This window comes from Alnus glutinosa, chromosome 5 (genome assembly GCF_958979055.1).
Source record: "Alnus glutinosa chromosome 5, dhAlnGlut1.1, whole genome shotgun sequence".
NCBI classification, from domain to species: domain Eukaryota; kingdom Viridiplantae; phylum Streptophyta; class Magnoliopsida; order Fagales; family Betulaceae; genus Alnus; species Alnus glutinosa.
This window is the reverse complement of record NC_084890.1, coordinates 16,071,591-16,215,769: the sequence shown is the minus strand read 5'-3', so window position 1 is coordinate 16,215,769 and position 144,179 is coordinate 16,071,591. Positions and strand designations below refer to the sequence as shown.

The following is a 144,179-nucleotide window of genomic DNA, read 5'->3' as shown; positions in this document are numbered from 1 at the left end:
AATTATAGTCAGAAACTCTCAATTATATCTAAGCAAAGTAAATTAATACCCAAAGAATCAGGAGAAAATACATGCAATTATCTGATATGCCAGGAGAAAAAAAAAAATCCTACAAATTCTCCCCAATTTTTTTTTTTTTAACTTAAAAAAATGCAATATGGAAAAGACATCATATGCAAGGCAAGATCAAACCTGATGATGCCAATACAGAAAAACATTCGCTCGACTTGCTTTTTCTGTCTTCCCCACCAAGTACCTGCAATGCCCTCTCAAGAGAATAGGGGGCACAACAAACTGGTTCCTCGAATGCATAGTAAGCACACAAATATAACAAGTAAATTGCAAGCAATCAAACCTGATGCCTTAGGATTAGGAACTGAATCCTAGGCATGAACACCTTCTCCTGCTAGGTGCGTTCATTCCCCCTCATGGGGTGAATGGTCTCATCCTTCTTGACCCATACCTTCTTAACCCGTGGAGATGGTTTGGGGGTCATGTCCATATTGGCCATACTCCTTAGCATATCTTGCATCAGGCTTAGTAACCCTTTATAGCCATGGTTGCTAGTGGGCTTCTGCGGCTTCCTCTTGTAGCGCCTTGGTTTGTTCTTCTTTGATTTGCCACTCTAATAGGCAGGAACAAACTGCTGCTGATGCCGTGAAGCCTGAAGTGCCGTAGGAGGTAAAGTGCCTGATGTAGCTCTTGTTGGTAGCTTCTTTGGCTTTTGTGCCTGGAGCTGTGGACACTTGAGTCGAATGTGACCAGTGATGCTGCAGTGATGGCAGGTGGGCAAGCTTCTTTTGCTTGAATGCTTCTTGACATTCTCTGCAGAATTATAGTTAGCATTCTTACAAATAACATTGGCCTTACCTTTTATATGTCTCCTATGCAGAGGGACATATTTTGCTGAGGAAGAATCTTCAACTTCACTTTTCCTCAGAGCATCCTGCTTAATCCAAGGCCTGTGGAATTTCAACAAATAACAATTTGGCCTAATATGACCAATCTTCCCACAATTATGACAAGTAGGGACAAACTTACCATGAGCTTGTGTACCTGTATCTTTGAATTTTGGCATCACATGATTAGTTAAGCAAGAATTTTCTAAACAAGCTATATCTACTATCATAGGTTTAATATCAATAGAACCTATTTCAGAATCAAAAGCATGTGAAGTAGAAGTACTCATATCATCAACAATTGAAGCAGGCTTGCTAGAAATATCTGAATGAATATAAAGCATGCTTTTCAAATTATCACTTGAGAATTTTTTCAAGAGATCCTCAGATTCTTTTAATTTATTCTCAAGTGTATCAATAATGTTAAATAGCATGGTATTCTCAGATGTCAAAGAGTCAATCAAAGCATGTGATTCAGATAACTGAACAATCAAAGACTCTTTTTCTTGCTTCACCTTTTTGAGCTCTTTTGGAGAAACAATTTTATCTATTTTAACAAAAACTTTAGAGAGCTCAATATCATGATTTTCTTCAGATAACTGAGAGAAATCCATGATAAAAGGTGTAATAAAAAAAATAGAAGGCACAAGAGATGAGGATCACACTCAGGAAATAAATCCTTTGAACGGAGTGTGCCTGTGCTGATACCAATTGAAAAATTAAATGGACTTCTAATTCAACAGTGTGTGTGAACAGTGTGCAACAAAATATTAAATACGGAATTAAAGGAGACAAATATTTTGTTGATGAAGTAGAAACTCAATTAAGAGAAAAACCACTCTGGGGCAGCCAAACCCAGGATATCCACTATTCAGAAGACAAAGCTAGATACAAAGCAGTAACACTCACATACCCCTTATGCAGTGGTCGTACCTTGCTCTCTAACGTGTAACCCAACACGAATGCCTCCCAACCAGATCTCCTACCTGAAGGGGTCTTCAATGGAATCGTTTACTTTAGGGCCAACGCCTAAGATATACTTCACAGCTGATCAAATCACACACTGGCAAAGCTAGAGAGCTAGCAGATCTTCAATATCTCCCTAAACACCTTCTCTAAGCTGTAGAGAATTCGCCACTGAATCCTATGTTGAAAGCATGCCTCAAGCCTCTTATTTATAGGCTTTGGAAATCCAAAATCGAGTAAAAAATGGATTTTGAAGCACGCGCGTCTGGACGAGAGCCAGGGCCGTCCGGACGGGCCAAGTTTTTCTTGTCCGAAAAGTAATTCTGGAATTTTCTGCAAGGCCGTCCGGATGGGAAAATCTTTCCGTCCGGACATATACCGTCCAGACGATATTAATATCCATCCCGATGCTTAATTTATAGAACTTTTTCTTATCTTTCTAACGACGCCAATTTCGTCCCAATCCGATATTTGAGTAAAACGTGATGTCCAAAATACCGGAGGGTGTCCGGACGGCTTTACCGAGCGTCTGGATGGTTAACTGCAACCGCCTCTCCGAGATAGCTCTGAAACCTTCCATAACAAGGCTACGTCCGGACGGTGTTGCCCTAGTGTCCGGACCCTGAAGACTAACGTCCGGACGGTTGAATTTGGTATGCACGTTCTTTCCTTATAGAGGACATCGTCCGGATAGGATCACACATCGTCCGGACGGTAGCAGCCGCCTTCCCATAACTGTGTCTTGAGTCAGAAACCCTAATGCTTGTCAAACACTGAATGGCGTCCGGACGGTATAGCCACGTCGTCCGGACGGATGCGCTGGAACACTGGGATGGGTGTCCGGAAGGAAAGATCTCGTCTTCTGGACGGATGTTGCTGACTGATGAGCGTTCGGACGGAATACCACGTTGTCTGAATGGCTGACAGGGAACCGAAATAAACTTCCTTTAAAACTTCACAGAATCTTCTTGAAGAACATAGCCGAAGAGTAGACTCTGGATAAAGCAACATCCCCGTGAAAGCAGCAACATTACATATAAGTGATTTTGTCCAATAGAATGCAGCCAACACAAAAACTAACATATCCCAATTCCACCAGGGATAGAACTACTGATCAAACTATACTTGGACTAATTAGAGTCCTATCCCAACTCTCTTGGGGATAGGATCACGTACTGATCGGATTATGACTACTTACTTCAATTCAACTTGGAGTAGAGTCCTAATCCGAATTTTTTGAGATAATTGATACCTGATTTTTCTAGAGTAGTTGCCAAATGTCTATCTCCTCCTTGGATCAGGTTGAGTGGAATTTATCCCCAACAAAAAGCAAGTGTAATTAAGTTAGTACACATAAGATAGGTCTTGTGCCACACAGAGCACGCGTAAAAAAACCGAGTCATCTAAAGTATTATTAATATTACAATACAACAAAAATATAAAGATAACATTCGTCATAACTACATAATGGATTACTGAGTAGCAGTCCACAAAACTAGAGACATCACAGTCTCAAAACCCATTGTCAAAATCAGCCTAACCCTCAAGGAAATCCTGATATTCCTCATCCTCAAGACCTGTATTAGTGTTTAACATGGGAGAAGAATCATACAAAAGAAAATACTAAGTGAGTCAACCATTTACATTAATACAATGAATGCTAGTTTATTTATAAAATACAACACAATGAATATATAACTTCATAATCACATGTATATGCAATGTATAGTCCACGTTGCGAAGCATAGACATAAATTGTACGTAAACATATTCATGAAGAAGTAATGTGATAGTTTTAATGCAATGTCTTAATTAATCATCTTTTGCACACCACTCATTCGTGAATCCATAAGTATGGTATAGCGTGTTAGCCCGGGATTACTGTCCCCTCACTTAACGTTTATTGGTTTGTTACTAGAAGCCAAAGGTCCCAGCTCCAGGTTACTTATTAGGTTCAACCGGGATTTGATGGTCCCACCACTGGCCTATAACCCCTTCTGCCTACCAGCTCGTTATTAAGCAATTTAATTAAAATATAAAATATGTAAAATCACATGCACAAACAAGTGAATAACATAGTAAACACGATATTAATGAAAAGTTTCACATCCCTCAGTAATTATAGAGATACTTACAGTTCCGTTCGCAAGGTAAGTCCGAGTAACTGCATAATTACATTTATGCATTAATACGTTAATTAAAACAATACTTAATGAACCTATTCACTAATGTCTTATTTAGTTATCGTTACAAATATAACTTCTCTTGATATTTATAAATCACCTTATACATAAATAAATATAACGGTATAAAATATCATTATTCTGTTATCTAAGTACAACAGAAAAACGACATTATTATTTTAAACGTCAGATATTAATTTCAACATAATAGTGCTATAAAAATATACTTTTTCCAACAAGGCGTATTTTCTCTTTTATTTTTGAAGCATCATTATATATTCATACATATTAATGTACACTCATGCACATATCCATTAAATACATATATAATTATATATACAATTATACCTCTTTAAGAAATATCTGAAATATCCTTTTTTTCTCTTTCAACAAATACTCTTTCATATTTAAACACACATACATACACATTTTAAACACAATACACACATCTCTCTCTCTCTCTACCCGAAACACACACTGCACTAACTCCTTTTCCATCTCATTTTTACACCAAACTCTGTCTTCTCACTCATTGCCATACCACAAAACACACACACACTGCATTAACTCCTTTCCCATCTCATTTTCACACCAAACTCTCCCTTCTCACTCATTGCCATACCACAAAACACACACATACACACACTTTCTCCTTCACTACCAACTCACACACATTCACAAACATCATCACACCCACTTCACATCCAACACACATGTTACCTTCACCATGCACCCCTGCGGTCCAACACCAAGACACACACTACACCTAACAGAAATCTCTTCTCTTCTCACACACACACTGCCTAAAGCACACAAACACACATATACTCCCATTTCCTCTTTCTTTCCTCTCTTTTCTTTTCTTTTTAGTTCTCATATCATTTTTTTCCTGCACTGGCCAGCATATACAGCAGCTCTACCTTCTTCTTTTCTCTTCTTTCACACACACACAACACTCTAAACACCAAACAACAGGTTATATTTATACATATATATACATGAACATACCTATACACATAAGCTCATATATGTATACAAAAACATATATATATATATATATATATATATATAAACTTTATCTTAAACAAAGTTGGGCTAACACGTTATTCATTAAATAAAGACATGAATCAAGATCTTTACCTATTTGGCTTACTTTTCTACTGATCAAGATGCCTTGAATCCACACCAGAAAGTTCCACACCAAGAAAGAGATGCAATCCAAAAACTCCTCTGTTTTTGGATTCAAAAACAGGGGCTGTTTTGTGAGTTTCAAAGCTTGTTTTTCTGAAGTTTAAGAACGTTAAGAAGCTTTACAAGTAGCTTATAATCACAGAAAATGGAAGAGAAGTAATTGAAAAATTGAAATGACTTCTAAAACAAAGTAAGTGTGTGTGTGCACAAGGTGTTAACAAAATAACAATGTGGAAATTAAAAGACATAAGAATTTTTGTTAACGAAGTGGAAACTCAATATTAGAAAAACTACTCCGGGGCAACCAAACAGAATATCCACAATTCAGAAGACAAGACTAGTTACAAAGTAGTAGCATTCACATACCCCTAATGTAGTGGTCGTACCTTGAACTCTAATGTGCAACCCAACACGAACGCCTCCCAACCAGGTCTCCAACCTGAAGGGGTCTTCAATGGAATCCTTTACCTTAGGGCCAACCCTTAAGATAGACTTCAAGTAAGCGCAGTAACAGCACACACAACAACGGCTTTAGAGAGACAACTCAGCTAAATAATCTCACAAAATAACTCTCTAAGCACAAATGGAATTCAATACAGAATTCTTAATTTTCTCAAGCCTATGGACCTCTATTTATAGGCTGAGGGTTCAAATCAGCATTTGGCTTGATAAAACAGAGGCGTCGTCCGAACGGACAACTGTGCGATCGACTTCCCGAGAATTTCGCTGAAATTCTTTCCTATTTTTGAGCCACGTCCGGACGGTGATGCCTTGTTGTCTGGACGGTCTTACTTTCGCTGCAAACAATTTCCATATAAAGGTTTCGCGCGTCCGGACGATTGATTTGATGCATGCAACTTCCATATTTGATGCGCGCACGTCCGGACCATGCTGACTGGGATCCGGACGTCTGGATTTTGAATGCGATACTTACCTTATGGATAAGCGAGTCCGGACGGGAATCCACTTCGTCCGGACAGTTGTAGCAATCTTCCTATAACGGTGTTTTTGAAAGAAATTATGAAGCTTGTTGAACACTGAAAGTCGTCCGGATGGATGCAAGTTGGAGCAGTTCGAATCTTCTCGACACAAGGGAAGGTCCAGAGAAAAGGTTCTCATCGTCCAAACGGATGATGCTTTGGACAGTTGGGCATCCGAACAGTATGTCAGGTCGTCCAGACAGTTGGTAGGGAACCAAATTTTTTGACTCGGAATCTGTGCAGAATCTTCAGGAAGCATTCTGAATAGCGAAATCCCTGTTTAAAAAGAATCATTACAAAGAAGTGATTTTGTCCAACAGAATGTGGCAAATTACAAACTAACAAACTCCCCGTTTGGCCATTTTGGGACAAAAATCACTTGTCCGGTTAAAAATACAATCCCGGTCCAAATAAAAATTACTCCCCCCTTTTTGTCACAAAGGGACAAAGGGTAAAACCGAGTAATAAAAAGCAAACACACCAAAAATTACTCCCCATAAAGGTCTCAGAAGAACCAGGGTAAACAGAGTAATATAATCCAGGAGTTTAAACAAATGTAGTAAAATGATAAAAATGTCAAAAAAATACACAACAACAAAATAAGATCAAGCAGCCTCTGCCATAGGCGTATCATCCTCATCGTCACTGCTGGATGGGTGATGGAACTTGAAGCACTCCCGGAGGTCCAACTGGTTCTACTCTACACGGAGATTAATGGAGTGCACCTCCTGCTGCATGAATGACATGGAGAGCTGCATAGAACTCATGCCTCCTTGAATGGCGGCCAGTGCCTCCATAATCTGAGAATAGTTGACATCCAGCTGTGGTGGCAGAACAGTCTGAGAAGAAGACGCCACATCTGGGATGCCGACAAGAATAGGAGGAGGCGGGGGCACATCATCATCCTACTCATTGGGCAGCAGGAGCATAGGACTTCATCAGAGTCTGCTTGCTAATAGGATCCTGGATCTTCATCTTCGGCTCGCCAGCAATACTGATGCCTAACTGTAGAATAATCTGTGTGATCAGACATCCAATTGGGAGACCGGTATTGCCCTCATCATGGGCGTCCATAATAACGCCCAAAATATGCTTGCATAAGCAGAAGGGCAAGCAAAGATGGACAACATAGAGGAACTGGGCCCTCTTTAAAATCAGGTCACTGGGCCTGACAACGGGCCAAAGGTTGTGCTGGACAATCTTGGCTAACATGCGGTGTGGGGCAGATAAGGCACCGATCCTGATGGTGGTGGCGCGCTCTTCTCCTTGTGGAATTGCATGGAAAAACTCTCTGAGATCATCCAGAGATGGAGGGATTACCACCTCATTGTAAGGGCTGCCAGACATCTGGAGAACAGGAACTCCTATGAACTGACTGATGATCTAGGGATCAACAGTGATAGTATGCCCTCCAACAGTGGACTGAAGCACCAACCTGCGGTCATCATCCTGAACCACCTCGAGGTTGGCATAGAACAGCCTGACCAGCCTGGTGTACACAACACAGGTAGAGGCACAAGTGTGCAGATACCCCCAATGATAGGTCTGGATAGTGTCGTGGATACTATCCAGAGGAGCCACCATGATGTCGGACCGAACAACGTTTCTCTCAGCAATTACTGGTTCATCCATAATTTTAGCTCTGAGGGCTGCCCTATCTCCCTCTGTCCTCTGGCGGACCCTGTGCTATGGAATGCCAGCAAACATGATTCAGCAGAAAAAGACCAACAAGATTTGCCAAAAATAATCCAAAAGAAATAATCTTGTTAGTGCACATAGAAAATCCAGCATTATAATGATAGTAAAAAGGACTTTCCAAAAAATTACACACAGAAAATATCACAATACAGTCCACAATAAAATCGAACTAGATAATCCCAACACAGCAGATATTATGCATTTTATAATCTCAACAGCATTCCCAAAATAATTAAAATTGTAACAGTATAAAAAAATAAAAAAAATTAAAAAAAAATAAAAAAAATAAAAAAAACTGAAAAGAATAAGGTTAGCTAGAAGAGTACTTGGAATATGAGAGTAATGCACACAAAGACAAACAGAGGGCGAGATAATGCAAAAACTCGAGAAAAATCACTCACTAGAAGCCAAAAGAGAGATTTTAGTGGGGTAGCTTCAGAAATGCGGCGGCCAGGATTTATAGAAGCTATAGGGTCCCCGTCCGGACGGCTCATTAATCCCGTCCTGACACTGGTTGCCTCGTAAACATGCGGACAGGTCATGCTCGTTCGGACGTGTAGCCTTTCCATCCTGCCGTTGGAGCTGCGCGCGTCCGGACGTGTAATAGAACCATCCGACCGACTGAGCCACACACGTCGGGACGCGTCACACTGAAAAACGGTAAAAACTGAGGAAAAATTTGCAAAAATTATTTTTCCTAAGGTCAGCTTCAGAACACGCATGTATAATCAACTGATAATACAATCAAATAACATCTCAAAAATAAGCAGAGATATAAGAGAGAGTTCAGAGTTCAATCAGCACAAAGATTTTACTATAGACAGAAAATTTAAATAGACGACTCAACTGTTGCAATGCGTGTGTGTGTGAAAAATTTTTCCACAAGGAATGACTTTCATTGATATGACAAAAAAGCAAACAGATTTTCTAGACAAGAGAGAAAATCAGTGAAAGATTAGTCAAAGTCAAACCTTATTCAGTACTAGGGCCTAGCCACCCTCATCTGATACATTTTCCCTAAGATGCAGCATCCAATTGTTTTACTTGTACCATGAAGGACAAGGTAAATATTTTACTTGCACCATGAAGGACAAGGCATATTTTAGCACATAAGCAGAAAATATACATATATAGGGCAGAATTCATAAGAGTAACTACTTGATTCTTTTGATGCTGGAATCTAGAGAAAATGCCAGAATTTTTAGGTTCTAGGTTCAACTAGTATTTGGTCAATTTGGCCATCTTATCAAAAACTTCTTCTCTTATACAGAATTTCTATAAGCAAAAAGTTAGAGAAGGAAAGATGTACCTTTAGGGTTGTCTTGGATAGTGTACATTTTTATCGCATGAGGAAAGAAGCTATCCAAATTTTGCATATACAGGAAAACACTTGGCAGATATAGTCATATATTCTCAATCATATCTAAGCAAAGTAGATTAATGCATAAATAATTGAGATATCAAGTGAAAATACATGCAATATCTGATATGCCAAGAGAAGGAAAAAAAAATTCCTGCAATTTCTCCCTTTTTTTGTTTATTAGACAAAATGCTATATGGAAATGACATCATATAATATGCAAGGGATAATCAAACCTGTGTAAGCTCGATGTTGCCAATACAGAAAAACAGTCGCTCGACTTGATTTTTCTGTCTTCCCCAAATAGTACCTGCAATATTCTCTCAAGAGATATAGGGGGTCAAAACAAAACTGGTTCTTAGAATGCATAGTAAGCACAAAATACATCAAGTAAAAGTCCAAGCAATCAAACCTTATGCCTTAGGATTAGGAACCAAATCCTAGGCATGAACACCTTTTCCTGCTAGGTACGTACATTCCCCCTCTTGGGGAGAACATCTCCCATCCTTCTGACCCAAGCTTGCCTTCCTGTGGGTGGTTGCTGGCAGGACTTCATTTGTTGACCCATCCACTGCATCATGCTTTGCATCCAAATAGGTGGCTCTTTGTAGTATTGATCATCTTCCACCTTCTGTGACCTTTTAGAGTGCTTGGATTTGATCTTGGATTTGCCACTGTGATTTGCTTGCCACGACACTTCTTTCTTGACTTTTACTTTCTGGGCTTTGAGTAGGGAGCATTGGGGTCGAACATGCCCACTAAGACCGTAGTGATGGCATATAGGAGATCTTCTGATGGAATGGGGCTTTTGAATGCCCGAAACATCTCCATTAAGCTTGTCCTTCCCTTTATCTTCAACAGTAGGGGGAGGATCTGGGACTGCAGGCTTAACAAAGACAGTCCTGGAGGTAGAGGGAAGAGCTACATACCCGAGACCAGTCTTGTCGGTTGGGCTCTTCTGAATTGATAGCATGTGAGTCAGCTTTTCATCAGTGACTCTCTCTAATTGGAGCTGTGTGATAGGTCTTGAATGTTACACATTCAAGCCCTTTAATTTGCTATTGTTAAACCCTTAACCTTATTGTAATTTAACATTTTATCTTGTTTTAGTGTTTATCTTATTTTTAGGTCCTAAAGAAAAATACACACAAATGCATCAAGGAAACCGAACATTAAATTGAAGAAGAAGTCAGCACTGAATTGAAGAAAAAAATTGAGTGTGCAACTCAATCTAAATCATGATGTGGCTAGGAGCTTTAGATGATGTGTTGGAGGTTGGAAATTGAAGTCATTATTGCAGGATTTTGTGGAAATTCAACATGAGGTGGTGCAGGTTTTTGTTAAAGGCAAGACACGCAAGGCACAAAAGCTGCAGCAAAAGCTACTGGACAGCAGCTCCAAAGCTGCTGAACAGCAGCTTGCAAAGTTGATGGGCAGCACCTCTCCCTCTTGTCTCCCCTTACGTGTCCCCTCTTTCAAGGCTAGCAAAAGTAGGCCTGCAGCAAAAGCTGCTGGACAGCAGCTCATCCACGCCTGGCAGCACCTCTCCAACCACTTGGACAGCTTCTGCAGCTCCTGCAAACAACAAACCACACGGCACCTTCTCTCTATGCAGCAGTCCACACCTAGCAGCACCATGTCCACACGACAGCTCCTGCAAGGGACAACAGCCCCCATCCTCACTCAACCACACGGCAAGCTCTCCTTGGACCGCACCTGCTGGGAAACCTTCTTCCACGCCACCTGCAGCAGCTCCAAGCTCCTAGAACAGCAGTCCACGTCAGGGCAGCAGGCGCCAAGGACAGCAAAGCAGCATGGGCTGCACAATTTTCACCAAGCTGGCAGCAAGTACAAAAAGAGAGGGGAGAGCTTGTTCCAAAGGAACCAATCGGGGAGAAAAATAGGGAGGGAGATTGAGCTAGAAGACCTCTCGGTGGACAGAAAGGGATGTGGGGACTTTGGACACGAACACCACCAAGGATCTCCATGCATAGCTAAGCTCTTCCTAGGGTTTTGATAAACCCTATCCAAGTATCAATGGCTTAATTGTGTTTTATTTTGGGATATTTATTTTGGGCATTGATGATGTAATGCCCCGCCTTTTACAAAAAAACGTAAGTGAAAATTTCGATTTTCACGTGACATTACGACATCATCAGAGTTATAAATTGGCAGCGGAATATATTTTTTCTAATGATAACACATCAGAGCTTCTAACAAAAAAAATACTTCAAAATATATATAAAGAGTGTAATTGAGTAATTACACATTAAAATAGTATTTGTACCGAGGATGGCATAGATAATTTACAACCAAAACACTCACAATAATATTATTACATACTAACAGAAATATAAATATTGTTTTCCGAATATAATAATAATAATGGACTAGATGTAGTAGTCCACAAAAGTGGGAGGCATCCCAGCCTCAGACACTGCTACCAAGATCACCTAAAGGTCTGGGCAATCCTAATACTCCTCCTCCTCATAACCTGTAATAATATGTAATACAGAGAGAAACAATAATACAAAAATACCTAGTGAGTCCACTGTTTTCAATAACAATATGATTGCTGATTTATTAGAAATAAAGAACACAATGCAATGACCTAATAAAATGACAGTTTTATATGCATAGTCTTATTTATTTAAATAACCATTTTCTTCTTGCCTTCATCACATGGAGACGTAACTCCAGCATATAAAATTTAGGAAACGTAATTCCTGTCTAACGTGTTATAAGAGACGTAACTCCCGTTTAGCGAATGATAGGAGACGTCACTCCTCTAACAATTTATTATCTTTTTGGCACAGGCAGACGTTACTCCCTGTTCCGTAGGTAGACGTAACTCCCTACTCTGTTGTTTATTAATATTTTTAGCTCAGGCAGACGTCACTCCCTAATCCGTTGGCAGACGTCACTCCCAACTTTGCTATAATTAAATTCATTAATTAAAATAACAAAATATACAAATTTCACATGCGCAACCAATTAAATAAAGCAAAATCATAACGTTATGGAAAATCAGCATCACCCTCAGTGAGTAAGAAATACTCACAGTTATTACTTTGCTTCAGAAAAGTGTTCACACAAATATTAGCTGCAATATAATTTAACACCAATAATAGTGAATTAGTACAATCCACTAACTAAACTCATATTAACTCTATTTTCAGTCTTAACCCTTAAATCTCAACATAATCTCTAACATCATTTAGACTTAATAACGGCATATAAAATGGTTTAATTATAATGCCACATATTTCATGTAGGCATTATAACAACATTTATTATTAAATAACCAAAATACCATTGTTCTTTAAAAACGGTTATTTACATAACAACCATATATAAATAAATTACATAAGTATAATATCCTATTTTTATAAAAATAGATATAACAGTTAATATAACTAATTTGTCAAAGTTATAAAGTAATTCCAATTTTATATTCTATAAAATTACAGCATTAATATTTAATAATGCCTATTATTACTTTTAAAACAATTGAGCGGCGCAACGACGTTTTTATAAAATAGTGACATTTATTCGGGCATCACAACAACTTGTTTTATAAATTATTCGCACCATTTAAAAGCCCTGTTTAAAAACACAACATTAAAATATTAGTACTTATTAAAACTCATAAAATCATAAATTTTAAAACAAAGCTTTATATGTCACTAAATATCCTTTTTCTTTATTTATCTTTTCTTTTCTCTTTCTACCTTTCTTCTTTTTCTTTGTCCTTTTCTATTACTACTTTTTGTTCCTTTTCTTGCGATCACCGAACACACACACTCTTCCTTTTATCATTTCTTTTTCTATCATTTTGCTTTTCATTTTCTATAAGTGTTGACTTGTCTTCTTTTGTTTTCTTTCCCCTTTTTCTTTCTTTCTTTTCACGAGCTTCCTTCTTCTTCCTATTTCTTTACTTTTCTTTTCTTCACCGAAACACACACAGCAGGTACCCGAGAGAGACAGAGAGAGAAGAGAAGAGAAACTAGAATCCAAAAGAGAGGATTCTTACCTGCAGTTGCTGTTCCAAGATGGAGAAGAAGAAGAGATCTGCTGCTGGTCGAGTGGGGAGAAACAGAGAGCTCTTTATGCTCTGTTTTTTCAGTGCAAACAGGGACAGCTGGTGTTATTCTCTGCTGGGTTTTTGGGGAAATGAGAGATGATTCAAGGCTCCATTCTTGGTTTCTATGTGCTGGAAGCTTAGAGGAAACAAGAGAAATCTATAGCAAAGTTTCTGCACTCTAAAGAAAAGGAAACAAGGAGTTGCACGTAAAAGAACGTGCTGGAATTGGTTTCTTGATGAAAGCTTATTCACCCATGCTTTCCTTATATAGAGGGCTTGAAGGGACGAGATTCACCCAGCACAAACTATCATCCACGGCTGGATGATCAACAGGTGGTTTAGAGAAATGATTACCAAGATAATATCTCTTATTTGTGAGTGAAGGGGGATGCATTTTCCTTGGACGATTGGGATGGCTTAAATGGTTGAGTTTGCTTTGGTTTCATCTCATCTAATGGTTGGAAACTATAGCTTGGACAGCAACTAGGAGAACTCAAGGATGAGTCATCAGACTTTGAAAATATCTGCTTACCAACATCTAACCGGAAATAGTTTCTAACTTTAGGAAGAAACTAAATTTTCTAACTAGGTGTGTAAACCGATATTTATCAATGTGTATGGGCTGGGCACTGATCGTGTGGGCTGAGTCTATAATTCCATATGGGCTGGGTTTTATGGGCTGGGTCCATTTTAACTAAAATGGGTCCACAAACTTATTAATGCTAAATTTTCGTCCAAAACAGGGTACCATTTTTCGTGGGTATTTTCGGGTACTAAACGGAGTCCAAAAATTATGAAATTCAGAGGGTAGTTAGAAGACTTCGAGATGAGCGTTCTGGCTTTTGAATCGACCAAAACGGAGTTTGTTTGACCCTTTTTTTGTTATTCCAAAGTTTAAAGTCCGTTTAAACTTTTTTTTAAACTGAAACTATAAATGCTCCTTAATAAATGAATATTTATTTTCATAAATATTCATATTTATTCTTTTACGTCATTATTAGATCATAAATCATATTTTAATATATTCTATTCAATATATTAAAATACGGGGTATTACAGATGATTGTATAACTATGAGAATTACATTTTCGTAATTGGTTTAAAGTTAAATGCAATCATGATGAAATGTTTATCTAGAAAGCTTATCATTTTGATTGTGCTCAAATTATGTTTATTGTTCAAAAGATGATAAATGTAATGGTTATGCAATGGTATTATTTTCAACATGTACCAAGAGATTTTGATAGTTCATGCCTAGGATAGACAAATGATGTTACATCCTAGCTTAGGTAGATGATTTGTACTAATCTTAGGATGGGCTACACTTAATCATTGTTTGCATGTAACTAAGTTAATAAATTTGATACCTCATGCCTAGGATAGACGGATGATTCTACACCCTAGCTTAGGTAGATGATCCGTACTAATCTTAGGATGGGGTATGCTTATTTTTAATAATGGTATTTTCTTGACACCTTGTTGAGCGCTTGACAACCGCACACGGGTAATATCATGCCTAGAAAGAATGTCCCATGTTAATGTGATGGCCATTGGTACAAGGATAGCGGTGAAATCAATTCCCTAGTTTCCCATATCATTTCGTACAACTTTAATTTACTTTGTCGAATTTAATTTCTGTCAGTAGTTTACAACTTGAAAATCACAAAAACAACATACTTTCCAAAGGATAAATTAGGACCGATTTTATTAAAGCTTGATGCATGCAACCAATATATTCCCTGTGGATCGACACCCCCAATATAGACATTATCCTACAACGATTCATTCAATTGTGAGTGGTATTATTATTGAAGTAAAAATAAATAAATAATACACATCACTGTGTCTCTAGTAACTTCTCCTCTAGCTCTTGTATTTTCTGCAGCAAGGAACTCTTCTCAGTTTGCAAACTGTTCAGATCATGAAGGTGTTGCTTACATTCTTCCCTCAGTTTTTCATACTCTACATAGAGAGTTTTGTACTCCTCCTTGAGTTCATCCCCATTATCGTTGTGCTCTGAGTAATTAGAATCCTCCTCTTCTACAAGTGGAGCCACAAAGTCTAGAAATTTTTTTGACTCAAGAGCTTCTTCTTCTTCTGACTCATCACTAAGAGTCACATTGTATGCCTTCCATTTTCCCTTCTTGAGGTTCCCACAATCAGCTTGTATATGCCTAAATCATGAGCACTCAAAACATTTCGGACCTCTAGGATCTTTCTTCTCTGCTTCCTCGGGTTCAGCTTCTCTGGGAGCATTCTTTATCTTTTAAGAAAACTTCTTCTTGAATCGGTCATCTCTCATTAGTCTTTTGAAATTTTTGGCCAACATAGCTACAACTTTTTCTTCCTCCTCAGAGTCATCTTCAGATGAGGCTTCTACCTTTTTCTCGGAAGCTTTCAGGGCAATGGTCTTCAACTTTTTGACCGGACGCAGGGACACCTCATAAGTTTAAGGAGATCCCGCCAACTCTTCAATCGTCATTTCTTCCAGATCTTTGCTCTCTTCAATTGTAGTCACCTTGATCCTGAAACGCTCAAGGAAAGATCTTAGAATTTTTAGGATGAGTTTTACATCCGAGACGAGCTTCCCAAGACTCACCATGGTGTTTCTTAGGTCACTCATTTTGGAGTAAAACTCTCTAAATGTCTCTTCTTCCAACATCTTAATTTCTTCAAATCTGGAAATCAACATTTGAAGGTTGGCATATTTTAGAAGTTTGGTGCCTTCATATGTTGTTTCCAAGATTTGCCACGCTTCTTGAGCAGATTCACAATTTGAAATTTTTGCAAATTCAGATGGTGAAAATACTTGGCATAGAGCATGGAGGGCTTTATCATTAGCAAGTCGTGCATTTTTCTGTGGGACTAGTCCGAGTGCTGCATCCGCTGGTTTAGTCCAACCAATTTCAACAATACTCCAACAATCAATAGATTTTAGAAAGAACCACATACGAGACTTCCAATAGCCATAGTTTGTCCCTTCAAAGGCAGGAACAGTATTAAGAGTTTCAGACATTTTAGATAGAAGTCAAAAAACAACATTCAAGAATTGAATCTCAACAGAGTGTACCAAGCTCTGATACCAATTGAAAAATTGAAATGACTTCTAAAACAAAGTAAGTGTGCGTTTGCACAAGGTGTTAACAAAATAACAATGCGGAAATTAAAAGACACAAGAATTTTTGTTAATGAAGTGGAAGCTCAATATGAGAAAAACCACTCCGGGGCAGCCAAACCCAGGATATCTACTATTCAGAAGACAAGACTAGTTACAAAGTAGTGGCACTCATATACCCCTGATGCAATGGTCGTACCTTGAACTCTAACGTGTAACCCAACATGAACGCCTCCCAACCAGGTCTCCTACCTGAAAGGGTCTTCAATAGAATCATTTATCTTAGGGCCAACCCCTAAGATAGACTTCAAGTAAGCCCAGCAACAGCACACACAACAACGGCTTTAGAGAGACAACTCAGCTCAATAATCTCACAAAATAACTCTCTAAGCACTAATGGAATCCAATACCGAAGTCTTGTTGTTCTCAAGCCTAGGGACCTTTATTTATAGGCTGAGGGTTCAAATGAGCGTCTGGCTTGATAAAACTTAGGCATCATCCGGATGGTAGTCAAAGGCCGTCCGAACGGACAACTGTTCAATCGACTTCCCGAGAATTTCGCTGAAATTCTTTCCTGTTTTTGAGCTGCGTCCGGACGGTGATGCCATCTCGTTTGGACGGTCGCACTTTGATAAGTGTTGAATGTTATACATTCAAGCCCCTTAATTTACATATGTTAAGCTCTTAGTTTTGTTATAATTTGATGTTTTGTATTGTTTTTGTATTTTCTTATATTTTACAGGTTTTAGAAGAAAAACCGATCAAATTCGAAGATTATAATGAAGTCAGCAAACTCACTTTTGGATAGATTCAAACTCCAAATCAATTTTGAATTTAAGGAAAGAGAAGTTGGCAAAAATTCGTTATCTTTGGAAAGAATCCAGAATGAGCACGTCTCAGTAATTTAATCATATCTTTCGGCTCAAGTATCAGATTGCAACAAAATTGGTGGCGTTGGAAAGCTAATAAGAAAGGCAATAAATATGTCAGAAATAGGTTTTTCCTAATTCGGACGTTTGCCATGCCAAAATTGCCCTGAAATAAAAGACCGCAAATCTGTACGAATTTTGGAATCCTTTTCCTACTTGGATAGAAATTTCAGAAAAGGAGAAGACTTGTAATTATTCTTTTTGGACTAGAAAACCTACTTAGAATTGTAATAGGAATTCTAGAGCTTTTAAAGCTTCTCTAATCCCTATAAATAGGCCTCTAGCCTTTGAAGAAACACACACAAGCTTTGAGGAAGAATTAAAAGCTACATCAAGAAGGAGGTTCTTTTTAATTTTTATTTTCTTTATTTATTTATTTTCTGTATGTATATAATTTTAGTTTATATTAGTTGTAACTAATACTTTAGTTAGGGCTCGATTGAAGCCCTAATCATGTCTCTTTAAGTTTTTCAATTTGCCTTGCTACAATTTATATATTGATGCTTAACTTGATTAATTCTAGTTTCTTGAATTCCTCGCATGTTTATGTTTAGCTAGCATATTCTTGTGGTATGGATTTTTTATTTATGTCAATTTGGATGACCGAGTCCTGGGCATAATAGAGTAACGAAAGAACCCCGACACAGGTTCTTGGATTAATCAACATAAAGACAACTAGAATAGATACCATATTCTAATCTGAGTGTATTTACTAATTTCCATAGATTTATGCTTCCTTGAAGAACAACTTAGTAGATACCATGCTAAATCCTTCAAGGAAGAAAAGAGTTAGAGTAGATACCATGCCTAACTCATTGCTTAGGTAAATCAAAAGCTTTAGGAGAAGATACCATTCCCTTGTGGCTGGTAAGCATTAAGTATCATGTTATGATTGTAGTATTGTGCATATTGCGAATCTTATTTGAGTATGATTAGCGGTGGATATCGAAGCCCTACCTTTTCTTCATAGTATTTGTAATTCAATCTTTTATCTCGTCTTATTCAACATATCGCTTTTAGGAATTTCTCTTTAAATACAATTTATACCAATCCTCGTGGGAATGATCTCGTATTTGCCTACTATACTATCGTTTTGATCTTGTGCACTTGCGAGTAAAACGTACAAGTATTTATCTATTTATTTAGGTAGATATTTGCACAACACACTTCCACTGCAAGCAATTTCCATATAAAGGCTTCGCGCGTCCGGACCAGGGGAATGGTCGTCCGGACGGTTGATTTGATGCACACAACTTCCATATCTGATGCACGCGCATCTGGACCATGCTGACTAGCGTCCGGACATCTGGATTATGAATGCGATACTTGCCTTATGGATAAGTGCGTTCGGACGGGAATCCACGTAGTCCAGACGGTCGCAACAATCTTCCCATAACAGTGTTTTGGAAAGAAATCCTGAAGCTTGTCGAACACTGAGAGTCGTCCGGATGTGCTGCTGAAACGTCTGGATGGATGCAACCTAGAGCAGTTCGAGTCTTCACTACAGATGATGGGCGTCCGGGCGGTATGTCACATCGTCCGGATGGATGATGCTTAAAACAGTTGGGCGTCCGAACGGTATGTCACGTCGTCCGGACGGCTGGCAGGGAACCAAATTTTCTGACTTGGAATCTGTGCAGAATCTTCTGGAAGCATTCAGAATAGCGAAATCCCTGTTTAAAAAGCATCATTACAAAGAAGTGATTTTGTCCAACAAAATGTGGCCAATTACAAACTAACAGTAATGAAACTTTAAACTTAAAGTTTCAGCACTCAAAAGACGAATAATAGAAACTGAAACCAGCAGCGTTTCACCATGAATTTTCTGATTTTTCTTCCACCTCTGATTGCACCCATGCATGGTTTATATAAGGGCTTCAATGGTTGATATCATCCTAGCATTTCACATCCTCAAGGGCCAGATTTGAATTTGCTGGCAACTTGAAATGATTAAACAAATAAAATCTTATCTTAATCTAACTTAGTTATAAACTAACTAACTTAACTAACATGTTTTTGATCCTCTGAACTCAATCACAGCAAGTGGGTTCAAAGATATTTAGAATAAAAATCGTGATCTACCGCTTACAAGAACGTTGCATTACATTGCAGTAGAAAATCGATTGATTGACTTCAAAAGTGAATTCGCTCGATTGATTATAAATCGATCGATCAAATTCTGTTTGATTGATTATATTATTAATTAATCGCTTATCGCTTGATCAAATATAAACTCGATCGATCGACTTCAATCTAATGTCACTTGATCGAATGTAGAATTGATCAATCGACATTGATGGTTTAGAATACTTAAATTTAAACCTACCAGAATTCTATATATATATATATTGAAAATTAAGGATGGCTTCCAATTTTCACAACTGTGCGCAAAAAGTGTGCAAAAAAATATCAAAATGCGAAATTAAAGGAGACAGATATTTTGTTGACAAAGTGGAAACTTAGTTAAGAGAAAAATCACTCCGGGGCAGCCAAACCCAGGATATCCACTATGCAGAAGACAAGACTAGTTACAAAGCAGTAGCACTCACATAACCTTATGCAGTGGTCATACATTGAACTCTGACGTGTAACCCAACACGAACGCCTCCCAACCAAGTCTCCTACTTGAAGGGGTCTTGAATGGAATCCTTTACCTTAGGGCCAACCCCTAAGATAGACTTCAGTTTAGTGCAGCAACAGCACACAATGGCAACAGCTTGAGAGAGACTAACTCTGCACAATATCTCTAAAATATAACTCTCTAAGCAGTATTGAATTCAACACCGAATTCTTGCAATTCTCAGGCCTAGGGGCCTCTATTAATAGGCTGCAGGTTCAAATAAGCGTCTGACTTGAAATACCTAGGCTCCATCCGGACAGTAGTCATAAGACGTCCGAACGGACAACTGTACGATCGGCTTTCCAAAATTCATTGAAATTCTTTCTTGATTTGAGCCACATCCAGACGGTGTTGCCCTAGCGTCCGGACGGTCGCACTTTAGCTGCGCGCAATTCCCATATCAAGGCTTGGTGCGTCCAAACCATAGCATCTGTCATCCGGACGGTTGATCTAATGCACGCAATTTTCATATACGAAGCTCGCGCGTCTCCATGAAGACAAATGTCCGAACATATGGATTTTTAATGCACGACTTGCCATATGGATGAGCGCGTTCGGACAGGAGTCCACATCGTCCGGATGGTTTCAACTATCTTCCCATATCTATGTTTCAAACACTGAGTGGCATCTAGATGTGCTGCTGAAACTTCCGAACGAATGCAAGCTGGAACAGTTCGAAGCTTCTCGACACAGAGGAAGGTCCGGACGAAAAGTTCTCGTCGTCCGACCAGATGATGCTTAGACAGTTGTGCGTCCGGACGGTATATCACGTCGTCCGGACAGTTGCAAGGGACTGAATTTAATTGCCTTGAAATCCACACAGTCTTTTTGAAGAACATAACAGAAGTGTAGACTTTGGATAAAGCAGCTTCCCTGTTTAAAAGCATCATTACATACAAGTGATTTTGCCCAACAGAATGAAGCCAATTTTACACCAATAAACTCCCCCTTTGGCCATTCTGGGACAAAAATCGCTTGACCGGTTTAGAAATACAATCCCGATCCAAATCAAAAATCATTCTCCCTTTTTGTCACAAAAGGACAAAGGGTAAAACAGAGTAATTAGGAAAACCACATAAAAATTCTCCCCCTAATTGTCTCAGAAGGACAAGAGTAAACAGAGTAATAGTATCCAAATAATCCAAAAAAAAAGGATCAATAGTCTCAAAATCACAAAATAACTAAAGAAACACAGGCACAGAAAAAAAAAATAAAGATGCCTCTGCCATAGGTGCATCGTCCTCATCATCGCTGCTAGATGGATGTTGATGCCTGAGACACTCTTGGATGTCCAGCTGGCTCTGCTCCACAGGGAGGTTAATAGAGTGAACCTACTGCTGCATGGTAGATATGGACTGCTGTTTAGACGACATGGTTAGCTGCATGGAACTCATACCCCCCTGTATAGATGCCAATGCCTCCAAAATATGAGCATAATTGGCATCCTGCTAAGGAGGTGGCGGAGAAGTCTGAGAAGAGGATGCCATATCAGGTACTGCTACATGAATAAGAGAGGGCGATGGCACATCATCATCCTGATCGTCTCGCCATAGTTGGGCATTAGACTTCATCAAAGTCTGCTTGCTGATGGGATTTTGAATCTTCATCTTGGGCTTGCTAGTGACCCCAATGCCTGATTGCAAAATGATTTGAGTGAGTAGGCAACCAAAGGGGAGACCGGCTCATCACGGGCCTCCAAGATAACTCCCAAAATATGCTTGCACAGGTAGAAGGGCAAGCGTAAGCAAACGGCATAGACAAATTGTGCCTTCTTTAGAATAAGGTCACTGCGCCTAGTAAATGGCCATATATTGTGTAGGATGATCTTGGAAAGCATGCGGTGCGGAATAGACAGGGCACCGATCCTGATGGTATTGGCACGCTCCTCACCTTGAGGGACAGCCTGGAAAAATTCTTTGAGATCATCCAGAGAAGGAGGCAAGACTACCTCATTATATGGGCTGGCAGGAAGCTGGAGCACGGGAACCCTAATGATCTAGCCAATAACCTGAGGATCAACCATAATAATATGCCCATCCATAGAGGACAGAAGAACCAACCCGCGGTCATCATCCTGAACAACCTCGAGATTTGCATAAAAAAATCTGACCAGCCTAGTGAGGACCACACCGGCACAGTTGTAGAGGTAGCCCCAGTGGTAGGTCTGGATAATATCGTGGATACTGTCCAGAGGCGCCACCATAATATCTGTACGAACAACGTTCCGCTAGACAATAACAGGTCAGTCCATAATTTTGGTTCTCAGGGCTGCCAAATCTCCATCTGTCCTCTGTCGAACTCTGTGTTGTGGACTGCCGACAGACATGTTTCTGCAAAAATGACCAACAAGATTTTCCAAAAATAATCTCAAAAATGTTAGATTCTTGTTAGCTCCAAAAGAAAATTCAGCATTATAACGGCAGTAAAATGGACTTTTCCAAAAATTACAATCAGTAAATATCACAATACAGTCCAAAATAGTGCCAAAACATATGATCCCAACACATCAGATATCACAAATATGCATTTTATAATCTCAAAAACATTCCCTAAAAGATAAAATATTCAAACAGTGAACAAAACACTGAAAGGAATAACAAGAACTGAAAAACTACCTGGAGAGAAGAGAAGAATGCACAAATGGACAAAATAGGCTGAGAAAATGCCAAAAACCGCGAGAAAACACGCACTAGAAGACAAAAAGTACAAAAATAAATGAGTGGGGTCAAAAGAACATGCGGCGGCTAGGGTTGAAACCCGATTTATAACCTGTGGGGTCCTCGTCCGGACTGCTCACTAACCCGTTCGGACGCACGTTGCCACAAAGCATGAGACAGGCTGCACGTGTCCAGACATGTAACCTTACCGTCCGGCCATTTGAGCCGCATCCATCCAGTCTCATGGAGATATTGTCTGGACGCTTCACACAAAAATTGAAGGAAAAACTGTAAAGAAATATTTTTCCTAATGTTAACTTCAGAACACACATGTATAATCAACTGATAACGCAATCAGATAGCATCTCAAAAATTTGTAGAGATATAAAGGATAGTTTAGAGTTTAATCAGCACGTAAATTTTCGTGTAGCCAGAAAATTTAAATAGATTACTCAACTCATACAATGCGTGTCTGTGTAAAGACTTTCTCAATAAGGTATGAAGTTCATTGATATGACAAAAAGCAACCAGATTTTCTAGACAAGAGAGAAAATCAATGAAAGATCAGTCAAAAGTCAAACCTTATTATTTTCTAGGCCTAGCCACCCTCATCTGATACACTCCCCCTAAGATGCAGCACCTAATTGTTTTACTTGTACCATGAAGGACAATATAAAATTTTACTTGCACCATGAAGGACAAGGTATAAAGCTAATTCAGCACAGAAGTAGTGAATATAAGAATGTATCAAAGAATTCAGAAGACTCATTGCTTGATTCTTGTTGGTGCTGCAACCTAGAGAGAATGCTAGAAGTTTTTGGTTCTAGATTCAACTAGCATGTTGGTCAATTTGTCCATCTTATCAAAAATATCTCTCTCATTTAGAATTTCCAGAAGCAAGAAGTCAGAGAAAGAAGAAAAGTGTACCTTAGGGGAACCTTGAAAAGTGCACATTTTCATCGTATGAGGAAAGTTACTATCCAACTTTTACATGCACAGGAAAAACTTGGCAGATATAAAGTCAAAAACTCTCAATCATATTTAAGCATAGTCAATTACTGCACAATGAACTGAGATATCAGGCGAAAATACAAGCAATGCCTGACATGCCAAGAAAAGAAAAATAAACTTCCCTGCATTTTCTCCCCCAATTTTTTTTTTTTTAAAAAAAAATATAAAAATATGCTATATGGAAATAACATCATAAAATAAGCATGCAAGGCAAGATCAAACCTATGAAAGATCAAAGTTGCCAATACAGAAAAACAGTCGCCCGTCATGCTTTTTATGTCTTCCCCAGATAGAACCTCCAATATTCTCTCAGGAGAAATAGGAGGCAAATAACAGTGGTTCCTAATTGCAGAGCAACACAAGATATAGCAGTAGAAGAATAAGCAATGCAATCAAACCTAATGCCTGAGGATTAGGAACCAAATCCTAGGCATGAATACCTTCACTGACTAGGTGAGTCCATTCCCCCTCAAAGGGTGAATATCTTCCTTCTTTCTAACCCAAGCCTGCCTTCCTGTGGGTGGTTGTTGGTAAGACTTCATCTACTGATCCATCCACTGCATCATACTCTGCATCCAAATAGGTAACTCCTTGCAGTATTGATCATTCTCCTCCTACGACTTTTTAAAGGACCTGGATTTGTTGGTCTTGGATTTGCCATTATGATTGGCAGGAACAAATCTCTGCTAAGGCCGCTGATGCTGACGAGCCTGGCACTGTGTAGCATGTTGCCAGGGGGCTTGATATTGAGAAGCCTGATGCCTTGGAGCATGATTCCATGGAGCTTGATAAGGAGCCTGATGCCATGGGGTCTGATACTGGCCTAAAGGTCTTGTGCCGTAATTTGCTTGTCTGGGCACTTCTTTCTTGACCTTTGCTCTCTGAGCTTTGAGGAGGGAGCATTGGGGTTGGACATACCAACTTAGTCCGCAGTGATGGTATATGGAAGATCTTTTGATGGTCAGTAACTTCTGAGTAGCTGAAATATCTCCATTGATTTTGTCCTTTCCTTTATCTTCAATTGTGGGTGGAGGCTAGGGGATTGTAGGCTTAACAAAGACAATCTTGGAAGTAGAGGGAATATCAGAAAGACGAGCTACATACCCGAGACCAGTCTTGTCAGTTGGGCTCTTCTGGATTGACAGCATGTGAGTCAGCTTTCGTCGGTGACCCTCTCAAATTGAAGCTGTGTCTTTAGCAGCTGCTCCTCTAGCCCCTGTATCTTGAGCAGTAGTGAGCTTTTCTCTGTCTGTAAACTGTTCAGCTCATGAATGTGCTGCTTGCGAGCTTCCCTCAACTTTTCGAACTCTACATAGAGGGTTTTGTAAGCATCCTTGAGCTCTTCTCCATCTTCATCACTGTGCTCAAAGTAGTAAGAATCTTCCTCTTTCACAAGTGGAGCCATAAAGGCTAGAAATTTCTCTTGCTCAGGAGCTTCTTCTTCTTCGGACTCATAACTGAGAGTCACATTGTAAGCCTTCCCTTTTCCCCGTGATAAGTGTTGAATGTTAAACATTCAAGCCCCTTAATTTACACATGTTAAGCTCTTAGTTTTGTTGTAGTTTGATGTTTTGTATTGTTTTTGTGTTTTCTTGTCTTTTACAGGTTTTGGAAGAAAATCCATCAAATTCCAAGATTATAACAAAGTCAGCAAACTCACTTTTGGAAAGATTCAACTCCAAATCAATTTTGAATTTAAGGAAAGAGAAGTCGGTGAAAATTCGTTATTTTTGGAAAGAATCCAGAATGAACACATCTCAGTAATGTAATCATAACTTTTGACTCAAGTATTGGATTGCGATGAAATTAGTTTCTTTGGAAACCTAATAAAAAATTAAACAAATATGTCAAACATAAGATTTTCCTAATTCAGACGTTTACCATGCAAAAATTGCCCCATAATAAAGAACCAGAAATCTATACGAATTTTGGAATCCTTTTCCTGCTTGCATGGAAATTTCAAAAAAGGAAAAGACTTGTACTTATTCTATTTGGACTAGAAGACCTATTTATAATTGTTCTAGGATTTCTAGAGCTTCTCTAATCCCTATAAATAGGCCTCTAACCTTTGAAAAAAAAAATACATACAAGCTTTGAGGAATAATCAAATGCTACATCAAGAAGGTGGTTCTTCTAGTTTTTCTTTTCTTTTCTTTCTTCCTTTATTTATTTTCTGTATGTATATAATTTTAGTTTTTATTAGTTGTAACTAATACTTTAGTTAGGGCTCGATTGAAGCCCTAATTATGTCTCGTTAAGTTTTTCAATTGGTGCTTTGCTACAATTCATATATTGATGCTTAACATGATTATTTCCCATTTTCTTGAATTCCTCTCATGTTTATGCTTGATCATCATATGCATGTGGTGTGGATTTGTTATTTATGTCAATTTCGATGACCGAGTCCTGGGCATAATAAAGTAACAAAAGAACGCCATCACAGGTTCTTGGATTAATCAACATAAAGACAATTGGAAGAGATACCATGTTCCAATCTGAGTGTGTTTGCTGGTTTCCATTGATTTATGCTTTCTTGAAGAACAACTTTGAAAATTGAAATTTGACTTCTAAATAAAACAACAAGTGTGTGCGCAAAGTGTCAACAAAAATAAACATAGCGGAAGGTAAATGACACAGAGATTATTTTTGACGAAGTGGAAACTCAATCAAGAGAAAAACCACTCCGGGGCAGCCAAACCCAGGAATTCCACTATTCAGTAGACATAGCTAGATACAAGATAGTAACACTCACATATACCCGATGCCGTGGTCGTACATTGCTCTCTGACGTGTAACCCAACACGAACACTTCCCAACCAGGTCTCCTACCTGAAGTGGTCTTCAATGGAATCCTTTACCTTAGGGCCAACCCTTAAGATAGACTTCATATGTAGTGCAGCAACAACACACTTGAAATAGCTTCAGAGGAAATATCACGTCTCTGAGCAAATGTGGAATTCAATACTGAATTCTTGCAGTTCTCAATGCCAATGGGCCTCTATTTATAGGCTGGGGGCTCAAATGAGTGTCAGGCAAAATATAGCTGGGCGCCGTCTGGACGGTGAACATGGGCCGTCCGGACGGACAACTGTGCGATAGGATTTTCCAAAAATTTCGCTGAGAAATCTTTCCTATTTAAGAGCCGCGTCCGGACGGGATGTCACATCGTCTGGACGGTCGCACGTCTGCTACAATTAATTTCCTTATAAGGCTTCGCGTGTCCGGACCATGGGGGATGAGTGTCCGGACGGCTGAACTTCAACACGCAATTTCCATATCTGCTATGCGCGCGTCCGGACCATGAGAGGTAGTCGTCTGGACAGTTGAAGTCGAATCGACAATTTCCATATTAGTTGTACGCACATCCGGACCAAGGCTGACAGACGTCCGTACATGGATATTTGAATTGCGATTCTTGCCTTAGGGAGACGCGCGTCCGAATGGGATACCATATCGTCCGGACGGTTGGATGATCTTTCCTTTATTGAAACTTGGAAAGTATCTGAGACTGGCCGAGTACCAAGAGGCGTCCGGACTTGCTGCTGAAACGTCCGGACGGAAGTGCACGTCGTCCGGACGGATGATGCTTGGTCTGACTGGCGTCCGGACGGATGGAACAGTGGTCAGATGAGCGTCCGGACGGCTGACAGGGAACCAAAATCTTTGCGGTGCAAAGTATTCTGAGAGAGCTCTGAATAGTGAAATCCCTGTTTACAGTATCTTTTCACATACAAGTGATTTTGTCCAAACACACAGAATGAGGCCAAAATACTAACAAACTCCCCCTTTGACCATTCTAGGACAAAAAATCATTTGACCGGTTTGGAAATACATTCCCTGTCCAAACAAAAAATTACTCCTCCTTTTTGTCACAAAGGTTTAAAGGGTAAAACAGAGTAATAAAAACCAATTCTTGATGAGTGCCAAATATTGCATATGTAGACCCCTTAATTTGCATTTACTAAACCTTTAGTTTTGTTATTTTCTAATGTTTTTTGTTAGTTTTGGTATTTTAGTATTTTGCAGGTCATTGAGAGAAAACAATAGCTTTATGGTGAAAGAAAGCACACTTTGAGAAGACCTAGATGATGTGGTTATATTCAACCAAATCAAGGAGAGGACTAAATTTTAAATTCAGCATATGTCACAGTATTTTGACCATAACTTTCCGCTCAAGTATTCGATTAAGGTGAATCAAGCGGTGTTGGAAAGATAACTTAATTTTATACAAGTCATTGTGAAATAGGATTTTCCTAATTCGGACATCTTCTATGCCAAAAGTGTCCCATAATAAAAGACCGCAAATCTGGACGGATTTAGAGTCCTTTTCCTTATTGGATTGTGTTTTAAGTTTCCTACTCAAACTAGGAGACTAACCTCCGATTTTTATAGGAATTCTAGGACTTTTAGGATTTGTTTTCTCCCTATAAATAGACTTCTAAGGCTCAAGAAAAAAGAGAAAAGAAGCTAGAGACTAAAGATATTCTTTTCTTTTTAGTTTAGTTTTTTCTTTAGTTTAGGATTTATTTTTCATAGCCATGTGTAGCTAATTTTTCAACTAAGGTTGAGGATGAAGCCTTACCATTGAAGAGCAACAATATTTTCATGTAAGTTTATACTATCCGATTTTATTTGGTTTAATTGTTTCAATGTTTTACTTCTTTTCAATTTGTGGGATGATTCTTGGATATCTTTTGTGATTCAAGGATACATTTGATGATTTGAGATAATTTCACATAATTGATTGCTTCGGTTTTTATTTATCAAAACGTTGGATATTCATTGTGTTTCGTTCTACGGATACATTTGATGATTTGGTTTAAACCGGATATCTTTTGTGATTTGTGCAAATAACGGATTCATTGAATGATTTAATGATTTTTTTAAGCATAGTAGAACATACATAAGAGTTGTATGGTGAGAACTTCGGATGTGTATTGATGAACATGAGAATATGTTGCTATGATTTGGTGGGTGTGGATTCCAAAACCTTAGTACCTTTTCTTTTGTTTTATTTTACTTTATTTACTTTATGTTGTTTTTCTTTTTATAAAAAATCAAACGCTTTTTTGGAACTAGGTTAAGATTTAATTAATTTAGTCATAAATTTGTTTTCAAGAACACAATTCCCTGTAGGATCGACTTCGCACTTGCAAAATCCTTTATTACAAACGATTCGTGCACTTGCGAGTACAATTAAAATTCAAATCAAGTTTTTGGCGCCGTTGCCGGGGAATTGTTTGAATTTTTGAAAATTGTTTATTTCTAATTTGATTTTATCTTTCAGTTATAATTAGGATTTATTTATTTATTTACAATTTGTTTTTGTTATTCCTATTTTTTAAAAAAATAAAAATTTGGTTGATGTTTTATGTGGGAGATTTGCATGTTAAAAAGTGAGAGTGAAGCATGGATTTTTCTTATGATAATTATAACAATTTTTCTGCCCAACATGCTTCCCCTAGTGGTAGGATACCTGCTCCTATCAACTACACTCACAATATTTACCCACATAAACCATGTTCATATTGCTCCAATCCTTATCATAGTTCTAGTAATTGTCCATCATGGGGACAATTCTGCAATCCTTCTTATGAGCAGATGAACACAAATTTCTCTAGTCCGGGTTTCGATTCAAATTCCAATGTTTACAATTCGGACAGAAGGAACCATCCTAATTGCTTGTGGCAAGCTCAAGCCAAGGAAAATTGTGCTCCCCAATACCATGAACTGCACAATCCTGCATATCCGCAGTTCGATCACAAATCTTCCAATAACCCTTCATCATATGATCGCCTTCCTCAAAGATTATCATTGGAAGAAACACTCCAAGCATTCATTCAGACAAGCAACCGAAATATACAAGAGCTTAAGAAGGTAACCATGAGCAACAACCAAATGATGCAAGAGCTTAAGAGTGCCACTATGAGCAATAACCAGGCTATGCAAGAGCTTAAGACCGGCTCTATAAGCGATAACGAGAATATACAGAATCATGCCAAGATAGAAGGACATATTGATTATCTGGTTGCTGAATTCAACAGAATGGAGGAAGAAGAGCTTCAAAGTCAGTTGATGGCTGAAGGGCACTACATGATTGATGAGGATGATGCTAGCCATTATTGTCATGAACATGTCCCTGACACCACCATACTCGAGAGTAAGGAAATTATGGATAACATAGAGGAGCAGGAAGGAAAAGATGAGAAAATTGAGCACATAGGGGAAGAAGGAAAAGAGGATCAAATAGTGGATGACATAGACGAGCAAGAAGAGAAAGAGGAGCAAATTGAACACAGAGACCAAATTGAACAAGAGGAGCAAGTTGAACATAAAGAAAAAATTGAGCCCCCAGCAAATACAAGTCTGTCCAATGACAAGGAAGTGAGTACTGACGCTCATTCCTTCATCATTGTCCCTCTTGAGACACATCATGAATCCAAAGCTTTAATTCTTCAATGTCTCAAAGTGCCATCGTATGCCAAGATTCTCAAGGATTTATGCAGACAATGGCATAAATCTAGGAATCATCGTCCCAAGAAAATATTTTCAAGCAAGCAAGTTGGCTACCTACGATGGGGAAACATCCTCCCAGAGTGCTATCAAATTTTAAAGAAGAAAGGGTGGAAGGGATTGGTTGGACATCCACATGATCGAGGCAGGTATGGTAATTCTCTTTGTTATTTTATTTTCTGCATTTACTTTCTGAGTTCTTTTTACTTTTTCATTTAATTTCTTGTTAATTTATTTTGAACTGACAACAATTAACCATTTGATGTTTGTTTCTATGAGAAAATATTGCTATTAATTTTGTTGACAAGTGTTTTGGTGTTTAAGTTTGGGGGATGCCCTGGCCTTTTTCGCACCTTGATGTTTCCTTACTTCTGATAATGTATTTCTATACTACACATTGAGGACAATGTGTAATTCAAGTTTGGAGGTATGGAAAAACACTTTGTCTATTTGTTTGTTTGTTTGTTTATTTGTGTTTTTGTTCAAAAAAAAATGTTTGTTTATTTGTCTTTTTTATCTAAAAAAAAAAAAAAAAATTGTTTGTCTTTTTGTTTAACAAAATTTCCAAAATAATAATAATAAAAAATTGTGTTATATTGTTGTTTGAGCATGATTACATCGTAACTGTGGTTTGCATATCATTGGTTTGTTTAAAATGTGAACACTGTATGTCTTTAGAATTCTGAATCTTTTGACTCACATGTTGGATTAGAGAGACTTCACTTGTTTGAATTATTTCTCACAAGCAAATTAGCATTGGTTCTGTGAGGAATGAGATTTGAATTAAGGAATGTGTGTCTTGAGATTTGTAAGATGATTTGTTGATGAAACCTTGGCTTAAATTAAAAAAAAAAAATCAATAATATCATCAGTTTGAGTTGTCATTGAGTAACCGGGCCTCTTGCCTCACTAAGCATTGAGTGTTCGCGTCAAAAGATGAGAAATTCAATTTGGTTGATCGTATGGCTAGTTTGACTTCGTAGCCTTTTTGACTTGAGTAATTAAGCCCTTAGGAATGTTTCTACATCTAGTGCCCTCAAACCATCTGGTTTGGGAGTTACTGGCCCAACACTCATTACATAGGTCAATTAGAAAGCATAAGGGAGTCAAGCATTGCACATCCTACACAAAAAAAAAAAAAAAAAAAAAAAAAAAAAAAAAAAAAAAAGAAAAGAAAAGAGAGGAAATAAAAAATAAAAAAAATGCACATTTTGATTTAAGCCTTGGTTATTTTCATCTGATGAGATTCCTATGAATTTTGAGGTACACAAACTTTGAGAAAAATTGAAACCTCATGAGTCTTTGTTAATCTCACTTTGCACTCATTGAACCTGAGTTGTCTCAATTTTCCAACTATGAGTTGAATGATTTTTGATGTCCTGATGATATGAGTATGTTGTTCAGTTTGTTAAACTTACTCATGATATTTGAACCATGTGTTTCTGTGGATTCTTGTTTTTCAACAACATAGTGCTTTAAAATGTTTATGGATATCATTCCTGGCAAACCCTCACGAGACTTCACTCGTCCACTAGGGAGTCCTAGGGGTTTAAAAGGCTTGTTGCATACGCTAAATGCAATCGTTTCTCCAACGAAAGAGGATTCATGTTTCAAGCTTTCATTTTATGTTATGTTTTGTTGTGTTTTGCTAAGGGACTAGCAAAATGTAAGTTTATGGTTATTTGATGAGTGCCAAATATTACATATGTAGACCCCTTAATTTGCATTTACTAAACCTTTAGTTTTGTTATTTTCAAATGTTTTTTGTTAGTTTTGGTATTTTAGTATTTTGCAGGTCATTGAGAGAAAACAATAGCTTTATAGTGAAAGAAAGCACACTTTGAGAAGACCTAGATGATGTGGTTATATTCAACCAAATCAAGGAGAGGACTAAATTTTAAATTCAGCATATGTCACAATCTTTTGGCCATAGCTTTCCACTCAAGTATTCGATTAAGGTGAATCAAGCGGTGTTGGAAAGATATCTTAATTTTCTACAAATCATTGTAAAATAGGATTTTCCTAATTCGGACATCTACTATGCCAAAAGTGTCCCGTAATAAAAGACCGCAAATCTGGACGGATTTAGAGTCCTTTTCCTTATTGGATTGTGTTTTGAGTTTCCTACTCAAACTAGGAGACTAACCTCCGATTTTTCTAGGAATTCTAGGGCTTTTAGGATTTGTTTTCTCCCTATAAATAGACATTTAAGGCTCAAGAAAAAAGAGAAAAGAAGCTAGAGACCAAAGATATTCTTTTCTTTTTAGTTTAGTTTTTTCTTTAGTTTAGAATTTATTTTTCATAGCCATGTGTAGCTAATTTTTCAACTAAGGTTGAGGATGAAGCCTCACCATTGTAGAGCAACAATATTTTCATGTAAGTTTATACTATCCGATTTTATTTGGTTTAATTTTTTCAATGTTTTACTTCTTTTCAATTTGTGGGATGATTCTTGGATATCTTTTGTGATTCATGGATACATTTGATGATTTAAGATAATTTCACATAATTGATTGCTTCAGTTTTTATTTATCAAAACGTTGGATATTCATTGTGTTTCATTCTACAGATACATTTGATGATTTGGTTTAAACCGGATATCTTTTATGATTTGTGCAAATAACAGATTCATTGAATGATTTAATGATTTTTTTAAGCATAGTAGAACATACATAAGAGTTGTATGGTGAGAACTTCGGATGTGTATTGATGAACATGAGAATATGTTGCTATGATTTGGTGGGTGTGGATTCCAAAACCTTAGTACATTTTCTTTTGTTTTATTTTACTTTATTTACTTTATGTTGTTTTTCTTTTACAAACGATTCCCTGTGGGATCGACTTCGCACTTGCAAAATCCTTTATTACAAACGATTCGTGCATTTGCGAGTACAATTAAAATTCACATCAATTATAATAAAATTTACTCCCTCTAACGGTCTCAGAAGGACCTGGGAAACAGAGTAATATAAGTAAAAAAGTTTTACATAAGCCAAAAGTTTTAAACAAAAAGATAACAAAACAAAACAAGAGGGAATCAAACATCCTCAGGCAGAGGTATAGTTCTATCTGCATCATCCTCATCATCACTGCTACTAGGATGATGAAACTTCAGGCACTCCTGAAGGTCCAGCTGGTTTTGCTCTACACGCAGGTTGATGGAGTGTATCTCCTACTGCATGGAGGACATAGTCACCTGCATGCTGCTCATCCCCCCCTGAATGGCAGCAAGGGCCTCCATGATCTGGGAATAGTTGACCTCCGGCTAAGATGGCGGGACGGTCTGGGAAGATGAAGCCATCTCCGGAAAACCAACAGGCATGGTAGTAGCTATGGGCATCTCATAATCAGAGTCATCTCTCCGCAGCTGCGCATTGGACTTCATCAAAGTCTGCTTGCTGATGGGCTGCTGGATCTTCATCTTCGGTTCGCCAGTGACATCGACTCCCAACTGGAGGATAATCTGAGTGAGTAGGTAGCCAAATGGGAGACCGACATTTCCCTCATCACGGGCCTCCAACATAACACCTAGAATATGCTTGCACAGGCAAAAAGGCAAGCGAAGGTGAACTGCATAGACAAACTGGGTCCGTTTCAGGATAAGATCACTGCGTCGAGCAATTGGCCAGATGTTCTGCTGAATGATCTTGGCCAGCATGCGGTGGGAGGGAGACAGGGCACCAATCCTGATGGAGGTAGAGCGCTCCTCGCCTTGGGGAATGGCATGAAAGAATTCCCTGAGATCATCCAGGGAAGGAGGAAGCACCACATCATTGTATGGGCTGGCAGAAATCTCGAGCACTGGGACTCGGATGATGTGACTGATGACCTGAGGATCAACAATGATGATATGGCCTGTAACGGTGGACTAAAGCACCAATCCACGATCATCGTTCTGCACCACTTCCAGGTTAGCGTAGTAGAGCTTTACCAGTCTGGTGTACACCAAACAAGCACAGCTGTGGAGATATACCCAGTTGTATGTCTGGATAATGGCATGGATGCTATCCAGAGGTGGCACCATGATATCGGACCGGATGACGTTCCGCTCAGCAATGACGGTGCGATCCATAGTCTTGGCCTGGATTGCAGCCCTATCTTCCACAGTCCTCTAACGGACCCTGCGTGGTGGACAGCCTGCAGACATGATTCTACACAAGAAACCAACAAGATTTGCAGGAAAAATCCAAAATGATAGTCTTCTTAGGTCATGAAAAATATTGGGCAGAATAACAGCAGTAAAAATGACTTTTGCTAAAATAAAAACAGAATTTATCACAATTGAGTCCTAAAAACATCATTAAAAATACTCCCAATATAGTAGATATGCATCACATAATTTCAACTTCATTCCAAAAATAAATCTCTAACAGTTTAAAATAAATAAACTTGAAAATCAAAATTGACTTCTAAAAGTAAAGTGTGTGCACAAGTGTCAATAAAAATTAAGCACAAGGGAAAATAAAGACACAGATTTTTGTTGACGAAGTAGAAACTCAATCAAGAGAAAAAACCACTCTAGGGCAACCAAACCCAGGAATTCCACTATTCAGAAGACGAAGCTAGATATAAGATAGTAACACTCACATTAACCCGATGCAATGGTCGTACCTTGCTCTCTGACGTGTAACCCAACACGAACGCTTCCCAACCAGGTCTCCTACCTGAAAGGGTCTTCAATTGAATCCTTTACTTTAGAGCCAACCCCTAAGATAGACTTCAGATGTAGCGCAGCACACTTGTGACGACTTCAGAGGGATCTTGAACTTCTCTGAGCTCTTGTGGAATTCAATACCGAATTCTTGAAGTTCTCAATGCCCAGGGGCCTCTATTTATAGGTTGAGGTGCAGAATGGGTGACTGCTGTAATATGTACGAACGCCGTACGGACGGTGAACCTGAGCCGTCTGGAAGGACAACTGTACGACAGGATTTTCTGAAAATTTCGTTGAAAATCTTTCATGTTTAAGATTCACGTCCGGACGGTGAGATACTGACGTCCGGACGGTCGCACGTCCGCTGCAAGTAATTTTCATATAAGGCTTCGCACGTCCGGACCATTGGGGATGAGCATCCGGACGGCTGAACTTCAACACACAATTTCCATATCAGTTATGCGCGCGTCCGAACCATGAAGGGCAGGCGTCTGAATGGTTGAAGTCGAATCGGCAATTTCCATATTAGTTGCACGCGCGTCCAGACCAAGGCTGACTGACGTCCGGGCGGTGATATTTGAATTGCGATTCTTGCCTTATTTATGAGCGCGTCCGGACAGGAAACTACATCGTCCAGATGGTGTATCAATCTTCCCATATTCTGAACTTGGAAAGAATCTGAAGCTGGTCGATCACTGATGGACGTCCGGACGGGCTGCTGAGACGTCCGGACGGATGCAAGATGGAACAAAAGCTTCTCAATACAGTAAAGGGTCCGGACGGAAAGATACGTCGTCCGGACGGGTGATACTGGTCTGTCTGGCGTCAGGTCGGGATGAACACATTGTCCAAATGGATGGAACAGTGGACAGATGGACGTCCGGACGGGATGACATGTCGTCCGGACGGCTGACAGGGGGTCTGAAATCTTCTATCTTTTTCGCAATGCAGAGTCATCTGAAAATTCTCTGACAAGTGGAATCCCTGTTTACAGCATCTTTACACATAAGTGATTTTGTCCAAACACAGAATAAGGCCAAAATACTAACAAAACTTAAATAGAAAGATACTAGAAAAATACCTGGAATGAAGTGAGAATGCACAAAAGACAATTAGGGAAGAAATTACTCCAAAAACACCAAAAACAATCACTCACAAAATGCCAAAGAGTAGATTATGTGGGGTATAAGAGTGAATGGCGATTCTGGGGTATATATAGCCTCTGTGGGGCCTCCGTCCGAACTGTGCAATAACTTCGTCCGGACATGCGCTGCATTGGGAACAAGCAAACAGGTCGCACACGTCCGGACGGTTTTATTAACCGTCCGCCCGGTGGTTGCCGCGAGTGTCTGGACGCAATCAGGTCTCGTCTGGAAGATTGGGCTCCATTCCCATCCGAACTCCAATTGAGTACCGTCCGGACCACTTATCCATCCGGACGCCAATAGAGACCGTCCGGACGCTCCACACTGAAACAACAGAAAACTGAGGAAAATTCATAGAAATCAAATTTTTCAAGTCAGTTTCAGAACACGGATGTATAAACCACTGATGACACAATCAAAGAGCATCTCAATACTAAGCAGAGATATAAGAAAGAGTTGAGAAATTAATCAGCACAAATAAGTTCCTACATATGCAAAATTCAACTAGCCAACTCAACTCATGCAATGCGTGTGTGAGTGAAGACAGAAACCATCAAGGTAAGACTTTCGATGACATGACAAAGAGTAACCAGATTTTCTAGACAAGAGGTAAAATAACTGGAAGATAAGCCAAAAGTCAAACCTTATAACTTACTAGGGCCTAGCCACCCTCATCTGATACACTCCCCCTGAGATGCAACACCTAATTGTTTTACTTGTACCATGAAGGACAATGTAATGTTTTACTTGCACGTAGAGGGCAAGGCATACAGCAAATGTAGCACATAAGCAGTGAATATATACTCAAAAACACAGAAATCATATGATTAACTGCTTGTTTCTTATGGTGCTGCAAACTAAAGGGAATTCCAGAGTTTATAGGTGCTAGGTTCAACTAGCATGTGGTCAATTTGGTCATCTTTTAAAAAAAAAACTTCTTCTTTTATCTGGAATTTCTAGAAACACAAAGTCAAAGAAGGAAAAATGTACCTTTAGGGGAGTCGTGGATAGTGCACATTTTTCATCGCATGAGAAAAGAAGTTATCCTACCTTTGCATATACAAGAAAACACTTGGCAAATTATAGTCAAAAACTCTCAATTATATCTAAGCAAAGTAAATTAATACCCAAAGAATTGAGATATCAGGAGAAAATACATGCAATTATCTGATAGGCCAAGGAAAAAAAAATTATCCTGCAAATTCTCCCCACAATTTTTTTTTTATTATTATTATAAAAAAATGCAATATGGAAAAAAACATCATATGCAAGGCAAGATCAAACCTAATGATGCCAATACAGAAAAATAGTTGCTCGACCTGCTTTTTTTGTCTTCCCCAATAAACACCTGCAAAGCTCTCCAAACAAAATAGGGGGCAAAAGCAAAGTACCACTAGTTCCTAGATTGCAAAAATAACAGCAAAATAAGCAATCAAACCTAGGCATGAACACCCGAACCTGCTAGTTGCGTTTGTTCCCCCTCATGGGGTGACGGTCCTTCTTGATCCAAGCCTGCCTTCTTGTGGGTGGTTGATGTTAAGACGTCATCATCCACTCCATCATATTCTGCATCCAGATAGGTGGCTCATTGTGGTGTTGATTGGCTTCCAACTTCTGTGGCCTTCTAAGGTGCTTGGCCGGTGCAAACCGTTGCTGAGGCCATTGATGCTGAGATGCCTGGGCCTAAGGAGCATGAGACCTAGGTGATTGATATTATCGAGCTTGATACCTTGGTGCTTGTCACAATGGTGCTTGATAAGGTGCCTGATGCCATAGAGTCTGATTTTGGGCCTTAGGTCTAGTGCCATGATGAGCTTGTCTAGGAACATCTTTCTTTGCTTTGGCCTTTTGTGCTTTTAGGAGGGAGCACTGAGGACGAACATGCCCACTTAAACTGCAATGGTGGCATATAGGAGGTCTTCTGATGGAATGTGGCTCCTGAGCGCCTGGAACATCATCGTTAACCTTGTCCTTCCCTTTATCTTCAACAGTGGGAGGAGGCTCTGAGACTGTAGGCTTCACAAACACAATCTTTGGAGAAGAAAGAGCATCAAAAGATGAAGCTACATACCCGAGACCAGTTGTCAGTTGGGCTCTTCTGGATGGACAACATACGAGTCAACTTCTCATCAGTGACTCTCTCTAGCTGGAGTTGTGTCTCTAGTAATTTTTATTCAAGCTCTTGTATTCTAAGCAACAATGAACTCTTATCAATTTGCAGGCTATTCAGATCAGAGAAGTGCTGCTTACGGCCTTCCCTCAGCTTCTCATACTCTAGGTAGAGTGTCTTGTAGGCTTCCTTGAGCTCTTCCTCATTATCACTATGCTCCGAGTAATACGAGTCTTCTTCTTCAACATATGGGGCTACAAAGGCCAGAAATTTTTCAGACTCTGGAACGTCTTCTTCTGACTCATCACTGAGAGTCATGTTGTATGCCTTTCCCTTGCCCTTCTTAAGATTCCCACAATCAGCCTGGATATGCCCAAAGCCTGAGCATTCAAAACATCGAGGGTCCTCTGGGGTCTTTCATCTCTTCTTCCTCAGGTTCAGCTTCTCTGGGAGGTTTCTTTACTCTTTCAAAAAAATTCTTCTTAAACCGATCATCTTTCATTAGTCTTCTGAAATTCTTAGCTAACATAGCCACAGCTTTTTCTTCATCCTCAGAGTCATCTTCAGATGGAGCTTCTACCTTCTTCTTGGAAGCCTTTAGGGCAATGGTATTCAACTTCTTGACCGGGGGTAGAGACAGCTCATATGTTTGAAGAGATCCTACCAGCTCTTCAATCTTCATTTCCTCAAGATCCTTGCTTTCCTCAATGGTGGTCACCTTGATCCTGAAACGCTCAGGCAAAGATCTTAGAATTTTTCGGATGAGTTTTACATCCGAGATAGGTTTCCCAAGACTCACCATGGAGTTCCTCAGGTCACTCATCTTGGAGTAAAACTCTCCAAAAGTCTATTCTTCCAACATCTTAATTTCTTCAAATCTCGAAATCAACATTTGAAGTTTGGCAGATTTAACAAGTTTCGTGCCTTCATATGTTGTTTCCAAGATTTTCCATGCTTCTTTGGCTGATTCGCAGTTTGAAATCTTTGCGAATTCAGAAGGTGAAAGTGCTTGGCACAGAGCATAGAGGGCTTTATCATTGGAAAGGCGTGCGTTCTTTTAAGGGGCTAGTTCAGGTGTTGCATCCTCTGGTTTAGTCCAACCAGTTTCAACAATACCCCAACAGTCAACAGATTTCAAAAAGAAATGCATACGTGCCTTCCAATAGCCATGGTTCGTATCATCAAAGGCAGGAACAGAATTAAGAGTTTGAGATATAATATAGAAGTCAAAAAGAAATAACACTCAAGAATTAAATCTGCACAGAGTGTACCAAGCTCTGATACCAATTGAAAATTGAAATTTGACTTCTAAATAAAACGACAAGTGTGTGCGCAAAGTGTCAACAAAAATAAACACAACGGAAGGTAAATGACACAGATATTTTTGTTGACGAAGTGGAAACTCAATCAAGAGAAAAACCACTCTGGGGCAGCCAAACCCAAGAATTCCACTATTCAGAAGACATAGCTAGATACAAGATAGTAACACTCACATATACCCAATGCAGTGGTCGTACCTTGCTCTCTAACGTGTAACCCAACACGAGCGCTTCCCAACCTGGTCTCATACCTGAAGGGGTCTTCAATGGAATCCTTTACCTTAGGGCCAACCCCTAAGTTAGACTTCAGATGTAGCGCAGCAACAGCACACTTGAAATAGCTTCAAAGGAAATATCACGTCTCTGAGCAAATGTGGAATTCAATACCGAATTCTTGTAGTTCTCAATGCCCAGGGACCTCTATTTATAGGCTGGGGGCTCAAATGAGCGTCAGGCAAAATATAGCTGGGCGCCGTCTGGACGGTGGACATGGGCCGTCCGGACGGACAACTGTGCGACAGGATTTTCTGAAAATTTTGCTGAGAAATCTTTCCTGTTTAAGAGCATGTTCAGACGGGATGGCACATCGTCCGGACGGTCGCACGTCCGCTACAAGTAATTTCCTTATAAGGCTTCGCGAGTCCGGACCATGGGGGATGAGTGTCCGGACGGCTGAACTTCAACACGCAATTTCCATATCTGCTATGCGCGCGTCCGGACCATGAGAGGTAGTCATCCGGACAGTTGAAGTTGAATCGGCAATTTCCATATTAGTTGTACGCGCGTCCGAACCAAGGCTAACAGACGTCCGGATGGGGATATTTGAATTGCGATTCTTACCTTACGAAGACTCGCGTCCGGATGGGATACCACATCGTCCGGATGGTTGGACGATCTTTCCTTTATCGGAACTTGGAAAGTATCTGAGACTGGTCGAGAACCAAGAGGCGTCCGGACTTGCTGCTGAAATGTTTGGACGGATGCAAGCTAGATAGAACCTTTTCGACACAGTGGAGGGTCCAAACGGAAGTGCACGTCGTCCAGACGGATGATGCTTGGTCTAACTGGCATCTGGACGGTATGGCACGTCGTTCAGACGGATGGAACAGTGGTTAGATGAGCGTCCGAACGGGATGGCTCGATCGTCCGAACGGCTGACAGGGAACCGAAATCTTCGCTGTGCAAAGTCTTCTAAGAGAGCTCTGAATAGTGAATACCCTGTTTACAGCATCTTTTCACATACAAGTGATTTTGTCCAAAACGCAGAATGAGGCCAAAATACTAAGAAACTTAATACATACCATGCTAAATCCTTCAAAGAAGAAAAGAGTTAAAGTGGATACCATGCCTAACTCGTTGCTAAGGGAAATCAATAGCTTTAGGAGAAGATACCATTCCCTTATGGCTGGTAAGTATTAAGTATCAAGTTATGATAGTAACATTGGCATTGTGAACATCGTCCATGCATGCATATGATGATCAAGCATAAACATGAGTGGAATTCAAGAAAATGGAAAATAATCAAGTTAAGCATCAATATATGAATTGTAGCAAAGGCACCAATTGAAAACCCTAACGAGACATAATTAAAGCTTCAATCGAGCCCTAACTAAAGTATTAGTTACAACTAATATAATCTAAAATTATATACGTACAGGAAATAAATAAAGGAAGAAAGAAAATAAAAATTAGAAAGAACCTCTTTCTTGATGTAGCCTTTGATTCTTCCTCAAAGCTTGTGTGTATTTTTCTTCAAAGGTTAAAGGCCTATTTATAGGGATTAAAGAAGCTCTGGAAATCCTAAAAAAATTATAAATAGGTCTTCTAGTCCAAATAGAATAAGTACAAGTCTTTTCATTTTCTGACATTTCCATCCAAGCAGGAAAATGATTCCAAATTTCTGAAATTTCTGAAATTTGGCATGTTAAACGTCCGAATTAGAAAAAACCTATTTCTGACATATTTGTAGAATCTTTTATTATCTTTCCAAATCCACCAATTTCATCTCAATTCAATGGTTGAACCAAAAGTTATGATTAAATTACTAAGATGTGCTCATTCTGGATTCTTTCCAAAAATAACGATTTTTTGCCGACTTCTCTTTCCTTCAATTCAAAATTGATTTGGAGTTGAATTTTTCCAAAAGTGAGTTTGCCGACTTTGTTATAATCTTGTAATTTGATGGACTTTCTTCTAAAACCTGTAAAATACAAGAAAACAACACAAAACATCAAACTATAACAAAACTAAGAGCTTAACATATGTAAATTAAGGGGCTTGAATGTGTAACATTCAGCACCTATCACCCTGCTTGAGGTTCCCACAGTTAGCCCGTATATTCCCAAACCCTGAGAATTCAAAACATCTTTGGCCTCTGGGATCTTTCTTCTCAGCTTCCTCAGGTTCAGATTCTCTGTGGGTCTTCTTTATTCTTTCGGAAAATTTCTCCTTGAATCGCTCATTCCTCATTAATCTTCCTAAATTTTTGGCCAGCATGGCCACAACTTTTTCTTCATCCTCAGAGTCGTCTTTAGATGAGACTTCGACCTTCTTTTAGGAAGCTTTTAGGGCAATGGTCTTCACCTTTTTGACCGAGGGCAAGGACAGCTCATATGTTTGAAGAGATCCTACCAACTCTTCAATCTTCATTTCTTCCAAGTCTTTGCTTTCTTCAATGGTTGTCACCTTGATCCTGAAATGCTCAGGGAAAGATCTTAGAATTTTACAGATGAGTTTTGCATCCGAGACAAGTTTCCCAAGACTCACCATTGAGTTTCTTAGGTTGCTCATTTTGGAGTAAAACTCTCCAAATGTCTCCTCCTCCAACATCTTAATTTCTTCAAATCTGGAAATCAACATTTGAAGTTTGGCAGATTTAACAAGTTTGGTGCCTTTATATGTTGTTTCCAAGATTTGCTATGCTTCTTTAGCAGAGTCATAGTTTGAGATTCTTGCGAATTCAGACTGTGAGAGTGCTTGAGATAGAGCATGGAGGGCTTTATCATTGGTAAGTAATGCGGTTTTCTCAGTGACTGTTTTGGGAGTTGCATCTGCTAGCTTAGTCCAACCAGTTTAAACAATTTTCCAATAGTCAATGGAGTTTAAAAAGAATCGCATACGAGCTTTCCAATAGCCATAGCTCGTGCCATCAAAGGCAGGAACATTATTAAGATTTAAAGACATTTGAAATAAAACTAGAAGTCAAAAGGAAGGATAACACTCAAGAATTGAATCTTAAACAGAGTGTACCAAGCTCTGATGCCAACTGAAAATTAAGGATGACTTCTAACTTTCACAAGTGTGTGCCAAAAGTGTCCAACAAAATATCAAAATACGGAATTAAAGGAGACAGATATTTTGTTGACGAAGTGGTAACTCAATTGAGAGAAAAAGTACTCCAAGGCAGCCAAACTCAGGATATCCACTATTCAAAAGACAAGACTAGTTACAAAGCAGTAGCACTCATATAACCTTATGTAGTGGTCATACCTTGAACTCTGACGTGTAACCCAACACGAACGCCTCCCAACCAAGTCTCCTACTTGAAGGGGTCTTCAATGGAATCCTTTACATTAGGGCCAACCCCTAAGATAGACTTCAGTTTAGCGCAACAATAGCACACAATGGCAACAGCTTGAGAAAGAGTAACTTAGCACAATAAGTCTAAAATATAACTCTCTAAGCACTACGGAATTCAATACCGAATTCTTACAATTCTCAAGCCTAGAGGCCTCTATTTATAGGTTGTAGATTCAAATGAGTGTCTGACTTGAAATACCTAGGCGTCATCCGGACAATAGTCATAAGACTTCCAGACGAACAACTATGCGATCAGCTTTCCAAAATTAGCTGAAATTCTTTCCTGATTTGAGCCGTATCCGGACGGTGCTACCCTAGTGCTCAGACGGTCGCACTTTAGCTGCATACAATTTTCATATCAAGGCTTAGCGTCTCCCGACCATAGCATCTATCTTCCGAATGATTGATCTGATGCACGCAATTTCTATATATGAAGCTCGCGCGTTCGGACCATGAAGACAAACGTCCGAACGTCTGGATTTTGAATGCATGACTTGCCTTATGGATGAGCGCGTCCGAATGGGAGTCCACATCGTCCGGACGGTTGCAGTTGTCTTCCCATATCTTTGTTTTGGGAAGAAATCCCATAGCTAATCGAACACTGAGTGGCGTCCAGACATGCTGCTGAAACGTTCGGACGGATGCAAGCTGGAACAGTTCGAAGCTTCTCGACACAAAGGAAGGTCCGGACTGAAAGTTCTCGTCGTCCGAACGGATGATGCTTGGACAGTTGCTTCCGGACGGTTGCAAGGGAACCAAATTTAATTGCCTTGAAATCCCCACAGACTTTTTGAAGAACATAATAGAAGTGTAGACTCTAGATAAAGCAGCTTCCCCGTATAAAAGCATCATTACATAAAAGTGATTTTGTCCAACAGAATGAAGCCAATTTTACACCAACATATATATATATATATTACTTATAAAAGCAAGGATTAAAACTATTAATCCTGACACGTGCTTTAATTTCACATTAACGAATTAATAATTAAGCATGTGATAATACCGGGTATTACCGTACATGTAACGCCCCCAAACCGCTATGGGTTAGGTTCGTCACTTTTCTCTTTAAACTGCAAAGATTCGTAAGGTCTGCCAAATATCTTAACTAGTATGCTGATTTAAATAAATAAAAATAATAATGATTTCAAAATATCAGAGTTTTTAATAAATGCGGAAACGGTCGTTTAATTGTAAAAATACAATAACTGAAAATTATGGGGTAATATAAATGAAATGTCCTAATGCATTCCTAGATCCCATCCCGGCCACCTACGTCTCTCTGTTCATAACCTGAAAACAAAAACAAAATAAGGGGTGAGCACAAAAAAACATGCTCAGTAAGGAATCCTCAACCATAAAACAGTTGAGTTAAATTCTTTTGAAAATCTTCAAACAATTGTCAAAAACTTCTTTTAAATATCTCCAAAACATTTGTGTAAAAACTCCCTTTTATAAATCTCCAAAACATTTGTCAAAAACTCCCTTTTTATACACAATTAATATATATATATATTTGAAATAATCATTAGTCATAATATATGCCAATACACTATTACGCCCTGTGTAAGTAGGGTTGCGCGGTCGATGCGTTGACCTTGGGTGAGTAACGCGGTTTACCTGTGGCCACAGGCCCCACCCCCATCAGCTAATTAATTGAAGTGCACTTAGACTGACATAGAGACAGATACCGCTGTCACTAAGCGAACCAGCGGGTGCGCTTCCATCTCGAGCTACGGTACCGAGCTAAATCTTGAAGGGTCTCGAATCTCAGCGGGTCTAGGCCTCAAAATATAATCTCCTCCACACACGTGCCCCTTTTTCAAAAAATATTTCTCCTTTATATATAACTCAAAGAGTTTTCTCCCAAAACTTTCTCATTCTTTTCTTGCATATCTTCTCACAAAACTTTCTCATTCTTTACTAGTATATATAGGGCAACGTGTTGGAGGGTTTTTACTTAAAATCACGATTTCAAGAATATTATTTATACTTAATAATTTTCACATCAAAACCAATTTAAAACTTTATATAAAAAAATAATTTGAAATACCGAATCAAAATAGTCAAATTCAAAATTTTGCAAATAAAGGAATATAATTAAAATAATATAATAATTTGAGAAGGGGCAAAGGGTTCCCTTACTTGGATTTCCCATAATATCGGGATCGAGCTTAATCCTCTTTGTATATTTTCTTAGTTTATTAACTAAGAATTTTCACTAGAAAATTCCGTGAAAACGATGAGTTCGGTCACGGGAAATCGCCGGAAAAGTCACCGGAAAGTCGCCGGAAGTCTGCCGGAAAGTCGCCAGAAAGTTCGCCGGAAGTCTGCCGGAGATGGGTCACCGGCGGGTCGGGTTCGGGTCATGGGTTTGGATTCGGGTCAGTTCAGTGGGTCATGAACTCGGGCTATGGATCACGGGTTAAATGGGTTCTCGGGTATGGGCTGGGTTCAAGGGTTGGGCTCGGGTTATGGGCTGTTATGGGTCACGGTTATGGGTTACGATCTGACCGGGTTCTGGGTTAAATGGGTTATTGAGTTGATCAGTTGGGCTGCGGGGTTCGGTTATGGGCTGTTGTGGTCTTTGGGCTTGGTTGGGTTAGATTGCTAATGGGTTTCTGAGTCACATGTTGTTGGGCCAAGGCTCATGGGTTGCTGGATTGAATCCATATAGGCTGGTCAGGTTGGCTTGTGATTTTATTGCTCCAGCTGAGTCACATACACACACACACACTGTGTTCATGGGTCTTGCTGGGTTGGATGACGGCAAGGCAGAGTTTAATGGAGAACGATCTCCAGTTGCTGAAAATCGGCTCATGGTCCGGAAGATACGGTTTAGAGCACGCCGGTTCTGTCGAAGTCTTCCTCCATCGCCGGATTGGTTTCGAGCTTACGGGGTTCGTCGGGTTGCTTGAGGATCGGCTACGGTTTGCATAGTATGCTGGTTCGTCGAGGTTCGGTGGGTTGTTCCGGATCGATCAGGTTCACGGCCATCGACGCCCACGGGTTCTGGTCTACTGTGTTCACGGGATACGGTGGGTCACACTGGAGGATCGGCTGGTCACGGTGGTTCTGGGTTCTGCGTGATTTGCCGATCAATGGTCGGCTGGGTTCGTGCTTGTCGAGCTGCTGGGTTCACGGCAGAACTGGGTTCACCGGATTCTGGTGGGTCACGGTTAGGCTTGCGGTTGGGTTGCCGTGGGTTGCTGGTCACACGGGGTTGCTGGGATGATGGGGTCTGGGTTCTGCTGAACGGGTTGCCGGATTGGGTTCATTTCACAGTCTCGGGTTGCTGCTGGTTTAGGAGGAACGAAGGAGTATATATATGGGTTTGCCGTTTGGATTGGTTGGGTTCGGCCGGAATTGCTGCTACGGGTTGCTGGGTTCACTAGCCGGCTGGGTTCTCGGTGGTCACGGGCTGGTTCTGGTTTATGGGTGGTTGGATGGGTCTCGGTTCTGGGTTCACTGGGTCGGCTGGAAATTTGGGTTCGGCTGGGTTGGAGTCCACGGATTCTGGGTTCATGAGCTTCTGGTTTGGTCTGGGTTGCATGGGTTCTTGGTCACGGTAGAGAACCGGCTATGGTTGCTGGAATGGGCAGTGTCGGGTCCGGCTGGGGTTGTTGGAAATATGTTTGCTGGGGTTTGTCGAGTCTCGGTGGGTCTCGGCCACTCTCGGGTCTTCTGATTTCCGAGTGGCAGAAATTGGTCTCTCTCCATTTCTGCTTCTCTCTCTCTCTCGGGTCTCTCATGGTTTTAGAAGGAAGAAATGAAGAACAGCAAGAAGGAGAAGAAAGAAGAAAATACAGAAGAAGAAGCGTGCGATTTCTGCAGAGAAACTGTCCAGTTTTATAGCTGCGAGAATTGAGTGCTGTGATCTTTAATAAACTGAAGTGGAATTGGTTTGGTAAGCACTGAACTTAGTGCTGCACTTTGAACGATCAGTGGAGAAGGTGGTGGAGTTTGGTCGTGGAGTTTGGTCGAGCAATACATTCGCAGTGGAGGATTAAGAAATTTCAGTGGAGATCAAACGGGTGCAGTGGAGAAGATAATGGGAGATTAACAATTGAAAAATGGTGTAGAAAATTTGGTGAAGTGGAACAGTGGTCGATTCATTGGAGAGTAAATAAAACAGAGTGGAGAAGGTGGGAATAGTTGGGCGATTATGCAGTGCAGTGGCGAATTGTTTTCTGCTTAGTGCAGAGTCCATTTTAGTGCAGAAGAAGAACGAATAGAAAGAACTAAGAAGATGCTGTAATGAAATTATAAAATTTTATTATTAAAACAATATAGTATAATTTTATAAAAATAGGTAAATAAATATTTACGGTTAATTATTCCTCAATTTTATTAACTCAGAAATAAATATTCGCTGAAAAATAATTATCAGTTTAAATAATAAAAACACCGGTTCATTTAAATTCAGTTTGAAAAATATTTATAAAATAGTTTATAAAACGAGTGAAAATTTATTCAAATAATAAATTTTATTATAAAATATGTCTTAAAAATCTGGGGCATTACAGTACATGTCAAAGTTCAAGGTACAACCACTGCATCAGGGGTATGTGAGTGCTACTGCTTTGTAACTAGTTGCCTTATGAATAGTGGAAATCCTGGGTTTGGCTGCCCCGAAGTGGTTTTTCTCTTAACTGAGTTTCCACTTCATCAACAAAATATTTGTCTCCTTTAAATTCCACATTTGATATTTTGTTTCACACTGTTCATACACACACTGTTAATTAAAAGTCTCTTTATTTTTCATTTGGTATCAGAGCAGGTATACTTATGTTCGGATTAATTTCTTGAGAGTGATCCTTATTTTCTATTGACTTCTTTTATCATGAATTCTTCCATGTTTTCTGAAGAGAATTATGATAATGAGCTTCTTGACAATTTTCTTAAATTGAGTAAAAAGTCCAATAAAGAGCTCAAAAAAGGTTAAGTAATAAAAATAGTCTTTAATTATTAAATTGTTTGAATCACATGTTTTGATTGACTCTTTTAAATCTGAGAATACCATGCTATTTGAAATTATTGATACACTTGAGAATAAATTAAAAGAATCTGAAGATCTCTTGAAAAAAATTCTCTAGTCATAATTTAAAGAGCATGATTTGTATTCATTCAGATACTTCTAACAAGCCTGATTTAATTATGATTTGAATGCCTTTACTTCACATGCTTCTGATTACCAATTAGATTCTATTGCTATTAAGCATGTGATAGTATATACAGCTTGTTTGGATAATTCTAAAAATTCTTGCTTAAATAATTGTGTGAAGCCTAAATCCAAACATACAGGTACACAAGCTCATGGTAAGGTTGTCCCTACGGGTTGTAATTATGGAAAAGTTGGTCACATTAGACCAAATTATTTTTTGTTAAAAACCCATAGATCTTGGATTAAGCAGGATGCTCCGAGGAATGGTAAAGTTGAAAATTCTTCCTCAAAAGCTGCCAACAAAAGCTACATCAGGCTCCACAGCATTAGCAAAAGTTTGTTCCTGCCAATCAGAATGGCAAACCAAAGAAGAACAAATCAAGGCATTACAAGAGAAAGCCGCAGAAGCCCGATAGTAACCATGGCTATGAGAGGTTGCTAACCCTGATGCAAGGTATGCTAATGAGAATGGCCAACATGGACAAGACCTGCAAACCACCTCCACTGGTCAAGCAGGTATGGGTCAAGAATGATGAGACTATTCACCCCTTAAGGGGGAGTGGACTCACCTAGTAAAGGTGAAGTCTCACCATGCCTAGGATTTTGTTTTCTAAATCCTAGTGCATGTCAGGTATGTTTGCATTGCATTGTTTATCATGTCACATCTTATTCATCCATTGCATTTTGTTTAAGGAACCATTTATTTTATCCCCCATATTTTCTCATGTTGTCTTGAGAACTTTTAGCAGGTACTATTTGGGGATGACAGAAAAAATACATCAGGCTGTTGTTTTTCTGTCTTGGTAAATTCTAAACCTTTTGTGTGAACAGGTTTGATTTTATCATACATGCTAGGAAGTGTTTGTGCATTTCTTTTCATCTAGCATGTTTTTGTTGTTTTTCTGTCTTATTTTTTAACTAAAAAAAAAAATTGTGGAGAAGATGCGGAAATTTTATATTTTCTTTTGATAGCTTTTTAGATATTGCATGTCTTTTTGCCTGATACCTCAGTTCATTGTGCATTGATTGAATATGCTTATATATGACTGAGAGTTTATGACTAATATCGGCTAAGTTTTTTTGTGCATCTTAATGCTAAATAGTTGTTTTTCTTATGCGATGAAAAATTGTGTGCTATCCAAACCTCCCCTAAGATACACTTTTTACTCTCTGATTTTTGGCTTTTGAAAATTCTAATAAGAGAGATTTTTTTTGTGCTAAGATTGTCAAATTGACCAACTCGCTAGTTGAACCTAGAACCCATAAATTCTGGCATTGTTTCTAGGTTGCAGCACCAAGTGATAAAAAAATATATAAAATTCATAAAATATGGATAAATAAAAAGATCCACTGCTTTTTTGCTATAAATCTGTTCTTAAACTTGTCCCTATAAAAACAGTTAGTGACAAAATCATTACAAAAATAGACGGTCACGAAAGGACTAAATAAAAGAAAAGTGCTGCAACTTAGGAGAAGTGTTGAGATGAGGGTGGCTAGGCCCCAGTAAAATAAGGTTTGACTTTTGGCAGATCCAACATTGAATTTCTCTCTTATTTAGAAAATTCAGTTGCTTTAAATCATATCAACGAACATCATACCTTATTGAGAAAACTTTCACATACACACGCATTGCATGAGTTGAATAATCTATTTAAAATTTCTATCTGCAGCGAAATTTGTGCTTATTGAATACTTAACTCTCAATTATATCTTTGCATATTTTTTATATGTTATTTGACTATTTTATCAGTTGATTTACATGCGAGTTTTGCAGCTATTTTTAAGAAATATATTTTGTCTACAAATTTTCCTCCAGTTTTAGATTTTCAGTGTCAAGCGTCAAGACAGATCTACTCTTGTGTCCGGACACGTGTAGCTCAGACGTCCAGATGGTTCAGTGACACTTCCGGACACGCACGATCCTGATGATTGCTAATCTGGCAGTGAATCGTCCGGACGAGTGTGTACCACGTCCAGACGTGTTCTTTTGAAGTATTCTTTTTGCCACTTGCTTTCTTTGCCATTCACACTACACTACAGTGTTCTCTTATTTTGTCATGTTGTGAGTTTTTCTCACGGATTTCTCCCGAGATTTTGGCATTCTTTGCACATCCTCATTCCATGGTTTTTGATGTGTCTTCCTTTGTTCTTTTAAAGTTCTTGTGCTTTTTAGAATATTGGAATATTTTAATGATTGGAATATTTTCTTGAGATATTGTGCATGAAAATCATTTTCTGTCTATGTGTTGGGTGGATATTTATATATTCGTGCTGTTTGGATTGCTATATTTGCTTTTCTAATCCTTGCGAACACAATTGACAATTGTTATAATACCACATTCTTTATGGAACTAACAAGAACTAATATTTCTTTATGGTGTTATTTTTTGATAGATTTATGTTAAAACTTTTCTGGAATATGTTGTCCAGCAACTCCCAACACAATATCAAACAGATGGATCCTTTGGAAAATTATTTTTGAGGTCATATGTTCAAAATTTCCAAAGATCTCAGGATTTAGATGAGTTTGCTCCCCCCAGCTCATGCAGAGCCTTCCGTCGCATTCTTCTTCGGATCTGCACCAATTAGATGATCAATGGCAAATCTTCTCATTTATCTTGTAGACCAGTTGACTAGAGGATTTCAATCTGCAGATAATCAAGTTCAAGCTTTGCAAACTCAAGTGACTGAAGTTTTTTAGTCTATGGTTCCCGGCTTCAAGAGCTAGTTTCTAAAGTAGCACAAATCCGGCTTACTATACGGATCTCTCTCTGTCACTTGCTTTCAATGGATCAGCAGGATTTGATACTTTGAGGATTTTTGTTTCCTTCCTCTATCAGTTGTTCTTCAAACTTCTTATTATTTAGGCTACTTGTAGATACTTCTCTTTATCCCTATTATTTTTGGATTGTTAGAATTTTCTATCTGGGATTTTATATACTCTATTTACCCTTGTTTTGTTGAGACATCAAGCGGGAGTATTTTATAGCTGTGGTTTTCATACACTATTTTACCATTTGTCCTTTTGAGACAAAAAGGGGGAGTATGTTAGATTTTAGACCAGGATTGTATTTTTAAACCTGTCAAGTGATTTTTGTCGCAGAATGGCCAAAGGGGGAGTTTGTTAGTTTTTGTGTTGGCTGCATTCTGTTTGACAAAATCACTATTATGTAGTGTTGCTATTTTCACAGGGATGCCGTATATTTTAGAATCTTCACAGTAATTAGAGTTTATGTCTCTAATATGGAAAGAGCCTCATCATGACAAGTTGCAAGTGTCACAGGCTTCAAGAAGGCTATTTAAAGCGCCAAGGAAGATTCTGTGCAGATTTCAACTCATAGAAGTCGGATCCCATGTTTCAGTCTGGACGACTTAGTAAAGCATTCGGACGCTCATTAGTCAGCAACATCCATCCGGACGATGTAGTAATACCATCTGGACACCCATCTGTGTCGAGAAGCTTCGAAAAACTTAAGCTTGCATCTGTCCGAAGGTCATGGCAACACATTCGGACACTATTTGGAGTTCGAGAAGATTTCAGCGTTCCACTGCATCCGTTCGAACGACGTGGTTATATAGTCTAGACGCCAGTCAGAGCTCGTGGAGAATTAGGTTTTCCTTCGCAGACACAAATATGGGAAGACAACTGGATACGTCTGGACGTTAGGTCTATACCCTCCGGACGCTATCCTTCATAAGGCAAGACGTGGAGCAAATTTGTAACCGTCCGGATGCCAATCCTTATTATAGAAATTGCGTGCAACTGAAATGAAATCGTCCGGACACTAGGACAATATCGTCCAGACGCAACTCTATTCAGGAAAGAATATCAACGAATTTGGAAAGCCGGTTGCACAGTTGGCTGTTTGGACGCTTTCAGCTACCATCCGGACGCCGCCTAGAGAAAACCAAATCAGAGTCAATTTAGGTCTTCTGTAGCCTATAAATAAAGGCCTCTAGGCATGTATTATGTACAAAATTTGGTATTGAATTCTTTATAGATTAGAGAGGGTGTTTAGGGAGATTTGAAGATCTGCTAGCTCTCTAGCTGTTTCCAGTGTGTGATTTGATTAGCTGTGAAGTCTATCTTAGGGAGGAGCCCTAAAGTAAAGGATTCCATTGAAGACCCATTCAAGTAGGTGACTTGGTTGGGAGGCGTTCGTGTATAGGTACATGTCAGAGTTCAAGTTACAACCACTACATTAGGGGTATGTGAGTGCTACTACTTTGTAACTAGCTTTGTTTTCTCAATAGTTGAAATCCTGGGTTTGGCTGCACCAGAGTGGTTTTTCTCTTAACTGAGTTTCCACTTCGTCAACAAAATATTTGTTTCCTTTAAATTCCGCATTTAATATTTTGTTGCACACTGTTCACACACACACGGTTAATTAGAAGTCTCTTTATTTTTCACTTAAAAAGGGCAATGATATCGAGGTAACTAAGAAATGCTTAGTTCAAATCTCTATTGGAAAAAATTACAAGGATGAAGTTTTGTGTGATGTTGTGATTCGAACCTCAACCGACACATTTTGAGACCCAACAAACACTATTGGAATATTTGCCCCAAGAAAGCTAAAATTCAGATTTTTGATAAAAAATTCCGACCCAACGTTTATAAATGAAACGCAAACCAAAAGTATAAAGTAACAAACTCCGACCCAACGATTATAATTGAATTACGAACCGAAGGTATAAAATTTGAATGCCACAACGAAGAATCCTTGATAAGTTCACAAGTTCACTAAAGAACCAATAGAGGAAACAAACATTACGTTTTCTTTTATTTTCATTCAATGATGCTTCATTACAATGAGTTCAGGCTATTTATAATCTTTTCAACCCTACATGGTCACTATAAGGAAAATGAAACTAACGTATTTCAAAAATAATAAAATAGATAAAAAAAAAAAAAAAAAATGACTAAAAACCATAGGAGCCTAAAATTTAGCACTAATAATAGAGAAGTCAATCAGCCAATTAATTAGTATAGAATTGGCAAGTAATCAACCCATTAATTTGTCTAAAATTAGAATGTAATCAGCCACCTTCTCCTTCTAATTCCATGCTCAGTCAAGCCATAATCAACAATTAATCCACGCCATTTCTAAGGAAGTTACAGCCATTAATCCATGCTCAATTAAGCAAGATCAGCCCCATAAATAGGTTGGATTAAATTTATTATGCCTTCATCTTCTTTGGGCCAAAAAAAGAAGAAGAGAGAGACATCAAAAAAAGGGAGGGAATAAAAAGGTGTTATTTGTGAAGTCCCACATCGCCTGGGAATGAGGATGTGCTTATATGAATAAATGCACCCTATATGACACAACGCGTTTTAAAGCCGTGATGGCAATGAACCTATCAGAACTCCGCAGTTAAGCGAGCCGCTGCTAGAGCAATCCTAGGATGGCTGACCTCCTGGAAGTCTGATATGGGGAGCCAAAAGCGGACAGTATGATTGGGGGTGGGTCGTTACATTATTGAAGCAACAGATACTATCATTCACCGTGCTTATCATAGTTAATTTTTTTCTTGAATCGTGACTTTTGTTGTTTTTTTTTTTTTTTTTTAAGAAAAGACGAGATCACATGTCCAATAGTGATCCCGGCCCAAATTTATTAGATAAAAGCCTCACTTTTGGCGGAGGAATACCATGATAACATCCAAAAATCACAGGATTTACAAAGAAACCATCCCATGAAAGACATAACACAACTTACTTTATTCTAAAGCAAGGTAAACCACATTTATCTACCCGTAAAATCCCTTTGAGTTCCTTAGGAATATTATTTGAATTATAAACATGCGTAACCCCCGCACTACCACGTTTATTGAGCCAGTCCGCAGCTTGGTTACCCTCTCTAAACACATGGTTAAACCGAATATTCAGGCCACTGAGGAGCAGAACTATTTCCTCCCAAAAATCCTCCAAGTACCAAACCCGACAACTACCTTTCTCGAACCAAGTCACAATCAGAGATGAGTCAAGTTCAACAACAATATTACGTAAACCCATCACCTTACATTTTCGCAAACCAATTAGAACCCCCAATAATTCTGCTTTATTATTAGAACCAATACCAATATACTCCGAAAAGCAACAATTAGATTACCTTTATGGTCTCTAATCAATCCCCCCGCACCTGAAATCCCCGGATTCACCAAACTACTACCATCCGTATTTAATTTGAACCAACCCAGCTCTGGCTTCTCCCAAGAAACTGCAATGAAATTACTTTTCGAAAGAGAAACAGCCGGTAAATTTAAATCTTTAAGAATTTCTTGATCACGATGATGCAAATTACCGGTATCCCTGAGCCTTAAGCCAACCCAATGAATCCAGTATTTAACCTTCGGCCACAAAACATTAAAGCAATCCTCTTGTCCCTCCATTCGAGCCAAACATCTCCATATCCATAAATTCCAAATAATAATACAGGGAATCAACACAATCAAATTACCAACATTTGTGGATTTTTTGGATCTATGAAACCAAGTTTCAACAGTAATCAACCAAGACCGAGTAGCCACATAAGGAATACCCAGGAAACTAGAGCACATTTGCCAAAGCTTAGCAGCAATCTTGCCACTGTAGAGCACATGATCTAGGTCCTCAAAGTCGCCCTGCGGACAGCATTCACATTTTGGGGCTAAAGAGATACCAATACGCCTTATCCAGTCGTCCACACTCAAGCTATTAGTCATCGCCTTCCACACAACAATTGAAATTTTTTTTGGTAAAGCAGAGTGCCATATCCAGTTTGTCCATTGGTGCTTTGGAACCGAAATACGAAGCCAGTCCCAAACACTTTTTGTTGAAAATCTCCCATCCCTACTACCAAGCCATATTAACCGATCCATTCCTGGTTTAGTTCCATCAACCTGAGAGAAAATATCATCAGCAATCTCTTGACCCACTAGCTAAACAACCAAGTCCACATCCCAACTATTTTCCACCATGCAATCTTTTATTTTTAATAAAGGCAAATTAGATATCTGAACCTTCTGACATATAGGACCCGACTCCATCCACTTATCCCGCCAAAATGATAGGTTCCCATCTTTGACACGCCAAACGGACTTGTCAATAACCAGGGGAATGGAATTAATAAGCATTTTCCAAAATCTAAAGCCTTTAGAGGAGTCCACAAGGGAAATATGTTGATTCTTCACGTATTTAGCTTTAAAGAAACGCGACCATAAGGTATCCTCCGAGAGGAATTTCCGGGCAAATTTGGATTGAAGGGAGCTGTAGACATCCATAATATTTCTGATCCCCACGCCGCCTTCATCCACGGGCCTGCAAACCGATTCCCAACTCACCCATTTCCTCTTTGGCCTTCCTTCAGACGAACCCCAGAAAAACGTACTAAAAAGTCTGTTAATCTTCCCAAATATTTTCTTGGGCACTGGTAAGACTGATAATAAATGCACTGGCAAACTTGAAAGAACGTGCTTAATCAGAAGTAATCTGGCACTAGCAGAAAGATATCTCATCTTCCAACCCTCAATTTTTTTAGAAATTTTAACCAACAAATCATCAAAATACCAAGATTTAACCCTACTAGGGAAAATGGGAACCCCCAAATATCGCGTTGGGAAATTTCCCATCGAAAAACCAGAAACACGAATCAGCTCCTGATGCCTAGAATCTGGAATATGGTTAGAAAAAAAAAATAGATGATTTCGAGGCGTTGACCACTTGACCAGACCACTAGGCATAGGTATCAAGGACTTCTAAAATGCTCCTCAGATCTTTCTCTCTACCAGTCGAAAAAATAACCATATCATCCTCATAAAGCAAATGGGATATTAAAGAGCCCTTTCTAGGCTGTAAATAGTATCCAATAGTCCCATCCTGAACTTTCTTCTGCAACAATCTAGAAAACACCTCCTCCACCAAAATAAATAAATAAGGGGATAAAAGATCCCCCTGGCGAAGACCCCTACCAGCCTTAAAAAACTTTTAGAAGTGCCATTCATCACCACAGAGAACCAAGAAGAAGAAACACAGTTGGAGATCAGCTTACAAAACCCCAAGGAAAACCCAAACGCATTCAGCACTTGCAGTAAAAATTCCCAGTCTACCGTATCATAAGCCTTGGCCATATCAATTTTCATCATAATGTTACCCCCCCGAATCGGTTTATTTATGTCTTGAACCAATTCCTGTGTAAGACTTATATTCTCAAAAATACTTCTGCCAGGCAGAAAGGCTCCTTGCTCTTCAGAAACCAAACGACACAAAACAGCAGATAATCTATTCACAATTAGTTTTGAACATATTTTATACACAACCGAGCAAAGGCTAATAGGCCTAAATTTATCAAAGGAACATGGGTCCGGCACTTTCGGAATTAAAACAAGAAAGGAAGCGGTGTAATACCTCGGAAACGCCGTACCTGCAAAAAAGTCCCTGACTGCCTCGACCAAGTCTGTCTGAAAAAATCCCAACAATGTTGGAAAAAACAAGAAGTAAAACCATCCGGGCCAAGGCTGCTATTAATCGGTATATCAAACAAGGCATCTTTAATTTCCTTCTTCGTTGGACTCCGACATAAGTTCAAATTTTCAGCTTCCCTCACCTCTTCTTGTATAATATCAAATAAACTAAGCACTGACGCCGAAGCCCTGCGACCCAAAAAATCAGCAAAATGAACTATCGTTTCATTAAGAATCTCTTCTGGCGTAGACAGCATTCTACCATCTGGAAGATTCATCGAATTAATAATATTCCTCTTCCTAGTCTGCAAAGCTGCAAAGAAAGAAGCATTAACCTCCCCATGCCCTATCCACGTATTTTTAATTTTTTGAGTAATTCTGGTTTCCTCTCGTTTCATCCAAGTGTTTAATTCCGCTTGAGCCTCAAGCATATCCGCTTCCACTTCTTGTGAATAAGACTCTTGCAATTGAGTTTCCTTTTGCTCAACTTTTTCCTCTAGTCGTTTTAAGTGCATCGTAGTCCAACCGAAAACCTCACGATTCCATCTTCTAAGAGCATTTTTAACTTTTTTCAACTTATAAGCAAGTTTCCACAAACCAACTCCATCCACCTCCTCATTCCATAGATTATGAAAAAACTCCCTAAAACCTTCATGCAACGTCCACATCTGTTGGAATCTAAAAATGCTAGGACCATACCTCTTATCCAAACTCTCCAACCGAAGAGACATAGGTGCATGATCTGACGATTTCCGAGGTAAATATTTCAATGATACCGTCGACCATCTATCCAAAAGCCTTGTATTACACAAAGCCCTATCCAAACGAGCCCAACTACGAGTCAAACCTCCACGCCCATTGCACCAAGACAGTTTATTTCTTGAAAAAGGCACTTTGATCAACCCACCATTTTGAATAAAAGAGGAAAAATATTCCATTGCCCTTGGCAGACACGGACATCCTCCTCCTCTCTCCCCATCATGACGAATAGTATTAAAATCACCAATAATCATCCAAGGCATCTGTAAAACTCCAAAAGACAGAAGACTATCCCAGAGCTGCCTTTTCTCCATGTAATTACATTTAGCATAGACAGCAGAAATGAGCAAAGAAGAGTTAATTATAAAAGTAACATGCTGATTTGACTCCTGAAGAATATTAACTTGAACCTCATCTTTCCAGAATATCCACAATTTACCACCCGAATCACCATTCGAATAAGACACATCAAAATTCAACATTCCTTGCCAACGTGCAAGTTTACGATCTTGACGAAAAGGCTCCATAATAATTAAAATCTTCGACTTTAAAACTTTTAGCATATCACGTAATCTAGTCTTCGAGGAACCGAGACCTCGACAATTCCAAAACAGCAAGTTGTCTAACATTGATCAATCCGTTCAGGCCTGTTAGGAGCCTATGAGGAACTGCGTAGCTTCATACTAGATCTTAGCTTTGGTTTCAAAATTTCATTATCCGAAACACGATCTTTTTCTTTCGCAAAATGCGGTAACACACCTATTCCCTCTGAATCCGAAACAGACCCTGAACTCCTCATCACAGGTTTGACTGCTTTTTCGACTCTCCTCCACCCAAGATTTTCCTTGGCCAACTCGTCAACATTATCATCTAGATTCTCCAATATAACACCATCCAGAGAGCCATTTATAGATATAGGATCATACTCCTTTTCACCATTCAGCAGGCTAGCCCCTCCAGAATTGCCAGAATCCCCATCAATCCATAGATTTCATCGTACAATCCATGTTTGTATTAACCTCCAAAGCAGCTCCCTCTATGATCAATTCAGCACACCTCATCTCAGTTAAGCTTTTATCATTTATTGCCATTGACTCCAATTGTTCCTTGGACAGCCCTTCTTCAATTATAGTCAGCCCTTCCTCCCCTCCATACGTTCCAGTTTTTTCACTCTCCGTGACAGTAACTTCCTTATTCACCCTAGAATTTTTTGCCTCAAAATTATTTTCCTTGACAGCCAAATCATCTCCCACAGGTTCCCCCAAAACAGAGGGTCTATTTCCCCCCAAGACGACCACCTTCTCTGTTTCTTTGGGTTTCTGCGGTTTCCATACAAGACCCAATTCCTTCTTTTTCCCTATGTCCTTCACCAACAGCTTGCAAGTACCAATATTATGCCCTTGTGTATTACATTTGGTGCAGAAGGCCGGAAGGGTTTCATAGTTAATTTCCTGACGCACACTGGAAGGATGTCGAGGCATCCCAATCCACACATGTTGCACTGGTGGTTGGGAAATATCCATTAGAACACAGACCCTAGCCCCATCAGTGCGTGTCGCACATTTTGTAGCATTGTCTCTCCGAAGGAAAATTCCAACTGGAGCTGTAATATTCCGCAGGTATGATTCTTGATAGAAATTCAAAGCAAGCCCCGGCAAATTAATCCAAACCGGTGCCATCACAGGTTCCACCTCTTCTGAGAAGTCCACCGTCCACTGAAAATTGTGGTAATTGACCCCATCAATCTCGCTGCTTTCACGGGACATAGCCTTGATAAAGTCTGCCTCCAAAGCAAATCGAACGAATACATTTCTGGGCTTCCGCATCACTAAGACCACCGACTGAGAGACTAGGCCCCAACGCCCATTAATGAACGCACGGATCCGATAAAGAGAGGGCCGTTGCTTCAGAAACTTCATCACCATAGCAAACCGAAACAGGGCCGCCAATCTCTCAATTTCGTCCCTGGAAAACTGTACGCAAACCTCCCCATCCACAATCTGGTGAGATCGAAACAGAATCACAACCTCAAGGATGGCCTGAGGCAGTACCGACACCAACTCCGCAAAAGACCGAGTCCTCCCCGCCACCGTCGGAGGGCCCTTAGAGCCCCAGGCGGCCGCCATCGTGCCCTTGAGAACCCTAGCGCGAGACAAATTCTATTTTAGTAAAGTTTTTCTCCCAAGAATGATAATTTTCATGCTAGTGTCTTTTTGTTGTTTCAATTTCTCTCAAAAAAATATTTTTGTCCTCTTCCTTTGTGATAGGAACTCTCGATAATTTGAACATAAAAGAAGATAGTTGATAGATAATGAATCCACTTAGGGCTGGATACAAACCACATATGACAAGTGTCAATACAATATTCAATAATCCCCCTCACACACTCTAGAACCCGTCTTATACTAGACTATCACTAGCTAAGAATAAACTACCCACTAACGTAATGATAACATCCCACTAACATAACTACCCACTAAGGTTGCATGACTCCACATGGTAATAAACTACTCCTCCACACACACACACTGCTAAGAGGACTCCACGTGTTGCACGATCTCCCATGTCCTCAAGGTTCATGGGCTATACCTCCAGCTTCCAGCGCTGTGTAACATGGCTTGGGGTTATGCGGTCCAATGGTCCTTCTTGGCAAGGTATCATTCGCCCCACCTTGAAGAGGAAGGTTCTCCGCAAGGTGAATAGGCGAGAACTGTTGCTTGAGTTGTCCGGTGTCTTCCCAAGTGGCATCTTCAAGAGCAAGGTGTTTCCATTGAACCAAAGCTTCTGTGACAAATTTGGCTCCTTTCTTGACCCAGTGATAGTCAAGGATTTGGAGGGGCTCAATAATAGGACTTATGTCTTCCGAGAAAGGAGGTAGAGTGGGAGATATCAATGAATCGTCCCCAATCTTTTTCCTGAGAAGTGAGACATGGAAAACGGTATGGACCTTGGATTCTACTGGCAATGCAAGCTGATACGCGACTGGGCTTACATCAGCTGTGATCGGGAATGGTCCGAAATACTTGTTGGCAAGTTTTTGGTGGGCTCGGCAAAAGACAGTACTGTGCTGACGGTATGGTTGAAGTTTAAGTACACCCAATCACCCACCTTGAATTTCACCTCTCGGCACTTGGCATCGGCATATTGTTTCATGCGGTTGTTGGAGCGAATTAAGTGGAATTTCAACTCACAGAGCACCTCATCCTGAGCTTGCAAAGTGTGGTCGATCTCGCTGACTGGTGATGCTCCAACCAAGTAATTAACTAGCCGAGGTGGGGGATGTCCATTTAGAGCTTGGAAAGGAGTTGTCCATAAGTGGTTGGTATAAAGTAGTTTATAGCATTACTCTAAAAATAGAGTAATGTTAAATATTATTCCTACATTCAAACTCCTATCCCACTACGCTAATGTGGCAGTGCCCAATCATCAGCTGTTGAAGATTTTTTTAACAAAGATTGATGGACAATGTCCCATCAACCCAATAAAATAAAAAGGAGAGTGTACATTTGCTCAATCAAATAAGGATGAAATATAAGTGTACCTAACGTTGCTCCTAAAATTAATAAGGATTCGGCCTGCCAACGTGTTCCATGATAGTTCAGTGGTCCACAATGAAAATCATGTTCACAGCAAGCTCTCAAAAGTAATGGTCTAAACAGCATCTTATCTTATCATCCTCATGCCAAAGTAGACTAAGATGCTCATGACCTCCATTGGACAACACTTTCTTTAGTCGTAAAGGAATAATTAAAGATCAGATGGATAGATGCCTTTCTAAGAATATTAAACATTGTCTGTAGTAAATGAAATACTTTTATTATAATTTTGTCATGCATTTGTTGGTCAATATCTGGAATAAGAATTTTACATGCTAAAGTTTACACATGACACGCTTTTATTGGGTTTGCACGGAAAATGGAATAACATGCACTTCTACGATAAAAAGATGGACCAAGAATCTAATCGACTTTATTTCCCTTTAATTTATCCAAACCGATTTGACTGACATAGAATAAATTATAGCCCCACTCAAAATGACTAATTTGACCCTGATCACTTGCTATAAAAGCATTATTGCATGGCAAGAAAGAACATGAATACGAAGAGATGGGAGCGGGGTGGTCACAAGATGACGCCTCACAGTCGCAACCAAATAAGGAATCCAGCCAAACTGTGCCACAAAACAAAGCCGAGGCTGTGGAAATTTCGGTAGAAGCAAAGCCCCGTCCACGTGAGACGATAGCAGAGGTAGCGACACCACAAGTGAAACTCCCACTTAACTCCCAAGCAATAATATTGAAGGAAGAGAGCACCATTAATTCTCTGGTGCGCACGCAAACTTGTCCACATTTTCAGTATATATAACTATTTTTGCTCTTTATTTCTTTTCAATATATATATATATATTAGGTTTTCATCTCTCAACTCATCAAATGTTTACTTCATCGTATTCCTTAATTGTTATTATTACAGAATAAGAAATCCGACAGCAACTGCTTCTTCTTGAATGCAAAAAAACTGTCAATCACTTGGGCTGATTCGGCTGAAGACAATGGTTATTGGCGCTGGTCAAAGATTGAAGAAACAAGGTACCTACCGCCTAGCGCTAAGCTCTAGTCCTTGTTATATTTCTTCCGCTCTCTGCCGTAACACTTTTGGTTGCAACAGTTCGAATATACTAACCCAGTCTCCAAGCTAAACTCGGAAAACCACTTGAATTGATGTTGTTAACCAATAAACTGTTTAGAGTAATAATACTAATTAATGAGCAGATTGTTATATGATCGACACAACTTGATGATATGAGAGTAAAAATTAATCATTGAATAAGCACTTAAATAAAAAATGAAGGACTAATATTGACTGCTACATTATTCTAATTGTATACCAGTCTACAAAATATTAATCAACTGTTTAAGCTCAAGAAACCATTCTGATTTGGTCGTTTGCTCTATTAAAGAGGAAAACATTAACTTAGATCTGGCCTAACACCAGTTTGATATTAGTACATAATTTCATGTCAATGTCGTTATAGAGGAAAAAATAAAGAGCAAAGCTAGATAGAATTAGTCATATATATATATATATGTCTTTCACCGTTCAATGCTAACTGTTATAAGGCCTGATGCTGCAGTAGTAATACATTCGTTGATGCTGCTGAACTATTAAACGTTTGTTGGCTAGAAGTGCATGGAAAATTTGAGGCAACAAAGCTGTCACCGGGAATGAGATATGAAGTAGCATTTGTGATAATGTTGAAAGATCCAGCTTGTGGATGGGAAGTTCCAGTGAATGTCAGACTTATTCTTCCAGATGGAAACAAACAAGAACGAAAAGAAAATTTGATGAAAAATCCGAGAGGGGAATGGATAGAGATCCCAGTAGGCGAGTTTGTAGCATCACCAGAAAAGGCTGGAGATATAGAATTTTCAATATATGAATATGAAGGTGGGCAATGGAAGAGAGGGCTTGTCATCAAAGGCATTGCAATTCGCCCCAAGTACTTGGTTCTTGAATAACCGACAACATAATGCAAATAAGTTACCTTATGATGCAATAGTCCTTTATAAATTAACATGACATACTTCGTGAAACTTATCACATCAATTATTAAAGTAAAAATTGCCACACGATATTTATTATACTTACAAACTGTCATGATAGTTCGTATTATACTAATGACACTTACCATGCATGTCTGTCTTTAAAATGTGAATTGCCATATGATAGTCTATACATGACACGGATAATCATTTTCGTAAAAATGCAAACTACTACGTGAGTTTATGAGGGAGTTATAGGAAAGACTATACTACCCCCAATATTTTCCTTTTAACATATGGAAGCTATATGCACCTCCACGAATAAAATTATTAAAATTTGTCGAGCTAATATATGGGATTTTGATAATTAGACTTGGGTTAAGATATGGCACGCAGACAAAAAATAGTACTTCATGAATTCAGTACTGCAACCCTAGTTTCTAAACTCAATAATACAACACTAATGAGACAATCCATTACCAAATTGATGCTCGGATATAGAAATATGTTAGCCATTTTAATGCATCACTACAAAAACAAAGGTTTTTTTTTTTTGTGTCATTTTTGTTAATGTCAATTGAAGGAAATGACACCAAATTTAGGCATTGGCGTCATTTAAAATACAAGCGAAGTCAATTTAGGTAACTTTTCTAAAACGACGTAAACAAAACGTCGTTTTTTAAGGAAACGACGCTAATCTTCATTTTACGCATCGGTTGGTTTTTTAAAGGAGGGGAACATTGAAAATAATTTTCATGACACCCCACGCACGATAAACCTAGCCTTTTTCCCACCTTATTTTTCTTTTCCCACCTTTCCCTTTTGCCCTCTTCCGTCTCTAATCTCTCTCTCAGATTATAGCCTCTCTAATCTCTCTCACAAGTTATGGCTTCTCTAATCTCTCTCTACCTCCTCCAATGAACGACATTTCTCTCCATTACTCTTAGGTAACGTTCCCTTGTAACTCTTCTAGAGACTTTGGCTACAACCTACAAATTTTGGAGAAGAGGATTTTCTGAATCACACGCATTTTCTTTTTATTATTTTGATGATCAAATCTTTGTATTGTTGTTGTTGGAAGAATGTTTGATGTTGTTGGATGCTTTGATTTTTTGTTTATTGGAAATGGGTTTCTTGCTGGTGTTAGGTAGGTGATAAGTCCTATTTCCCAGGACCTGTGAGATGCGAAAAATTAAGAAAACAAGGAAAAATAAATCAACTACAAATGACACCAAGATTTAAATAGTTCCCTCAAACTGAGGTACATTCACTGTAGGAGACGCAGAGAAAATTCACTATTAAAATAGTTACAGGGAGAAAATCACTCAAAACCCAAAGCCTCAATACACCCAGATTTCACTCACTTGTGTATTGTTTCTAAGAAGGATAAATTTTCCTTCTTTTCTTTGAATCACTTTGGATGGGCTGCCTTTTTTTTTTTTGCCATGGCCGTGTGCTTCTATTTATAGGAAAGAGAAGCTTCAAGATATTTACAAGATATGATTACAAAGATGATTCAAAGATAAATATCTTATCTTATCTTAAGTTGCTACAAGGCTAAGCATCTTATCTTATCTTAAGTTACTTCAAGGCTAAGCATCTTATCTTATCTTAAGTTACTTCAAGGCTAAGCATCTTATCTTATCTTAAGTTAAGTTGCTTCATAGTTAATCTAAAGCCACGTTGATACCAAAGAGGTATCTTTAGCAATCATGAAGATGCTTCCTCTAACAAATATCTTCTACTTTTTCACCAAGACTTGTTAAATGCAAGTCAAACTTACAATCTCCCACTTGACTTGAATTTCATCAAGTCCTGAATTTTCTCAAGATGTCTCCTACACCTGTCCTCATGCTCGAAGACCAACTGAAGCTGTGCACAACTTCAATTTCTCAATAGTTACACATTTTGTCAACATGTCTGCCAGATTCTCAGTTCCACAAATCTTCTCAAGTACCAATTGTCTAATTTCAAGAAGAGATCGAATGAAGTGATACCTTAACTAAATGTGCTTCGTTCTTGAATGATACACCGGGTTTTTTGCAAGAAAAATGGCACATTGACTATCACTATGTAGAATGCCCATTTCATTCTTCTTTCCCAACTCATCCAAAAAACTCTGTAGCCAAACCATCTCCTTCCCGGCTTCTGTCACGGCTACATATTTAGCTTCTGTTGTGGAAATAGCAACAATTTTCTGCAACTTTGAAGCCCAACACATAGCTGTACCACCTAGGGTATATACAAACCCTGTAGTACTTTTCCTGTTATCAACATCACCAGCTAGATCAGCATCCACATAACCCTGCAGCTTCAAATCTACACCTGTGAAGCAAAGGGACATATCTGATGTTCCTCTCAGATATCACAAAATCCACTTGACTGCCTCCCAATGCTGTTTCCCTGGATTACTCATGTACCTGCTCACAACTCCCACTGAATGTACAATATCTGGTCTAGTACAGACCATTGCATACATTAGACTTCCGATAGCTGAGGCATAAGGTACCTTGTTCATGTATGCTTTCTCTTGATCCGTCTTTGGTGACTAATCCTTGGTTAGTTTGAAGTGACTCCCCAAGGGTGTGCTCACTGACTTAGCTTCATCCATGCTAAATCTGCTGAGAATCTTCTTCACATATTCTGCCTGTGAAATCTTCAGTGTACTATTGGCCCTGTCCCTAATGATTTTCCTCCCAAGGATTTGTTTGGCAACACCCAAATCCTTCATTGCAAACTGCTTTGACAGCTGGTTCTTCAACTTGTTGATTTCTTCCATCCTGGCTCCTGCAATAAGCATGTCATCTACGTACAAGAGTAGAATAATGTAAGAGTTTTTAAAACTCTTGACATAGCAGCAATGATCTGCATTGCACCTTGTAAACCCAGTATTACATATGAAGCTGTCAAACTTCTTGTACCATTGTCTAGGAGCTTGTTTCAGGCCATACAAGCTTCTTCTTAGTTTGCACACTAAACTCTCCTTCCCTTGCACTGCGAATCCCTGTGGCTGCTTCATATAAATTTCTTCCACCAACTCACCATGAAGGAACGCCGTCTTTACATCTAACTGCTCTAGATGTAAATCCTCCGCCACCACAATGCTTAGCACAATTCTAATGGTTGTCATCTTCACCACCGGAGAGAATATGTCTGTGTAGTCAATTCCTTCTTTCTGCTGGAATCCCTTGGCTACCAATCTTGCCTTGTAGCGATTGCTACCATCATGTTCACCCTTTATTCTGTAAACCCATTTGTTGTGCAAAGCCTTTTTACTTGCTGGCAATTCTGTCAATTCCCAGCTTTGGTTAGTCAATAATGAGTCCATCTCATCTTTCATTGCTAACTCCCACTTGATTGAATCTTCAACCTGCAAGGCTTCAACAAACATCTCTGGCTCACCGCCATCAATCAATAAAATATGAAACAGGGAGGGTGAGTAACGCTGTGGAGGTCTAATATTTCAGAGAGACCTTCTGACAGCCACTGTCGGTGTACCCTGTTCAGTTTGTTGATCTGTTGTATCTTCAATTTCTAGATCCTCTTCAGGTTTTGAATTCCTTCTTTGAGCTCCGCCTTTAGGAATTCCATCTAGGTTGATAAATTCAGGTTTTTCAGCCTCAGATTCTATACTTGCTGGCTCAGCACTAGAATTCTTTTTATACACATCATTTTCATTAAAAGAAACATTCCTACTTCTAATGATTTTTCGATTTTGATCATCCCAAAACCTATACCCAAATGCCTCTTCCCCATAGCCAATGAAATAACATTTTCTAGACTTAGCATCTAGTTTGCTACGAGCATCAGAATCAATATAGCCATATGAAACACAAAACCCAAAACCTCAATACACCCAGATTTCACTCACTTGTGTATTGTTTCTAAGAAGGATAAATTTTCCTTCTTTTCTTTGAATCACTTTGGATGGGCTGCTTTTTTTTTTTTTGCCATGGCCGTGTTCTTCTATTTATAGGAAAGAGAAGCTTCAAGATGTTTACAAGATATGATTACAAAGATGGTTCAAAGATAAATATCTTATCTTATCTTAAGTTGCTTCAAGGCTAAGCATCTTATATTATCTTAAGTTACTTCAAGGCTAAGCATTTTATCTTATCTTAAGTTAAGATGCTTCATAGTTAAGCTAAAGCCACGTTGATACCAAAGAGGTATCTTTAGCAATCATGAAGATGCTTCCTCTAACAAATATCTTCTACTTTTTCACCAAGACTTGTTAAATGCAAGTCAAACTTAACAGTTGGAGCTAGTGTCGAAAACTCCAATTACATTAAAGTTGTTTTTCTATAAATTGCAAAATATTGAACATTGGACATATATATATATATATATATTATTGTTAAGTTACTTTGTATTTGACTAAAGTATGAGTAATGAGATTATCACACAGAAGATCATAGCCATAGGTCATTGTAATTTATAAAAGATAGTTCGTAGTCATAAATGGAGCTGAAAAATCCATCTAGACTTTCACATGCCAACCTTAACGATCTATCTTGATTAGGAGAAGCGGGAAGGGCTTCGAGTTGATATGTAGGTGTAAGAGCAAGGTAGTGTCATGCACCGAACGGACTACGTCAATCATCATTCTTTCAACACTGTGACGACCTCTTTTTTTTTTTTTTTTTTTTTTATACAAATCATTTTCATAAACATTCATATCTTAAAATACAAATGGATCATCACAGTGGCACGACGATATGTCACAAAGCCAACATATCGTACACACCCCATAATATGTACCTGGTAGATTAGCGTAACATCTATCTAACTATGCAGCAGAAAACATAAACCTGAATAGCGGAAACTACTTCATATATCTCTATCACAAATTAATTACAATAAAGAGCCATTTAACATCTATCTGATTAAGTCTTTCAATCATAATAATTACATAACAGGAATGGCTCTACAAAGAATAAGTGACACAAGCGTCACAAGCCATATCAACACCTATAAAACAGTGGATACCTATGGTCCAACAATTATGACCGTCGCGGCAAGCTTCAGTCATAATAATCCAAGTACAATGCTACGGGATCATCGACTACAACTAGAGTACCTACAGCCAAGAAACCTCATCTATACGGTTGTTGTAGTAGAGACATCAGTATAGGTGAAAGAATGAGTTCACCGTCTCAGTATAAAACATACCGAGACCTCAGTGATATCAAACTTCTCTATTCAAAATGTTTATCATCAAAATGTCTGTAATGCCCCGCCTTCTACAAAAAAGTGTAAGTAAAAATTTTTGAATTTCCACATGACATTACGACATCATCAAAATTTAGATTTGGCAGCAGAATATATTTTCTTTTAGAACTTAGGAATTTACAACAATAACACTTTGAGCTGACTCAATTACCTATAGGCGTTTATGAAAAATCATTTAAGTTATTTATGCTAATTATATCGATATATGTGTCACAACGACAAAAGCATATACAGTGAAATCTACTAAATACAAACAATTGTCTAAACATGTTAAATACAAAAGAATGTAAACACAAATGATTACAATTAATGATAACCAGCTACACAAATGATAGCTTTAAATCTTTACTACTAGCAAATAATCTCTTCCATCATCTTCAGAACCTGCACCAACAAATATGTGATTGCGGATACTTCCGCAACCCCATACTGTATTTGTGTGAGTTAGCTGACTCAATAATGTGATGTTCACAAATTTATTTAGAAAAGAAAAGTATAATGCAATATAACTTTATGTCTATATATTTAATATATATATATATATATTATGGCCCATGGTAGCTAGTCATAGTCATAGATTTGATATATATATATATATATATATATAAAGCAATGCTATAGTGACAGTTTTAAATGCACAGTCTTAATTATCTTCTTTCACTCCTCTCGTAATGGAACCTACAATCCGAATTAACATGTTGTGGGAGCCTGAGGTCCCCTCACTTAAAGCTTATTTAACTGTTGCTGGAAGCCTAAGGTCTCAGCTGGCCGAAAGCCTAAGGTTTCAGTCGCTTATTATTATCTGTCACGGGAGCCTAAGGTCCCTCTGGCAGCCATCTCACCCCCTGCTGCATACCAGCTTTGTTATTAACCAGTTAAGTTAAAACAGTAAAAAAAACGCAAATTTCACATGCACAAACAATTAAATAAATCTATACACATGACTTTATTAAATTCAGTATCACTCTCAGTAAGTATTTTAAAAAAAACTTACAGCCCTTTGGTGCAGTTCTCAATTCGTTATCTGCAATAAATACATTTACGTACATAGGTTGTTAACATCATCACTCATGAATATTAATTATATTCACTTAGGCACAATTATCATTTTTATCAAAAATCCTTTTTCATAAAAATACCAAAAACTCATCCAATATTATTCAAGCCTTTTTCCTTTAAGAGAATCACTATTAAAAATACCAACTTAGTATCTAATTTCTCATCTTTGATTAATAAGATAAAATCAGTCATTTACTAATTTTAAAATCTCAAACTTAACTGATTACTAAATTAGTCAGTAAAACATTAACAAAAGCCATTAATTCATAATTTACAATTTAACCGGTAGAATCAAAAAAGTTCCCTCAACCCACTCAATTAAAACAATCTAAAACAACTACCCAACTCAACCAAAAGATCAACCTCCAAAACCCTAGGGATTCAGCCAAACCATTGAAGATTACACCAAATTTCCACCTCATAGACTAACCGGCCCGCAAGAAATCCAAGCATATTCCCACAAAACCTTCAATAATAAAACACAACTCGAACACCTACCCAAACAGAAGACATAAGGACTACACGGCTAATCAGGGAATCACACCATAATTTTTACTTAAAATCAACAACCACAAATCAAAAACCAAAATCCTAACACTAAATAACCCATTCAGCCAACACCTGATCTAGGAGCCCAAACATAAAATACCCCAATTAACCCAAACAATTGTAAATCAAATACCTAGAAAATCATCCCTAGTCAATTCACACCACCAGTCGGCTAGAACTCAAAGAAAATACCCAATAAGCCAATATCAAGACGCTTGTCCCATTCGCCACGTCAGATGACACATAAGTACCATGTCAGCCCATTGGACGCCACATCACCGAAATGTAATATGGGGGAAATTTAATTTAATAATTTTTGAAACTGTTTTCCTTACTTGCCAATTTCTTTACACTCATTGTTCAAATCAGAGCCCTAATTTCCACAGATTGTCGATCTCCCCTCCCCCAAACTCTCACATACCAACTCAGCCAAATCTTCGCATCGCATAGACTTTCCAATTTCCCACTTTAACTTAGCCGGACCAGCGCACGTCGGAGTCCGAAACTACTCACTCTCGCTGTTTGGAAGCTAATTTTCCAGAACCTACTCTACTCTCTCGACCCACGACTGAAGATCGAACCCTAAATCAAAGTTATTTTCTGGAGCACCATATTTTGAACAAAGTATATAGCTTTTGTGAAACAAACTTCACCCAAGAAGTTTTATATAGCTTTTGTTTGTTTTTCGGTTGTTGGGCAAAGTATTGGGTTCAGAGAAATAAACACCATTCGTCGTTGGGCAAAGTATACAATTGGGGTAGGGCCTCCTAGCACATGTTTTTGTCATTTGTTGGGCAAAGAAAAAAGTCCACAACTTTGTTTGTTCAAAAACAAGTTTCGTTTGCCCCCTTTGGTTGTACACATGCACATGTCTTTGTCTTTGTTTATTGCAGTTCTGTTTTTTGTTCAGATATCATGTGTCACTGTCCACAAAAGCCTAAGATTTTTGCTAATGTGAAAAACACCAAATTACTTCTGATTGAGTATTGGTTCAAAACAAAACAAAAAAAAAATAATGGTTTTTTTTTTTGGTCATCGCTGATGTGCATAGTAGCAAGCTTTACCAGCACTTATCAACACAACTCAGAAGGGTTTTCTCAACTTGGTATTTCAATGATTTTAAAAAGGGAAAATTTCTTTTGTGGTCCTCACTGATGTGCCAAAGCAGCAAGCTTTATCAACACTTATCAACACAACTCAGTTGAGTTTTCTCACCTTGTTATTTCAATGATAATAAAAAAAACTTTATCAACACTCAGTAACACTTATCAACACACAATAAGGGATAACCATTATCAACACTGTACTTTGTGCCTTGTGTGCATTATATTCTGGCAATGAGTTTGACTATTCTCTTTGTTTACTAAAATGGTGCAGAAGTGGCTGATCCAATTTTTAATCTCCTAATTTACCACCATGGGTCACTGACTGGACCCAGGATGGCGTATGTTGGAGGAGGCATTATAACAATAGAGGGTCTGGATGCAAACCGATTCTGCTTTTGGGACCTAACCAATATAGTGGAACTTTACTTGTGGTACAAGTACAATGAAGAGAGCAATGAAGAGATATATGGTCTTACTAAAGACCCAGATTTCATGACTATGCTGAGAAGGATAATAAATGGTGGCAGAAAGAAGCTACATGTATTTGTAAGCCATGAAGCAGAAGTATCGGTTGAACCAGTTCCAATTGAAGTGGTCTAGCTAATGCTGTTTTTATCTCAGTCTCCTTCAGAGGTTGATATATACTATGAGGAGAATAATGTGTCACAGGAGCAAGCAGTGCAGCCAAGGCAATAGCCAGCAATATAGCCACCACATCAGCAACCCCAGCAGCCACCACAGCAATTTCATGATGAGGAGGAGGGGGATGAGGAGGGCATTGAGTTGAGTGATTTTGAAGTAACGGACGATGAGGAAGAGGACATCTTTGTCGGTAAACCTAATGATGTTCTACACGAAGCCAAGGAGGATACAAACAAATGGTTTCACTTGTGGGATAAAGCGGGTACATCGAATATTGGAGTTGATGACATAAATGACCTTGACGAGGAGTCTTGTGACAGTGACAAGTTTCAAAGTTTAGACAATGAAGAAGAAGACAGTGAATGGTCACCTAGACGAGCTAGGAGGAGGTACCCGAAATGGAAGCCCAAGCGGGACTTGAAAGACAAAGTGGAGTTGAAAGTAAGGTTGAAGTTTGCCGACCCCACTAAATTTAAGGAAACATTACAAGTATTTGTAGTATAGAATTCCTTCGATTATAAGTATCTGCACAACAAGAAAAAATGGGTCTTGGCCTTTTACAAGAAAACATGAGGATGGAAAATTCATGCGTCTTGGTTGAATTGCAAAAAAATATTTCTAGATCAAGACTTTCAATGAAAAGCATAACTGTGGTAGCCACTACTATAACAAGAGGGCAACAATCAAGTGGCCTGCACATCGATATGTGGACACTTTTCAGGGCCAAAGAGATTTTAAAGCCAAAGCGTTAAAGGAAATGATAAGAAGGGATTACAATGTTGAGCTACCATTGTTGAGCTGCCACTGTGCAAAGAAAATGGCAACGGACATTCTGGATGGAAGAGATGGTGAGCAATGTAAGCACACCAAAGAGTATGCCAGTGCATTACTACAATGGAATCCGGGTAGCTCAGCATATATTCAAAAGGATGAAGTGTTCTTCCAACGAATGTATGCTTCGTTGGCAGCCTGTAAGCAAGGCTTCTTGGCCAGATGTTGGCCAATAATATGTGTGCATGCCTATTTCATGAAGGAAAATGGGGTGGCCAATTGCATGCAACCATCGCCTGGGATGGAAACGATGATATTTATTCGATCACATATGCAATATGCAAGACTGAGAACAGGGACACATGGATGTGGTTCTTGGGAATACTGTTGGATGATATTGGGTATTCACGTGAGCACATGTGGTCATTCATGTCTGACAGATAGAAGGTAATATTTAATGGAATTGTCTTATGAGCATTTACATATTACCAACATTATTTTAACATGTCTTTTTTGCTAAAATAGGGGCTGCTCGATGCTTTAGAGGATCTAATGCCTGGTCTGGAGCATAGATATTGTGTCAGGCATTTGCATGCGAATCTCAAGGGCAAAGGATTTAAGGGAAAATAGTTCAATGATACATTGTGGGGGGTGCAACTAGGGCACCCAATGAGATACATTTCAAGTACTACCTCTCTGTGATTAGAGGTATGGATGAAAGAGCATACACTTACCTTGAGAGGGTAGACCCAAAGATGTGGTCACGACATGCATTCAGAACCAGCAGCTACAGTGACATTTTGTTAAACAACATTTCTGAGAGCTTCAATGCATGGCTGTTGGAAGCAAAAGAGAAGCTGATTTTGACTTGCTTGGAGACTATAAGGTGGCAACTTATGAATCAGTTCAATCAGAAAAGGGATGGAGCAGCAACTTCAATGAACGTTGCCATAATTTGATTTACAATAGAATGTTAACATTTGGATCATTGGCATGTTTGTTTTATATTACGTGGTAGGGAGGACCCTCAGAGACAGTGTCACCCCTTAGGACAACCGAAAATACAAACACGGTTGGTCAACAACTAGGGGACATCCCACATACTACAAGCGAACCAAGAAGACCAAGACAAAGGCGAGTCTCTTCGATACACAAGAGGAAATCAAGGGTGAGCCTCTCATTAACTTTGTAATTGACCTATTGTCTTGTGGATCATATTTTCATACCTGTTGTTAATTTGTTGATGGTGTTGCGGCCTAGGGGATCACAACCATGGAGCAAGTTCAAAGAGGATCACGGCAAGATGTGGAAGTTGATACACTATCATTAACACACCCTTAATGTAATGTGTTTTATGAAGTGGTTCAGTCAATATGATGGTGTAAATAAGGTTGGATGGTTGACAAGTTAAACAAGCTACTTTGTTAAACCTATTATTTTTTTAAACAGGTTATCAAAGTAAGGGAGACCATTTGTGATACCAAGTTGTGATACCATTTTGTTGTGTAGCCAATCTGATTTGCAAGTCATTTTGTGTTTTGGTCATTTTTAGTTTACGAAAGGGTTGAATTGTTGTCAACATGTTATTTCGATACACAACAGTCATAAAGGTTATTTTGATACAAAACTGGCATACCAAACAAGCCAAATATTCATTGTGTACAAAGAAACCATTTGTGCTACAAACACAAAACCAAGGTACCATTTGTGATACCTATTTAAACCACAGGGCCCAAAACAGTAACTTAATTAACCTCAGGGGGTATATGATGAGTGCCAAATATTGTATATTTGGACCCCTTAGTTTGCATGAGTTAGGTCTTTAGCTTTGTTATTTTCTGATATATTTTGTTAGTTTTAGTGCTTTAGCATTTTGTAGGTCATTAAGTGAAAAATGGAGGTTTTGAGGTAAAAGGCTGAAAATTCAGATTCTAAGGCAATGGGCTTGAGCACACACGCCCACAACATGCCATCAGCTCACAACGATGCGCAGCAAAAGAGCTTTTCAGCCGAGTGAGCTCGAGCGCAGCTCTGTTGGGCTCTAGCGCACTCACCTCTCCGCAGCCATCAGCGCACCAGGAGGGTCTTAGAGCAGTCATCCAAGCCCAAGTGAGCTCGAGCACAGTCCTACTGAGCTCGAGCAAACACTGCACAACTGGCAAAAATGTAAAATCATACTAGAACTCCAATCAGCGATTTCCTTACGACAAAAGCACTTCTCCCTCTGGTTTTGCAATGGATCACGCAGCTCTTGTGCTCTAGCTTGTCTCTTGCAAGAAAGGGGACCCTAAAGAGGGGTAGGGGAGTCATTTTGATTGACCCTCAAACCCTAGAGCTCCTTTATAAAGCCATAGCTATTCCCTCCTTACAATAAAAAAAAAAAAAAAAAAACCGAATTGGGCAATAGGTTTAGGCCATTTTCTCTTCTGTAATAGCTTAGTTTCATAAACTCTTTACATTTTGTAGCTCTTTTCTTTAATTTTTCTTTAATTTCATGTTATTTTTTCAAATTTTTGTGGTGTTTTTAGTCATGGTAGGCTAAAACCCTCAACTAAGGTTGAGGGTGAAGCCTCACCATTCATAACACTCACTCTTGTTATGCTATTTGTACATTCCAACTTTTATTGATATGTTATTCAAGTTTCATTCTCTTTATTGCTTATGTCTTAGAGTGAATGTGTGTTTATTGAAGTGGAAGGGCTTTTGATGTGTTGCAACCAATGGGTACATAGAGTTGTCGATTTGAAAGAGGGTATCCATTGTGATTTGTTCCTTGAATTGGTACAATGGATGATTTGATTTCAAATGGGTACTCTTTGTGATTTAAGTTGGATTCAATAAATAGTTCTAACACATGTGCTTTAAGTACTTGAATGACAATACAAAGCTTAAGTGCTCTTTGAATGTTTAAATAGAAAACAAGAGTGTCTGTTGTTGGATTTGGTTTGGTGGATTCTTGAACCTTAGTTCTTTTTATAGTTAGTTTATCATCATATTTAACTTAGTTGTTATTTTGCATATTTAAACCTCGACACTTTGGTACTAGGTTAAAATAAGATTAATTAAACATGAAACCTAATTTTTAACCATTTCTCTATGGATTCAACCTTGCACTTGCAAAACCCTTTATTACAAACAATTTGTACACTTGCGAGTACTTTTAAAACTCATAACAAGTTTTTGGCTCCATTGCCGGGGAAATCGGTTCAAAAATTGGTTTTTGTTTGATTGATTTTATTTTTCTACTAGTTAGGTAGATTTTCATTTTCTGTAAGTATTATTTTGTTTTTTGTTTCTGATTACTAATATATATATATATATATATATATATATATATATATATATATATATATATATATATATATATATATATATATATATATATATGTTTCTGTTCTGTTTATACATTTTCTGCAGAATCTGAGTTTTTGTATCATGGCTTGAGCGCACCCCTAGTGAGTTCGAACGCACTGTGCCACGGCCAGCACGCTCGAGCACACTCGAGCGCCTACGGATAGCAAGGCCCCTGAGCAAAATCGCTCGAGCCTAGGTAAAGTTGAGCTCAAGCGCTTGTCTGCAGCTTCAACAGACCAAAAGCAAATACAGAAAAAATTTCTTTTTATTTTGTGTTCAGTTTATTTTGTTAATATTTTGTTACACTATTTTACTGTTTATTTTATTTCTTGTAGTTTATTTTAGTTTGGTTAAAGTTTTGTGTGTGTTTGGTGTATGCATGGTAGGAGGTCCTTTAACTTAGACTTGACATCCTTAGATCCTGAGATTGAGAGGACTCTTAGGAGAAGACTTAGAAATTCTGTTGACATGGGAGATAACATGAATGCCGGAAAGATTGAGCGGGCATAGGGGAGAAAATGTAGACCACACTAGATCACTTAGGGATTTGTTCACAGCGGTTGCAACAAACTCTCCTTTGTGTATAGTTTTGCCACCGACCAATGCCACCCATTTTGACCTAAAGCCTCATGTCATCTAGCTCCTACTTGCATTCCATGGCTTAGACCTTGATAATCCTTATAGTCATGTGAAGAAATTCAAAGACATATATGCAACTTTCAAATTTCAAAACTTTTCTGAGTCTGTGCACCTTAGACTTTTTGCTTTCTCACTTCATGATAAAGCCAAAGCATGGTTGGATTCAAACATGCCTGGGTCTATCACATCTTGGGAAAACTTGCTGAACAGGTTTTACAATATATTTTTCCCAATGTCAAAAGTGAATGAGTGTAGGAAGGAAATAAGCTCGTTTACTCAAGAAAAGGATGAGAAATTTTTTAAGAGTTGTGAGAGATTTCAAGATATGCTGATCAAGTGCCCTCCACATGGATATGAGAAGTGGAGACTCATGCAGTTCTTTTACCAAGGATTGACTCAATCCAACCACAGTATGATCGAGTCAATGAAAGGAGGGGCATTTCTAAGTTTGACGGGAGAGGAAGCATATAGGACCTTAGATCAGTTGTTTGACAATTCCCAGCAGTGGGATTTTTCAAGCTGTTGAGATAAGGCTGCTCGCATCCAAAAAAAGGGAGGCATCTATAAGGTGAAGGAAGATGTTGAGTTGAAGATGAAAATAGATGCCCTTACAAAGAAGGTCGATGCTCTCGTCATAAGCAAGTCCATCAATGCTGCAAATCCTTTCCATGTTGATTGCTTTTCCATCTGTGTTAGTCCCATGCACTTAGCACAAACTTGTCCATCTTTTCTGACCTTTGTCGAGTCACCAATGGAACAAGTGAACGCTTTCAACAACTATAGGAAGCAATCCAATGGATCCTTTTCTGAGACTTACAATCCTGGGTGGCGAACCACCCTAATTTGTCGTGGAAGCAGAACCAACAAATGAATCAAGAGGGGGGGTCCTCATCACTCCCATAATCAATACCCCCCTAAATTTCATCAACTAGCTCATCAAGATCATTCAGCCCAGCCAGTGCCTGCGTACCAAGCACCCACTCATGCCCTAGCCTCTTCTTCACAATCGACTCTCAAGGACACTCTCAAGGCCTTCATGCAGATTACAAGCCAATCTATTAGTGAAGTGAAGAATGCCACCATGTTGAACACCCAGGTGATTGCCAAGCTAGAGGTTCAAATGGGTCAAATGGGTCAAATGGCTAATAATCCAGGTGAGAGAAAGAAGGGAAAGCTCCCTAGTGAGCCCGTGCCCAATCCAAAGTTGCAGTTCCATGGGGGAAGTTCATCAAATGCTGTGCACGTACAAGAGCATGTGCAAGCCCTTGTCGCACTGAGGTCTAGGAAACTAGTAGACAATCAAGTGGTTCTTCCAGATGAGAACCCTGCTACACAAGAAGAGCAAGGAAGTGGCAGCACAGAGGAGAGAGATACGGATCCATCTACAGCCACTCCCCCTATTGATATTGTAGCTTTCCAACCGATGATTAAAAATAGAGAATTTCGTTTTTAAACTTTTTCAGTTTTCACAACTACGTGGATTTTAAATTATAAGTTTAAACCAGTCGCAATAGTACGAATCAATTGTACTATAGTAAGGATTATCGAAGCACAAGGATTGGGGGGTTATTTTGCATAACGGGATATTCAAATAGCGTATTTAACTTAACTTTGAAAATGATAAAGATAAAGGTTATAGAATTGAAGCTACAACAAGTAAAGTGATAAAAAGCGAAAAATGAAAACAACTTAAAAGAAAACTTAGAATAATGATCTTATCAAAACCTCAACCAATGGAATGCTTAAAGTCTAAATGAATCTTCCTAACATGCATGATATGAGCGCGTAATGGGCATCAACCATTACGATGACCTTGACATGAAAATACTTTAGTTAAGACGTAATGATAAAGCACCTAGTTTCACATCAAACATTTACCACGTAAAGATTTGAACTACAATAAAAATAAAATAAAATAAAAAATAAAAATAAAAAAAACCAATTATACTACCAAAGGTGTGGGGGATTGATGCTCCCTAGCTTACTACTCTATAAAAAAATCCTAAAAAGCATACACAATACATTAACACCCTAGTTAGGCCACAATGATAAGGTATGTTAGTTTCACACCGATCTATTCCATGTAAAGATTAAACTACAATGGAAAGACGTTTTACACTACCAAAGGTATGAAATGACCGGTGCTCCCTGGCATACCCTATAAGGTAACTCTAATAAGTAAACACATATCATGTCCAATAGAACCATTACAAAAGACATCGTTCTCTCTCGAGAACATTGGTTTTATTCAAGAAATCAAGAAAACTCATAGACAAGTATTTTGGTTCCTAAATCCTAGTGCATGTCAGGTATGTTTGCATTGTCTATCTTGTCATTTATTATTCATGCCTTGCATTCTGTTTGAGGAACTGTTTATTTTATCCCCCATATTTCTCTCTTGTTATCTTGAGAAACTTCTGCAGATATTTTTTTTGGGGATGATAGTTAAAGCACGTCGAGCGGCTACTTTTCTGTCTTGGTATTTCTAAACCTCTCTCCCTGAGGACAAGTTTGGTTTTACCTTACATTCTGTGTAATGTCCAAGAAAATATTTAATGAGTTTATTAGAATTAAATAAAAATAAGTCTATTTAGTGTGGTAGAATAAAACAAAGTGTTTTATTTTTATCCTATGGACTTGTAAATGATAGTCACGAAAAGAAAATATGAGTAATATTTTTAGGTCCAAATAATATATATATATATATATATATATATATATATATAATATATAAAAGAGAGAAATGAATAAGAAAAGAAAAGAAAAGAATATATATATATATATATATATATATATATATATAAACATTGGGCAAGTCAACTGGTCAACTCCCCCTTTTTCCCTTTTTCTTTCCATTGCACGGCACTTCCTTATTTCTCCTTTTCCATTCTTTCTTTTCCTTTTCTTTATGTCTTTGTCCCTTCTACTCTCCCTCACACTCACGCACACACTAACGTACAGCTGGTAAGAAAGAGAGGGAGAGAAATACTGTGAAGGTGCCAAGAAAAGGAAGAAGAAAAAGAGAAAAGGAAAAGAAGAAGAGAAGAAAGAAGGGGGGAATCCGGCCATAGGTGATTTTTGAGGTAAATCTCTAATCTTTCTCATGATTTTCGTGATACCCATTGAGATTGGAGCTAGAAAAACATGTAGATTGTTAGAAATTTTCTTAGTTTCAAATTCTAGGTGAAGAATGGGTATGGGTTTGGGTTTTGAGTGATTATTGTTGGTCTTAGGGTTGTTTGTTTGAACATCTTGTCCCTAGAAGTTAAAAAGTTGAGGTTTGAAATTTCTCTTGTGATTTTAATATATACCCATTAATTTTTGGAGCTAGAAAATAGTATGGATTATTATGGCTTTTGTAAATCCGAATTTAGGGTTTTAATTTGGGTTGTTAGGTATTTAAACCCTGGACTATTAATTAGTGGATTAATTACATTTAGAGTGTTAATTAATTGTAGATTATTAATGGGTTCTATGGAAAATAAGTATATAGGAAGTTAGGTCTTAATGTTAATGAGTTGTATAAAATAGAGGTTTGTTTTTATTAAAAACCTATGAGTGTTCTAGGTATTGGCCTAATTAATTAATGGGTAATACAAGTAAGCCCTAGAAATTACTTAGGTTGCCATAGTGATGGGTTCTTGAGACAAACCAAGAACCTATGTGGCGTTTAGAATTAAGAGTGTTTCAATTTAGTTTTAATGCGTTATTGCATTGTGAAATGCAATGGTTCATCGCAAGACGTTGTCTAGGAATCTATAGTTGAGCTTGTTATCCACACAGCCAAGGTGAGTATTCTACTCACTGAGAAACTATTATTTTCATATATTAATGAATTGCAAAATGTATATGATGTTTTATAAATCTGAACCAACTGTATGTTGATTATGATATGTTTTGGATGATTTGAGTACTTTTGAGTATATTGAGATTATGATGATGTTTTGAAGTACGAATATGATATATGATTTTAGAGTGAGTATAAGTTGAAGATTTAAGTTATGCAAGTTGTCTAAGAAATGATATGTTAAATTGTTTATGGATTTATAAAGAAAGCATCTGTTAAAAGGCATAGTTCTTGAAAAGCAAAGTTATATGGTTTTGAGCATAGGATTAAAGACCAATGGGCTTGCATCCCCTATGGCATAGGATTAAAGACCAATGGGCTAGCATCCCCTACGGCATAGGATTAAAGACCAATGAGCTTCTATGGCATATGATTAAAGACCAATGGGCTTACATCCCCTATGGCATAGGATTGAAGACCAATAGGCTAGCATCCCCTATGGCATATGATTAAAGACCAATGGGCTAGCATCCCCTATGGCATAGGATTAAAGACCAATGGGCTTGTATCCCCTATGACTAGGTTAAAGACTAATGGGCTTGCATCCCCTATAGCACAGCTTTAAAGACTAATGAGCTTGTATCCTCTATGGTATAGGATTAAAGACCTTATGGCCGGTATCCCCTTTGGAACTACATTGTTTTGTATTGGACTGGGTTGGTAATTGAGCATGAATAATGTTGTTTATGATATGTCGATATAGTATGAATTGTTAATTGAGATATAATTAAGAATTGATGATTAAGATATAGTATGAATTTGTATGTGAGCATGTTGGAATAAGAACAATATTGTTATGTTGTGTTTGCGTTTACTCCATCTGCTATGATGTGATTTTAAGAGACAAGTTTTCATAACCAAAACAATATATGTTATTGTAAATAAGAGATTAAGTAAAATGTCGTTTTACGCAACTTAGTGAGTCTTATACCACTGAGACCTCAGTAATTTATTACTGAGGTGATGAACTTATACTTTCACCTGTACGGATGTGGTTAACCCCACAACCGTACAGATACTGATGTTTTGGCTGCAGGATCAGCGGATCTAGAGGATGACCCCATAGCACGGTATTTGGGGTACTGCAATTGAGGCATATCGCTGGTGTCGTAGCTATATGGACTTGGGCGTCCCATTTTGGTAGTCTTTTGTTGTTGGCTCGTGTCCTATGTGACACTTGTATTTTGTAGAGCTAGTCTTTTGGTATGTAATTAATGTTAAGTTTAAGCCTTAAACATATAGACTTATGTATGGCTCTTTATAATTAGCAGTTATGTTATAGAAGTGTTTTTCCGCTATTCTGATTATGTATAATTGAATGTTTTGCTGCTTAGATGTAACTCTGAATACTAGGTACATATTATGGGATGACTACCGTAGATTGGCCTAGCGACAAGTAGTCGTGCCACTGTGATGATCCATTTATGTATGTTTTTGAAAAAAAAAAAAAAAAAAATGGGTCGTCACATTCTGGGACTAGATGTCATTTCCTTTTCCATAAGCATGTCTTTGTTGTTTTTCTGTGTATTGGTTTTCAACAAAAATAAAAATAAAATTGAGGGAGAAGATCCGGAACTTTATTTTCTCTTTTGATAGCTTTTCAGATATTGCATGTATTTTTGCCAAATATCTCAGTTCATTGTGCATTGACTAAATATGCTTATATATGATTGAGAGTTTATGCATGAAATCTGCTAAGTTTTCCTGTGGCATCTTAATGATAGATAGTTACTTTCCTCATGCGATGAAAAAGTGCACTATCTAAGGCTCCCCTAAGGTACATCTTTTCCTCTTCGACTTTTTGCTTCTGGAAATTCTAAATAAGAGAGATGTTTTTGATAAAACGGTCAAATTGACTAGATGCTAGTTGAACCTAGAACCTAAAAATTCTAGCATTCTCTCTAGATTGCAGCATCAAAAGAATCAAGCAGTTACTTTTATTAATTATGCGCGATATATGTATATTTTCTGCTTATGTGCTAAAATATGCCTTGTCCTTCATGGTGCAAGTAAAATATTTACCTTGTCTTTCATGGTACAAGTAAAACAATTGAATGTTGCATCTTAGGTGGAGTGTATTAGATGAGGGTGGCTAGGCCCTAGTAATTAATAAGGTTTGACTTTTGGCTGATCTTTCATTAATTTTCTCTCTTGTTTGGAAAATCTGGTTGCTTTTTGTCATATCAGTGAATTTCATACCTTATTGAGAAAGTCTTCACACACACACGCATTGCATGAGTTGAGTAATCTATTTAAAATTTCTATCTGCAGAGAAATTTGTACTTATTGAATACTTAACTCTCATTTATATCTTTGCATATTTTTGCAATGCTATTTGACTGTTTTATCAGTTGATTATACATGCGTGTTTTGAAGCTAACTTTTGGAAAAAAAATATTTTTCTGCAAATTTTTCTCCAGTTTCAGATTTTCAATGTGAAGCATCCGGACGGACCTTTTCTTACGTCCGGACGAGCGCAGTCTTGCCATACGCTGTCCTAGCAGTAGCCGTTCGAATGGTTAAGTGACATGTCCGGACGAGATCTCTACAAGTTTAAGACTTGCGTCTCTTTTTCTGTCATACACACATCTTTGCATTTTTATTGATTTATCATGGCATGTTGTGTGTTTTTCTCGTGGATTTCTCCCGAGATTTTTGCATTCTTTGCACATCTCTTCTCATCCCATGATCTTCATTGTGTCTTCCGTTATTCTTTTAAATTTTTGTGCTTTTAGAATATTGGAATATTTGTTGGGATATTTTCTTGAGATAGTGTGCATGAAATCCTATTCTGTCTGTGTGATGGGCTGATCTTGGTATATTTATGCCTTATGAATAGCTTCATTGCTTATATTTTTCTTTGGCATTTATTTGACAGCCATCTTAAATACCACATTATTTTTGGAACTAACAGGATCTAATGGTATTTTTGGAGATATTTCTGATTGGTTTTGGTTCAGGAATACAACATCCAGCGGCTCCCAGCACGTTGTTTGACAGATGCATCCTTTGGAAATGTTTGAGGTCATGTGTTCAAAATTTCTAAGGGTCTCGGGATTTAAGATGAGCTTTTACCCCCCAGCTCATGCAGAGCCTTCTGTAGCATTCCCTCAGATCTGCATCAGTCAAAGGTTCAGTGGTGAATCTCCTCAATTATCTTGCAGAACAGTTGCTTAGAGGATGTCAATTTGCGGATAACCAATTTCAGGCTTTACAAAATCAAGAGATTGAATATTTTTTAGTCCATGGTTCCCAGCTTCCTTAGCTAGAAGCCGAAGTATTACAAATCCAGTTTTTTATACGGATTTCTCTCCGCTACTTGATTTCAGTGGATCAGCGGGATTTGGTACATGGAGGATTTTTGTTCCTCTCTTTTGGGCCACTTGCAGACTCTTCTCTAGTTTCCTATTGATTAGGATTTTAGAAGGTTTTTGTCTGTGGATATTATTACTCTGTTTACCCTTGTACTTCTGAGACATTGAGGGGGAGTAATTGTTGTGTGGTTTTTCTCATTACTCTGTTTTACCCTTTGTCCCTTTGTGACAAAAAGGGGGAGTAATTTTTTATTTGGACCGGGATTGTATTTTTAACCGGTCAAGTGATTTTTGTCCCAGAATAGCCAAAGGGGGAGTTTGTTAGTTTTTATGTTGGCTGCATTCTGTTGGACAAAATCACTTCTATGTAATGTTGCTGCTTTATCCAGAGTCTACTCTTCAGCTATGGTCTTCAAGAAGATTCTGTGAAGTTTTCAATGAAGTTTATTTTAGTTCCCTATCAGCCGTCCGGACGACGTGGTATTCCGTTCGGACGCTCATCGATCAGCAACATCCGTCCGGACGACGAGATCTTTCCGTCCGGACGCCCATCAATGTCTAGAAGCTTCAAACAGTTCAAGGTTACATCCGTTCGGACGTAATGGCAAATCGTCCGGACGCTCTTCAGAGTTCGAGAAGATCCCAGTGTTCAAGTAAATCCGTCTGGACGACGTGGCTATACCGTCCGGACGCCATTCAGTGTTTGACAAGCATTAGGGTTTCTGACTCAAGACACAGTTATGGGAAGACGACTGCTACCGTCCGGACGATGTCCTCTATAAGGCAAGTCGTGCATACAAATTTCAACCGTCCGGACGTCAGCCTTCATGGTCCGAACGATCAAGCTTCAAATATGAAAATTGCGTGCACCAGTTCAACCGTCTGGCCATCAGCCTTCAGGGTCCGAACGCTCCAAGCCTTATTATGGTAATTACGTGCCGTCAAAGTACAACCGTCCGGATGCTAGGGCAACACCGTTCGGACGCGGCCTTGTTATGGAAGCTTTCAATGCTATTTTGGAAAGGCGGTTACAGTTAACCGTCCGGACGCTTGGTCAAGCCGTCCGGACACCCTCCGTTATTTTGATCATTACTTTTTACTCAAATATCAGATTGGAATGAAATCGGCGTCGTTGGAAAGCTAACAAAAAATGATGTAAATTATCTATCCGGAAAGCCAATAGAAGCATCTGGACTGCCCCCGTCCGGACGGCCCTGCGAAAATTCTAGAATTACTTTCTGGACAATGAAAAAGTTGCCCGTCCGGACGCGGGTGCCCACAGAATCCGTTTTTTACTCAAATTAGGCCTTCTAAAGCCTATAAATAAGGGGTTCTAGGCGCATCATTTGACACAAAATTCGGTAGTGAATTCCATACAGCTTAGAGAGGGTGTTTAGGGAGATATTGAAGATCTGCTAGCTCTCTAGCTTTTTCCAGTGTGTGATTTGATCAGCTGTGAAGTCTATCTTAGGAGTTGGCACTAAGGTAAAGGATTCCATTGAAGACCCCTTCAGGTAGGAGACCTGGTTGGGAGGCATTCGTGTTGGGTTACACGTTAGAGAGCAAGGTACGACAATTGCATCAGGGGTATGTGAGTGTTACTACTTTGTATCTAGTCTTGTCTTCTGAATAGTGGATATCCACAAAATATTTGTCTCCTTTAATTCCGCATTTAATATTTTGTTGCACACTGTTCACACACACTTGTTAAAATTAGAAGTCCAATAATTTTCAATTGGTATCAGAGCAAGTACACTTCGTTTTAAGGATTTAATTCCTGAGTGTGATCCTCATCTCTTGTGACTTCTATTTTTTTATTACACCTTTTATCATGGATTTCTCTCAGTTATTTGAAGAAAATCTTAATATTGAGCTCTCTCTAAAGTTTTTGCTAAAATAGATAAAATTGTTTCTCCAAAAGAGCTCAAAAAGGTGAAGCAAGAAAAAGAAGTCTTTGATTGTTCAGTTATCTGAATCACATGTTTTGATTGACTCTTTGAAATTTGAGAATAGCATGTTGTTTAACATTATTGATACACTTGAGAATAAATTAAAAAAATTCGAGGATCTCTTGAAAAAATTCTCAAGTGATAATTTGAAAAGCATGTTGTGTATTCATTCAGATATTTCGAACAAGCCTGGTTTGACTGCTGATTTAAGTACTTCTACTTCACATGCTTCTGATTTTGAATTAGATTATGTTGATATTAAGCCTGTGATAGTAGATGCAGCTTGTTCTGAAAATTCTTGCTTAAATAATTGTGTGAAGCGAAAATCCAAAGATACAGGTACACAAGCTCATGGTAGAAGATTGGTTATATTAGGCCAAATTGTTATTTGTTGAAATCCCACAGGCCTTGGATTAAGCAGGATACTCTGAGGAAAAGTGAAGTTGAAGATTCTTCCTCAGCAAAATATGTCCCTCCGCATAGGAGACTTATAAAAGGTAAGGGCAATGTTATTTGTAAGAATGCTAACCATAATTCTGCAAAGAATGTCAAGAAGCATTCAAACAAAAGAAGCTTGCCCACTAGTCATCACTGCGGCATCACCGGTCACATCCGACCTAAATGTCCACAGCTCCAGGCTCAAAAGTCGAAGGTTCAGAATGAGCTGTCAATAAGAGCTACATCAGACACTATACCTACTATGGCTCTTCAGGCTCCACGACATCAGCAGAAGTTTATTCCTGCCAATCAGAGTGGCAAACCAAAGAAGAACAAATCAAGGCACTACCAGAGAAAGCCGCAGAAGCCCAATGGCAGCCATTGCTATGAAGGATTGCTGAGCCTAATACAAGGTATGCTACGGAGTATGGCCAACATGGACATGATTCGCAAACCATCTCCACGGGTTAAGTAGATATGGGTCAAGAAGTATGAGACCATTCACCCCTTGAGGGGGAGTGGACTCACCTGCTAGGTGAGTCCACTCCCCCTCAAGGGGTGAATGATCTTATCCTTCCTTACTCATACATTCTCTACCTGTGAGGCATGGGCTTTTAATGTGTTGCAACCAAGGGGTATATAGAGTTGTCGATTTGAAAGAGGGTATCCATTGTGATTTGTTCCTTGAATAGGTACAATGGATTATTTGATTTCAAATTGGTACTCTTTGTGATCTAAGTTGGATTTATTAAATAGTTCTAACACATGTGCTTAAGTACTTGAATGACAATACAAAGCTTAAGTGTTCTTTGAATGTTTAAATAGAAAACAAGAGTGTGTGTTGTTGGATTTGGTTTGGTGGATTCTTGAACCTTAGTTCTTTTTATAGTTAGTTTATCATCATCTTTAACTTAGTTGTTATTTTGCATGTTTAAACCCCAATACTTTGGAAGGAGGTTAAAATGAGATTAGTTAAACAAGAAATCTAATTTTTTGACCATTTCTTTGTGAATTCAACCTCGCACTTGCAAAATCCTTTATTGCAAACGATTCGTGTACTTGCGAGTACTTTTAAAACTCACAACAGTATTTTTGAAGGGAAAAAATTAGTGTTTAAGATATAAACATTTAGTCATTTCTTGACTTATTTTGAGTTATCAATTGTTAATAATTTTTAAACAGATTACTTTGGGTTGTCAATGACACGCTAAAGTATCATTGGAGATACAAAATACAAAACTAAGGTATCATTTGTGGTACAAATATAAAACGAAGCTACCATTTGTGATACTTATTTGAACCACATGGGCCAAAACAGTAACTTAATAAAACCACAGGGGGTATATATGAAGGGAAAAAATTAGTGTTTGAGACAAACATTTGGTCATTTCTTGACTCGTTTTGGGTTATCAATTGTTAACAATTGTTAAACAGATTATTTTAGGTTCTCAATGACACACAAAGGTACCATTGGAGATACAAAATACAAAACTAAGGTATCATTTGTGATACTTAACTGAACCACAAGGGACAAAACATGAATTCAATAAAACCACAGTGCCACCAAAGTTACATAATTCACATACATATACATATGTCAAACTACAAGTCATTTAATAAGTGCAACACAAGCAACCAACAGTATGGTAAACCATGACAACAACAAAGCATACATAAAAAATTTCTCTCTTGCCCTATAGATGTCATTTTCCTTCTCTAGACGCTTGATGATTTCAATGTGTTTATCATCCCCCTTCTGCAATTGCTTATCCCTTTCCATGCAACTGTCATTTTCACTCTCCAACTCTTTAATCCTTGCCATGCATCTGTCATTTTCTTCCTCCAGGTCATTAACCTTCTTCGTAATCTCAGCTAAGACCCTCACACCCGTTGCACAAGTTGGTTTGTCCAGCCATCTGAAAAATCGGCATGCAACTTTTGTCTGTATGTTGGAGTATAACAAGTCAGTCAATAAGAACTCACCCAAAACTGCTCACTCTTGACTCGTAGGTAGCACAATCCCAAAATCTTCTTCCAGGGTTTTCCTTAGTCCAAGAGGTCTTCAATAGTGTGAGTAAATCACGAAAACATACATAGGACATCTCAACACGGCCCACCGACGAAGATCCAGATGATGACTTCGTTTGATTCAAAGAACAAACAAAAAATTAATCTAAACGAAACAAATTTTTTTAAAATATATATATTAATCTAAACCCAAACGAAACAAATTTAAACAGCATGGGTTAAGAACCAACCTTCTCTAAACCAAGGGAAACTTCCTTCCCCTTGGAATCTCGTAGTCGACTTGATGCCATCTCGTCCGGGAGTTTGTATAGAGGAACAACTGGTATCGTCCACGAGAAGCTAAAATGGCCTGATCTGCTGCAAATTCTGCATTTGGTTTGGGAAGAAACAGTCGTATTGGAGCTGGTTAGGTTTCGACAATTTTTGGCATTTTGGGGGAATGTCGGTGGAAGAACATGAGCATATTTTCAACAGGAAGCTAAAATTAGCCTAATCTACTCAAGATTTTGAGTTGGGGTTAGGGAGGAACAATTGACCGGAGCTGGTTAGGGTTGGTTCTACATTTTGGGGGAAATGGAATTAGAAATACGCTGGTTAAGTTATGTGATTTTTTTTTTTCAATTATATGGAATTAATTTTACACGTAGGATATATGGCGTGGTGAACGGCACAGGTGTCGCGGTCTTAGGGGTGTTAAGTGGCGCTAATGTGGCAAGCCGTTAGTTTTTGGAAGGAGATACCATCTCCGTTTTTTTTCCAAAACCCAGGTACCATTTGCGATACGAATTGAAGCACAGGAAGCAAAACATAAAGACTTTAAACCACAGGTACCAATACCCTATTTAACCCTAGCTGTTAATATAAACCCTAGTTAGAGGTATTTTCAAAGAGTTCATAAATTATAAAATGGTCAGGATGCTTAAACTTTCTAAGACATGGACTCGCAGATCCACGTTTAAAGTTGTCGTAATTTTACAAAAGTTGTCTTGAAGACTGTTGCTGAGGATCCGTGCACGTGTTTGAACATTTGCCCTTGAGGCGTGTAGGAGGCCTCTACTTTTGATTTTTATTTTTATTTTTATTTTTTTATGCCGTTTGGCATTTATGTTCTGTAATAGACAATAGCTGCTAGTTTGTAATGACAGTAAAAGTTAGGTTTAATAAGGTCATGTTTTCAATAGAAGCTCTAGTGTAATATTTTGAGGTATGTTTGTGATGTCAAAAGAAAATAAAAAAAAAATTGCTGCGAATGTTGTTTTAGGAAGGAGCATCATGAGGAAAATTTATACATTTTTCACTTTTGAAAAGTTCTCTTCGACGCGCACACCGTTGTCACCTAGCTATGCTTGGTGACCACATTTTCGAGCTCAAAATCGATTGCTTTCATCTCTAAAACCTCTTTTTAAATTATTCTTTGCCATTTCTAGAAAATACTGATTTATTTTAGGGGCAGCTAAGGTTTCTTCTTCCCCTATTTCTCTTCTCCTGAGTCTTTTTTCATCTCAATATCTAGGTCCTAACTTACAATCCCATCCATAGATCTACTCGGCGTCCATATATATTTGTTTCAATACTTTATATTTTATTTTATGTTTTAATTTTTCTGGGTGTTACATTTGATGTTTCTACGTTTTGTAGAAATACGATGTTTCATCGTGTAAGGAATGCATGCAACTCATATCTTATGTAGACCAACCTAATGGATACCTCTCTCCTATCCAAATACCCTCACAATGAGCTGCTATGAATTGGCCGAATGGACATAATGCATAATGATCTCATTTAGTTGCTAACTTGTTAACTTCTTTAATCATATCAGAAAGCTTTGTTGTGGGATTTGTACAAGTAATACATCAATATCTTAAACTTTAATCAAGCAACCAATTCAAAAAATACTGTAAACTGACAATTCGGCTAGCCCGAGGTACTGTTCGACTATAGGTGAACCAAGATACCCTGATAAAAAATAAATAAATAAAATAAAATACAAATATTTTTGAATGTCTATTTAAATAATTACTTATCATTACCATAGTGGCGAACTTTGCCAATGACATACCCAAAGAAAACAAAAATGAAGATAAATATAATATATTTAAGAAAGAAAAAAAAAAAAGTCCTGATTTTTTTTTTCAAATTGAGTTGGAGAAAGTTCCTCCAATCCCGTCTATAAAAGTGTTTTGTGTCATGTAAGCAGCACATTTTTTAATGAAATTTCCTCCATTCTTTTAATACTAATAAAAAAAAACATGTGTTTCTTCGCATGCTTAAGAGATACGTGATAATTTTATAGACGGAATTGGAATAACCTCATTCCACTCAATTTAGAAGAAAACTCAGTCCATAAAGAAATATGTAAAGCATATAATTATGGAGAGATGCTAGTTCGGTGTTCCACATTGGAAATGGTGTTCAATGAAACCTAAGATCAAGTATCTTATCTAAGATGCTCATGACCTCCATTGGACAACACTTTGTTCTATGTTAAAGGAATAAAGATGTGATGGATGTATGCTTTTTTTCTTTTTCTTTTTCACATTTCAGCATAATTGTGTTGATCTTGATTGATGATATCCATTGAAAAATGAAAACTACTAATTCATGGATATGTAATTGGATTTATGTAATTGCTATAAAAGCATCATTGTATGCCAATTAAGAACATGATCAGAAACCGGAGGTAGTGGAAATAGCAATAGTAGCAGCACATGTGAAACTCCGATGTAACAACCACGGAGCAATAATGAACGAAGAGAGATCCAATAATAATTCTCTGGTGCGCACGCAAACTTGTCTTTTCTTCTAAAAGTACTATGCATTATTAATTAGGTTTTCATCTTTCAATTCATCAACTTCTTGGTTTTTCTTTTTCTTTTCTTCTTTCTTTTCTTTGTTTTTGGGTCCATCATCTTCCTTGTCATTACTATTACAGAAGTATGGGGTTGATCAGAACCCCAACAGCAACTGCTTCTTCTTGCATTCAAAAAATCTGTCAATCACTTGGGGTGAAGACAATCGTTATTGGCGCTGGTCGAAGATAGAAGAAACAAGGTACCTAGTAGCGCTATATATATACTAACCCAGTCTCCATGCTAAATGCAGAAAACAACTTGATTTGATGCTGTTTAACCTCCAGAAACCAATCTCTGATGCTGCAGTGATAAAGTCGTCGATGTCGCTGAACTCTTAGAAGTTTGCTGGCTAGAAGTGCGTGGAGAATTGGAGACAAGGAAGCTATCACCAGGAACTAGATATGAAGTGGCATTTGTGATAATGATGAAAGAAGCAGCTACTGGATGGGAAGCTCCAGTGAATGTCAGACTTATTCTTCCAGATGGAAACAAACAAGAAGGAAAAGAAAATCTTATGAAAAAGCCGAGAGGGGAATGGATAGAGATCCCAGTAGGCGAGTTTGTAGCATCACCAGAAAAGTCCGAAGAGATGAAATTTTCAATTTACGAACATGGCGGGCATTGGAAGAGAGGCCTTGTCGTCAAAGGCATTGCAATTCGCCCCAAGTACTAGGTTCTACAGTGTTGGGAGATGTTTTTATCTGGCTATGAATGTGAAAAATTAAATCGAAATAAATAAATAAATAAAAAAAAGCAGTGGAACAAATGCTTCATCATTCCCTATAATCAAATAATACTCAAACTTAGCATCCTGCTGTACTGATTCTATATATGTTTTTTTAGAAAATTATTGGATGGAAGGACTGACTGCGTGTTGAGATGTCCACAATCAAGCACTGTCTATCAAAATTACACGTACACTTGTTAAAGGACCAAAATCTCTATCAAAGGAAAAGAGTGAACATGAAGAGAATGATTCAGAAAAACCACCACCTGAAGGGTAGTAAAAGCCGTTTCAATTTGACAAAACTGTTCAAACATTCAGCTATTGATCCGTAATGGTTCTTGGACAAATGATCCATGACATTTTTTTGAACAATTTCAGTTACACATTTGACTACAGGTAATTTGTTAAGCTCCTCCCTTTAATCTGAAAATCACTTGATGTAGGCAAGATTTTATATTTAAATAGATAGCAGTGATAAACAAACTGAAACACAAATTGCAAGATCTCAAAGGATTTGAGGAACCAAACACTGAAAGGCGATCGCTATCAAATACTTCATGAACGAGAAAGTACAGTAACAAGAAAAGAACATATCATGTTCATTCTACAAGGCTGAACAAATAATGGAAAAATGGAGTAATAGTGACATTCAAAAACACTAATCCTTTTAAACCATAAGGAACTTTCCATTTCTCTAAATATCGATTACAATAGAAAGTTACTTAAATTTGATTAAGAGAGGAAAAATCCCTTACGGCACGTATATGTGTGTGTGTGTGTGTGTGTGTGTGTGAGAGAGAGAGAGAGAGATGTTAATCTCTAGCAGGAGAGTCAGCCTATAATTATTAAACTTTGTAATGGTATTGTGTCCTTTATTCAATCAAATTTCATAGATTGATCACATTATCATGACATAACAGGAAACTTTTGCCTCAATAATCGATGGTTTCAATGTACATATACATGACAATATCCTATGTCTCCTATGTCTCAATGATCGGTGAGCTATAAAGCTTAGTATATATTGACTAAATTGGGACATTATAAAATAATTAACAACAAATCAGGTACCACAGACAGCACCTGTGCTGCAGATATCTTTCTAGTAGAGCTGGTAACAGAACAGAAATCTGGACGTCTCAAAGATCTGTGCGGTAATTTTCAGGCTTATACCACAATGAGAAATCAATTCCTTTGCTCTTCAATTTCCCTGTTGCAGGTCTAATTCTCTCCAAAAGCTGCATTTAAGAAGAAGTAAAACACTAAGCAATTTAAGAAAACCTAGGCAGACACTAATGAAATATTTTGATACCTTCTTTCCTTTCGCTTTTGTTGTAGAGTTTGCATAAAAAACTTTTGAGAGAGAGGAGGCTCGTTATGTGTTCCGTACCTACCTCAAACGTTTAATTATTCCAAAATACCCATGTACACTACCAAACCCTAACAACTTTTCTACCACTCCCCCTCAAACAAGAGCATAAATATCATATAAACCCAGCTTGGAACAAATAAATTCAAACCCGTTACGACACCAAGATTTTGTAAACATGTCAACTAACTAGTCTCTAGACTTCACGAATGGCGTAGATATATTTCCATTGAGCATCTTGTCTCAGATAAAATGATAATCAACCTAAATATGCTTGATCCTTTCATGAAAAACTAGCTTCGATGCAATATGTAAAGTAGTTTGGATATCACAAAACAATGGGAAAAGAGTAGGAGCTAAGAACCCAATTTCCTAAAGAAAATGTTGTAACCACGTCAACTTAGCCATTGCTTTGTACTTTGCTTCAGCATTAGATCGCGCTACCACTATCTGTTTCTTACTCTTCCAAGTCACCAAATTATCGCCTAAAAATGTACAATATCGGGTAATAGACCGTCTATTTGAGGGAGAACCTGCCTAATCTGCATCAGTTAAACCTTCTAAAATGAGATGTCCATTTTGTCTGTGCAATATCCCAACGCCAAGTGCTCGCCCAATTGATACTCCAATGGACTCCTCTGTTAAGTTAGATGCTACAAGTGGAGCTGATTTTGAGGAAATTGGGCATTGTTGGAACAGTTTCCTAATTGGTGAAGTCTTTATCCCTGTGAAACAATCAAACAATTAGACGCAAGAGCTTGTCGGAATGTGCCAGCAGGGGATAGCTTTGATGCCTAAGTCAGTGAGTGGTTTTTCTATAAGGTGATCGTAAAAGCACTTGAGATCAAAGAGTCCAAAAGTCCCCAAACTTGTGTCTTCGTTTTCCTTCTATTCTGAACGGCATGTATGAGTTGGCTCTTGATGCTATAGATCCCTATACTAGATATGTGAGGTGTCCCTAGATGTGGAAAAGACAATGACGTGTCACCGTGGGGGTTTTCCTCATAAGCTTCTCATGCAAGGTAGTGGGTGAACTCCATGTGGCTCAATCTGATGTGACGTCTACTTTTCCCACCACCGAAGGGCTTGAAAACGATGAAGAGACAACCTGGGGTTTTACACCTCGAATGGCAACTAACAGGGTTTGGCTCTAGCGATCACCATGGACGAATGAGATGATATCTAGCCCTGTCTCTATTCTGGCGAACACCGAACGTGGTAAGGGGCGAGTCATGTTGCTTATAGATATAGGTGTCTAGCGGGCCTTGATATCTTAAGTGGGCCCAGGGGCCTAGAAAGTGGCTTTTGCATGGATATGGGCAAAGGATAGGCTAGTGGCCCATGTCCCAACAAGCATCATCAAAGGTTGGTTGGTAAGTTGATTTTGTTGAAAATAACGGACCTTTCTATATTGGGTCCTCCTTGGTTGCATTTTATTCTCTGATTTTATTCTGATTGTATTGTCTATTTTCTTTCCATATTAGTTCGTAGGGTTTCTCTATTTAAACGATGTAATAGCATGAGGTTATTATGTAATAAGAATTATTCTTCTTCCTCTACATTTCAACATGGTATCAAAGCCAACCTAGGGTTTCGTTCGTTTCTAGGTGCTTGGGTTCTCCACTGCTTAATCATTCTCTGCCGGACCACTGTTTTGCAGTACCTACCCTTTGGGCTTGTGCAACTAAATGTGGCGCACCATAATCTAGGTCGCACAACCCACAAAAGGTATTAAAGGCGTTCTCTGGGCCGTTCCTCCGACGAATAGCGGCGTTTTTGGTGAACACCGATTCATCCCGAATACTACTCAGTGTGTTTGATGGATCAATTATAAACAAGGTGGCCTTCCTTGTTCTGTTCGGCGAGTTCTGGTTCACCCTGGAGTTTTTGAGGCCTACCGGCGGATGTGAGCAACGGCACGTGGAGCTCTGGCGACAGCGAGATGGTTCTTTCTCAGCTTGAATAAACGACACGTCGTTTATAACAAAACGACATGTCGTTCATAACAAAACGACATGTCGTTCAGAAGGGGTTCCAGGTTGGTCGTTCACCCTGCTAAACGACTTGTAGTTTAGGAAAAAAAATAAAATAAAAAATCTGATTGCAGAATGATTAATCTATTTTTATGGCTCAATTTCTAGTTCTCTTTTCCTTGTAATTTTTTTTGAGTCCACCAGTTGTGTTGGAGCACTATAGTTGGTAGGATGTCTGATTCAAAAAAGTCGGAGACAAATCAGACCAAAAGGGGTAGAAAGTCAGGTGGTGACCTCCCTCGGTAAAAATCCAACTCTTCAAATCATAACTGTCAATTTGGATGGGCTCAATTATCTTGCTTGGTCACAATCAGCTCTTGTATCTAATAAGAGTAGAGGGAAGATGGGATACTTGAATGGCAGAATTCAAGAACCACAGCCCAATGATCCCGCTTACGATAAGTGGGAAGTAGAAAATTCCACAGTTATGTCATGGTTATTGCATTCAATGCAACCAGAAATCAGTCATGGGTATTTATTCCTCCATACGGCCAAAGAAGTTTGGGATGCTGCTGCTCAGACATATTCCAAAGTAGGAAATGCTGCACTGAAGTATGACTTGAAGCGTCGGATCCATGGCCTCACGCAAGGTGATTCTCTAGTAGCCACTTATTTTCATAAACTCCGTAGTTTGTGGCGGGAGTTAGATCATTATCAGAATTTGCAGCCTATGTGTGCTATTGATGCCGCTCAAATTAAGAAGATGATTGAAGAAGAACGCATTTATGAGTTCTTGGGTGGATTGAATTCAGAGTATGATCCTGTGTGGGTTCAGATTTTTGGGAAGGAGCCTCTTCCATCACTACAAGAGGTGTTTTCTTACATTCAAAATGAGGAGAGTTGTCGTAACACTATGCTTCATTCCAGTTCACAGTCCAAATCCGCTCTTGTGGGTGCATCTCAACGCACTTCAAGCAACAGTTCCAGATTTTGAGATAGGGACAGAACAGCAGATGCGACCTCAGATGACAGAGACAAATTATTCTGTGACCACTGTAATAGGTCACGACATACTCGGGAGACTTGTTGGAAGCTTCAGGGCCGTTCTACCCGAGGTCGTGGGGGTCGCACAGGTGGAGGATTCAAACCTCGAGCCCATCATACTTCCACACTTGATACTTCTTCCTCTACTACAGATATAGGGGGACTGAGTAAAGACAAGGTAGAAGCACTCCATCGACTTATTTCTCAATTGGACACACGTGCTACTGCAGCATCATCCTCCGCTCTTACAGGTAATTTGGCCACTGCTCTGAATGTGTCTGCTACTCTGCTTGATGATCTGTGGGTCATTGACTCTGGTGCCTCTGATCATATGACTGGTATGTCTTCTTTATTTTCGTCATATAATCCTTGTTTAGGCAGAGACAAAGTTAGAATAGCTAATGGTTCTCTGTCGCCAATATCGAGTAAAGGATCTATTTCTATGACCCCTTCTATGACCTTGGCCTCTGTTCTTCATGTCCCTAACCTTACTGCTAATCTTTTATCCATTGCATGTATTACCATTGAGCTAAATTGTTGTGTAATCTTGTACTCTTACTATTGCTTCTTTCAGGACCTAGCCAAAGGGAAGATGATTGGCAGTGGTACCTTGAAGGATGGCCTGTACTATTTGGACTCTCAACCCAAAACACATGGTCGGCTCATACAAGCTTATCATGCAATTCGGGCGGATGACTTGACAGCTAGAATCTGGTTTTGGCATCAACGTTTAGGGCATCCTTCGTTTTTAATTCTGCAACACGTTTCCTGCATTATTTTTGCATAATAATGTTTCCAAGTTTCAATGTGAAACTTGTGAACTTTCCAAACACCATCATGTGTCTTTTTCTCCTAGTATCAATAAAAGTGATGTGCCTTTAGTTCTTATTCATACTGATGTGTGGGGTCCTTCACGAGTAGATTTTTTATCTAGTTATCGGTGGTTTGTGTCTTTTATTGATGATTTTTCCCAGACCACATGGGTCTACTTGTTAAAGGACAAAAGTGATGTGTTTTCTGTGTTTTAGATGTTTTATAAGATGGTTCAGAGTCAGTTCAATGCCACAATTAAAATTGTTCGCTCTGACAATGGAGGCGAATATATGTCTGGTAATCTCGAGGCCTATTTTCACGAACAAGGCATTATCCACCAAACCACGTGTTGATACTCCGCAGCAAAATGGTGTGGTTGAACGAAAAAATTGGCACCTGTTAGAGGCAACTCGTTCCCTTATGCTTGACACGCATGTTCCCAAATCTTATTGGGGGGATGCCTTACTACTACATATCTCATCAATAGGATGCCTTCTCAAATACTAGATTTCAAAACACCCATCGATGTGTTGTCCCCACCTCTCTCTACTGCAAAAGGTGTTTCTCCAAAAGTTTTTTGTTGTGTTTGCTTTGTCCATATTCATGGTCCTACTACGAATAAGTTAGACCCCTGATCCCTCAAATGCGTCTTTGTTGGCTACTCTCCCACTCAAAAGGAGTACAAATGTTATCATCCTCCATCCAGAAAATACTGTCTCTATGGATGTCACTTTCTTTGAACAACAATCCTACTTCTCGTCCACCCCTACTCCTCTTCAGGGGGAGAGTCAGATTGAAGAGGATTTTTTGACTCTGTTACCTGTACTTACTCCTATGCCAGAGCTGAAGCAACAACAGGTTACTAATGAGTCTCCAACTGAACCTAGTGATTAGCCATCTGCATCACCTGTGGAAGAGTTGAGAGTTTACTCCAGACACCAGAAAGCTAAGACCATTCCTGATGCTACATGCCAAATATCTGATTCGGGCTCAGGTACTACTCCTTCAAGTACTACTCCGTCTACTTTTGATATGAATTCTGTAATACCTGTTGTCAATGATACAAGTCTGCCCATTGCACAACGCAAAGGAGTTAGGTCATGTACACACCATCCAGTTTATGATTTTGTTTCTTATCAACATCATCTCTCTTCACCATATCATTCCTTTGTACCCAAATTGTCTTTTGAGTTTGTTCCTAGAAATCTACAGGAGGAACTTAGTGATCCAAAATGGAGGATAACGATGCATGAAGAGATGGAAGCTCTTCACAAGAACAAGACTTGGGATTTGGTCAAATTACCTAATGGAAAGAAGGTTGTTGGCTGCAAGTGGGTGCTCACTATCAAGCATACGGCCGATAGTTCTGTGGAACGATACAAAGCCATACTTGTTGCAAAAGGCTTTACTCAAACCTATGGAATTGATTATGAGGAAACATTTGCACCTGTAGCAAAGATGAACTCAATTAGGGTTCTATTGTCTATAGCTGCAAACTTGGATTGGCCTCTACATCAATTTGATGTGAAAAATGCATTTCTTCATGGAGACCTAGAAGAAGAAGTTTACATGTAAATTCCCCCTGGATTGGAAGATTTGTCCTTCACAGGAAAAGTGTGCAAACTAAAGAAGGCTTTGTATGGCCTGAAACAATCTCCAAGAGCATGGTTTAAGCGGTTTTCCCGGGCTATGCAAAGATTTGGTTACAAGTAGAGTCAGGCTGATCATACACTTTTCATCAAGCATTCTTCTCAAGGAAAGGTAACAGCTTTAATTGTGTATGTTGATAATATTGTCTTGACAAGCAATGATGATGGGGAGATGCAGAACTTAAAACATCGCCTTGCAAATGAGTTTGAAATAAAAGACTTGGGGACTCTGAAGTACTTTCTGGGCATTGAGGTAGCAAGGTCAAAGCATGGTATATTTATCTCCCAACGAAAATACATACTCGATCTTCTTAAGGAAACAGAAATCCTTGGGTGTAAAGCTACTGACAATCCAGTAGAGATAAATGTTAAACTGGGAGAATGTGGCGAAAGCCCCTTGGTGGATAAGGGCAGATATCAGCAAGTGGTTGGGCGATTGATTTATCTATCACATACCCGTCCAGACATTGCATATGCTGTTAGTGTGGTGAATCAATTCATGCATTCTCCGAGAGAGCCTCACATGGAAGCTATTTATCGCATTCTTCGCTACTTAAAATCCTCACCAGGTAAGGGACTGTTGTTCTCTCAACATGATCATTTTAAAATAGAAGCCTATACAGATGCAGATTGGGCTGGCTCGATTATAGATCGAAGGTCTACATCAGGTTATTGCAAATTTGTGGAAGGTAATTTGGTTACGTGGCAGAGCAAGAAACAATCTGTGGTTGCCAGATCTAGTGTAGAGGCGAAATTTAGAGCTATGGCTCAAGGAGTGTGTGAAACATTATGGTTGAAAATACTCTTGACAGAGCTTGGGTTTGACTCCAAGGACTCAATGCGACTGTATTGTGACAACAAGGCAACCATCAGTATTGCTCATAATCCAGTCCAACATGACCGAACTAAACATGTTGAGATTGATCGACACTTCATTAAAGAAAAACTCAGAGAAGGTATCATCTGCACGCCATATGTGAAGATTGGAGAACAATTGGTGGATATGTTGTCAAAGGGTGTTTCTAGTGGTACTCTTCATTCAACCTTATCCAAGCTGGGCATGCGAGACTTCTATGCCTCAGCTTGAGGGGGAGTGTTGAAAATAACGGACCTTTCCATATTGGGTCTTCCTTGGTTGCGTTTTATTCTCTGATTTTATTCTGATTGTATTGTCTATTTTCTTTCCATATTAGTTCATAGGGTTTCTCTATTTAAACAATGTAATCGCATGAGGTTATTATGTAATAAGAATTATTCTTCTTCCTCTACATTTTAACAAATTTATCTTCATGTCACCTTCCAAGACATCACTTATGTTGTTGGTGTTGTTAATCAATTCGTGCATGCTCCTCATAAGCCTCATTGGGAGGTTGTATCTTGGATTCTTCAGTACCTAAAAAGAGCACCAGGTAGGGGGTTGTGGTATAGGCAGTCATCTCTCATGACTGTTACTGGGTTTTCTGATGCTAATTTGGCAAGCAACCATATTGATAGACGATCTAAATCTGGTTATTGTATGTTTATTGGTGGTAATTTGGTTACTTGGCGCAGTAAGAAACATAATGTGGTGGCTCATTCCAGTGTGGAAGCTAAGTATTGTGCCATTACCCATACTGCATGTGAGATGTTATGGGTTCACACTCTACTTCATGATGTAGGTGTTGGCGTGCCTTCTCCTATGCAGATGAATTGTGATAATCAAACCGCTTATTGCTAGTAATCTAGTGTTTCACGAGTGTACTAAACACATTAAAGTTGATCGCCATTTTATTCAGGATCTCTTAATGCAAAAGCATATTTTTACTCCTTATGTCAAGTCTGGGAATCAATTAGGTGATATTCTTACCAAACCATTGGCTCCTTCTTCCTTCAGCAGTCTTTGTTCCAAGCTGGGCATGTTTGATCTCTATGGTCCAACTTGAAAGGGAGTGTTAGAGTTCTTGGGTTATCGGTCATTGTTGTTAGTGTTTTAATTTTTTATCTTTACTGTAGGTTCTCTTTTGGAACATTCCAATAAGGGCAATTGTGAAATTCTATCGATGTATCTTGATAATATAAATAAGTGAAGGTGTGCTAAGGAAAATATATCCTACGCACATGGCGATTATTTCTCACAATCTCTCTCTCTTCTTCTCTTTTTCTCCAACCCTAACCGAAGATATTCAACTTGTGCCTTTTTAACAACAAATAAAATGAAAATAAGAAAGGTTTCTTTTTCTTTTTCTCTTTCCTTTTCCTTTGAGAGGTTGGGAAAGGAAACATTAGTCATCCTAATTTTTTTTAGCAAGTAATAGAAATTTTATTAATAAAAATTGGAAAAGTACACGGGACATCCAGTTTTCTACATCACCAATGTAAGATTTATTGGGTGTCGACAGTGAGAAAACTTATTGATAATAATATTAACTAAATAATTGTGGAAAAGCAACCAGTGATAATTAACCTTTTCATGCAGAACACCATTGGATACTAAAATAGATCTATCAAACACACAAAACTTTCCACCGTCCATGCGAGTAACTGCACCACCAGCTTCTTCAACTATCTGCATTAAAGAGTAATGAAACAATTTCAACAAACAAGCAAATTTGGAACACCTTGATTCCTTCAAATCTCAATGAAACATGTTGATTATTTCAATTTTCACCAGGGGTTTCTCCTCTGGAAGGATATCTTTCAAAGTTTGGTATAAGCATAAAAAAACTTTTAAACAAATCCTGAGTTTGAATTATCTCTAGTATCTACTAACTGTGGGATGTTCAACCTAATGACAGCTGGTAAGTTAACCACATGTTGACAACAAACCCATTTATACCCTAACACTGTTTATTCAAACAATTTCTTAAGTACAGCTCTATTTAAACTTAAAACATTGTGCAGAAGTACAAGGGCAGAATACCCTTCTCTTACAAAAAAAGACCAATACTTGACATCCCTTCACTCGCTATGCTACTTCTGTGTACATCCATAATATAGTGAGTTTCCAAATTGACACATAATTGTTCTTTTCTATGGATTTTGGAGAGTCTCCATGTCCAACACCCTGTTTACATGTTGAAAGAGGAAATTGCATCTCTTGTCAACAGATCATAGTATATACAAGACTTTTCCATTATTTCGTATTTATATGTGATCCCTAAATCCTGTTGGAATAATAAAACATTTATCCTTGAACTATCTCTCTGTTAAGGTGGATTTTGGTCTGTTGCATGCAGTAGAGAATGACTGTCCAAAGCAATGGAAGAAGGTTAAACAACAGAACCAAAAGCTTATGCCAAAAACTCGCATGTGGTAGAGAATGACTGTCCAAAGCAATGGAAGAAGGTTAAACAACAGAACCAAAAGGTTACTGCCAAAAACTGCTACAGCTTAAAATTGACTCCTTGCTTCTTGATTCAGAACTAGGTAGGAAACCTCTGGCTCCAGAGGGCCAGCAAGATTCCTCCCTCCCTCCCTCGAATCTCACAGAGGTTATTACACAGAGATCATATAAAATTTAACCAGAATTGAGAATGCTTTTTAGTGTTGGGAGGGAACATGGACATGATCAAGAGCATTTCCCAGTTTTCCCTCTAGCTTTTCACTTTGGTTTTCTCTAGCTTTCTATTTGTTTTCAATATCTCAGAAAAGGGCTCAATGCACTTCTAGACCAAGTTCTTGTGGGTGATTTTCAGGAATAAGGCCTTACAGAACTTATTTGTCCTCGACTCCTCTTAGAATATTATACTGAGAGATCCAGCACCATGGAGTAAGTTCCCCTAGGTTCAGAGTTCAAGGAAGGGTCACCTCAAGGGCCCTCTGTAGCTTGCAGCCTTGAGTGGCTCAAGGAATTAACTCATCCTAGTACCCATTCCTTTTTAGGAGACACTTCCCTTAGGAATGAGCATTAGGAAAGGTGTTGAGCCAAAGTAGTACAATCCATTTTTTGGGTGCAGGCTGAAGGCAAAATATTTCTTAAAAACTTCTCCTAAAGTATCATCAAGCTGAAAATTAGGAAAGGTGTCGAGCCAAAGTAGTACAATCCATTTTTTGGGTGCAGGCTGAAGGCAAAATATTTCTTAAAAACTTCTCCTCAAGTATCATCAAGCTGAAAATTAGGTTGGCTGGGAGACTTCATCAATGGGGTTAAGTTCGGAAATCAAGGGGAAGGACAGATGTCTACAGAGGCAGGGTGCGGGGTCCCAAATACCCACACCCCTTCTTGCTGGGGCCTGAATGATTCCCCATGTGACCCCATTCCTGCCATACCATACCCTGTGGCATCCCCAGGATTGTGGCTTGGGTCCAAGTATAGAGTACAGACCAACAACTAAGCACAGCTGACTTATGGAGAACAGTACGTTACATTCCATTGACATGGAGTGTTTTTTTTCTGCCCCTTGTAAATGCTCCTGTATGTTTGGTGGGTCTCTCATGAACAAGAGCAAACATGGTAATGAGTAAGACCGGACAGTGATAGTTGTCTCTTGTGCAGCAGCCAGTGATTATTCCATCTGATGCAGAATGGTGTTTTGCGAGGTATATGGGGATGGAAGGTGGATTCAGCCAGAAGACCATGGTCATTCAGCTTGGAATAGCTCGGAGAGCAGGTGATGAAGTTTCAGCGTCTGTGCTTGCATAGAGGCTTGCAGCAGATGGGTTTTTGGCGAGAAACCTTTTCTTTATGTAGCATGGGACTTCTAAATTCAAATATTGGGCCTGGACTAAAGTGGATCCCAAAAGTGACAACCAACAATATCTTTCGAAGAGTTAAACAAGCTGCAGGTTTATGCAGTTTAGTGAGCTTCAAGGTAGTGGGAAATAATGAAAAAGGGCACCATTGTGCAATAACATTTACTAAAAACCTTAATTTTTTTTTTTTGATAAATAATGTCATATTATTAAAAAGCACAAAAGGGCGCGACCCTAATATACAGGAAGTATACAAAAGTGCCCTTAAAAAGAAGAAATAGAAGAGCAAGAATTAAAAATTTTGCAAACGTAACACGATTCGGGCTATGATGAGCCGAGACCCATACAAATAAAGTATTAAGCACGTTTCGGCGCAACTCCCGGCACCGACATTTTTACATCTTCAAAGTGCCGAGCATTCCTCTCACGCCAAAGACCCCACATGACACAAAGGAATCTGCTTCCAAATTTGCTTAACTTGACCACGACCCAACGAATTGCCCCAACTACTCAACAAATCCAGCATCCGTCGCGGCAAAACCCACTCCACCCCAAACAAAATATAAAAAAAGCTCCATATATCCCGTACAACATCACAATGAAGTAAGAGGTGGTCAATGAATTCTCCACTCTTCTTGCACATACAACACCACTCAACCACCACTATATTACGCCTACGCAGATTGTCATGCGTCAAGATCTTTCTTAAGGCTGCTGTCCACACAAAAAACGACACCCGCGACGGAGCCTTAACACACCAAATACTCTTCCAAGGAAATGAGGAAACCTCTTGATTAGCTAAGGCTTTATAGAATGACTTCACTTCAAAATGCCCATTCTTAGAGAGACTCCAAACTAACCTGTCAACCTTACATTTCCATCCTTGAGAACCAATTGTTGAGAAAAAATGAAAATAAATATATAATAATTGTTATACAACTCTTGACACAACTCTTGTCCAACTTTGCCTACGTGGCAATTTTTTTATTTTTTTACTTTTTTTCAAAAAACGATGGAACAACTGTGGGGGAAAATGCTAGGTCATTTTTTTGAAAAAAATGAAAAAATAAAAATAAAAATAAACTACTACGTAGGCAAAGTTGAACAAGAGTTGTACAACAATTATTTCTCTTACAGAGTATGGCGCTTATAAACATATAATTTTTTACTCTGTATGGTATCAGTTTTTATCTCACCATGTTTAGGATAGATGAAGTCATGTACAGGTGTCAGTTATGGATGCATCTATAGATGTCACATTGACCTATAAGTCTTCAGACGAGGGGACTCAACCAAAGTGTTCAAGTACCAAAAAAATTGGGTGTGGGTACTGATTTGGAAAGGGTTGGAGAGTGGGAAAGGGGTAGTTGCCAAAGAAAAAATAACTGTGATGATGTGTAATGATATTAAACAGAGTCATTTTTCTGTTTGGTAAAGTCACTAGTTTTAAGAATTGCAGCACCACTTATGCGATTGTTCCTTCACCAATGGCCTAATCTTCCACCGGTGACCACCCAACAACCCTCCCAAAATGAAGAGAAAGAATCCTTTTTTCTTTTCTTTTCTTTTTCTTTGTTTTGTCTCCTTTCCCCTCATTTGAAGATAAGGGTACAGTACAGCCATGTCCCTAGAGTCTTCCTGTTGTACATAAACAGGGGTACTCTCAGGTTGAGTGCCAAGTACATGTTACAGAAGTATCACCTGGTAGATCAATCCCCCATTATATTGGGCCAAGATGCTGAGAGCTAGCATTCAATCCATTAATAGATACTTCTACCCTTTCAACTCACCCATCTGGGTGTAAAAGTACACCTAAAGAGAGAGAGAGAGAGAGAGAGAGAGAGAGAGAGAGAGTGGTAGAAGTATAATTTCTAAACAATATTTAGAACCTAACTATATTAGAAGTCTAAGCTCGTATGTATTAATTCTCAGGATCAGTTAAGTTCTCAGAGAGAAAAATGAGGTCGAAATAAAGGTTTCATTGTCAGTTTAGAATCCTTAGATTTGTCTTTCAATGGCGAGATCTTTGTGCTGGTGGTCGGTCGAAGCTAAGGAATTCGCTTTGTCAGTGGTCGGTGGCTTCACAAGGATCAGAATTTATGAGAAACATCAAGGAGTGACGAGTTCCATTCTTTTAGACAAAGACGAGGCTGCATGGTTGCTCAAGTTTTTCCAGGATTTGGTAATAGTTCAAGACCGTAGACTATTCTGGAACCAATCCATTTCCGGTTTCCCTCGGATTCTTGCGCAACAATGCTCAAATAGGCACGGGTTTTTTCTTATCATAGAAGAATATGAGGGTAGGAGAAGAAGTAGTTCTATCTTGGTGCCGAAAGGGAGAATTGGTGAAGGTTGGGAGCGCTTTGGGGTGGAGCTTCGTTTAGCTTTCAACTGTCTTCTCGCTGGACCTTCAAGCTATTCGAAGCAACCTCGTTTGACAGATAATACACATTCCAAGCCTAAACCCAAGTTGAGGAGGAGTTTTACTGAGGTTTTGAGGTCCTCTTCGCTGAAGGTAGAACACTTCAGTCCTTCCAACCGCCCTCTTGCTAAGGTCCCAAGAAGGCTCGCTGATCCTATGGTTGCCAGGGTTACGTTGACATCTTCTGCTGCAGTCAAAGACAGCCAGGCGAAGTCTCCGGCAAAGTGCCTTTGTGTTCGGGCAAAAGCAATAGCGAAGCCTGTTACGGCAAAGTCTGCTTCTTTGGTGAAGGATTTTCCGGCGAAGGCTTTTCTGCCGAAGACAGCTTCGGCGTCTCTCTTTGCTTTCGCCGGGAAGAGTGTCCGGTTCCAGTCTTAGGGGTAGGACGACTGGTTCTAGCTTCCCTACGTTAACCTCTGCAACACGCAAGTCACATTTCGGTGAAAGCGATCTTCGCAGCTTCAGGAAGACGTTGGAGAGACTGCATGCGGAAATTGGGCATTGTCTATTGGATTTGTACCTGCTGGAAGATGGGCTGCTGGGTAACGGACCTAAGCCTCCCAGTTCTAGCTCCTTACCCAAGACCCAACCTGATTCGCTAGGCTCCACAGTTCCCAAGCCCATTTCCAAAAAGCACTCGGGACCCTTGTTAGCCCAAGATCTTTCAGAGACAGCCCAAGTCCCAAAAGATTCAAAAGGTAAAGCTCCTTTGTCTAGCCCCTGCAAGAGACCCAAGCTTTTTGTCAAGGCCAAGGCTGGTTCTGGTTCCAGCCCTTTCTCAATTCGCCCTTCCTTGTTGGACGTCGAAACTTCTACTTCCATTGTGCGTGCAGAGAATATAAGTTTGGGTTCTGGCGAATCGACTTCTACGGACAAACCAGGTGTTTTGGGCCGGGTCTATCAACGTTGCAACGTAGCATACCCACAATCTATGGCGGTCTGGAGAGTAAAGCAGCGGCAAACTACGTCTGATGCGGGTGCTAGTCGGAGCCGTCCTATGATTCCGGTGTCTGAGGTTGAGTAGGGCGGAGGGAGAGAAGTACCGAAGGCCACGATGTCTACTTTGAGACAGACGGAGGTATTGCCGGTTATTTCACGTGGGTTTGTCTCAAATTGTTGTCGCCAGTCTGGGTTTGGCTCAGCTGAAGTTGGAGAGAGCACTGAGTTAGTGGAGTTCAGTTCTGGTGTTGGAAAGTGTTCTTCACTGATTTTATCGGAAGCTGGTGGAGGTCTTTTGATGGCTCCTCATACCTCCTGCTTGTCGTTGTGCCTTGTGTTTACAGAGCTAGTGGATCAGAGGCAAGAAGAATGCAATCTTGAGCTGGTGGTATGTCGGTCAAAAGAGGATGAAGTGGGTGGCTATGCAATAGAAGCTTTTCCAGTGGAAAAACAAGTGGAGAGTTGTGAACCGATGGTATTAACACCACTGGCAGTGGAAGGAATAGATGGGCAGAGGGTGTCTCCTAGATGGGTGGTGGAAAGAGTCAAGAATTTTTATCAAATTATAGGATTATCTTGTGAAGGTTTTGAGGATAAATTGGTTGCAATATTTGAGGAGATTGAAGCTGCCAGAGACCGTTCTTTGGAAGGTTCCAAGACAAAGTTTCCGTCTTCTCAAAGGGTGAAAGGGCAGCGGGAGTTAAATAGGCTAGCTTGGTCCATTAACTACGAGAAGAAAGGGGTACAATCTGTTAGTGAACGACATAGGGGAAGGGGCCCATCTCGCTCTTATGAAGCCTAAACTATTAATGTGGAACGTTAGAGGGCTTAATGCGATTGAAAAAAGATTGGAGATTAGAGGACTTCTAAAGGAGTGGAAAGCAGATATTGTCTGCTAGGTGGAAACTCAGATGTCAGTTATTTCAAGCGAGGTGGTACGGAGTTTATAGGGTTGTCGTCATGTAGATTGGAGTTATATGGGAGCGAATGGAGCGTCGGGTGGGGTTTTGTTAATGTGGGATAGAAGGGTGGTGGAGAAAGTGGAGGATTGTGTTGGTAGATATACCGTTGCTTGTTCTTTGCGCAACACTGATGATAATGTAGTATGAGCGTTTGGGGGGGTTTATGGCCCGAATGATGACAGGGATAGAAGGGATTTGTGGGTTGAGTTAGTGGGATTGATGAGTTGGTGGGAGATGCCTTGGTGTATTGGGGGAGATTTTAATGTGGTTCGTTTTCCTAGTAAAAGGTCTAGTGGTGCTGACTTCTCCGTAGCTATGGAAGAGTTTTCAGACTTCATCTTCATGCAAAATTTGGTGGATCTACCACTTGAAGATGGTCAGTTTACTTGGTCAAATAATTAGGAAGATCAAATATGGTCTAGAATCGATAGGTTCTTAGTTTCTCCAAAGTGGGAGAAAAGCTTTCCTGAAGCGACACAGAAGAGATTGCCAAGACTTCTTTCCGATCACTTTCCTTTGTTGTTGGATTGTGGGGCTCCAAAAGAGGGAAACAGGTATTTTAAATTTGAGAACATGTGGCTGAAATATGAGGGTTTTGTTGAGCAGGTTAAAAAGTGATGGTTGTCTTATGAGTTTTCGGGTTTGCCAAGTTTCATTTTGGCTAATAAATTGAAGGCTTTGAAGACATATTTGAAGAAATGGAATGAAGAAGTGTTTGGTGATATAGGGAAGAAGAAGAAATAATTATTGGAAGGTATTCGAGAGCTGGATTTAGTTGAAGAATGTCGTTGCCTAGAGGAGGACGAAAAGGTTCGAAACATTGATATGTCGAAAGAACTGGAGAAGACTCTCCTGTTTGAGGAAATGAGTTAGAGACAGAAATCTAGAGCTTTGTGGTTGAGGAAGGGGAAAAGAACACAGTTTTTTCACAGGGTGGCCAACTCGCATCGTAAATTCAATCAAGTGGACTCTTTGACTATAAATGGTGCAATTTCTAGGAATTATGTGGAGATGAAGGAGCATATAGTCCAATATTACAACAATCTGTATTTTGAGAATTGTTCTTGGCAGCCTAGGGTGGAGGACCTATCTTTCTTATCCATTGATGTGGAGGAGAGCGTTTGAGGAGGAGGTGTGGGATGTGATCAAGGATTTGAATGGAGATAAGGCGCCCGGTCCTGATGGCTTCACTATGGCTTTCTTTCAAAAGTGTTGGGATATTTTTTTTTTTTTGATAGGTAACATGTTGTATTTTAAGTGTTGGGATATTTTAAAAACTGACATTATGGATGTTTTTGCAGAATTTCACACTCGAGGCAAGTTTGAGAAGAGTTTTAATTCTACTTTCGTCTCTCTGATTCCAAAGAAGACTGGTTCCATGGACGTGAGAGATTTTCGCCCTATTAGTTTGGTAGGGGGGATTTACAAGATTATTTCCAAGGTCCTCGCGAACAAGTTTAAATCAGTTTTCGACAAGATTATCTCCAACACTCAAAATGCGTTTATAGGTGGTCGACAAATCTTGGATTCATTGCTTATTGCCAATGAATATGTGAATAGTCAAATTCGATCAGGGGACCCTGGGCTGCTGTGTAAGTTGGATCTGTAGAAAGCTTATGATCATATGAATTGGGATTTCTTGATATATTTGTTGCACCGTTGTGGTTTTGGGGAAAAATGGAGGGCTTGGATTTGGTTTTGTATTTCTACGATGAGATTTTCTGTTCTTGTGAATGGAACCCCGTCGGGTTTCTTTAACAGCTCTCAGAGTTTGCGACAAGGAAATCCTCTTTCTCCTTTTTTGTTTGTGGTGGTTATGAAAGCTTTGAGCCGGATGTTGAGTGCCGCATTGGATCAAGGCAACTTGACTGGGTTTTCAGTGGGCTCCAGGGAGTCTGAGGCCTTAGTTGTAAGCCATTTAATGTTTGCTGATGACACATTGATTCTTTGTGGGGCGCAAGAAGAATAAATTCACTATCTAAGGTGTATCTTCCTCTGTTTTGAGGCAGCTTCGGGTTTAAGGATTAACTTAGGAAAATCAAAAATTGTTCCTATTAGTGCGGTAGAGGATGTCGAAGGATTGGCTCACTTACTTGGATGTTGGGTCGCTTCTTTGCCTATGACATACTTGGTTTTGCCATTGGGTGTTTCTTACAAGTCTGTGTCCATTTGGAAGGTGTTATTGAGAAAATGGAAAGGAGGTTGGCTGGATGGAAGCGTATGTATTTGTCAAAGGGTGGGCGGCTGACTCTTCTTAAAAGTACGCTTTCCAACCTCCCTACTTATCTCTTGTCGTTGTTTCCTATTCCAGTGAGGGTGGCTAATCATCTTGATAATATTCAAAAGGCTTTTCTTTGGGGTGGCATTGGGGATGAGGCCAAATTTCATTTAGTGAAATGGAATAGGATTTGTACTCCATTGCACTCAGGTGGGTTGGGAGTTCACAATTTCATCTAGTTTAATCGAGCACTTCTGGGCAAATGGTTGTGGAGATATGGTAGGGAGAGAGAGGCTTTATGGCGATTGGTGATTGACGCGAAATTTGAGAGCCTCAAGGGTGGTTGGTGTTCGAAAGAGGTGTCAGGTTCTTTTGGAGTGGGTGTGTGGAAACATATTAGGAGGGGGTGGGAGAAGTTTCGTAATTTTGTTCGTTTTGAGGTGGGGGATGGGTCACATATTAGTTTCTGGCATAATTGGTGGTGTGGGGATAGATCTTTGAAGCAGTGCTTTCCAGTTCTGTATAGTATTGTGAGAAACAAAGATGCGACGATGGTGGATAACTTGGTCGTTCATAATGGAGTTACTCAATGGAATGTTCTTTTTATGAGGCAAATACAGGATTGGGAGATGGAGATGATTCTTTCTTTCTTCGAGCGGCTTTACTCCACTTTGGTTCGACATGGACAGGGCGACAGGTTAGTTTGGAACCCTTCTAAAAGGGGTTTATTTGAGGCGAGATCCTATTATGAAGCGCTCATTAGGAAAAATGGCCCATCTTTTCCGTGGAAGAGTATTTGGCGTGTTAAGGCTCTAACAATGGTAGCTTTCTTTGTATGGTCAGCAGCTTTGAGTAAAATTCTGACACATGAGAACTTGCGTAAGAGGAATATCGTAGTGATTGAGTGGTGTTGTATGTGTAAGAAGAAGGGGGAGTCTATGAATCACCTTTTGCTTCATTGTGAAGTCGCATGTGAGCTTTGGAGTTACATTTTTACTTTATTTGGGATAGAGTGGGTTATGCCACGAACGGTGTCAGAGTTGTTCACTAGTTGGGGCGCGTCGGGTGGGTATGGTCGCGCTAAAAAAGCTTGGCGGTTAGCTCTATTGTGTTTATTGTGTTGTATTTGGCGGGAGCGGAATGCGCGGCTCTTTGAAGATGTAGAGACATCAATGGTGGAACTACGGAAGCGTTCGCTTAATATGTTATATCTTTGGATAGCGTCCCATCATTGCTTGAATGGTTTTTCCTATGTAGAATTTTTAAATTTATTCTTTTCTCGTCCCTCTTAGGAACTCTCTTGTATACTTCCCGTGTATAAGGGTTGCGTCCCTCTGCGCTTTCAATAAATTGAGTTGTAATTACTTATAAAAAAATATATATATATCAAAACCATCTGTGAAAATAATAACAAATTACCAAAGCACCAGCAGCCATATCCCATGGCTTTAGACGATACTCCCAATATGCTTCTGCAATCCCCAAAGCTACATGGCACATGTCCACTGCAGCGGCCCCAAGCCTTCTTACACCCTACACATTATAATTGAGTGAAATGAAACACACACACATAGAGGGAGAGAGGACAAGGTGGAGACGCACAAATCAAAGTACTTGCACATATTTTCAGCCAAAAAAAAATGAACGGAAAAGAAAAGGTTCGTACCCGGCTGACATCAGTGAATTCTTTAAATAAATCCATGTTGGTAGCCCATGCATCATCATGTTCATACCCAAACCCTGTCACTAGAAGGGATTGCTCCACCTTAAAACAGGTGGACAAAAGTGAGCAAAATTAACCTTAGAAATCATTAAGCATATTGCCAATGCTAATCCATTTTACCTCATGAAGTCAAACAAATTTTGTAATAAGCATTCCCAATAAAAGATGAGATACATGACATGCATATTGTAAGAAGAGTAATGCTAAAAGGAAAACTCATGTCCTCCTTGAGTCCTCTCAAAATTTATATGAGATTTTGATCCAATGATGATTTTAAAAGCCACATCAGTTTTGGAGGGACTCATGGAAGACATGAGTCTTCCTTTTAGCATTACTCCTGTAAGAAATAGAATTTTCAACGTATGTAAGGCCCAGGCCTCAACAAGTCCCTTGAACCCAAATGTCATAAGAAAAGTTCGACATAATATTGAAAGTAAGTGTTCAATGCATCATTTTAATCAAGTGTCACCACAGTATCACACAAAAATTTAATCAAGTGTCACCACAGTATCACACAAAAATCGGAAGTATGTGGCTTAGCTGTCTACTTAAATTAAATAATTCATATAGATATAAAAGAAAATATATCAATTAATAAATACTTAACTCACCTGATTCGTTTGACTCACTTGAACTCTTTGACCATTACAGAATGCTCCCCCACCTATCAGAATGCAGATCAATTTTCCAACCACTGATGTGTACTTGACTTGGACAATAAAATGAAGCAAGCAATAAAACTAGTTGGAACTTTCTTACCGGAAGTTGCAGAAAATATGCGGGTATTCCAACAAAAAGGGCCCCCAACAAACTCCACCTGAAAATAATATTCACAACTAATCTTCCCCTTATTTCAATACCTATCTAAAAATCAATTACACATTATCTTCTACTAAAAAAAGGAAGGGTCGATACTGTTGCCTCTCAAAATTTTCTTTTTTTCCTCCTATAAAGCCTATTTGATTGAAGAGTTTCAAAGCAGAAGGTGCTTTCAGACTTGTAATGCTATTTCTCATGAAAATTTATACGGGAGTATTGATCCATCCAATTTCTCATAAAATCTATTTTCTAAAAAATAGTCCCGAACAGTGTGATTATAGCAGATGGCACAATGAGCAAAATTTGGTCATTGCTCGTTGTTAAACTGATTATCACCTCCTTCCCTAGAATGGTCAATTTGGAAACAAGTCTCGAAATTTTTGGAAACTAAGCCATTTTCCAACAGAATTTCAGCTAGGTCTTCTCGAATTTTGCCAAAATCCCAGCATCCTTCTTAACTTGGATTATTCCTCCTATTCTCTGGTGGGAAACCTAAAACTCCAATAGAGAATGCAAAGATAAAATTGCATCAATTCAGAGACGTATAATCTTGACACTTTATTGCATAATACAACATTTGGATGTGTTGCTCATGCTGCCAAAGCATGGATTAGACATAAACGCAAAATCTCTTCAACTGTCTAAGGCAATACAAGGGCACAAGCTTCTCTTCATCTTCTTCTTTCTCTTGTTTTATTTTCATTCTGGAAGTTGGGGAGGGCAGTAGGAGAGGGCCTCTATCGATCATTTTGTTGTTTAAAAAAAAAAAAAAAAAACTATCTAGTTTCAATTTTTCCTTTACAGAAACAATTTTTTTTTTTTTTCTGTTTAACCACTATATACTTCGTCAAACCTACTGTGCAACTATTGTATAAAATTTCCAAAAAGCCAATTACATATGCATTCACTATGTCAAAGGTCCCTACTTTTCTTCTATCATTACAGAGCTCTTGGTTTTTGTTCTATAGTCCTTAGTTCTTCTCATCCCAAAAACCTTTTATTCTACAACCTTCCTGTCAGATATTATATATTTTTTGTCTTGTAAAAAGAAAAAGAAGGGAAGGAGTACATAGAAATTTTTGGATTACCTAAGACATTTTTGCATTTTGGATCGTGCAATTTGCGTCTGAATCAGTAAATGGTACTTTTATAACCTAACCCTAGAATGCTCTCGCTGATTGTCCATGAAATGGTAGATAAAAACTAAAAACAATGGAAAGGAAGAAACCAAAAACTGTGGAAGGGAAAAAAAGGGAGAGAGAGAGAGAGAGAGGGAGAAGGAGAAGAAGAAGATAAACCGCTCGCTGAGCTGCTCTCTAATATGATATGGTGCAGATATGAGCTTATACAACTCTATTAACAAAATAGAGTCAAGGATTCCTACTTTCAGACCTCAGTTTTTCTCTCAATTAACAAATGACAAGTGAAACCCATGTACATATTCACGCTATTAGTAGAGTTGGGGCTTATATAAAAAAAAAAATAAATAAATAAAAAAAAAAAAAAAAAAGGTACTGACTGAGAAATTACTCAGTTTATGATTAAAGCCAACTATTTGGATTAGCCTCCAGCTTTTCTTTCTCAAACTCTTAAATTCCCTTTAGGCCAGTAAAGTATCACTAGAAAAAGTCTAGGATCATCTAATAGACTCAATTATCATGTATCACTTATTAATTCCACTTGATTGCAATGGGTAATTAATATTTTATTCTGATAACAAACAGAGATACTCAATCATGTGCTTTGCAGCCCGATAACCTGATGCAGAGTCATGCAAATGACAAGTCATAAACAATTTAAATTACTCGATCAATACCACAGCTGCAGCAGCAGGATTCCCTCGAAACAGCACTCCAACAGAAACTGCAAAACTAGGATAACCATGTGCAAAGTTTGTCGTTCCATCTACAAGGATATCAGACATCAGATGACTTATGCTGTGAAAGCAGCTTACTTCTGTAAGCTGTACATATAAAGGTAGAAAATTAAAGATCAAGCAAATGCAAGACACAAAGTAATATGTAAAAAAATACATGGGGTGGGGTACATCTGACACGGTCCAAAAGGACAGAAATTGTCCGGTAGATAAGTCATTTGAAGATGTATCTCTCATCGTTCATTTCACTCATGTATTATTATCTTAAAAAAGATAAGTCACACATAAGCTTAGTTTTTTCTTAGATTTGTATATGTTTCATGAATTTTATGCTATACTCTGCACTTTTGGTGCTCTCATTGATTTATGTCACTAGGCCCGCAAGTTCAAGGTAAATGTTATCACGGTATTTTAACGTCATTCGAGTTCCTTAGTCCATCTTATTATTGTAGCTGCATCTGGGTCAGGATGCAGATTTTGAGCAGCAAGATGAGCAAGAGATGGCTCTGTCAATCCATTCATTGGGTCAGTCTTTTGTAGCAGATGGGTCATCGAAAGTATTAAGGTCTAAGGGTTGAGCTTATCCTCATTTTCAGTACTCTGTCATTACTTTCTTTCTTTTCTTCTCCTTTTTCCTATCTTAGTAGTCTATCTCCAGGAATTTAAATGGAACGCAGTCCTCCAACATGCTTAGTTAATTATAATTTAAGCTTGTGGTTGCATCTGAGTGGTAATTAGTTCCAGTTTCCATGTAATTCCATGTTTTCAACCCATTTCCATTGCACTTCCAGAACATCTCCAAAACGTCTCTGTTTCTAGACCAACCAGGACAACACACTGCAACAAATTGATTACCATGACAAGAAGCCGTTTCCAAAAAATAAAGCAATAAATAAAAGGAAATCTTTTCTAGACCAGTCACGGACCCCAGATATGGCTCTTTAAGTGGAAATCCCTGCTCTTCCTACCTAAATTATTTTCATTCATATTTATAAATACCACAAACTTACGCATGCTTACACATGCCCACTGACTAGAGACGTTATTATCATGTATGCAAATAAGTTCCTGGGCAAGAAATCAGAAGACCAGAACAGCTGGGAGTCATCTGACTATTATAACGTAGGTTCTGAGTAACATTAAAGACAAATAATAAAATTCAAAGCATTCAAGACTACCCACAGCCCGACATAAACATACTGCTCCCTTAAATTTTGGCAAACGTGTTTGGGAAATATAATTACCATTGAATCTACATAGAGTGATGGCATGGTAAGGTTGACTTCTTGAATAATCTCATGACAAGATGACCTCCAGTGTTGTTACAAAAAATATGACATAATGTCCTCTTTCTGTGGGATTCATGGAAATCTCATGTTCGTTATCATACAAAATCTAATTTTTTAAAAAAATAAGGAAAAGGTGATCTTTTCTATTTTTCAATTAATGATCTGTTTAAAGTTGTTACTGGAAACTTTGTAAGAAATGGACCAAATGTTATCTACCAGCCCTCAACCACGTACATCATTCTTACTTATAAAAAAAAAAACACATACATCATGCATGGTAAGGGCTTTCTCTTTATCTTACACTTTCTGATATATGGTCCTATTTTTTCCGCCCTTTTTCCTTTTTTTCTTTATAAGTACATGGTCCTATTCTTTCCCCCACCATATAGTGTCAAACCCTAGCAGTGCGCCAAGATAGGCCAGTACTGGCACGGCTCATACCAGTAAGAAAATAGAGCTGCTTAGTAAGAAAACAGAGATGCTTATTGATACCATATAAAGTACTTAGATGTTAAACTAGACTATGAATCAAAGCAGCTAAATCTTATATTCATAGTTTTTTTTTTATAAGTAATTGTAATTTTATAAAAAAAACAGCGTAAGGCGCCCCTAGTACACACGGAGTATACAAGAAGCAACAGCCTCACCACCGACCCGACAAGGAACAGCCCACAAAACAACCCAACCCTAAGCCCCTAAAGCTCACAATCTTCAATCATATCCCACCTCCTATGGTCCTCATCAAGGGCAGAGAGGAAAGCCATAGTTCTATCCCCCTTATCCCCAAAATACATAGAGCACGCCAAGGACAGCTCCAAAGGAGAGGTAGCCTGGAGACCACCCGCAGAATTGAGAGGGCGGGCGCTTGAGAAACTACGATCTGCCTGTGAAAGAGAGGAGGAGCTCGACTCAAGAAACCCCCGCCTGAGAAAACCCACATCTTCATAGTTTCCAGCAAAAGATTCCTAATCATAGAAGAATCAGACTACTCTCCAGTGACACCAATTAAACTGTGAACGATACAGATCCCTTCATTATAATTCAAATCCCAGCTATGCAAGATAATTGATGAAGTGCACTTGAACCAATTAATTGGCAGCTTTTACATGAAAACAGTAAAATAAATTGGAAGGTTCAAGGGATTCAAAGTCGAGAAGAGTAGGTTGAAGTGTAGAAATTGTAATAAAAAATGATAGCAGGAAGGCTTGAAGCCATGACTTGGAACATGGCACATAAGCACACTGCAACCAATTCAAGTGTACTTGCAAATTGTTTTTCCTTTTTTTCCTTCTTTTTGGTTTTTTTTTTTTTTTTTTTTTAATTCACTTACTACAAAACTACAAATACAGAAACATCTTCAGATGTATCCAAGATCCATAAGAAAAAACTTTATAACTCAATCACATAATTATGCGTGTAAAAGTCAACATCAAACATCATGTTTGAAAACTACTATTGAACTTTCCTTTCAAGTTTATTCAAAACATATTTGAACATTTGAACTCAAAAGCACAACAATTGAACCAATGACATGATGACCAGACCCCCCGTGTAGTTCCCTTGAAGCTGGTGTCCAGACCTGGAAACACTTCGATTTGGTTGTCTTTCCACCAACAAAGCTCAATTATAAGCCTCCAAAACTGTCCACAATGAATACAACCCAAGGATGTCTTGAATGGAGGGCTTTAAGCCACTAAGATACCTTGCTACCATTTGTTCTTCACTTTCATTCAAATCAACCCTTGCTACAAGTTGATAGAATGTTTCGATATACTCCTCCGCACTTCCAAATTGCTTAAGATTGTGCAAATTCTTGTACAAAGTTTGCATATACTTGAAAGGAAAAAATTGCTCCTTGAGCTTTTTCTTCATTTTGCACCAATCTCTAAATTTGCCTTTGCCTCTCCTTTGTCTATTCATTTTCAATTGTTCCCACCATGCGGAGGCCCTTCCTTTGAGTCGAATAGACACCGATTTCAACTTCTCCTCGAAAACTTCATAGTCAAATACACTCTAAAGAGTGTTCAACCAATCAACAAGTTAATCGGGATTGAGACTTCCTTGAAATTCCAGAAGATCAACCTTGATATTATGCTCCCATTTATGCTCATACCTCTCAAGAACAGGTCTGCCCCTTTGAGGAACTCAAAAAATCTGTCAAGACAGCTATTTGTCTCCTTAAATGAGCCATCTCATTTCTTTGAGGCTGATTTTGTTGCTGAACATCATTTAATCCATGGGCGGAGGTAAATCTGCTCCATTGTCAAGATTCACTATATTTCCTCATCCTCTACCCCTTCGAGCTCCTACACTTTGGGCCATAACAACAAGAAGCTTCAAGAAATCAAATATTTGATTCAAGAAAGTAATGCTCTGTTTCAAGAAATGGAAAACAGGGATCTGAGAGAAGATTGATTCTCAACATGCCAGGAAGGTTAACCAAAGCCTGATACTCTGATAACAAAATGATGCTTCCAACTTTCAAATTCAGGAAGAAAGAGAGATATAGGGTTTACAGAAGAACAGCTGATCTGGAAAATCAGAGTGAGCTGAATCTAGGCTCTGTTATTGGCACTGAATTCTTTACAATAGTCGAAAATTGATTACAAAAGGCAGGTAATCTGTAATTTATACTTTCAAACAGCTAATACTAGGCTATACTACCCTTATATTGTGGTTACATAAACAAAATGACAGTCATAACAAAACATTAAAGAAAATGCCCTGCATCAAAATACCCCTGAACCAGTAAGCTACTAAGGGTAAAACCACTACTACAAGAACCACCATGCGGATCTGCTATCTACCACATAAATGCAAAGCACACCGATGGTATGGCTGCATCTACAAGGACTTCACAATGGCGTCCCAACAGTCATGATGATGACGGAAGTAAACCTAAACACATTGTCGACATCACCACAACGGAGAATAGAAGGGGGAAGAAGTGGATAGACAAAATTGGAAAGAGAGTGGAAGGCCCGGAAAATGAGGAAAACAATTAATTAAAGTTATAAACCTAAGATCTTGCTCTAACACTGTGTTAATACTAACGTTTGCATAAGAATGAGGGGCAAACATACGTTCACCCTTTCGCTATTCAATTATAAATATTAGAGAAAGTAGTATAATTGACTAGTATATCCTTGTGTGGGATACTTTATTACAAGAACACTCTTTAACCATTATTACAATAATATCTTTTCTAACAAATCCCAAGTTCGGTTCTAATAACTTTCTTTATGTGTATCATAATTGTGGTTGTAATAATTCAGCTTCCCAGTTTCAAAAGATATATATGCATAATTGAAGAAAGTGAACCAACAAGGTTCTACAGAACAAAAACTTGTTCTAGCATATAGGACTCAATCCTACCAAGTCAATTTGATTTTAATGCAAAAAGTTGCATATCAGAATACAGTTTATAATCAGTCTGAAAAATATAACTCAGCTCAATTTAACTGAACTAAACCTTCATCCAATGAAATTAGGGTTGACTATGGACCCTCATCAATTAAAAGGGATCTGTCGCATGTATTATTTCCGTCATTTTATCTTATCTAAAATCATACTCTCTATAGCCTCCTTCAACATATCTTTCTTGATTACTTCCACTCATATTATTTTAGGCCTCTCTCTACCAATATTAACTTCATCAACTTGAATTAAATCACTCTTTCTCATGGATGCATCAATCAGGCTCCGTAAAACATAGCCAACCATCTTAAACGACTAACTTTCATTTTTTCCTCAATAGAATCCATCCCTATCTTTGAAAAAATGTAACTCACAAATTAAAATTATAGTTTCAATCCTCAGAAGATTTCTTAAGTACCATATGTAACTTTCATTCCAAGAAAAATAAGCAAATAAGCATCGCAAGAGACACACCTAAAGGATCGATGCACCAGAGATAATCAGATGAAGTATCTCCTATAATTCCTCCCTCCTCCCCAAGAATGAGGTGATCTTCAAAATTCTTTTTAACAACTTCCAAAATAGCAGCCTCACTCATTTTATCTGTCCTGCAGGTAAATTTTGGGCCTGTTTGGTAAGTAGTTGTGTTGTGGAATAATTGTTTGAATAGTTATAAGAAGTGATTGATGTGATATAAAATTTGAGAATGTTTTATAGAAAAGTGAAAAAGATTTATTTTGTAGTGGGTTTTTTTTATTTGAATAGTAATAAAAAATGATTGATGTGATATAAAAAGTGTAAAAAAGTTAGAATGCTTTTTTAAAAGTTAGAATTTTTTTTTGGGAGAAGTGAAAAGAAATAGAGGGAGAGTTAGAGTGGTTTGACAAACAACCCCTTTGTAATAATATGAAAATTTGTTTCCCAAACCTCTTTTTAATTTTTGTGAAACCCAAGAAAATATAATCAGCAATCCGTAAAATCAGATGCAATCTCAAAAGGATAATTAGACATAAGTAATTACATAGAGCATTGTGTTAGAATGGTCAACACTAACCTCTTTAATTTATTCAGTGTACATTTGTATGTCACTAAAGAGAGAGAGAGAGAGAGGAAGAGAGTCGCAAGAGGAGATACAAGAAGGGAAAATTTCTCAAAAACAACCCTCTCCTTTGAAAGGTTGTGCATATATTTAAAGCAAACTCAAGGTCTGGACAAATACTTCTATTTATTATGCCATGGCAAGATTTCTTTTCCCTTGCATATATTAAGAAAATTGATCGTAAGCAATCAAGTCCACTTTAAAGCTTATCTCTCCAAACTAATTTGTCAACGTCTAATAGTTTAAAAAGGATCCACTCCGAACATGTGTTAAGTAGTTCCACAGTATAATGTAGCACCTACAAAGATAATAAAACTTTAACAACATATCAGTTGCTAATTCAATCTTTCATTTTCTTTTTGGTCAAATGTTATTCTATTTTATCAAAAAATTATCTCATTCATTAATAATATCATATTATTACATGAGTTGCATATTTTGATCAAGTCTAAATGCATGGCAAGTACTGTAACTTAACTCTTCCATTGAGAAAAAAAAACTTCGGACATGAAATGGTTTGAGAGGTAGACTAAAAGAGTTTTGGTGAGCACAAGCAAAAGAGATGCCTTTTAGACAAGGTTTTCTACACATGTTCAACGCATTAAAGCTATAAAATGGTGTCTGTTGAAGATTTGTTGAATATTTGATTCACCGTGATTGTTGCTTATTTATGTTTATTTGATTACGTTGTAATACGTTCCATATTAGGTTCTAGGTTTTTCTATATAACAATGTAGCCGTATGCTGTATGGAACATAAGAGCAATAAGAATAATTCTCTTCTTTTCACAATTCCTTTTTTCTACTTGGTATCAGAGCCGAATTTGGTTCCTGGTTTGTTTGTTTTTCTGGTTCGTGTTCGTGTGTTCTTTGCTTCTCTACAATGTTTGTGTGTTCCGAAGAGTTGTTGGTTGTGCGACTAGATGTTATCCTCCATCATCTAGGTCGCACCACCCACAAAAGGCACCGCAGGCGTCCTCTGGGCCGTCCCTCTGGCGCACGGTTGTGATTAGGTGACAACTCGATCCATCACAAACACGAGACAATGTGTTTTTGATGCATTGATCGTGAACACAGCCTGCCCGTTCTAATTTCTCGGCAGTGTCTGGCTGGGTCTAGAGTTTTTGTGGCCTACCGGAACACTTGGGCAACGGCAAGGTGACTTTCTTCTTTGAGCGCAAAACAACAAGTCGTTTTGTAGCTATTGGAGAATGACATCTCATTCTGTAGCAGCCTGTCGTTCAGCCCTAGGCAAAACGACTAGTAAGCCCTAAACAACTTGTAGTTTAGCCAAAAAAAAAAAAAAAACTGATTACAGATTAATCAGTGTTGATGAGTTGGTATTGTGGTGGATTTGTAGTAATTTTCTTTTTTTGAGCCCACTTGTTGTGTTGGAGCAATTTATTTGGTAGATACTCCTGCGTGTCCAAAGAATACTGAAACAAAACTCCCGCGTCCTCTCCCACCTCACACCCTTTGACGTGGACCCAACTCCATTCTGCCATCAATGTTCTCCAAGAAAATGCTCCCCCCCCCCACCCTCCCCAAGATTCCCCACTGAAATGGCTTCTCCTGTGTCGCCTCCCACCTTCACCTCTACCAATGGACTATAAACCATAGTGACTTGCGGGACTCCTTGACCATCAAACAAATTTTCTTCTGCAATCCTCTCATCAACAGTCTCTGCAGCAGACCCAGAAGTTTCCATCAGAGTAGTCAACGTCGAACACCAGGAGAGCAATGGAGCTTGATTCAGTCCTCCACCAGCTTCCAACAACTCTTGGGCTGGCTGCTCTTCGTCTACTGAGCAAAGCCCAATCATATTGGTGGGCTCATCAGCATCGTCTGAGCAAACCCAAGCTGACCAGATGCTACTGCGGAATATTCTAATTCCGACCCAATCTTTCCAACCACCAAAGCCTCCGGCGAGCTTCTGACTAACAACGAAATAGTTTGTACTCTTCTGTTAAAATATTTCACATCACCAAGAGATACATGACCTGGGAACTTTATAAGTCATAGACATCACTCCTTTCTCAAGGCGTCTTTTGAAAGTGAGTAAGGCCTATGGACTTTTACATGGTATCAAAACAAGTTCATTGGACAATGATGGGCATTTCCCTCCTGATGTTAAACACATGTTTGGCCAAAAGTTGCCACACGTGAGGGGATGTGTTAAAATGTCTCACATCGCCAAGAGATACATGATCTGGAGACTTTATAAGCCATGGACACCACTCCTCTCTCAATGCGGCTTTTGAGAGTAAGTAAGGCCCATAGACTTTTATGTCCTCCTTCATCGAGCATCGCACCCTTAGAGACCTGAACGATGTTCTCTACCCCAACTAATGAGTGAATCGCAGCCTTCTCCAAGCTCGTGCTCGTTCCTACCTCGGTAACGTCCAGCTCCATCCCCTACTTCACTCTCCATTGAGCCTTTAAGTGTGGGTTGCGATGTTGATAGACCAGGCCAAAGAATCCTAGCTTTTGATGATGGGCCAACTCATCCTGCCGCAACTTGGACTGTGGAATTAAAATATCCCCGCACAGGCCTTTGCCTTTAGACCCAATAGGCCCACATTTTTTAATCCCCTCTTCCAGTTCCATATTACATGCAGACCGGCCAAGACCGAGATGCTCCATACACCTGTCCACATCCTTCCTAAGCGAGAATAAAAGATTTTGTAAAGCCTGCGCAGTGAATGCTCCTCCTTTAGCAAAATGCAACATCTCAGACCATAATCAAACAACGTGATCTCCGGGCGCAAATATCTCCTTCGTGCCAATCTCATTTGAAATGCTACCAGGCTGGATGACTAACTTCCGCACGCTACCCTTACTCAATGATTCGCTTACTGTTTCTACCCTCTGCCCTGCCACCACTTCCACGAAAATCCGACGGTCTTCCACCGGCCGCAGCTTCCCCTGAATAGGCCTACTATTGACCTGCAATTCCTGCCAATTCAAAACGTTTCACCAACCTTCTCAACTGCGAAATGCATCGTCCCCATCCACAGTTATCTCGTCCTTCTGATATGACTACATAGCTACGTCTCCCTCCCTTGCGATACTCTGTAATCTCCAAAAATTGCCCATAGTGATTCTGACGTTTCTGCAAGATGAGCACCGAGTCTCCAACTCGACAAGACCTACAAAACTCCTTCGATGGCAATCCATTCATCAACTCCTCCATCATGTTCAGCATCCATACCACACTCTGGAAACCCATGACCACCGACCGAGATAGTCCTCTGCTCCATTCGGCAAGACAAAAACCACTGTTCCCTACTCCCGATCGTAACTCAAAAGACTTCAATTCAAAGTAGAAAAAACCCAAATAACCCATTTACTATAATTTATTGGCTCGATAAATGACTAGAGGGAGCAAGGCATTAGAGTTTCCCATTTTAGTGGACAATAAAACAGCCCTTTCATGGACCATGTCACCAGATCTCTATGCTCGACCACTGGATACTTCACAACCTCAAACGCCGGCTATCTCTGAGACATTTCTGTAAGATCAGTGGTCCGAAACACACTCACTAGCTGACTCTGCTTCAGCTGGACCCTATCAAGCAAAGCAACGGCCACCGAAAGTTCGTCGGAAGAACCACCAGAATAATGACCCACCAAAAGAGGACAGAACGCGAGGCCCACCGGAACACTCACCGGGAAAGGCACCGACATTCGCCTCACAATGGGAGAACCACCAGCAAACGACGATGAGCCTGGGTCACCAGGCTGACCCGCGTCCAAGCTCACCCACGAACGGGTCACACCCCTCGGACTCGGAGAGGAAGAACAAATGGGCTGCACTTCAGAGATACGGGCCTTAGCTTTTGGGTCAGGATTATGGCTAGCCTGATCCACGCCCGAGCCCAATGTAGGTAACACTTTAGACAACACACCGTTAGGCTTGGGCATAAAACCACCATTGGGCCTCGAAATCTCTCTATAAACCGGGGTCTTATCTTTAAGAACAAAACCACCCTTGGGCCGACTGGTCTCTTTACCAACCGGGACCTTGAAAGTGTTAACTCCACAGTTGGGCCGAGAGATCGAAGGAATCTTCAACAAATTCTTAGGACCCGTCATTGCACACTGAGCTTGTTTGACATCAACAAACTTCAGCTTAGGCCCACTACCCAGCAGCCCATCCACAGCCGAGTCCAGCCTCTCCAGACAAACGGCTACTTCCTCTTTAAGCTTTAGCAACGTCACTCTCAGATTAGTAAGCTCGAGACTTTAACCAAAATGGACGTGCGTGTCAGTACCCTCCCATCCCTTCTCAGTTGGCTTTACAGAGACCTCAAGACCACAACTCAATGTGCAGGACTTCACCAGAGCTTGGGTCATCTTCTCCGAAGCCATACCTGCACCCGCTGGAAAAATAGAATTATTTGCCGGAGCTTGGGTACTTCTCTTGAAAATCGCCGGATCTTGGACAGACTTATACGTGGATACACCCGCAAAGAGCTCTTTTGCCCACCTAGGGACCCTAGCTACCAGCCCAAAATATACACCAAAGCTCTCTTCCAACGGTGGCGACATCTTCGCCAGGACCTCTGCGTAACTCCTCCTGCTACTCCTCACCGCCTATACCTCTAATTCTACCACCACATCTTTGACCCCAGCTCTTAAATGCTCATGAACCAACCGTAATACTAAGCCGAACGTAACCCAACCTTTACCATGTCTACCTTTTGGAAGTAGGATCGATCCCCTTCTTCTACCACCATCAAATTCCTCAACCACTAGGAAGCCATCATGTTTGTTGAAACGACACTGAGCAAGAAGCCGGGGAAAACCAAGCCAAGATTGATCCCAAAAGACCCGAGAATCTTCCACAACCACCAGTTCCTTAAAGATGCGCACCAACCAAGCTATCTCATCTCTGCCCAAAATAATAGACCTCATCAATCCTTTGCATCTTTCACAGATACGAACCCCTATTTCGCCACCCACCATCAACACTTCAAAATCATTGGATTCCACCGACCGCCTTCTTGAAAACGCCATAAATAGTGAGGATTTATTAGGTGGATTCCTTCAAAGAGGAAGAAATTTGAGGTGAGGTCGTTTTTTCTTGAGTTATCTACTTCGAGGGGGTTCTTCTTTTCCTTGGAGGAGCGTTTGGAAAGGTAAAGTCTTTTTGGGAGTGAGTTTTTTTGTGTGGACAGCAGCTCATGGGAAGCTTTTAACATTGGATAATCTGAGAAAGAGAAGAGTCATAGTGGTGGAATAGTGTTGCATGTGTAGGAGGAGCGAGGAATCTATTGATCATCTTTTACTCTAATGCGAAGTGACAAGAGAATTATGGAGTGCAATCAATACCTTATTCAGAGTCCATTGGGTTATCCCTGCAAGGGTGGTACAAGTGTTAGATTGTTGGCGAAGTCAAGTGGGAAGTCGCTCAGTTCTAAATGTGTGGAGGACAGCCCTGTTGTGCTTAAGGTGGAGTATATGGAGAGAGTGGAATGCTAAATGGTTTGAAGATCGTGAGAAGACCAAGGAAGAGCTCAAGAACATCCTAGTCAAATCGCTTTTTAGTTGGACTGTTGCGTATAATATCTCTCAATTTTATAACTTTTCTGAATTTGTGGATTTTTATTCTTTTTTTAGCATGTAAGGGGGACTCTCTTTATATGCATCATGTGTACTAAGGTTACGCCCCTCTAATCTCATCAATGAAATGAGTTATTTATCAAAAAAAAAAAAATTAAAAGTTAACAAAAAAAACATTATTTTCCCACACTCATCAATCTTCTCCACCACCCTCCTATCCCAAATAATCAAAACACCACCTGAAGCCCCACTAGAATCCAAACAACACTAATCCACAAGATGGCAACCGCACAAATTGCACACAACAATACGAGACATGAGTTCACAATGCCAACCTTCCATTCTCTGAGTAAGTTCCTCACCCTCAGACATTTATCCCCATCATTCAACCCTCTCACATTCCAGTATATCAGTTTAGGCTTCATAAAAGAAACTAATAGTCCCATTTCCTTCCCTTACTACGACTAGAACACTCCTTTTAGAATCATAATTAATGGAACACTTCAACCCTCTCAACTCTCTACTACCTTTGATCCATTTTTTAGGAGTAGAAGCTATCCCATGTTGCCTACAAACCTTCTTCAGCTTCAATAGCTATTAGAATAGCCAGTAATTGCCCCTCAAAGCCTTCACAAGAGAGCCCCACAAGCCGATAGAATCCCATCGCTATTTGTACCACCCAATTAGAACATTCAAATCCTAAGCCACCCAAATCCCCCAACACGGCAAGGGGATAAGAGCTTAGAGGGGACAAAGCTTCCACCCTTTGAAAAGCTCCAATTCTTTATTTCCCCCGTCACACCTTAACTCCATTCCAGCCAAGGCATCTAAAGCACAACCAATACCCCCAATAACCGAGGAAGAGCAAGGTGCAGCGGGCAAGAGACCCCCACCCAGTCTTGGAATCCAACAACCACCATCCTCAGAAGGACCACCGATACCTGAGGAAGAGCAAGAGGCAGCGAGCATGAGACCCCAACCCAGCCATGGAATGAAGGAGCAGAGAGAGCCAAAGGTGTTACGGACAACCCTTGACTCAGCTAGACTCACCAGTGCTCCGTGGATCACGCCAGAATCAACATCAGAGGGAGGAAGAAATCCCCAACCCCACCCAAGCACAGGGAGGGGGGGGACAAATTAGGTCAACATTGCCGCTCAGGGATAGCCCAAAGAAGATTATGTAAGCATATAACTAGAAGTTATCTGAAAAACATAAGCATATACCAATTGCAAGAAAATTTCCGGAAAAAAAAAAAAAAAAAAAAATGTCCTTACTCAGTCACCAAGTCAGTAAGTCCTTTATATGTTATGTTTCGAGGCTTATTAACAGCATCCATCACAACCTGGAAATAAAAGAAGACAGGTGTGAGAAAACACAGGGAGATAATTGATGAATTATATTTCACATATTTCCAAACGATCCAATTATATAGTGAAATAACTAGCTATAATATATCTTATTTTTAAAAAAGTAAAATACCACAGTTTGGAGAAACTGCACAGAATGGACTTTCTCCTCTTGGCATTCTTTTAATAAATTGGTCATACTTCTTCATCCAAAATCAGTTCTTCATAGCCATTTGAAGACAATTTAAACCTTTTTTGTAATTATTGATACATTACAAACACATCCAATGGATTGTGATCCCACAACCACGTCCTCCAAGCCATTCTTGTGGGAAGAGGAAGTGCAATTTGAGCTAATGCCCTTTTTTTTTCTAAGCAAGCACAATTAAAAAAAAAAAACACAAAAAAATAAAATAAAAAAAAAAACCCAAAATAAGGGTGGGGCAGCCCAACAAAAGCCTCAGCACAACCAATACAGTGCTGGAAACGAAGATAGCTATGTAAGAAGAAAACTGCAGTAGGCTAGAGGAAAATTTCCATAATAACAATAGATAAATATGTAAGAAGACAATAGTTTTTCTTCTGATGGGTTATTTGGGATATTTTTATGTTGAAACAAAGTCATTCAAGATTCGGTCTGAATTTGGGAATGGAGGTGTTCCACTCACCAAATGGAGTAGAGGGATCTTTCGATCGGTTGTTATGGCCATACAGAGCATAGTCTGGTTGCTCAATACAATGGAGGAATTGATCAAAGGAGATACATCGAAAGACTTATATAGGACCTATAGAATTGGATATAGTGTTCCTGGAACTCTCAGAATACGGTAATGGAGGGCCGCGCAGTTTCATAATTATACTAGAGGGTTGACAAGGTAGTGGATGGAGACAATGCATATCGCAGTTGAGAAGGGTGGTGAAGCATGCTAAACAGAAAGATGTAGTCGGAGGGACGAAAGTTGCTATTTAGGGGCAGCGGTCATTCGTGGAAGTGGTGAAAGGGAAAGGGTTAGTTCAGGAAAGAGAGGATTCAAGCAAAGGTATTATGGGAAAGGATGATAAACAGCCTATTAAGGTATCAAACGGTTATGTAAATAAGGAAGCAACATCCATTCTTTTTGAGGAAACAAGCTGGAGGCAAAAGTCTAGAGCTTTGTGGTTAAAGGAGGGGGATAAGAACACAAAATTCTTTCACAGGGTGGCCAACTCACATTGTAAATTCAACCAAGTGGACTCTATGAGTATTAATGGTATAACTTCCAGAAATCCTGCGGAGATTAAGGAGCACTTAGTTCATTTCTACAGTAATTTGTACTTGGAGAATTGCTCGTGGCGGCCTAGGGTGGAGGGCCTATCTTTTTTATCCATTAAGGCGGAGGAGAGCATTTGGTTAGAAAGAGCTTTTGAGGAGAAGGAGGTGTGGGAGGTAATCAGGGATATGAATGGTGACAAGGCGCCGGGTCCTAACGGTTTCACTGCGGCTTTCTTTCAGAAGTGCTGGGATTTTTTAAAAACTGACATTATGGATGTTTTTGCAGAATTTCATTCTCGAGGAAAGTTTGAAAAGAGCTTGAATGCTACTTTTGTCTCTTTGATTCCTAAGAAGACTGGTGCCATGGATGTCAGAGATTTTCGCCCTATTAGTTTGGTAGGGGCGGTTTACAAGATTATCTCAAAGGTCCTTGCCAACAGATTTAAGTCCGTTGTGGGCAAGATTATCTCCAACACTCAGAATGCATTTATCAGAGGTCGACAAATTTTAGACTCTGTGCTTATTGCAAATGAATGTGTGGATAGTCATATTCGATCGGGGGAACCTGGACTCCTGTGTAAGCTAGATTTGGAGAAGGCTTATGATCATGTGAATTGGGATTTCTTGCTATATTTGCTTCAAATATGTGGTTTGGGGGAAAAATGGAGGGATTGGATACGTTTTTGTATTTCAACGGTGAGATTCTCCATTCTTGTTAATGGAACCCCTTCGGGTTTCTTTAATAGCTCTCGGGGATTGCATCAAGGAGATCCTCTTTCTCCGTTGTTGTTTGTGGTGGTTATGGAGGCGTTGAGTCGGATGTTGACTGCCGCATTGGACCAGGGTAATTTGACAGGGTTCTCAGTGGGTTCCAGTGATTCAGAGGCACTAGTTGTGAACCACCTGCTGTTCGCTGATGATACTTTGATCTTTTGTGGTGCCCAAGAAGAACAAATTCGCCACCTGAGATGTATCTTCTTAGGATTCGAGGCAGCTTCTGGGTTGAGAACTAATCTAGGAAAATCAGAAATTGTCCCAATTGGTGGGGTAGAGGAGGTTGAAAGGTTGGCCAATCTTCTTGGATGTAGGGTTGCCTCTATGCCTATGACTTACATGGGTTTGCCGTTGGGTGCTTCTTACAAGTCCAATTCTATTTGGAATGGTGTTATTGAAAAATGGAAAGGAGGTTGGCAGGTTGGAAGAGGATGTACTTGTCGAAGGGTGCCCGGTTGACTCTTATCAAAAGTTCGCTCTCCAACATTCCAACTTATTACCTATCTTTGTTTCCTATGCCAGTGAGGGTGGCTAATCGTCTTGATAAAATCCAAAAGGATTTTCTTTGGGGAGGCATTGGTGATGAGAAAAAGTTCCATCTAGTGAGTTGGAAGAAGATTTGTACACCTTTATACGCAGGTGGGTTAGGAGTTCACAATCTCATCCAGTTCAATCGAGCGCTCTTGGGTAAATGGTTATGGAGATATGGTAGGGAGAGAGAGGCTTTATGGCGTTTGGTTATTGATGCCAAATTTCAAAGTCTTAAGGGCGGGTGGTGCTCGAAAGAGGTCTTGGGTTCCTTTGGAGTGGGTGTATGGAAACATATTAGGAGGGGGTGGGAGGATTTCCACAATTTTGTTCGTTTTGAAGTGGGGAGTGGAGCTAATATTAGTTTTTGGCATGACCGGTGGTGTGGGGATAGTTCCTTGAAGCAATGCTTTCTAGCTCTCTTTTGTATTGTAAGGAACAAATACGCGATGGTGGCGGATAATTTGGTGGTCCTTAATGGTGTAGTTCAATGGAATGTTCTTTTCACAAGACATATCCAGGATTGGGAGATGGATATGGTTCTCTCTCTCTTCGACCGATTATATTCTACTTCGATTCGTCATGGTGAGGGTGACAGATTAGTGTGGAATCCCTCTAAAAAAGGTTTATTTGAGGTGAGTTCCTTCTATGTAGAGCTCTGTAGGAAAGATGGCCCTTCTCTTCCTTCCTTTCCTTAGAAAAATATTTGGCGTGTTAAGGCTCCAACTAGGGTGGCTTTCTTCGTATGGTCAGCAGCTTTGGGCAAAATTTTGACTCATGATAACTTGCGTAAGAGGAATGTTATAGTAATGGAGTGGTGTTGTCTTTGCAAGAAAAGTGGGGAGTCTATTGATCACTTGTTGCTTCATTGTGAGGTAGCTCGAGCCCTGTGGAGCTACGTTCTTAATTTATTTGGGGTTGAGTGGGTTATGCCACATTCGGTGTTGGAGTTATTGATTAGTTGGGGAGCGGCTATTGGGAGTCGGCATGTGAAAGAGGTTTGACGGTTAGCTCCTCTATGCTTGTTGTGGTGTATCTGGAGGGAGTGGAATGCTCGTCTGTTTGAAGATGTAGAGACACCTATGGTGGAGCTAAGGAAGTGGTTGCTCAACACTTTATACTCTTGGATAGCGCCATATCGTAGTTTGAGTGTCTTTACTTTTGTAGACTTCTTAAATTTACTTTCTGTTCGACCCGCTTAAGGGCTCTCTTGTATACTTCCCGTGTATAAGGGTTGCGCCCCTTAGCGCTTTTCTATAAATTGCTATTACCTATCAAAAAAAAAAAAACATCCTTGCCCGGAGATCACGCTGCATAGGCTGGGTCTGAAATTTTGAAGAAGGTTATGGAAGGTTATGCAGTGATTAAAAGATACTTTGTTGTCCCTTAAGAAGGAAATCGACAGCTGTCTGGAGCAATTAGATGTGGACCTGATGTTAAAGGGGGCGGATATGAGGAAGGCCCAACAGAAGGGAAGTTCACGGACCCTAAAGATAAGAATCGGGTTGACAGTGAAAATGACCTGGTAAAGGACCATAAGGAGAATGGGCTTATGGAGAATGGCCCGCATGATTTAGCTAAGCCTGGAATGGGAGCCCATAATTTAGTTAATGCGACGGGTCCGAGTATTCTTGCAGTGTACCGGCATTGGGCCTTATCCCAACATAAGATGCAGTGGTGAGTGAAGAAGGGGATGGCCAATATAACGGAGGAGACAAGTTGGAGCAGGGAGGAGGCATCGGAACATGTTTTTGCTTGGACGGATGACGCCGATAAGGTCAATGGGGGAGCAAAATTTCCCATTGATGGAGGGTCATCACAAGCGTCTCTTTTAGCAAGTAGTTCGAAGGTGGTTAAGGCTGAAGGAGATGGCGGATCTTTCTCAAGGAACGTCGAAGAGCACAATAAGGGTGAAATAGAGAGTATTGCAACAGTTCAAACCAATTCCAGCACGAGATTGGCTATAACTTCTCAATCACATGCAGGGGAGGTAGTAAGTGAGGCAGGGACTCTTGCACAGATGAGTGGCTATGAGGGTTTGGGGGAGAAGAGTATCTGGGGTGGGAAGGACCTTCCTAGGCAATTGTGGCATTTTCAGGCATCTATTCCGCAGTTGCTGCATCAGCCTATGAATGTCAAAGAAGGTGGGAGGGGGCAGTTTTTTTGGGTGTGTTTCTAAGAACATGGGTGATTTTCTAGGAAAAGGTTTGGGGGAAGGAAGAGAAGAGTGGCAGAAAGACCAGAGGGTGTGGGTTGAGGGTGGGTCCTGTTCAGTGAATATAAATGGGGATAATCATATGGCTAGTTTGGCTATGGTGCCATACAAAGTCGATGATTTGGTGGAGACAGAACCATTGGATGTTATTCCTGTGGATGTTAGAGATGATCGGGAGCTGCCTGAGATAATATCGTTTGATTGGGTAGTTCAAAGAGTGAAAGATTTATGTCATGTTGTGGGTTTGTCGTATGAGGGGTTTGAGGGCAGATGCTGGCTTTGTTTACAGCTATCTGGCTAGTACTTCTGGTTCTTCCACCAAGACAAATACCAAAGGAAAAAGAGAATTAAAGCGTTTGGCTTGCTCTATCAATTATGATGCAAAGAGAGGGCATTCACATAGAGATAAAGGAAAGGTAAAGGGCATCCGTATGATTAATGAAGCCTAAGATTTTATCTTGGAATGTGAGAGGGATGAATGAGGAGGATGATTAAGGGACTTATTAGAGAGTGGAAGGCAGATATTGTTTATTTGCAGGAAACCAAAGAGTTCATTAATAGGAAGCTGGTAAAGAGTTCCTCACCCCTTGGGCGTTTTTCCTCCCGACTTACACTTGGAGTGGGAGTCAGATGGTGCTGAGGATGAAGATTCGGCCCTGGCTTTGTTGGACGCCATTGAGGAAGATTTTCATCGGGGTAGTATGGGGAAGTGGCATAAGATCAAAGGAAGGAGAGAACTGCAGAATCTGAAGAGCTCCATAAACTACGACGTTGCGAGTGTGCATTCTAGGAGTAGGAGAGGAAAGGCTCAGGTTCTGTAGTTTGTGGGTTGCTTGTGGGCTGCGGGTGTTGTGTTTTAGGGTGTAGGTTCCTGTGGGTTTTTGGGTGGGTTTCTTGTGTGTTCCTTGTGGGTTGGATTGGGGTTCTTTGTGCTTGTAGGCTTAGGTTCCTGTGGGTTTGTGTGGTGGGTTTCTTTCTTTCTTTTTTTTGGGCTGTTTTTTTTTCGTTTTCCAACATTACGTTTTTTCTTGTATACTGCCCGTGTATTAAGGGGCGCCTAACGCTTTTAATAAAACCAGGTTATTACTTATCAAAAAAAGGAAGCTGGTAAAGAGTTTGTGGGGTTGTGCTCATCTGGATTGGTGCCTTTTAGGTTCGAGAGGGGCCTTTGAAGGAATTTTACTTATGTAGGATAGAAGGGTGGTAGAAAAGTTGGAGGATTGTCTGGGGAGATTTATTGTCACGTGTTCTTTTCGGTGTCAGTGATAACTTTGATTGGGCGATATCCGAGTGAGAGATCAAGAGATACCCATTATTCTGTAGCTATGAGGGAATTTTCAGACTTTATCTTTGAAGAGGGGCTCATGGACATTCCTCTTGTGGGTTACCAATTCACTTGGTCCAACAATAGGGATGATCAATGCTGGTCACGAATTGATAGACTTTTATTCTCTCCTGATTGGGAAGAACGGTTTTCTGATGTAGTTCAAAGGAGACTCTCTAGACTCTTGTCCGATCATTTTCCTTTAATGTTAGATTGTGGGGTATCAAACAGAAGTGGTGGGTACTTTAAATTCGAAAATATGTGGCTCAAATCAGAGGGATTTGTGAATCAAGTGAAATTATGGTGGCAGAATTATCAGTTTCAAGGCTGTCTTAGTTATGTGTTGGCTTGTAAACTGAAAGCCTTGAAAGTAGATTTGAGAAAATGGAATGAAGAAATTTTTGGGGATGTAGGCAAGCGGAAAACGGTTTTATTGGAGGGTATTCGAGAGCTTGATATCATTGGGGAAGGGAGAATGTTGATTAAGGAGGAAAGGGTGAGGCAGGAGGATTTTGCTAGGGAGTTGGAGAGGTTGCTTCTTTGTGAAGAAGTGAACTGGAGACAGAAATCTAGGGCTTTTTGGTTGAGAGAGGGAGATAAGAACACAATTTTTTCACAAGGTAGCGAATTTAAATAGAAGAAATAATACTATCGAATCTTTAATTGTTAACGGGTCATTATCATCAGATTCTACAGAAATAAGGGAGCATATAGTACAGTTTTATATGCAATTGAATTCATAATAGTACAGTTGGAGGCTAAAGGTAGATGAACTCTCTTTTCAAGCCTTTGGTCAAGAGGAGGGTTCTAGGTTGGAAAGAGACTTCAAGGAGACTAAGGTTTTTGAGGTGGTTAAAAATCTGAATGGAGATAAATCCCCAAGACCTGATGGGTTTTCTTTTGTGTTTTTTTCAAACATGTTGGGACGTTCTGGAAGATGATATGAGGGCAGTTTTCCGAGAGTTTCATAGTAGGAGTTTTGAGAAAAGCTTTAATGCTACTTTTATATCTCTCATACCAAAGAAAGCAAGTGCGGTGGATATTAAGGATTTTTGTCCTCTCAGCCTAGTGGGTGTTGTGTACAAAATAATATCTAAGGTTCTAGCAAACAGATTGAAACACGTGTTGGCGAAGATCCTATCGAATTATCATAATTCATTTATTAAGGGGAGACAAATTATGGGTTCAGTTTTGATTGCAAATGAGTGTATTGATAGTCGACTCATATCAGGATACCCAGGATTAATATGCAAATTGGATCTAGAAAAGGTATATGATTTGTTGGAGATGGAAACAATCTAATACGATTTGGTCCTCCTTGATTTATGCCTATTATTATTCTGATTTTATTCTGATTTGATCTTATTGTAATGTCATATTTCCTTCCATATTAGTTCGTAGGTCTCTTCTATTTAACCTATGTAACCATATGAAAGTATATCAAGGAATAAGAATATTTCTCTTTCTCTACTTTTCTACATGGTATTAGAGCGTGTTTAGATCCATGGCTAAACCCCTCTTTTTTTGGTTTTCTCCCGTTAGTGGTAGCACCGCCCGTGTGGGCTTGATAGAGCTCTAAAAAGAGTTGTACATGGTGAACATCTCTGCTACAATAGAGAGAGCAGCTAGGGAAGGCATCACCGGCTCAGTCTCAATCTCCGGTGGAAAAGAAGAAGAAAAAAAACCGTTGACCATGCGTTTTTACGGTGGTTCTCGGTTGTTGGTTGTCGACTAGCTCTTTGGCGGTCATAGTTGGTGTCACTGGCGAATTCTGAGTTTCCAGCGGCAATTTTGGTGTTTTCAGCACCGTCTGCTTGTCTCTAGCGACTTTTCGGCGAAATCTTGCAATTTTTGGTGTTTTTATTTGTTTCCAACGGCTGTTGTGGTATTTTCCGGAGGATTTTTTGAGTTCTCTGGTGACTTTTGTCGTGTTCTGTGGTGTCTCCAGCAAGTTCTAGCTGTCGCCAGCGAGTTGTTTGGGAAGATAACCTCTATTTGGTTCTGGTTGTTTGTTGTTCCCAATCCTAGATAAGGATAGCTGGAGTGGTGTTTAGCTTTTCCCTATCCTAGATAAGGATAGTTGGGTTTGCTTCATTTTCGGTCCAGTTCAGTGTCTTTTCTTACCGGTTCACTAGGTCTCTTCCATTATTCTGACCAGTTCAGCCTCTTGTAAATCCAGTTCAGTGGGTTTTTACCCGGTTCAATGCTTTTCTTGACCGGTTCAGTACTGTTTGGCCCGGTTCAGTGGTGCTTTATCCGGTTTAAAGTGTTCTAAGGCCGGTTCAGTGCGTTTCCTGTCAGTTCAAAGCATTTTCATGCCAGTTCAGATCATTTCTGACCGGTTCAGCACATTTTTTTCATCCGGTTTAGTGTCTTCTTCAACTGATTCAGTGGTTTTCTTTCCGGTTCAAATGGTTTATCACACGATTGGGCTACATGGAGCAACCATTGGTTCGGGGAGTACTAGAGTAAGTTACAAGTTGTCGTTCTCGTTAGTTTCCCCGTCATTGGTGGTATTGATGATCAATTCAAGTGTTTCTTTAATCTCCCTTGAGCTTGAGCCCAAGTGCTTTTGTATTGGAGCTATTTTGTTGGATGTTTGAAACTCACAAAATGGGGATAGAGAGTCAGGTGACCTCACATTGTGAGAATCTAACTCTCCACACACGAGGCTCAAGATGTCGGGAGACTTGTTGTGGCTGTCCTACAAGAAGTCAAGGGGGTCATTCAAAAGATATCATCTAGATACCATATGTGAAGACAGGAGAACAACTTGCGTATAGACGACAAATTGCATATATTTTGACAAATGGAGTGTCTAGCAGTGTCTTTCATTCAACCTTATGAAAGCTGAGTAGACATCTATGACTCAGCTTGAGGGGGAGTGTTGGAGATGAAAACAATCTATACAATTTGGTCCTCCTTGATTTATGCCAATTATTATTCTGATTTTATTCTGAATTGATCTTATTGTAATAAGTCATTTTTTCTTTCCATATTAGTCCGTAGGTTTTTAACCTATGTAACCGTATGAAAGTATATCAAGAAGTAAGAATATTTCTCCTCCTCTACTTTTCTACATGATCATCTGAATTGGGAGTTTTTGTTGTACTTGTTGGAAATGAGAGGTTTTGGGAAGAAATGGAGAGCATGGATAGCTTTTTGTATTTCTACAGTTCGCTATTCAGTTTTAATAAATGGAGCACCCTCTGAATTCTTTAGTAGTATTCAGGGTTTAAGACAAGGAGATCCGTTATCACCTTTGCTTTTTATAGCGGGTATGGAGGCTCTGAGTAGGATGATGTCGGCAACAGTAGATAGGGGTCTTTTAGATGGCTTTATAGTGGGCTCGAGAAATGTTGCAAGAATGGTTGTTCGCACTTGTTGTTTCAAGTTGATACCTTGATTTTTGCAAGGCTAATGGTGAAAATCTTTGGAATTTAAAATGTCATTTTTTATGTTTTGAAGCAGTCTCAGGGTTGAAGATTAATTTGTCAAAGTCAGAGATCATTCCTATTGGAGAAGTGGATGATGTAGAAAGTTTGGCCAAAATATTTGGGTGTAGGTGGCTCTATTACCGATGAAATATTTGGGTCTTTCTTTGGGGGTGCCATACAAGTCAGCTTCTTTATGGAATGGTATTCTAGAAAAAATGAAATTATGGAATTATGGGTGTTGGCGGGTTGGAAGAGGCTATATTTGTCGAAGGAAGGGAGGTTGACACTGATCAATTAAGTACTTTGTCATTACCCACATATTATTTATCTTTGTTTAAGAGGAGCAAGGAATCTATTGATCATCTTTTTCTCCATTGTGAAGTGGCAAGAGAATTATGGAGTGCGATCTTTACCCTTTCGGAGTCCAATGGGTTATTCCTAGAAAGGGTGAGACAGCTGTTAGATAGTTGAAGAGGTCAGGTGGGTAGTCGTTTAGTTCTATACTTATGGAGGATAGCCTCGTTGTGCTTAATGTGGAGAATATGGAGAGAGTGGAATACAAGATGTTTTGAAGATCGTGTGAGGACGAAGGGAGAGCTCAAGAATACCTTGGTCAAATCGCTCTTTTCTTTTCTTTTTTGATAAGTAATTACAATTTATAAAAATAAGTGCTGAGGGGCGCAACCCTTATACACGGGAAGTATACAAGAGAACCCTTAAAAGGGACGAACAGAGAATAATTTTAAAAAATCTACATAAGTAAAAACATTCAAGCTATGATAGAACACTATCCAAATATATAACGTATTAAGCAATCGCTTCCGTAGCTCCACCATAGATGTCTCTACATCTTCAAAGAGCCACGCATTCCGCTCCCTTCAAATACACCACAATAAGCACAAAAGAGCTAACCGCCAAGCTTCTATAGCATGACCATACCCAATCGCCACCCCCAACTATTCAACAACTCCAACACCATTCGTGGCATAACCCACTCTACCCCAAATAAAATAAGAATGTAGCTTCAAAGATCCCGGGTGATTTCGCAATGAAGCAACAAATGATCAATAGGCTCCCCACTCTTCTTACACAAACAACACCACTCAATCACTATAACATTCCTCTTATGCAAGTTATCATGCGTCAATATTTTGCCCAAAGCTGTTAACCATACGAAGAAAGCCACCATTGTTGGAGCCTTAACACGCCATATATTCTTCCAGGGAAAAGATGGAATAGATGGGCCATCTTTCCTAATAAGCTCTTCATAGAAGGATCTCACCTCAAATAAACATTTTTTAGAGGGATTCCACACTAACCTGTCACCCTCTCCAGGTTGAGCCAAAATGGAGTACAATCGATCAAAGAAAGAAAGGACCCTATCCATCTCCCAATCCTGGATTTGCCGCGTGAAAAGAACATTCCACTGAATAATACCATTATGAACAGCCAAATAATCCACCACCATCGCATCTTTGTTCCTCACAATACTAAAAAGAGCTAGAAAGCATTGCTTCAAGGATCTCCCCACACCACCAATCATGCCAAAAACTAATATGTGATCCATTCCCCACCTCAAAACGAACAAAATTGTGAAACTTCTCCCACCCCCTCCTAATATGTTTCCACACACCCACTCCAAAAGAACCCGACACCTCTTTCGAGCACTACCCACCCTTTAGACTCTCAAATTTGGCATCAATCACCAATCGCCATAAAGCCTCTCTCTCCCTACCATATCTCCACAACCACTTACCCAGGAGTGCTCGATTGAACTGGATGAAATTGTGAGCTCACAAATCGCTCTTTAATTGTATAGGGACGTAAAATATTTCTCATTTTTCTAACTTTTCTGAATTTGTGGTTTTTTGTTCTTTTAGCATTTACGAGGGACTCTCTTTGTATACATCCAGTGTACAAAGATTGCGCCCCTCTGCGCTTATCACTAAAATGAGTTATTTATAAATTTTAAAATATATATATAAATCTAAAAAAAAAAAAAAAAAAAAAAAAAAAAAAAAAAAAAAAACACTATTGGGAATGGGCCAAATGATTGGCTCGGCCCCATTGTGTTCTTGGCTCACAAGCCAAGAGAGGGACCGCCTTATATGGCAGTTTGAAAGGGCAATCCAAAGGTGAATCTGCCTAAAATAACATCTACTGCAGCAACAAGCAGCCTTGAGAACCACAACAGAAAGAGAAGCACTGATGTTGGGTAAACCAAAGCCGTCGAAGAAAAGCACCACAATGGCTTCCAGTGAGGGAGGTACCCGAAGAAATAGACTTGGTGGACACCTCATCTGGATCTGAGACTCCATAGGCCAAAAAGAGGATACCATCTATGAAGATCTAATGAAGAAGGGGAGGAGAACCCAAGGATCCGCCGCATGAGCAAAAACAAGGTTGTGGTGGTGGCGGCGCGTGGTGAGCACGTGCTGTAGCAGGGAAGGTTTCCAGAATTAGGGGAGGCCGGTGAATCTGACGGGGTGTAGCATGGGCGGTGGAGAGGAGAGGGACACGGTAGATCTGGCTTCCAAGTTTGCAAATAGAAAAACAAAAAATAAAATAAAATAAAATAAAGGAAGAAAAAAAAGGAGAGGGGAAAAAGAAGGAAGGGGGCGGAAGAGCGAGGAAGGTGAACCAAAGTTAGGCGGAAAGAAAGACAAGCTCTCTGGAGGAAAAAGAGAGACGGGCTCTTGGCCACGAGATAATTTGAGCTAATGCTCATTGCAAACAATTTCAACCTTTAAATTACAACAATAAAAAGGGGCCAACTATTTTAACCAAAATTTTGACTTTGTAAAAACTTCCAGAAAAATTGAACCAAAGTCCCTTTTGTGTACTTCAGCCAAATTAGGTTTATGACCACAATCAGTCTATAATTATAAACCATAGATTTCGGATTCTCTGAAAATTAGTAAGGACTGGCATCAGAAATTTTAGGACTAGGAAGTTTAATTACACTGAGAGTCATTCAATGCTAATATCTATGCATAGGCCATTTTACAGAATGAAAGGTTTCACTCCAATGCTATCTAAATTGCAATTATCTTCAAAAAAAAAAAATAGTAGGACACAGAGAATTTCATAATCCACTGCTAAAAGTGCATAATCGAGATCTATAGGCTCAATCAAAATATGTTTAGTATATACTTAGTTCGTGACCCTGCTTCACCTTAATTGTTATTTGAAGAAGTAAAAGTTATGTCTTGGTCCGAGTGGGTATAGCATTTCTCTTCTACATGTCCATGGAGTTTTGAAAAATCCAGACATCTCAGAGATAGATAAAGAGGTAGGAATTTATTGAACGAACCGCACTCCTTCGTATACGTCAGGAGTCCATTGATGAGAAGGGGCTGGAATATCCAAAAAGGCATTTAGGGAATTGGCCTTTTTCTATCTCTATTCGTTCCATTTGAAGAAAGGAAGGATCCCAAAGAATCGATCTTTCTTTTAGTTGTTGAATCTCTCCCACGTTATTAAGAGAAATGCTACACAAACTCCCAAGTTTATACTTCCATAATGTGACAGTGAAAATTAGCATTGGATGTTCTAAAGAACAGCTGAAGCTGGCATTCACGATAAGATCAAATTCTAAGCACCAGGCCCTAAATGGCCAAATCAACTGGATATTCTCATGTATAAATTCAAAAGCTCATGAACTGCACACTTCTACAATAAATTAAATTTAAAAGATAAAATAAAACAATCAGCATTGTAAAATTGGGAATGTAAAAAAATTAAATAAAGAAAAGGTCACTATCTGGGTTCTTCTTAAAGAAAAGAAAGAAAGAAAGCAAACCTCAGCACCAGTCTTAGCAGCAGTCTCAACCACCTGAATGAGATGGCTAGGTAGAATGGGTCCAGTAGATTTGGCACCCATCTTTGGATACTGTTTCTGGTTCGGAATTTCAGATAACACGGCCTTTGTGCAAAGTTTTCTTCTGGGTTTGGCCTTGAAAAACCGGATGCCTCCAAACCCATGTTGGAATTTGTCGCTAAAATCCAATAGTGTTCGCTGGTTTGATCGAATTTCCGATCTGGGTATTTGAGAAAATTTCAGAGGAATGCTAGTGGTGAAGACCGTGGAAGTGCCCATTTGAATTGAATAAAAATTCAATTTCCAACTTTTCTCAGTTGCTCTGTAATGCAGTCAGAGCTTTTGAGGTATTGGACGCCGTACTTGTGCCACAGATTTTGTAGAATAAGGATCCTCAAATTCTCTGTCCCCCAATTTGTAAAATTTTGAGTATGTTATTGTGAAATAGCATTTATGGGTTCTGACCAAATAAAAATTGAGCTGCATAACTACTTATTCGATTAGGTGGGTCTCATAAGTATTATCTCATAATCACATGCCTGAATTTTCTCAAATTCGAACAAATAATTTGAGAAGATCCTAATCCGATTTTATAATGGTATCTGAAGGAGATGGCAAAAGTATTCTCCCGTCTGGCAGCTTTCTCTATTTGTTTGTTTGGTGCTTTGATAGTTTGTTTTCTTATGTGACAAGTACTGTTATCCCTATGCCATGGTCTCTAGAAACCCTGCTTTTTCTCAAAATAAAAAGTTTAGTAAAAACTAAGAATAATTGTACCACTGGTCCCTGTGGTTGGCCTAATTATAAATCACTCCCTATAGTATCAACATTAATTCAGAGATCCATGTAATTGGCTTAATTTACAAATCGATTCCTAGAGTCAAATTCTGTTAAAAATTTTGACAGATTCCATTAAACGCCACGTAAGCGTCATGCCAACCAATAAGATGGTGATACGTGTCCATTTTAATAAAAAAAAATATAATTATATTAATAAATAAATAAAAATAAAACATATTTAAATAAAAAATAAAAATAAAAAAGAGCAAAGGGGTGGCTGCCAGTGGCCGCAGTGGTCAGGGGTGGCGCGCGGCCACCCCAAATTGCGTTTCGGGGTGGCCGCCAACCTTTGCCTTTTTTTTTAATTTTAATTTTTTTTTAAAAAAGTTTTATTTATTTTTTAATATATTTATATTTTTTATTAAGATTGACAAGTGTCGCCATCTTATTGGAGCTTACATGGCGTTTAATGAAATCTGTCAAAATTTTTAACGGAATTTAACTCCAATGATAGATTTGTAAATTAAGCCAACCACAAGGATTTCTGAATTCATGTTGATACCACAAAGAGTGACTTATAATTTATGCCAATTACAGATACCAAATGTACAATTATCCCTAAAAACTAGTATAAGTGATTTTAAAGGGTGTATTTACTTACCACTTGCCAGAGTGGCAAATATGAAAAATTGTCCCTTCATCGAAAACCCTACAAGTCTTCAATTTAAACTTTTCATAAATAAGGAAAAAAAATTGTGGTAAATGTATAATAAATTCCTAAGTCAACGCGTAATTTGAAATTAGTTCATCATTTTCTAAAAATCAATTTTTACTCTTTTAGTTTGTCGCGGATTTGAAATCAGTTCTTCCGTCCATTTTCCCAACTTTCGTTAGTGTCACATCAGCCTTTTTGCAACATCACCTTAAAATATTATATTTTTAATAATTTTATTAAACAAAATGAAAAGAAAAGAAAATGGGGTTTGGGGGGTGGCTCGCCGCCTCCCTCGTGGGCCGGGGGTGGCTACGTGCCACCCCAGAGGTAGCATTATAACACACCGCCTTTTACAAAAAGGCGTAAGTAAAATTTTTAAATTTTCACATGATATTACGACATCGTTAGAGTTAAGATTTGACAGCGGAATATAATATATTCAACAGACTTGGAATTAAATAACACTTCAGAGCTTCTACTAAAATACCTCAAAATAGATATACAATAAGCAAGCCAGCGTAATTATACAAAAGTAGTAGTAGTCATGCCTCACAGGGCATATATAATTATACAAGTCAAAATATCTAGAGTTTAATAATTACATAATGGCAGAAATATAAATATGGTCTCTAAAACTAGGTTAATGAACTACATCATAGTAGTTCCCAAAAAGGAGGCAGTCTAGCCTCAAATACTAGTATTAAGATCCATCTAAGGGTCTGGATAGTCCTGATATTCTTCTTCTTCATAACATGTATTATCACACAATACAAAGAGAAAAACAACAAAACAAAATACCTAAGTGAGTCTGATGTTTCCCATAATATAGTGAGTGCTGATTTATTTAATAAATGCAACATTATGCAATATGGCTTTATATTCACCTGTATACACAATATATAATCTATGGTCGTGAATCATAGACATAAATTGAATATAAATACAATCATAAAGCAATGATATGACAATTTTAAATGCAGAGTTTTAGGTATTTCAATTTTTCCACTCCTCTGTTGGCCTAGACACGGTTAGCGTCTTATTTGTAGCCTGGGCTTCCTCACTTTAACTTTTAATTATATTCTTTGGGAGCCTAAGCTCCTGAAAACCTAAGTCTTCCCTAGTGACTTAGGTACACCAGTTTTTATATTTATTATTCTCTTTTTCAGTACTTCTACATTCACTGCACCTGGGCAACCAGTGAATCGTCATGTACCACTGTGGATCTAGATCCACAGCTTGTTATTAAACAGATTATTAAAACATGCAAAGTCACATGCGCAAACAAGTAAATAAAGCAGTAAACATAATATTATAGGGAAAAATCCACCAGCTTCGTCCTCAGTAAGTATAGAGATACTTACTAGTTTGCTTCAACGGTTATCCTCAAAAACTGTGTTAGTATTTTGGCCTCATTCTGTGTTTGGACAAAATCACTTATATGTAAGGATACTGCAAACAAGGATTCCACTGTTCAGAGTGAAGTCTGAAGAATTTCAAAGTTCCCTGCCAGCCGTCCGGACGATGTGTCATCCCGTCCGGACGCCCATCTGTCTACTGTTCCATCAGTCCAAACGACGTGTCTTTCCGTCCGGACGTCAGACAGACAAGCATCATCTGTCCAGACGACGTGTTTCTTCTGTCCGGACACCTACATCATTTAGAGAAGCTTCTGTGCCAGCTTGCTCCGTCCGGACGTTTCAGCAACACGTCTGGACGCCTATCAGTTCTCGAACAGTTCACTGATTCTTTCCAAGTTCAAGAAAGGGAAGATCAATCAACCGTCCGGACGATGTGGTATCCTGTCCGGATGCGTATCTCCGTAAGGCAAGAATCGCAGTTCAAAATGAACCGTCCGGAGATCTGACAGCTGTGGTCCGGACGCTGGTGCATCGTATATGGTAACTGACGATTCGACTTCAACCGTCCGGACGTCTCCTCCTTATGGTCCGAAAGCACGCGTATCAGATATGGAAATTGCGTGTTGAAGTTTAGCTGTCCGGACATTCCTGCTCCTTGGTCCGGACGCGTGAAGCCTGTTATGGAAATTACTTGTAGCGGACGTGCGTGCGTTCGGACGATCGAGCCATCCCGTCCGGACGATCGAGCCATCCCGTCCGGACGATGTTCTTATACAGGAAAGATTTCTCCGCGAAAATTTTGGAAAATCCTGTCGCACAGTTGTCCGTCTGGACGGTCATGGTCCACCGTCCAGACGGCTCATAGGCTTATTTTGCCTGACACCCATTCTGACCCCCAGCCTATAAATAGGGGCCTCTGGGCACTTAGAACTGCAAGAATTCAGTGTGAATTCCATTAGAGCTCAGAGACGTGATATTTCCTCTGAAGCCGTTTTTCAAGTGTGTCGTGCTTAAACCGAAGTCTATCTTAGAGGTTGGCTCTAAGATAAAGGAGTTCCATTGAAGACTCCTTAAGGTAGATGAAACTGGTTGGGAAGCGTTCGTGTTGGGTTACACGTTAGAGATAAAGGTACAACCACTGCATCGGTACATGTGAGTGTTACTATCTTGTATCTAGCTTTGTCTTCTGAATAGTGGAATTCTTGGGTTTGGCTGCCCCAGAGTGGTTTTTCTCTTAACTGAGTTTCCACTTCGTCAACAAAAATCTGTGTGTCATTTACTTTCTGCTGTGCCTTAATTTTTGTTGACACTTATGCACACACTTTTTATTTGAAGTCAAATTTAAATTTTCAATTGG

General features: G+C 39.1%; 3 protein-coding genes and 2 long non-coding RNA genes across 9 annotated transcripts; 3 read left to right on the top strand and 2 right to left on the bottom strand.

Annotated features, from left to right (window-relative positions):
• Window positions 1–33,096: 33,096 nt before the first annotated feature.
• On the bottom strand, window positions 33,097–46,845 carry LOC133868101 (uncharacterized). 4 transcript variants are annotated; one of them, XR_009900291.1, is made up of 4 exons: window positions 45,159–46,845; window positions 35,942–44,306; window positions 34,794–35,844; window positions 33,097–34,357 (listed from the first exon to the last, which is right to left on the bottom strand). It is a non-coding gene; the product is annotated as an uncharacterized LOC133868101 (long non-coding RNA). The 4 variants fall into 4 exon arrangements; XR_009900290.1 differs by having other exon boundaries at window positions 34,818–35,844; XR_009900289.1 differs by having other exon boundaries at window positions 33,097–35,844; window positions 35,942–41,634; window positions 41,734–44,306.
• A 14,631-nt stretch (window positions 46,846–61,476) lies between these two features.
• LOC133868524 (uncharacterized protein PHLOEM PROTEIN 2-LIKE A4-like) lies at window positions 61,477–63,019 on the top strand. Of its 2 annotated transcripts, none has more exons than XM_062305438.1 (3): window positions 61,477–61,701; window positions 61,849–61,964; window positions 62,513–63,019. In XM_062305438.1, exons 1-3 carry the CDS (start codon window positions 61,483–61,485, stop codon window positions 62,892–62,894), a joined length of 717 nt encoding a protein of 238 aa, XP_062161422.1. In that variant the 5' UTR covers window positions 61,477–61,482; the 3' UTR covers window positions 62,895–63,019. The 2 variants fall into 2 exon arrangements, with proteins under 2 accessions (XP_062161422.1, XP_062161421.1); XM_062305437.1 differs by having other exon boundaries at window positions 62,510–63,019.
• Window positions 63,020–79,165: 16,146 nt separating this feature from the next.
• Window positions 79,166–81,368, top strand: LOC133868013 (uncharacterized). Its single transcript, XR_009900270.1, has 2 exons — window positions 79,166–79,353; window positions 81,133–81,368. It is a non-coding gene; the product is annotated as an uncharacterized LOC133868013 (long non-coding RNA).
• A 9,152-nt stretch (window positions 81,369–90,520) lies between these two features.
• Window positions 90,521–91,476, top strand: LOC133869826 (lectin-like). The gene is made up of 3 exons (XM_062306904.1): window positions 90,521–90,622; window positions 90,779–90,897; window positions 91,005–91,476. The coding sequence occupies exons 1-3, from the start codon at window positions 90,590–90,592 to the stop codon at window positions 91,369–91,371; spliced, it is 519 nt and encodes a 172-aa protein (XP_062162888.1). The 5' UTR covers window positions 90,521–90,589; the 3' UTR covers window positions 91,372–91,476.
• A 791-nt stretch (window positions 91,477–92,267) lies between these two features.
• Window positions 92,268–140,375, bottom strand: LOC133868174 (phosphatase IMPL1, chloroplastic). The gene is made up of 10 exons (XM_062304996.1): window positions 139,952–140,375; window positions 126,548–126,615; window positions 119,084–119,217; window positions 113,844–113,932; window positions 111,968–112,025; window positions 111,820–111,872; window positions 111,152–111,250; window positions 110,905–111,018; window positions 100,717–100,818; window positions 92,268–92,663 (listed from the first exon to the last, which is right to left on the bottom strand). Exons 1-10 carry the CDS (start codon window positions 140,246–140,248, stop codon window positions 92,565–92,567), a joined length of 1,113 nt encoding a protein of 370 aa, XP_062160980.1. The 5' UTR covers window positions 140,249–140,375; the 3' UTR covers window positions 92,268–92,564.
• Window positions 140,376–144,179: the final 3,804 nt, after the last annotated feature.

What these genes read in the sequence shown, in the direction of transcription:
- LOC133868524 (XM_062305437.1), top strand. Translation starts at nt 61,483, where the DNA reads ATGGGAGCGGGGTGGTCACAAGATGACGCCTCACAGTCGCAACCAAAT. An exon ending in AGAGCACCATTAATTCTCTG is followed by an intron (nt 61,702 to 61,848) that starts GTGCGCACGCAA and finishes TTATTATTACAG; the next exon opens with AATAAGAAATCCGACAGCAA. An exon ending in TCAAAGATTGAAGAAACAAG is followed by an intron (nt 61,965 to 62,509) that starts GTACCTACCGCC and finishes CTGATGCTGCAG; the next exon opens with TAGTAATACATTCGTTGATG.
- LOC133869826 (XM_062306904.1), top strand. Translation starts at nt 90,590, where the DNA reads ATGAACGAAGAGAGATCCAATAATAATTCTCTG. An exon ending in GATCCAATAATAATTCTCTG is followed by an intron (nt 90,623 to 90,778) that starts GTGCGCACGCAA and finishes TTACTATTACAG; the next exon opens with AAGTATGGGGTTGATCAGAA. An exon ending in TCGAAGATAGAAGAAACAAG is followed by an intron (nt 90,898 to 91,004) that starts GTACCTAGTAGC and finishes CTGATGCTGCAG; the next exon opens with TGATAAAGTCGTCGATGTCG.
- LOC133868174 (XM_062304996.1), bottom strand. Translation starts at nt 140,248, where the DNA reads ATGGGCACTTCCACGGTCTTCACCACTAGCATTCCTCTGAAATTTTCT. An exon ending in CATATTTTCTGCAACTTCCG is followed by an intron (nt 111,873 to 111,967) that starts GTAAGAAAGTTC and finishes GCATTCTGATAG; the next exon opens with GTGGGGGAGCATTCTGTAAT. An exon ending in ATGGTGTTCTGCATGAAAAG is followed by an intron (nt 92,664 to 100,716) that starts GTTAATTATCAC and finishes TCTTAAATGCAG; the next exon opens with CTTTTGGAGAGAATTAGACC.